This window comes from Bufo bufo, chromosome 11, assembly GCF_905171765.1.
Source record: "Bufo bufo chromosome 11, aBufBuf1.1, whole genome shotgun sequence".
Taxonomy (NCBI): domain Eukaryota; kingdom Metazoa; phylum Chordata; class Amphibia; order Anura; family Bufonidae; genus Bufo; species Bufo bufo.
In genome coordinates, this window is record NC_053399.1 from 101,110,907 (window position 1) to 101,254,241 (window position 143,335).

The following is a 143,335-nucleotide window of genomic DNA, read 5'->3' on the forward strand; positions in this document are numbered from 1 at the left end:
CAAAGAAGGACGCGCTTTCACTTTCTTGACGATATTAAGAGACTTTTATTCAAAGCATAATAGCATCATCAGCGACTAGTTTCGGCTCAAGCCCGTAGACCATTGTCCTGCTTCTCCACCAGACTGGACTGATGGTTGTAGACCATTGTCCTGCTTCTCCACCAGACTGGACTGATGGTTGTAGACCATTGTCCTGCTTCTCCACCAGACTGGACTGATGGTTGTAGACCATTGTCCTGCTTCTCCACCAGACTGGACTGATGGTTGTAGACCATTGTCCTGCTTCTCCACCAGACTGGACTGATGGTTGTAGACCATTGTCCTGCTTCTCCACCAGACTGGACTGATGGTTGTAGACCATTGTCCTGCTTCTCCACCAGACTGGACTGATGGTTGTAGACCATTGTCCTGCTTCTCCACCAGACTGGACTGATGGTTGTAGACCATTGTCCTGCTTCTCCACCAGACTGGACTGATGGTTGTAGACCATTGTCCTGCTTCTCCACCAGACTGGACTGATGGTTGTAGACCATTGTCCTGCTTCTCCACCAGACTGGACTGATGGTTGTAGACCATTGTCCTGCTTCTCCACCAGACTGGACTGATGGTTGTAGACCATTGTCCTGCTTCTCCACCAGACTGGACTGATGATTGTAGACCATTGTCCTGCTTCTCTACCAGAATGGACTGATGGTTGTAGACCATTGTCCTGCTTCTGCTCCTCCACCAGGATGTATGGTGTAGACCACTGATCCGGTTCTGCTCCTCAGGAAGGTTGGACTGAAGCTTGTAGGCCATTACCTCAATGGTGGACATCCTGCTACTTCCAGAAGCATCAGTCCACAGAACCGTCCACCACATCTCAGGTGTTGTGGATTGCCGCCTTTTCTCCGTTTCACATCTCTCAGACTTGAGTCCTCACAGTGGGAGGTATCTGGTCCATGCTCATGTGAATACAGCCCGACAGTAAAAAACGGACAGAAACGCCACAAAGCTGCACCGGGGAATGAGGCAAACACTTTTATTACCAGCAACCTTGTCGTACATACAGACGTTGAGACCCGTACCCCCCCCCCCCCCCCTCCCCCCTTCTATATGTACACTGAGCATTATGGGTGACGGTAAGGAGGCAGGACAGTCCTGGACCCCCCGCCAATGTGTATGACGAGATTAAAAACAGCAAAAAAATAAAATTCTGGAAAGCGATAAAAAAAATGATAATAGCTATACATCAACATGGTTAAAAAAAACAATACGCAAAACAGTAGAAAAATGCTACAGGAGCGGCCTGCAAGGCTGACAGTCTTAGGCATATACTGTATACGTGACCAACACTGTACGGTAACACAAGGACCCCCCGGGAGACCCCCATAAATAAATTATAAAACACGCACACTTATTAATACTGATAACTAACCGCGTCGGCAGCCGGGGGAGGGGGGAAGTAGAGCAAAGCCCCCCCAATCCAGTTAGAAAAAATAAAATAAAATATGGAAATCTAAAAGACAGAGCCGGCTGCACGCAGCACCACAGACCTCTCTGCTCGGGGCTCCAACAACATGGCGTCTCACGTGGAGCTGGACCCAACTTTGGCAGCCGGTATCTTTGGAAGACAAGACCTTGGCTCATGGGTGGCAGAGGTCATTAAAACAAAAAATGTGGGCGCCAACCCCTTCTTCCCCTAAGCGGCTGTAAACATGGAGGGTCATCAGCTGTGACGGAGCATCCTGGCGGTGGGCACACGTCTGGCCAGATACTCCCATCATCCAGCTGGTGAGAAGGTGAGAGGACAGGAGGGGTGGGGGTGCTGACCGGTATCTTCCCAGCAGTGTCCATGAGACCATGGCGGTGCGGCCCTCTCCCCGATTCTCCATGCACTCAGTCTCTGACTAGAACGGAGACCGCGCCATATTGCACTTCCCACGTCACAGCGAGGCCTAGCATTCCAGTGTCACACCAAACGTCTTGCGGCAGTCCAAGGCCTTGGTGCTGGGGAGCTGAGCCCGCCGCCTGCGCAGTTCTTCCTTTCCCAGGGAACTCCCCAGCTTCTTACATGCAGTCTTGTATTTACTGTCAAATGCAGCTGTGGAGAGAAGGGGCAGCGGGTTACTGGCGGTAATAATGGGGGGCAGCGGGTTACCGGCGGTAATAATGGGGGGCAGCGGGTTACCGGCGGTAATAATGGGGGGCAGCGGGTTACCGGCGGTAATAATGGGGGGCAGCGGGTTACTGGCGGTAATAATGGGGGGCAGCGGGTTACCGGCGGTAATAATGGGGGGCAGAGGGAAGGGGCAGCGGGTTACTGGCGGTAATAATGGGGGGCAGCGGGTTACCGGCGGTAATAATGGGGGGCAGCGGGTTACCGGCGGTAATAATGGGGGGCAGCGGGTTACCGGCGGTAATAATGGGGGGCAGCGGGTTACCGGCGGTAATAATGGGGGGCAGAGGGAAGGGGCAGCGGGTTACTGGCGGTAATAATGGGGGGCAGCGGGTTACCGGCGGTAATAATGGGGGGCAGCGGGTTACCGGCGGTAATAATGGGGGGCAGCGGGTTACCGGCGGTAATAATGGGGGGCAGCGGGTTACCGGCGGTAATAATGGGGGGCAGAGAAGGGGCAGCGGGTTACTGGCGGTAATAATGTGGGGCAGCGGGTTACTGGCGGTAATAATGTGGGGCAGCGGGTTACTGGCGGTAATAATGGGGGGCAGAGAAGGGGCAGTGGGTTACTGGCAGTAATAATGGGGGGCAGCGGGTTACTGGCGGTAATAATGGGGGGCAGAGAAGGGGCAGTGGGTTACTGGCAGTAATAATGGGGGGCAGCGGGTTACTGGCGGTAATAATGGGGGGCAGAGAAGGGGCAGTGGGTTACTGGCGGTAATAATGGGGGGGCAGCGGGTTACTGGCGGTAAAAATGCGGGGCAGAGGGTAACCGGCTGTAATAATGGGGGGAGAGAAGGGGCAGAGGGTAACCGGCTATAATAATGGGGGGCAGAGAAGGGGCAGCGGGTTACTGGCGGTAATAATGGGGGGCAGCAGGTTACTGGCGGTAATAATGGGGGGCAGTGGAGGGGGAGAGAAGGGGCAGTGGGTTACTGGCGTTAATAATGGGGGCAGCGGGATACCGGCGGTAATAATGGGGGGCAGAGGGTTACCGGCGGTAATAATGGGGGGCAGAGGGTTACCGGCGGTAATAATGGGGGGCAGAGGGAAGGGGCAGCGGGTTACTGGCGGTAATAATGGGGGGCAGCGGGTTACTGGCTGTAATAATGGGGGGCAGAGAAGGGGCAGCGGGTTACCGGCTGTAATAATGGGGGGCAGCGGGTTACTGGCGGTAATAATGGGGGGAGAGAAGGGGCAGTGGGTTACTGGTGGTAATAATGGGGGGCAGCGGGTAACTGGCTGTAATAATGGGGGGCAGAGAAGGGGCAGCGGGTTACTGGCGGTAATAATGGGGGGCAGCGGGTTACTGGCGGTAATAATGGGGGGCAGTGGAGGGGGAGAGAAGGGGCAGTGGGTTACTGGCGTTAATAATGGGGGGCAGCGGGATACCGGCGGTAATAATGGGGGGCAGAGGGTTACCGGCGGTAATAATGGGGGGCAGAGGGTTACCGGCTGTAATAATGGGGGGGGAGAGAAGGGGCAGCGGGATACCGGCGGTAATAATGGGGGGCAGCGGGTTACCGGCTGTAATAATGGGGGGCAGCGGGTTACCGGCTGTAATAATGGGGGGGGGAGAGAAGGGGCAGCGGGTTACTGGCGGTAATAATGGGGGGCAGAGAAGGGGCAGCGGGTTACCGGCTGTAATAATGGGGGGCAGCGGGTTACCGGCGGTAATAATGGGGGGCAGAGAAGGGGCAGTGGGTTACCGGCTGTAATAATGGGGGGCAGCGGGTTACCGGCGGTAATAATGGGGGGCAGCGGGTTACCGGCGGTAATAATGGGGGGCAGAGAAGGGGCAGCGGGTTACCGGCGGTAATAATGGGGGGCAGCGGGTTACCGGCGGTAATAATGGGGGGCAGAGAAGGGGCAGCGGGTTACCGGCTGTAATAATGGGGGGCAGCAGGTAACCGGCTGTAATAATGGGGGGCAGTGGGTTACCGGCTGTAATAATGGGGGGCAGTGGGTTACCGGCGGTAATAATGGGGGGCAGAGAAGGGGCAGCGGGTTACCGGCTGTAATAATGGGGGGCAGAGGGTTACCGGCTGTAATATTGGGGGGCAGCAGGTAACCGGCTGTAATAATGGGGGGCAGCAGGTAACCGGCTGTAATAATGGGGGGCAGCAGGTAACCGGCGGTAATAATGGGGGGCAGCGGGTTACCGGCGGTAATAATGGGGGGCAGAGAAGGGGCAGCGGGTTACCGGCTGTAATAATGGGGGGCAGCGGGTTACCGGCGGTAATAATGGGGGGCAGCGGGTTACCGGCGGTAATAATGGGGGGCAGAGAAGGGGCAGCGGGTTACCGGCTGTAATAATGGGGGGCAGCGGGTTACCGGCGGTAATAATGGGGGGCAGCGGGTTACCGGCGGTAATAATGGGGGGCAGAGAAGGGGCAGCGGGTTACCGGCTGTAATAATGGGGGGCAGCGGGTTACCATAGATTTTCCTCACTCCTCCATGAGGTCAGACGTGACTATGAATCATGCAGGAAGCAGGTATTAGAGGGCTTTTCCGGGATATTAATACTGATGCCCTATCCTCAGGGTCTCGGACCCCCGCCGATCAGCTGTCTGAGAAGGTATGGGGGCTCCTCACAGCGCCGTACGTTGTATAGTGGTCATACTTGGTAGTGGGCACTGTGCTTGGTGAGCGGAGAATCCCGGAAAACCCCTTTACCTAACAATGCACCCAGGAAATCCCCAGATCCTAGCCACAGACAGAGGGCTCTGTTCATGAATAGAATGCCACAACAGTGAAGACTGACACACAAAGCAGTGGAAGGAGTCTCCATCACTTACCCACATCCATGTGCTCCCTCCCCAGGGCGGCCATTGTTAGGAGCAGCATCTCTCTGTAGATGCCCCTGAAGAAGGACAGACCAGGGCGAAGGTGTTATTCAGGAACACGGGGCACGACCTACCCTGTGATTACCAGAGGGTAGATGACAACCTACCTCTGGATGATCCGCGGAGGGGAGTTCTGATCCTGCAGGACAGTTAATAGCAGCGAGATGGCTTTATGGACCTCAAAGAGTCCGATGAAGTTCAGGACCTTCTCCAGGAACTCCAGGGTGAAGGGGTGAGAGTGGGAGCGCCAGCCGTGCAGGTGGTTGGGGAGCTTTCCTGTGAGGGCACAGATGTCACCACTGCTCTGTAGGGCTACCAGATGTCCACATCACCCGCCATTACTTACTGTGAAGCTTCCACAGGGCATACATGGGCGGCCAGCATTCCGGGTCCTGCACCAGCACGTCCCATAGTAAGCGGACCCTGATGTGGGGATTACCTGTGACCTGCAGGGCAGGAAGGTTGGGTCAGTCATGCCACCATTAGAGGACCCCCAAGCCCCAGTCTGATGCCCACCTGTGCAGATTGCTGGACATGCTTTGATGCCATAATGAGCTGGGGGAGGTTACTGGGTAGCGCCAGGCGCTGGAAATACCAGACCAGGTTCCAGTAGATGATGGGGTGGTTGTCCACCAGTTCTGGCCGGGACAGGAAGTCACCACCCTCATTCTCCAGCAGGCTCTCCAACTCCTTGCGGAGGACCAAGGGGCAGAGATACGCCACGGTCACCATCTCCGAGTTGACGTCATTGGCGCTCTGCTAATGGAGGAAGGAACACGATGAGGAGAACAGGAGCAGCTCCCCGAACACTTCCAAATCAGCGAGGTCCCCCTCTAGCGTACCTGGACGTCAGGAAACCCGTTACACGGAGCGCGACCCCCCTCCTCATCCAGCACCAGACACTGGTAGCGGTCACTCAAAACAGGTCCACGGCTGACAGCACCTCCATCCACGGCCGCCTCGGAGGGGTCTTCAGAGCTGCAAACACAAGGCAGATAATTAACCCCTGTCAGTAACTACGGGGGCCACTGTCATGCCCATCGAAGAGGGATCCCCCTTTAACCCTCATAGAATCAGCCACTTCAAGGGCTAATAGAATTGTTCTGCCTTTGCCCCTCGTCGTGAGGTTTAGGACGACCGTTCTGTATGAGACCAGCGGACCCTGGGCCCCTAGGGGTAGGGAATCCCTGCGACACAATCAAAGCGGGATCCCAATAATTGTGGGATACAAGGGGTTCTTCTTACGCAGCGGGTCTTCCGGGGAGTAACTGCCCCGACACCACACACGGGACGAGCCTGCCCTCACCTACGCCGTCTCTGCAGGTCCGTGATCTTGACGTTCAGGAGCGGCACAAAGTGCTGTCCACAGAAGGAGCACACGGTCTTCAGGTTGGAGTCATCGGAGGTCCAGCCGGCCATGATGTCTTCATCGTAGATCAAGGAATGACAGGCCGGACACAAGGAGCAGCTGGAGAGCAGGACCTGAGGAGCAGGAGAGGCACCATACACATCATAAGGCAGCCATGCTGGGCAACTGTCGTGGGATGCGATACCCACCTCCACCGCCGGGACGTCCTGGCCTCCATCCAACAGACGCTCTGTGGACTTGTGGATTGTAAAGTTGCAGACTGATGTGTCTGAGGAGTCAGCCTCACTTCCCAAGGACACGGAGCTCTGGAAGATGAAGACAAGAGTGATGGCGCTTCAATGTGGGGATGAAAGAACATTGTGAGCCTCGACCAGTGTGGATGCATCTCACCTCGGAGGCAGTGGACTCGGGTCTTCTACAGCTCTCCTGCTGACTGCCCCAGCCATGATGCTGCTCGAGCACCAGAGGAGAGGGGGTCTCAGAAATACTGTCCGTCTTCCTCAGCAGGGAGGTCCTGGACGGCTTCCTGGAGGGAGTGAGCAGCTGCTGGATCTTGCCAGCCAGGCTCCGTCTCCTCGCCCCGTCCCTGGAGGTGGTGCTGCTGTCCCGGCTCCGGGTGGTCAGGGCTTCTGTGGAGCTCTCGGTCAGGACTACCTCGGAGTCGTCCGAAGTGACTGTCCCGCTGCCTGTGCCGTCCGTGGCAAAGCTGATGTTGGATAAGCTTCCGTTTTCTGAAAGACCGATAATAAGCGGGGTCCCACAAGCTCTTCTGAGAGATACACTCAATGAAGGGCTGACGTCCTGCCTTCTGGTGACCCCTTCAACTTCCAAATCCTCCATCACTAGGGAAGAAAACACATGGCACGTGAGAAAAACAGCACTGTACAGGTTCAGAGAACATAGTCTAAAGACGGTGCCATCTCCTGAGCAGGCGCTATAGCCGCCGGGTGCCTGCTGGTTTCACACAGCAGACATCTGGGTTTATGTATGCGATTGGCGGTAACGCCAACTGCGTTCATATAATCCCTGAAGATGCCATAGTCAATTGTGACCACTGCATCTGAGGCGGCCCGAATGGCTTCCTTGCACTGAGATCTATACAAATGTGGCATCTCTGTAATCCTACTGACCCAGAGAACAGGTCAGTTTTATCTCATAGGGAACGCTGTAAAAACACCCATAAAACTATATAAATGTGGTATCACTGTAATCGTACTGACCGGAGAATGAAGAGAACAGGACAGTTTTATCTCACAGGGAACGCCGTAAACAGAAAACCCATAAAACTATATAAATGTGGTATCACTGTAATCGTACTGACCGGAGAATGAAGAGAACAGGTCAGTTTTATCTCATAGGGAACGCTGTAAAAACAAAACCCATAAACTATATAAATGTGGTATCACTGTAATCGTACTGACCGGAGAATGAAGAGAACAGGTCAGTTTTATCTCATAGAGAACGCTGTAAACAGAAAACCCATAAAACTATATAAATGTGGTATCACTGTAATCGTACTGAGCGGAGAATGAAGAGAACAGGTCAGTTTTATCTCATAGGGAACGCTATAAATACAAAACCCATAAACTATATAAATGTGGTATCACTGTAATCGTACTGAGCGGAGAATGAAGGGAACAGGTCAGTTTTATCTCATAGAGAACACTGTAAAAACAAAACCCATAAAACTATATAAATGTGGTATCTCTGTAATCGTACTGACCGGAGAATGAAGAGAACAGGTCAGTTTCATCTCATAGGGAACACTGTAAACACAAAACCCATAAAACTATATAAATGTGGTATCACTGTAATCGTACTGACCCAGAGAATGAGGAGAACAGGTCAGTTTTATCTCATAGGGAACGCTGTAAAAACAAAACCCATAAAACTATATAAATGTGGTATCACTGTAATCGTACTGAGCGGAGAATGAGGAGAACAGGACAGTTTTATCTCATAGGGAACACTGTAAAAACAAAACCCATAAACTATATAAATGTGGTATCTCTGTAATCGTACTGACCCGGAGAATGAAGGGAACAGGTCAGTTTTATCTCATAGGGAACGCTGTAAAAACAAAACCCATAAACTATATAAATGTGGTATCACTGTAATCGTACTGACCCAAAGAATGAAGAGAACAGGACAGTTTTATCTCATAGGGAACGCTGTAAGACAGAACCCATAAAACTATATAAATGTGGTATCACTGTAATCGTACTGAGCGGAGAATGAAGAGAACAGGTCAGTTTTATCTCATAGGGAACGCTATAAATACAAAACCCATAAAACTATATAAAAGTGGTATCACTGTAATCGTACTGACCGGAGAATGAAGAGAACAGGTCAGTTTTATCTCATAGGGAACGCTGTAAGACAGAACCCATAAAGCTATATAAATGTGGTATCACTGTAATCTTACTGACCCAAAGAATGAAGAGAACAGGACAGTTTTATCTCATAGGGAACGCTGTAAGACAGAACCCATAAAGCTATATAAATGTGGTATCACTGTAATCGTACTGAGCGGAGAATGAAGAGAACAGGTCAGTTTTATCTCATAGGGAACGCTGTAAATACAAAACCCATAAAACTATATAAATGTGATATCACTGTAATCGTACTGACCCGGAGAATGAAGAGAACAGGACAGTTTTATCTCATAGGGAAAGCTGTAAAAAAACAAAACCCATAAAACTATATAAATGTGGTATCACTGTAATCATACTGACCGGAGAATGAAGAGAACGGCTCAGTTTTATCTCATAGAGAACGCTGTAAACAGAAAACCCATAAAACTATATAAATGTGGTATCTCTGTAATCGTACTGACCGGAGAATGAAGAGAACAGGACAGTTTTATCTCCTAGGGAACGCTGTAAACACAAAACCCATAAAACTATATAAATGTGGTATCACTGTAATCGTACTGACCGGAGAATGAAGAGAACAGGTCAGTTTTATCTCATAGAGAACGCTGTAAACACAAAACCCATAAAACTATATAAATGTGGTATCACTGTAATCGTACTGACCCGGAGAATGAAGGGAACAGGACAGTTTATCTCATAGGGAAAGCTGTAAACACAAAACCCATAAAACTATATAAATGTGGTATCACTGTAATCGTACTGAGCGGAGAATGAAGAGAACAGGTCAGTTTTATCTCATAGGGAACGCTGTAAAAACAAAACCCATAAAACTATATAAATGTGGTATCACTGTAATCGTACTGACCCGGAGAATGAGGAGAACAGGTCAGTTTTATCTTATAGGGAACGCTGTAAAAACAACCCATAAACTATATAAATGTGGAATCACTGTAATCGTACTGAGCGGAGAATGAAGAGAACAGGACAGTTTTATCTCATAGGGAACGCTGTAAAAACACCCATAAAACTATATAAATGTGGTATCGCTGTAATCGTACTGACCCGGAGAATGAAGAGAACAGGTCAGTTTTATCTCATAGGGAACGCTATAAATACAAAACCCATAAAACTATATAAAAGTGGTATCACTGTAATCGTACTGAGCGGAGAATGAAGAGAACAGGTCAGATTTATCTCATAGGGAACTCTAAACACAAAACCCATAAAACTATATAAATGTGGTATCTCTGTAATCGTACTGACCCGGAGAATGAAGAGAACAGGTCAGTTTTATCTCATAGGGAACGCTGTAAACAGAAAACCCATAAAACTATATAAATGTGGTATCACTGTAATCGTACTGACCCGGAGAATGAGGAGAACAGGTCAGTTTTATCTCATAGGGAACACTGTAAAAACAAAACCCATAAAACTATATAAATGTGGTATCACTGTAATCGTACTGACCGGAGAATGAAGAGAACAGGTCAGTTTTATCTCATAGGGAACGCTGTAAAAACAAAACCCATAAAACTATATAAATGTGGTATCACTGTAATCGTACTGACCGGAGAATGAAGAGAACAGGTCAGTTTTATCTCATAGGGAACGCTGTAAAAACAAAACCCATAAACTATATAAATGTGGTATCACTGTAATCGTACTGAGCGGAGAATGAAGAGAACAGGACAGTTTTATCTCATAGGGAACGCTGTAAACAGAAAACCCATAAAACTATATAAATGTGGTATCACTGTAATTGTACTGACCCGGAGAATGAAGAGAACAGGACAGTTTTATCTCATAGGGAACGCTGTAAAAACAAAACCCATAAAACTATATAAATGTGGTATCACTGTAATCATACTGACCGGAGAATGAAGAGAACGGGTCAGTTTTATCTCATAGAGAACGCTGTAAACACAAAACCCATAAAACTATATAAATGTGGTATCACTGTAATCGTACTGACCCGGAGAATGAAGAGAACAGGACAGTTTTATCTCATAGGGAACGCTGCAAACACAAAACCCATAAAACTATATAAATGTGGTATCTCTGTAATCGTACTGAGCGGAGAATGAAGAGAACAGGTCAGTTTTATCTCATAGGGAACGCTGTAAACACAAAACCCATAAAACTATATAAATGTGGTATCACTGTAATCGTACTGACCGGAGAATGAAGGGAACAGGTCAGTTTTATCTCATAGGGAACGCTGTAAATACAAAACCCATAAAACTATATAAATGTGGTATCACTGTAATCGTACTGACCCGGAGAATGAAGAGAACAGGACAGTTTTATCTCATAGGGAAAGCTGTAAAAACAAAACCCATAAAACTATATAAATGTGGTATCACTGTAATCGTACTGACCCGGAGAATGAAGAGAACAGGACAGTTTTATCTCATAGGGAACGCTGTAAAAACAAAACCCATAAAACTATATAAATGTGGTATCACTGTAATCGTACTGACCGGAGAATGAAGAGAACAGGTCAGTTTTATCTCATAGGGAACGCTGTAAAAACACCCATAAAAGTATATAAATGTGGTATCACTGTAATCGTACTGACCGGAGAATAAAGAGAACAGGTCAGTTTTATCTTAGAGGGAACACTGTAAACACAAAACCCATAAAACTATATAAATGTGGTATCACTGTAATCGTACTGACCCGGAGAATGAAGGGAACAGGACAGTTTATCTCATAGGGAACACTGTAAACACAAAACCCATAAAACTATATAAATGTGGTATCTCTGTAATCGTACTGACCGGAGAATGAAGAGAACAGGTCAGATTTATCTCATAGGGAACGCTGTAAACACAAAACCCATAAAACTATATAAATGTGGTATCACTGTAATCGTACTGATCCGGAGAATGAAGAGAACAGGTCAGATTTATCTCATAGGGAACGCTGTAAACACAAAACCCATAAAACTATATAAATGTGGTATCACTGTAATCGTACTGACCCGGAGAATGAAGAGAACAGATCAGTTTTATCTCATAGGGAACGCTGTAAAAACACCCATAAAACTATATAAATGTGGTATCACTGTAATCGTACTGATCCGGAGAATGAAGAGAACAGGTCAGATTTATCTCATAGGGAACGCTGTAAAAATAACCCATAAAACTATATAAATGTGGTATCTCTGTAATCGTACTGATCCGGAGAATGAAGAGAACAGATCAGTTTTATCTCATAGGGAACGCTGTAAAAATAACCCATAAAACGATATAAATGTGGTATCACTGTAATCGTACTGAGCGGAGAATGAAGAGAACAGGTCAGTTTTATCTCATAGAGAACGCTGTAAAAACAAAACCCATAAAACTATATAAATGTGGTATCACTGTAATCGTACTGACCCGGAGAATGAAGAGAACAGATCAGTTTTATCTCATAGGGAACGCTGTAAAAACACCCATAAAACTATATAAATGTGGTATCACTGTAATCGTACTGATCCGGAGAATGAAGAGAACAGGTCAGATTTATCTCATAGGGAACGCTGTAAAAATAACCCATAAAACTATATAAATGTGGTATCTCTGTAATCGTACTGATCCGGAGAATGAAGAGAACAGATCAGTTTTATCTCATAGGGAACGCTGTAAAAATAACCCATAAAACTATATAAATGTGGTATCACTGTAATCGTACTGAGCGGAGAATGAAGAGAACAGGACAGTTTTATCTCATAGGGAACGCTGTAAAAACACCCATAAAACTATATAAATGTGGTATCACTGTAATCGTACTGACCGGAGAATGAAGAGAACAGGTCAGATTTATCTCATAGGGAACGCTGTAAAAATAACCCATAAAACTATATAAATGTGGTATCACTGTAATCGTACTGAGCGGAGAATGAAGAGAACAGGTCAGTTTTATCTCATAGGGAACGCTGTAAAAACACCCATAAAACTATATAAATGTGGTATCACTGTAATCGTACTGACCGGAGAATGAAGAGAACAGGTCAGTTTTATCTCATAGGGAACGCTGTAAAAACAAAACCCATAAAAAGTACAACTTGTCTCACAAAAAAAGCCCTCATATGTATATGTGAACAGAAAAATAAAAAAGTTATGGCTCCGGGAAGGAGTGAAACCCGGACTGTTTACCGGTAAACGCCATGCAAACTGGTGTCTCCCTAATGAGGGGTGCTATAACAGTCCCATAATGCACCGGGCTACATCCTTGTCACTCACAGTGCGTCATCTCCAGCATGCAAACGTCACTCTGGGTACAACCAATGCTCCTGCTCTTCACCAGTTTCCCGATTGTGGGGTCCTCAGGGACCCGGCTTGTGTCTCCGGCCCAGGTGGTCTGACGGACCAGGTTCAGCCGCGGGGGCAGGTCGGCCGAGCAGCTGTTATATTTCCAGCGATCTGCAAAGCAAAAGCAATGTACATCAGTCGCCCGCTGTCCGCACCCCCAGACCTGGCGCTGGAGAGGGGCAGCAAAGCCCCGGAGCTGGCCGGCGGCAGCACATTGAGCGATTTAGGGCCTTATCTAAGGTGTATACGAGCTTAGGGGTCTGGTCTGAGGTCTGATTAATTTACAAGTCTGCTCCATGAATGCATTTAGAATTCTGGGTTCTGAGTGTAGAAATTGGGTCTGGGGTGTGGAGTTATTTTCAGGGTGCAGTCTGGGGTGTGGAGTTATTTTCGGGGTCCAGTCTGGGGTGTGGAGTTATTTTCAGGGTGCAGTCTGGGGTGTGGAGTTATTTTCAGGGTGCAGTCTGGGGTGTGGAGTTATTTTCGGGGTCCAGTCTGAGGTGTGGAGTTATTTTCAGGGTGCAGTCTGGGGTGTGGAGTTATTTTCAGGGTGCAGTCTGGGGTGTGGAGTTATTTTCGGGGTCCAGTCTGGGGTGTGGAGTTATTTTCAGGGTGCAGTCTGGGGTGTGGAGTTATTTTCAGGGTGCAGTCTGGGGTGTGGAGTTATTTTCAGGGTGCAGTCTGGGGTGTGGAGTTATTTTCAGGGTGCAGTCTGAGGTGTGGAGTTATTTTCGGCGTCCAGTCTGAGGTGTGGAGTTATTTTCGGCGTCCAGTCTGAGGTGTGGAGTTATTTTCGGCGTCCAGTCTGAGGTGTGGAGTTACTTTCGGGGTCCAGTCTGGGGTGTGGAGTTATTTTCGGGGTCCAGTCTGGGGTGTGGAGTTATTTTCGGGGTCCAGTCTGGGGTGTGGAGTTATTTTCGGGGTCCAGTCTGGGGTGTGGAGTTATTTTCGGCGTCCAGTCTGAGGTGTGGAGTTACTTTCGGCGTCCAGTCTGAGGTGTGGAGTTACTTTCGGGGTCCAGTCTGGGGTGTGGAGTTTTTTTCGGGGTCCAGTCTGGGGTGTGGAGTTACTTTCAGGGTCCAGTCTGGGGTGTGGAGTTATTTTCGGGGTCCAGTCTGGGGTGTGGAGTTATTTTCGGGGTCCAGTCTGGGGTGTGGATCTATTTTCGGCGTCCAGTCTGGGGTGTGGAGTTATTTTCGGGGTCCAGTCTGGGGTGTGGATCTATTTTCGGCGTCCAGTCTGGGGTGTGGATCTATTTTCGGCATCCAGTCTGGGGTGTGGATCTATTTTCGGGGTCCAGTCTGGGGTGTGGAGTTATTTTCGGGGTCCAGTCTGGGGTGTGGAGTTATTTTCGGCGTCCAGTCTGGGGTGTGGATCTATTTTCGGCGTCCAGTCTGGGGTGTGGATCTATTTTCGGCGTCCAGTCTGGGGTGTGGATCTATTTTCGGCGTCCAGTCTGGGGTGTGGATCTATTTTCGGCGTCCAGTCTGGGGTGTGGATCTATTTTCGGCGTCCAGTCTGGGGTGTGGATCTATTTTCGGCGTCCAGTCTGGGGTGTGGATCTATTTTCGGCGTCCAGTCTGGGGTGTGGATCTATTTTCGGCGTCCAGTCTGGGGTGTGGATCTATTTTCGGCGTCCAGTCTGGGGTGTGGATCTATTTTCGGCGTCCAGTCTGGGGTGTGGATCTATTTTCAGCGTCCAGTCTGGGGTGTGGATCTATTTTCAGCGTCCAGTCTGGGGTGTGGATTCCCCCAAGTCTTCGGAACTTTTAATCAGAAGCTGTAGGGTTTGTCACTTGGGGGTCAGGGGCTGGTTATGAGTGTCCCTCACCTCTTGACCTGTTTTTTGCCATGTCCTCACTGGGTGGAGGAGACTCGGACCAGGGTTCTCTGTGACGGAGGGGCTGACGGAACTGGGCGGCTCCCATAACCACGTTCCTCAGTTTCGCCCAGTGGAGTCGTCCACTCTGACTGCTGGACGGCCACTTGCTCTCCAGCACAGCCTGCAAGGGGATACGGAGAGGTGAATGCCACACATCCCAATGACCCCCCCACCCCCCCTCCGCCACGCAGCTCCCCTACAACGCACCTTATTGTAATATCCATACGTTATGGCGTTTGGGACAATCCCGGCTTTCCTCATCTCCAGCATGACACGCACTGCCAGGACCGGTTCGCCGTACTGACCGCACAGCTGCATCAGGATGCGGTAACAAACCTGGGAGGAGAGACGGAAGGATGAACTGTACCAAGACACACAGACAGGGGGGTCAATAACAAGGGAATGTACCAAAACTGGCTGCCACAAATACAGTCCACAGTAAAGTCCCTAGTTAGTCTCCTTCCCCCTCTGGCAGTCTCCTTTCTACTATAGCAGCCATAAATACAGTCCACAGTAAAGTCCCTAGTTAGTCTCCTTCCCCCTCTGGCAGTCTCCTTTCTACTATAGCAGCCATATAGTCCACAGTAAGTTCCATAGTTAGTCTCCTTCCCCCTCTGGCAGTCTCCTTTCTACTATAGCAGCCATATAGTCCACAGTAAGTTCCATAGTTAGTCTCCTTCCCCCTCTGGCAGTCTCCTTTCTACTATAGCAGCCATATAGTCCACAGTAAGTTCCATAGTTAGTCTCCTTCCCCCTCTGGCAGTCTCCTTTCTACTATAGCAGCCATAAATACAGTCCACAGTAAGTTCCATAGTTAGTCTCCTTCCCCCTCTGGCAGTCTCCTTTCTACTATAGCAGCCATAAATACAGTCCACAGTAAAGTCCCTAGTTAGTCTCCTTCCCCCTCTGGCAGTCTCCTTTCTACTATAGCAGCCATATAGTCCACAGTAAGTTCCATAGTTAGTCTCCTTCCCCCTCTGGCAGTCTCCTTTCTACTATAGCAGCCATATAGTCCACAGTAAGTTCCATAGTTAGTCTTCTTCCCCCTCTGGCAGTCTCCTTTCTACTATAGCAGCCATAAATACAGTCCACAGTAAAGTCCCTAGTTAGTCTCCTTCCCCCTCTGGCAGTCTCCTTTCTACTATAGCAGCCATATAGTCCACAGTAAGTTCCATAGTTAGTCTCCTTCCCCCTCTGGCAGTCTCCTTTCTACTATAGCAGCCATAAATACAGTCCACAGTAAGTTCCATAGTTAGTCTCCTTCCCCCTCTGGCAGTCTCCTTTCTACTATAGCAGCCATAAATACAGTCCACAGTAAAGTCCCTAGTTAGTCTCCTTCCCCCTCTGGCAGTCTCCTTTCTACTATAGCAGCCATATAGTCCACAGTAAGTTCCATAGTTAGTCTCCTTCCCCCTCTGGCAGTCTCCTTTCTACTATTTCAGCCATATAGTCCACAGTAAGTTCCATAGTTAGTCTCCTTCCCCCTCTGGCAGTCTCCTTTCTACTATAGCAGCCATATAGTCCACAGTAAGTTCCATAGTTAGTCTCCTTCCCCCTCTGGCAGTCTCCTTTCTACTATAGCAGCCATAAATACAGTCCACAGTAAGTTCCATAGTTAGTCTCCTTCCCCCTCTGGCAGTCTCCTTTCTACTATAGCAGCCATAAATACAGTCCACAGTAAGTTCCATAGTTAGTCTCCTTCCCCCTCTGGCAGTCTCCTTTCTACTATAGCAGCCACAAATATAGCCCCTAGTAAGCTCCCAGTCAATGTCACCACAATGGGGTCTTACCGCGCATAAACACCCCTCACCTCATCGGGCAACACAACATTCTTGGTCTCCAGCTGCTTTAGTGCATCGTACGCCAACTGCAGAGCTCGCACCTTAGAGGCCGTGGCTCTGACAAACGTGGGCAGGTAGATGAACCACAGCCCATAGCAGTGCCCCAGGAGGCATTTCGCCCACATCTCGGGCATGGAGGAATAGATATGTGCCACACGCTGTGCAGATTTGATCTCCTGAGAGATAGAAGGTCGGCAGGTTAGGGTCACAGCTGAGGGCCTCACAGTCACTGTTAACCGCTTCCTTACCTGTTTGGTGCGTCGCGGTGCCGGACTGCTGGGAGCACTGGTTTTTAATTGGCTCGGTGGTGCCAAAAGAAAGTCCTGGGGCAGCTCGAATAAATCTGTCTGCAGGATGGGGAAACTTTCATACCTGAGGGGGGAGAAGTACGGGACGGACTCAGCAGGGGGCGCTACAATATACACAAGACAATAAAATGGCGCAGTAAATGAGATAAAGTCTGACTTGTAACGCGCTGGCGGTTCTGTCCCGTTCGGGTCCATCGGTTGCTCCGCCGGCATGATGAACACCGTGTGCTCGCTCCGTTGGGACTCGTCCAGCTCCACCAAGTGCAGGTCCTCCATTTTCTCCCCTTCCACTTGCACCTAGAAAGTAGAGCTTTAGAATTCGAGAGGGTCCTGAAGTTGGTGGAACCCAGGGACGGGCGCACTTACCTTCTCCACGCAGTTGTCGAAAAACTCGAGCGAAGCTTGGCGGTCACTGACGAAGGAGCAATCCTCTATGAACTGCATGAACATCTGCGTCTTCACCATCTGGGCGTAGAACTTGTGGTGAGCGCGGTCTCTGGACTTCCGGAAGCCTGCAGGCGGTCACAGCGCTGCGTCACCTCTGCTGCCCGTTATCAGCCTCCTCCTCCCCCACCCTGGTGCTCACCTACCCTCCAGGTTGAACAGGTTGCTGGAGTCCCGCGTCCTCTCTGAGGGGGCCTGGGTTATCGGCAGCAGGTAGGAGCGGTAGCCTTTGAAGAGACAGGCCATGAAGCGCAGGAAGGAGGCGCGCACGTCCAGCTCCAGCTGCTTCCGCCGCCCGTAAATCAGGTCGTAATCTTTCAGCAGAAATTCTAAAGATGCTTCTTCCATGGGCTTGTTATACACTGAGGGGGGCAAAACCAAGATGGGGGAGGGTATAAATAAAACGCACATATATACACCACATGCTATACAATCCCTCTGTATGGAAGAGCGCGACAGACACTGCCATATACAATCCCTAGTCAGTCTCCTTCCCCTGCTGGCAGCTGAAATATCATCTATCAATAGAAGGACGCATGAGAGACTGAGGGCGGCAAAGCCAAGATGGGGGAGGAAACAAGTAAAACGCACATACACACTGCATGGTACAGACACTGCCATATACAATCCCTAGTCAGTCTCCTTCCCCCCCTGGCAGCTGAAATATCATCTTTCAGTAGAAAGACGCTTGAGAGACTGAGGGCGGCAAAGCCAAGATGGGGGAGGAAACAAGTAAAACACACATACACACTGCATGGTACAGACACTGCCATATACAATCCCTAGTCAGTCTCCTTCCCCTGCTGGCAGCTGAAATATCATCTATCAATCGAAGGATGCATGAGAGACTGAGGGCGGCAAAGCCAAGATGGGGGAGGAAACAAGTAAAACACACATACACACTGCATGGTACAGACACTGCCATATACAATCCCTAGTCAGTCTCCTTCCCCTGCTGGCAGCTGAAATATCATCTATCAATAGAAGGACGCATGAGAGACTGAGGGCGGCAAAGCCAAGATGGGGGAGGAAACAAGTAAAACACACATACACACTGCATGGTACAGACACTGCCATATACAATCCCTAGTCAGTCTCCTTCCCCTGCTGGCAGCTGAAATCTAGACTGATGGACATGTCTGAAGCATACAGACAGTGTGACAGCGGCCTTACTCTCGTCCAGCTGCTTGTGCAGGTCGCTCAGGCAGTTGCGCAGCACCTTGCAGGGTTTGCGCGGCAGCATCTGATACGTAGGGATCTTCTTCTCTTCACTCCTGGAATAGAAGAAAGACATGGAGCAGCGGCTTCAGTGGGCCCTCCATGACTGCCGCCATCCTGCACCCCGATCACACTTACTGGAACAGAGTATTGGTGTCCAGGTCCACGCACAGGACGTCTTGTGGGGGGTCGTGGAGGTCAAAGTAGCTGGAATGGATCCCCACGATGAACGGTACGGGAGCACAGAGGACGTCAGAGAGGGTGAGGGGGCAGAGTGGGATGTAAGGGCACTGCCAGCGGAGCGGGAAGATGATCTGCAGAGACAGGAGGAAGGTCCAGTCAGAACACGACTCTGCCCCTCCCCCTGCAGACCAGTATATGAGGGCACGGAGCACGCACCGACACCAGGGCTTCTCCCACGCTGGTCAGCACGTCCGGCCTCTGAGAGTGGATCAGCAGCTTCTGCTCGGTCACTACGGCCAGGAGTAAGGTCACCGCGTTCTCCGGGCCCAGATTCTGCAAGAACGTCACATAACTGGCCCCGCTGCAACAAGATAACCGGGTCAGAGCCAGGGGTTAATGTAATCCACAGCCTTATTACACCCCCCCCCAGGAGGAGACCCAGCATTATTACACCCCCCCCCCAGGAGGAGACCCAGCCTTATTACACCCCCCCCAGGAGGAGACCCAGCCTTATTACACCCCCCCCCCCCCCAGGAGGAGACCCAGCCTTATTACACCCCACCAGGAGGAGACCCAGCCTTATTACACCCCCCCCTAGGAGGAGACCCAGCCTTATTACACCCCCCCCCCCCAGGAGGAGACCCAGCATTATTACACCCCCCCCCCCAGGAGGAGACCCAGCATTATTACACCCCCCCCCCCAGGAGGAGACCCAGCATTATTACACCCCCCCCCCCCCCCAGGAGGAGACCCAGCATTATTACACCCCCCCCCCCCCCAGGAGGAGACCCAGCATTATTACACCCCCCCCCCCCCCCAGGAGGAGACCCAGCATTATTACACCCCCCCCCCCCCCCAGGAGGAGACCCAGCATTATTACACCCCCCCCCCCCAGGAGGAGACCCAGCATTATTACACCCCCCCCCCCCCAGGAGGAGACCCAGCATTATTACACCCCCCCCCCCCCCCAGGAGGAGACCCAGCATTATTACACCCCCCCCCCCCAGGAGGAGACCCAGCATTATTACACCCCCCCCCCCCAGGAGGAGACCCAGCATTATTACACCCCCCCCCCCCAGGAGGAGACCCAGCATTATTACACCCCCCCCCCCAGGAGGAGACCCAGCCTTATTACACCCCCCCCCCCCCCCCCAGGAGGAGACCCAGCCTTATTACACCCCCCCCCCCCCCCCCAGGAGGAGACCCAGCCTTATTACACCCCCCCCCCCCCAGGAGGACATCTGTATGAATACCCCTGCAGTCTTATTACACTACATGTCTTCAGTATCAAGCGCTGGGGATGGAAAGCTGCTGATGCCACACTTCTGCTGCCAGGCCAGGGAAGCTCAGAGGGCAGAATACGGGGCGGCACACCACGTACCCTCTCTCTGCCAAGTACAGAAGGCATTTACTGCCCCCTGTGGGGGGATGTGGGTATCGCATATGGACACTAAAACAGAGACATGGGTTCCTGCAGATTTCGCCTCCATCTTACCTGAGGGGCAGCGGTGAGGACACGGGCTGGCACAGGAGAACGTTGTCATAAGGAGACATCTGCGGGGAGAGACGAGAGGGGCGTTAGGTGCCAGCCTGGTACAGAGGGTTCCTAGCTGGCACCTGACTGAGGGGCACTCACCTGGATGAGGATGCGCGGACGCTGCGGTGAGGGGAAAGGAACATTGAACATGAAGTTTGAAACGTGTCTGTGAAGAGAAAGGAAAATGATGAGCTTTATTGGTAGAAGATGATTCCCAGAATGAAAGGTCCATGGAGCACTGGGTGACGGCGGCCATATTGGACTCACTTCTCTATGGGGAGCACATGGGGTCCAGAGATGGAGTAACGATAGATGAAGGTCAGGAACTTCTGGAACACATCGAAGAACGGCCAGCGGGACAGGACGCAGATGCTCTTCTTGGTCTGGACGGACTTGCTGCTCACCGGGCGCTTGTCCACCACGCTGAGGAGGCCGAGGCGCTGGCACTGCTTCTCCGTCAGGTGCTCCCGCGGGTACTGCTCATAGAACTGGATGGCAGCGCCGTACACCTGCAGGAAGGAGACGGCGTTACCCCAGAGCCCCTCCCGTCAGGCGGCACAGCGGGCTCAGGACTCACCTTGTCTCCGGAGGCTTCGGTCAGTACGAAGGTGGAGAAGACGGGCAGGTGGTACTTGGTGTTCAGGGACCAGCTCTCGATGGTCGCCCCCATGGGCAGGCAGAACATCGCCACCAGTTCCGGAAAAGAGAACATATCATTGTCCGTCTCAGGAAACCGGCTGATGACTCCTACAGACAAGACAGGGTTAAATAACAGACCATGATCTGAGAGGTGCATGATGGGAAACGCTGCATGTACTTGGCTGAGACGGGGTTAACAGCTGTAAAGCTCGGGGGACTGACCTGCTTCGTACACCAGGCTGTGCACCTTGGCCATCGCCTTCTTGTAGCAGAGGAACAGAGCCGGGCCGAACTGCAGGACAGGAGAGAGCGGTCAGGGGAGGGGGGCATGGCGCAACATGTCGGGGGTCCCTCTGAACTGCCCCATGACTGGGACCGAACTGCGGGACAGGAGAGAGCGGTCAGGGGGGGGGGGCATGGCGCAACATGTCGGGGGTCCCTCTGAACTGCCCCATGACTGGGACCGAACTGCGGGACAGGAGAGAGCGGTCAGGGGAGGGGGGCATGGCGCAACATGTCGGGGGTCCCTCTGAACTGCCCCATGACTGGGACCGAACTGCGGGACAGGAGAGAGCGGTCAGGGGGGGGGGGCATGGCGCAACATGTCGGGGGTCCCTCTGAACTGCCCCATGACTGGGACCGAACTGCGGGACAGGAGAGAGCGGTCAGGGGGGGGCATGGCGCAACATGTCGGGGGTCCCTCTGAACTGCCCCATGACTGGGACCGAACTGCAGGACAGGAGAGAGCGGTCAGGGGAGGGGGGCATGGCGCAACATGTCGGGGGTCCCTCTGAACTGCCCCATGACTGGGACCGAACTGCGGGACAGGAGAGAGCGGTCAGGGGGGGGCATGGCGCAACATGTCGGGGGTCCCTCTGAACTGCCCCATGACTGGGACCGAACTGCGGGACAGGAGAGAGCGGTCAGGGGAGGGGGGCATGGCGCAACATGTCGGGGGTCCCTCTGAACTGCCCCATGACTGGGACCGAACTGCGGGACAGGAGAGAGCGGTCAGGGGAGGGGGGCATGGCGCAACATGTCGGGGGTCCCTCTGAACTGCCCCATGACTGGGACCGAACTGCGGGACAGGAGAGAGCGGTCAGGGGGGGGCATGGCGCAACATGTCGGGGGTCCCTCTGAACTGCCCCATGACTGGGACCGAACTGCAGGACAGGAGAGAGCGGTCAGGGGGGGGGCATGGCGCAACATGTCGGGGGTCCCTCTGAACTGCCCCATGACTGGGACCGAACTGCGGGACAGGAGAGAGCGGTCAGGGGGGGGCATGGCGCAACATGTCGGGGGTCCCTCTGAACTGCCCCATGACTGGGACCGAACTGCAGGACAGGAGAGAGCGGTCAGGGGGGGGGCATGGCGCAACATGTCGGGGGTCCCTCTGAACTGCCCCATGACTGGGACCGAACTGCGGGACAGGAGAGAGCGGTCAGGGGGGGGCATGGCGCAACATGTCGGGGGTCCCTCTGAACTGCCCCATGACTGGGACCGAACTGCGGGACAGGAGAGAGCGGTCAGGGGGGGGCATGGCGCAACATGGAAGTCATCAGACAGACAGTGAATGACCGGGGCTGGCTGGGACTGCAGCTCTGGATGTGACTGGAGTGGTGCCCGGCTCACCATGCTGGTGTTGAGGTTTCGGTCCACCTTGCAGAAGGTGTGGGGGGTGCTGTCGCCCTTGTTGGGGTTTATGATGCAGATGTCCATCACCCCCAGGGTGTTCAGCCCCAGCGACTCCGGTGCCCGCTTGTAGGTGAGGAAGGTCTTGGGATGGCCGGGGGCACCAGAGCTCAGGTTGGCAGAGTGGCTGTAGGGCGTGGTGTCGATGACCTGGCAGCCGGGCCGCAGAGTCTCCTTCCCCTCATAGTAGACCCTGGGAAGAAGAGACATCCATGTTGACATGGCGCCCGCACAGTCCACAGAGCGGCACAGTCCGCTCCTCACCCCAGCTCCGTGATGGGCGTCTTGTCCCGGCTGCGGCAGTAGCACAGGTACATCTGCTGGTTGGTGATGAAGCTGGCGCTGAGGTCGGCCGAGTGGCCCCCCGGGGTCTTCTCAATGCAGGTGAATCCATGGGGCACCTCCTCGGACTGGGACCGGATGATGACCGCCACATCGGTCACAGGTTCCGCCGGCCGCGACAGCCTCTGGCGGTTCTCCTCTTCCAGCGGCCGAGATGTCGCCGTTAACCCCGCGACCACAAAGTAATCCACCAGCTTCGGTGGCCCCTCCTCCATCATGACTGCATCTCATGGGCGCTGTGGGAATGTAAGGAGGGCAAAGGTTAAAGGGGCTTACCCGCATCACAAGGGATGGGCGGGGGACTGCCGGATATAGCGGGCACTGCGCGTTAGTGTCCGCCGCTTGGGGCTCAGTGCTAGTGATCAGCGGGGCCCCGGCAGTCGGACCCCCAGGAAACAGCTGTGGCTGGGAGGACAGGGGAGCTCCGCAGAAAAACAATCCCACCGCAGACCAGTCAATGTCAGCGCTGCTCTCCGGGGATCAGCGGCATCGGCAGCTCCTTATCTCTCTGTGGTTCCCCTCCCATGTGACTGCAGGGATCGCCCCCAGAAGCAGGAGCCCCCCACAAGACCAGGGGCAGCGACTCACCCAGAAACGTGCCCGCCGCTCATCACTTCCTCCCAGATCTATCGTGTGTGGGGCTCTGCATCAGACGGGGGGCGCTCAGCACGGGAGACGGAGCCGGGAGGACAAGGGGGGCACCAGCTGAAAGGGAGAGAGAGAGAATGAGAGTGACAGAGAGTGTGAGAGAGAGAGAGAGACAGTGTGAGAGAGAGAGAGAGAGAGAGAGAGAGAGACAGTGTGAAAACAGGAAGACCCGGCCACTTCCTGACACCGTCACCCGCACGGCCAAAACTGCACACTCAGTGGAATGCTGGGAAAAAACTGCAGCGGGCACTACACAGAGGGGCACTGTCTGAGCCTGGCCACGGACAGCAGGTGCCAGTCTATGGGAATAGAAGTAATGCCGCCTGCACCCCTCTGATGCCAGGGTGATCACACAGGGACAAGGGGGTTAACACGGGCTGCAGCTGGCATGTAGAAGGGCATGCAGCCATCTTCCAGGGTAGTGGAGCGCGGCATGAATGAGCGCCCGCACCTGTCACCCCCTGCAAGGTCCCTAAAAATAACCCCCAGGTTATAAATACACCCCGCGGGCACAGGAATCATACACCCCCTGCTGGCAGCGATGGGGCGGAGCAAAGAACACCAGGCCCCACCCACAGGGTCTAAATGGGAAATCTCATCCGGGCACCTCACACGTAAACATGTGCTCTACCCCCCGTGAATCTCCAAACTCCCAGCACATCTGCAACAGCCCCCCCCCCCCCCCGCAACGTCTCAACGCCCCCCCCGGCACCCCGAGAACGTCTGCAACACCCACACACCCCTCCAGCACCCCGGGAACGTCTCCCACACACACACCCACCCCCCGGGAACGTCTCCCCCACACACACACACACCCACCCCCCGGGAACGTCTCCCCCACACACACACACACCCACCCCCCGGGAACGTCTCCCCCACACACACCCACCCCCCCGCAACGTCTCAACGCCCCCCCCGGCACCCCGAGAACGTCTGCAACACCCACACACCCCTCCAGCACCCCGGGAACGTCTCCCACACACACACCCACCCCCCGGGAACGTCTCCCCCACACACACACACCCACCCCCCGGGAACGTCTCCCCCACACACACACACCCCCCCGCAACGTCTCAACGCCCCCCCCGGCACCCCGAGAACGTCTGCAACACACCCACCCCCCGGGAACGTCTCCCCCACACACACCCACCCCCCCGCAACGTCTCAACGCCCCCCCCGGCACCCCGAGAACGTCTGCAACACCCACACACCCCTCCAGCACCCCGGGAACGTCTCCCACACACACACCCACCCCCCGGGAACGTCTCCCCCACACACACCCACCCCCCCGCAACGTCTCAACGCCCCCCCCGGCACCCCGAGAACGTCTGCAACACACCCACCCCCCGGGAACGTCTCCCCCACACACACACACACCCACCCCCCGGGAACGTCTCCCCCACACACACCCACCCCCCCGCAACGTCTCTACGCCCCCCCCGGCACCCCGAGAACGTCTGCAACACCCACACACCCCTCCAGCACCCCGGGAACGTCTCCCACACACACACCCACCCCCCGGGAACGTCTCCCCCACACACACACACACACCCACCCCCCGGGAACGTCTCCCCCACACACACACACACACCCACCCCCCGGGAACGTCTCCCCCACACACACACACACACCCACCCCCCGGGAACGTCTCCCCCACACACACACACACACACCCACCCCCCGGGAACGTCTCCCCCACACACACACACCCACCCCCCGGGAACGTCTCCCCCACACACACACACACACCCACCCCCCGGGAACGTCTCCCCCACACACACACACACACCCACCCCCCGGGAACGTCTCCCCCACACACACACACACACACACACCCACCCCCCGGGAACGTCTCCCCCACACACACACACACACACCCACCCCCCGGGAACGTCTCCCCCACACACACACACACACACCCACCCCCCGGGAACGTCTCCCCCACACACACACACACACACCCACCCCCCGGGAACGTCTCCCCCACACACACACCCACCCCCCGGGAACGTCTCCCCACACACACACACACACACACACCCACCCCCCGGGAACGTCTCCCCCACACACACACACACACACACCCACCCCCCGGGAACGTCTCCCCCACACACACACACACACACCCACCCCCCGGGAACGTCTCCCCCACACACACACACACACACCCACCCCCCGGGAACGTCTCCCCCACACACACACACACACCCACCCCCCGGGAACGTCTCCCCCACACACACCCACCCCCCGGGAACGTCTCCCCCACACACACCCACCCCCCGGGAACGTCTCCCCCACACACACACACACCCACCCCCCGGGAACGTCTCCCCCACACACACCCACCCCCCCCGCAACGTCTCAACGCCCCCCCCCGGCACCCCGAGAACGTCTGCAACACCCACACACCCCTCCAGCACCCCGGGAACGTCTCCCACACACACACACACCCCCCGGGAACGTCTCCCCCACACACACACACACCCACCCCCCGGGAACGTCTCCCCCACACACACCCACCCCCCCGCAACGTCTCAACGCCCCCCCCGGCACCCCCGAGAACGTCTGCAACACCCACACACCCCTCCAGCACCCCGGGAACGTCTCCCCCACACACACACACCCCCCCCCCCCCCCCCGGGAACGTCTCCCACACACACACACACACACACACCCCCCCCCCCCCCCCCCCGGGAACGTCTCCCCCACACACACACACCCCGGGAACGTCTCCCCCCCACACACACACACACACACCCACCCCCCGGGAACGTCTCCCCCCCACACACACACACACACACACACACCCCCCGGGAACGTCTCCCCCCCACACACACACACACACACCCACCCCCCGGGAACGTCTCCCCCCCACACACACACACACACACCCACCCCCCGGGAACGTCTCCCCCCCACACACACACACACACACACACCCACCCCCCGGGAACGTCTCCCCCCCACACACACACACACACACCCACCCCCCGGGAACGTCTCCCCCCCACACACACACACCCTTTCCCGGGAACGTCTCCCCCACACACACACACCCACCCCCCCGGGAACATCTCCCCCACACACACACACACACACACACACACACACACACCCACCCCCCGGGAACGTCTCCCCCCCACACACACACCCCGGGAACGTCTCACACACACACACACACACACACACACACACACACACACACCCCGGGAACGTCTCCCACACACACACACCCCGGGAACGTCTCACACACACACACACACACACCCCGGGAACGTCTCCCACACACACACACACACACACACACACCCCGGGAACGTCTCCCACACACACACCCCGGGAACGTCTCCCACACACACACACCCCGGGAACGTCTCCCACACACACACCCCGGGAACGTCTCCCACACACACACACACACACCCCGGGAACGTCTCCCACACACACACACACACACCCCGGGAACGTCTCCCACACACACACACACACACCCCGGGAACGTCTCCCACACACACACACACACACCCCGGGAACGTCTCCCACACACACACACACACACCCCGGGAACGTCTCCCACACACACATACACCCCCCCGGGAACGTCTCCCACACACACATACACACCCCCCGGGAACGTCTCCCCCACCCCCACACACACACACACACACACACACCCCGGGAACGTCTCCCCCCCACACACACACACACACACCCACCCCCCGGGAACGTCTCCCCCCCACACACACACACCCTTTCCCGGGAACGTCTCCCCCACACACACACACCCACCCCCCCGGGAACATCTCCCCCACACACACACACACACACACACACACACACACACACCCATCCCCCGGGAACGTCTCCCCCCCACACACACACCCCGGGAACGTCTCACACACACACACACACACACACACACACACCCCGGGAACGTCTCCCACACACACACACCCCGGGAACGTCTCACACACACACACACACACACCCCGGGAACGTCTCCCACACACACACACACACACACACACACCCCGGGAACGTCTCCCACACACACACCCCGGGAACGTCTCCCACACACACACACCCCGGGAACGTCTCCCACACACACACCCCGGGAACGTCTCCCACACACACACACACACACCCCGGGAACGTCTCCCACACACACACACACACACCCCGGGAACGTCTCCCACACACACACACACACACCCCGGGAACGTCTCCCACACACACACACACACACCCCGGGAACGTCTCCCACACACACACACACACACCCCGGGAACGTCTCCCACACACACATACACACCCCCCGGGAACGTCTCCCACACACACATACACACCCCCCGGGAACGTCTCCCCCACCCCCACACACACACACACACACACACACCCCGGGAACGTCTCTCACACACACACACACACACACACACACACACACACACCCCGGGAACGTCACACACACACACACACACCCCGGGAACGTCACACACACACACACACACACACACACCCCGGGAACGTCACACACACACACACACACACACCCCGGGAACGTCACACACACACACACACACCCCGGGAACGTCTCCCACACACACACCCCCCGGGAACGTCTCCCACACACACACCCCCCGGGAACGTCTCCCACACACACACCCCCCGGGAACGTCTCCCACACACACACCCCCCGGGAACGTCTCCCACACACACACCCCCCGGGAACGTCTCCCACACACACACACACACACACACACCCCGGGAACGTCACACACACACACACACACACACACACACACACCCCGGGAACGTCTCTCACACACACACACACACACACCCCGGGAACGTCTCTCTCACACACACACACACACACACACACACACACACACACCCCGGGAACGTCACACACACACACACACACCCCGGGAACGTCACACACACACACACACACACACACCCCGGGAACGTCACACACACACACACACACACACCCCGGGAACGTCACACACACACACACACACCCCGGGAACGTCACACACACACACCCAGGGAACGTCTCCCACACACACACACCCCCCCCGGGAACGTCACACACACACACCCCCCCCGGGAACGTCACACACACACACCCCCCACACACACACACACACACACACACACCCCGGGAACGTCACACACACACACACACACACACACACCCCGGGAACGTCACACACACACACACACACCCCGGGAACGTCACACACACACACCCCGGGAACGTCTCCCCCACACACACACACACCCCGGGAACGTCTCCCCCACACACACACACCCCCACCCCCGGGAACGTCTCCCCCACACACACACACCCACCCCCGGGAACGTCTCCCCCACACACACACACCCACCCCCGGGAACGTCTCCCCCACCCACACACACACACACACACACACACACCCCGGGAACGTCTCCCACACACACACCCCGGGAACGTCTCCCCCACACACACACACACACACACACACCCCGGGAACGTCTCCCACACACACATACACACACACACCCCGGGAACGTCTCCCCCACACACACACACACACACACACACACCCCGGGAACGTCTCCCACACACACACACCCCGGGAACGTCTCCCCCACACACACACACACACACACACACACACCCCGGGAACGTCTCCCCCACACACACACACACACACACACACACACACACACCCCGGGAACGTCTCCCACACACACACACCCCCCGGGAACGTCTCACACACACACACCCCGGGAACGTCACACACACACCCACACACACCCACACCCCCCGGGAACGTCTCCCACACACACACACCCCGGGAACGTCACACACACACACACACCCCGGGAACGTCACACACACACACACACACACACACACACACCCCGGGAACGTCACACACACACACACACACACCCCGGGAACGTCACACACACACACACACACACCCCGGGAACGTCACACACACACACACACACACCCTGGGAACGTCACACACAAACACACACCCCGGGAACGTCTCCCACACACACACACACACACCCCGGGAACGTCACACACACACACACCCCCCCCGGGAACGTCTCCCCCACACACACACACACCCCGGGAACGTCTCCCCCACACACACACACCCCCACCCCCGGGAACGTCTCCCCCACACACACACACCCACCCCCGGGAACGTCTCCCCCCCACACACACACACACACACACACACACCCCGGGAACGTCTCCCCCACACACACACACCCCGGGAACGTCTCCCCCACACACACACACACCCCGGGAACGTCTCCCCCACACACACACACCCCGGGAACGTCTCCCCCACACACACACACACACACACACACACCCCGGGAACGTCTCCCCCCCCCACACACACACACACACACACACACACACACACCCCGGGAACGTCTCCCCCCCCCACACACACACACACACACACACCCCCCGGGAACGTCTCCCACACACACACACCCCCCGGGAACGTCTCACACACACACACACACCCCGGGAACGTCACACACACACACACACCCCCCGGGAACGTCTCCCACACACACACACCCCCCGGGAACGTCTCCCACACACACACACACACCCCCCCCCCCCCGGGAACGTCTCCCACACACACACACACACCCCCCCCCCCCCGGGAACGTCTCCCACACACACACACACACACCCCCCCCCGGGAACGTCTCCCCCACACACACACACACACCCCGGGAACGTCTCCCCCACACACACACACACACACACCCCGGGAACGTCTCCCACACACACACACACACACACCCCCCCCCGGGAACGTCTCCCCCACACACACACACACACACCCCCCCCCCGGGAACGTCTCCCCCACACACACACACACACACCCCCCCCCGGGAACGTCTCCCCACACACACACACACACACCCCCCCGGGAACGTCTCCCACACACACACACCCCGGGAACGTCTCCCACACACACACCCCGGGAACGTCTCCCACACACACACCCCCCCCCCCCCGGGAACGTCTCCCCCACACACACCCCGGGAACGTCTCCCACACACACACCCCGGGAACGTCTCCCACACACACACCCCCCCCCCCCCCCCGGGAACGTCTCCCACACACACACCCCGGGAACGTCTCCCACACACACACACCCCCCCCCCCCCCCGGGAACGTCTCCCCCACACACACACCCCCCCCCCCCCCGGGAACGTCTCCCCCACACACACACCCCCCCCCCCCCGGGAACGTCTCCCCCACACACACACCCCCCCCCCCGGGAACGTCTCCCCCACACACACACCCCCCCCCCGGGAACGTCTCCCCCACACACACACCCCCCCCCCGGGAACGTCTCCCCCACACACACACCCCCCCCCCGGGAACGTCTCCCCCACACACACACACACACCCCGGGAACGTCTCCCCCACACACACACACACACCCCGGGAACGTCTCCCCCACACACACACACACACCCCGGGAACGTCTCCCACACACACACACACACACACACACCCCGGGAACGTCTCCCACACACACACACACCCCCCGGGAACGTCTCCCCCACACACACACACACACACACACCCCGGGAACGTCTCCCACACACACACCCCCCCCCCCCCCCCCGGGAACGTCTCCCCCACACACACACCCCCCCCCCCGGGAACGTCTCCCCCACACACACACCCCCCCCCCGGGAACGTCTCCCCCACACACACACCCCCCCCCCGGGAACGTCTCCCCCACACACACACACACACACCCCGGGAACGTCTCCCACACACACACACACACACACACACCCCGGGAACGTCTCCCACACACACACACACACACACACACCCACCCCCCGGGAACGTCTCCCCCACACACACACCCCCCCCCCGGGAACGTCTCCCCCACACACACACACACACCCCGGGAACGTCTCCCCCACACACACACACACACACACACCCCGGGAACGTCTCCCACACACACACACACCCCCCGGGAACGTCTCCCCCACACACACACACCCCCCGGGAACGTCTCCCCCACACACACACACACACACACACCCCGGGAACGTCTCCCACACACACACACACACACACACACCCACCCCCCGGGAACGTCTCCCACACACACACACACCCCCCGGGAACGTCTCCCCCACACACACACACACACACACACCCCGGGAACGTCTCACACACACACACACACCCCCCACGGGAACGTCACACACACACACACACACACACACACACACACACACACCCCGGGAACGTCTCACACACACACACACACACCCCCCACGGGAACGTCACACACACACACACACACACACACACACACACACACACCCCCCACGGGAACGTCACACACACACACACAGCTCCGGCACCCCCGGAATGTCAGCCACCCCTGATGATGTATCTCCAACCCCCCAGCACCCTGGGAAAGTCTCCCACAGACCACCACACTCTGCCACTGCACCCCAACATAGGCCCTCACAGACAGACCCCGCAAATCCACTGCACCCAAAATATCTGCCCTGCACCACGCCAGTCTGCTCGGCCCTTACCATACCAATGTTATGTCCGCAGCCCCCACCTCACCCCCCGCGCACATTTCCAGAGCCCCCGGTGACAGCTCCCGGTCTACGCTGCTGTCACTCAGCCCACCATAGAGCGCTCATAATCCTGCAGAGGGGCTGCATGTCACCAAAGAGACGCCAACCTGGGATAGGACGGCTGCAGTTGCCATGGCGATTGGCGGGCTGTGATATTTTCTAAGCAAAGAGCGTCGGCTGTTTACCATAGATGGTGCGGTATGACGGACAGAGCGGCTTCTCCTACGTATATTTTAACTATAGAGTGACCTCTAGTGTCGGCGCCAGTGTAATCGCACCGTAGAGCGGGTCGTGTTTACACCTCCACCTAGAGGCAGCTGTGGGTAACGCATGAGCTCTATTCTCCATACTGCCACCTGTTGGCAGCAGCCTGTTACTGCACTATGATCTGATTCTAATGTAATGACACCAAGAAACACAACCTCCAGAGCAGCACTCAGCACTTTTCTCATTTATTTTTGCTATCTTATAAAAAGTACGTCTTCCATACAAATATATACATATCTATACAGCACAGTTTAGAAAAGGAAATGGACAAGGGGCGGATCACCTCCCGTCTCGCCCCCGCGTCTGCAAAATCGGGGGTCAATAAATAAGTTTTACCTAAAAAACAATAAGAAATATAGAAAAGTCGGGCGTCAGGGACACTGCGGTAGGAGCGCTCACGTTAAAGGCACAGTACACAACACAAGTCCGAGGACCGCCACTGACCACGAAGAAATGGCTCAAAGTCACGGCGGGGCGGCCATACTTGTGGCTCCCAATTCTTGGAAAGTGGATACAGGAAAATAGTCACCGGGGGGGACCTGCCGCAGGGAATGTAGGGGTCACCCTCTCCGGAATAATAAAATATAAGATTAGGGGCACCTCCCCCGGCGCGGGCACGTGGTCCTCTTCACTGCAGCCGGTCGGAGCGGAAGGAGTCTTCCACCAGGGGGTCCGTCAGGGGGGCGTAGGGGTCGCTGAGCATATGGAGTCCATCCAGGGTGAGGGGCTCGATGTTGAGATCTTCCTCCAGACCCAGAGACTGGTCCATCTCGAAGCCGGGGACGGCGGACAGCGCGCTGGTGATCTCCTTGGAGAAGCCGGGAGGGGAGTCCACAGCTGGAGGGGGAGGAAGGAGGCCGTTAGAGGCCGAGCCGCGATATGGGGGGCTGCGGGGGGGGGAGGGGGCACCCACCTGTCAGGATGATGTTGGGGATGGGGTCGTGGTGGCTGCGGTTGTGGAGATTCTTCAGGGACTGCGAGGAGCCCGAGTTCTGCACCGGAGGGTACTCCCCAGGAAAGTAGCTGCCGCTCAGGCCCAGGCGGTCGCCCTCCACCATATTACACTGCTCAAACTGAGAAGAGACAGCAGAGGGTTAATACCGCCTCCTCCAGCGCACTGACAGCAGAGTGTCTACAGGGTTAATACCGCCTCCTCCAGCGCACTAACAGCAGAGTGTCTACAGGGTTAATACCGCCTCCTCCAGCGCACTGACAGCAGAGTGTTCACAGGGTTAATACAGCCTCCTCCAGCGCACTGACAGCAGAGTGTCTACAGGGTTAATACCGCCTCCTCCAGCGCACTGACAGCAGAGTGTTCACAGGGTTAATACCGCCTCCTCCAGCGCACTAACAGCAGAGTGTTCACAGGGTTAATACCGCCTCCTCCAGCGCACTAACAGCAGAGTGTCTACAGGGTTAATACCGCCTCCTCCAGCGCACTAACAGCAGAGTGTCTACAGGGTTAATACCGCCTCCTCCAGCGCACTAACAGCAGAGTGTCTACAGGGTTAATACCGCCTCCTCCAGCGCACTAACAGCAGAGTGTTCACAGGGTTAATACCGCCTCATCCAGCGCACTAACAGCAGAGTGTCTACAGGGTTAATACCGCCTCCTCCAGCGCACTAACAGCAGAGTGTCTACAGGGTTAATACCGCCTCCTCCAGCGCACTAACAGCAGAGTGTTCACAGGGTTAATACCGCCTCATCCAGCGCACTAACAGCAGAGTGTCTACAGGGTTAATACCGCCTCCTCCAGCGCACTAACAGCAGAGCGTCTACAGGGTTAATACCGCCTCCTCCAGCGCACTAACAGCAGAGTGTTCACAGGGTTAATACCGCCTCCTCCAGCGCACTGACAGCAGAGTGTTCACAGGGTTAATACCGCCTCCTCCAGCGCACTAACAGCAGAGTGTCTACAGGGTTAATACCGCCTCCTCCAGCGCACTGACAGCAGAGTGTCTACAGGGTTAATACCGCCTCCTTCAGCGCACTAACAGCAGAGTGTTCACAGGGTTAATACCGCCTCCTCCAGCGCACTAACAGCAGAGTGTATACAGGGTTAATACCGCCTCCTCCAGCGCACTAACAGCAGAGTGTTCACAGGGTTAATACCGCCTCCTCCAGCGCACTAACAGCAGAGTGTTCACAGGGTTAATACCGCCTCCTCCAGCGCACTAACAGCAGAGTGTTCACAGGGTTAATACCGCCTCCTCCAGCGCACTAACAGCAGAGTGTTCACAGGGTTAATACCGCCTCCTCCAGCGCACTAACAGCAGTGTATACAGGGTTAATACCGCCTCCTCCAGCGCACTAACAGCAGAGTGTCTACAGGGTTAATACCGCCTCCTCCAGCGCACTAACAGCAGAGTGTCTACAGGGTTAATACCGCCTCCTCCAGCGCACTGACAGCAGAGCGTTCACAGGGTTAATACCGCCTCCTCCAGCGCACTGACAGCAGAGTGTCTACAGGGTTAATACCGCCTCCTCCAGCGCACTAACAGCAGAGTGTTCACAGGGTTAATACTGCCTCCTCCAGCGCACTGACAGCAGAGCGTTCACAGGGTTAATACCGCCTCCTTCAGCGCACTAACAGCAGAGTGTTCACAGGGTTAATACCGCCTCCTCCAGCGCACTAACAGCAGAGTGTCTACAGGGTTAATACCGCCTCCTCCAGCGCACTAACAGCAGAGTGTCTACAGGGTTAATACCGCCTCCTCCAGCGCACTGACAGCAGAGTGTTCACAGGGTTAATACCGCCTCCTCCAGCGCACTGACAGCAGAGTGTCTACAGGGTTAATACCGCCTCCTCCAGCGCACTAACAGCAGAGTGTTCACAGGGTTAATACCGCCTCCTCCAGCGCACTAACAGCAGAGTGTTCACAGGGTTAATACCGCCTCCTCCAGCGCACTAACAGCAGAGTGTCTACAGGGTTAATACCGCCTCCTCCAGCGCACTAACAGCAGAGTGTCTACAGGGTTAATACCGCCTCCTCCAGCGCACTAACAGCAGAGTGTCTACAGGGTTAATACCGCCTCCTCCAGCGCACTAACAGCAGAGTGTTCACAGGGTTAATACCGCCTCATCCAGCGCACTAACAGCAGAGTGTCTAGAGGGTTAATACCGCCTCCTCCAGCGCACTAACAGCAGAGTGTCTACAGGGTTAATACCGCCTCCTCCAGCGCACTAACAGCAGAGTGTTCACAGGGTTAATACCGCCTCATCCAGCGCACTAACAGCAGAGTGTCTACAGGGTTAATACCGCCTCCTCCAGCGCACTAACAGCAGAGTGTCTACAGGGTTAATACCGCCTCCTCCAGCGCACTGACAGCAGAGTGTCTACAGGGTTAATACCGCCTCCTTCAGCGCACTAACAGCAGAGTGTTCACAGGGTTAATACCGCCTCCTCCAGCGCACTAACAGCAGAGTGTATACAGGGTTAATACCGCCTCCTCCAGCGCACTAACAGCAGAGTGTCTACAGGGTTAATACCGCCTCCTCCAGCGCACTGACAGCAGAGTGTTCACAGGGTTAATACCGCCTCCTCCAGCGCACTGACAGCAGAGTGTCTACAGGGTTAATACCGCCTCCTCCAGCGCACTGACAGCAGAGCGTTCACAGGGTTAATACCGCCTCCTTCAGCGCACTAACAGCAGAGTGTTCACAGGGTTAATACCGCCTCCTCCAGCGCACTAACAGCAGAGTGTCTACAGGGTTAATACCGCCTCCTCCAGCGCACTAACAGCAGAGTGTCTACAGGGTTAATACCGCCTCCTCCAGCGCACTGACAGCAGAGTGTCTACAGGGTTAATACCGCCTCCTCCAGCGCACTAACAGCAGAGTGTTCACAGGGTTAATACCGCCTCATCCAGCGCACTAACAGCAGAGTGTTCACAGGGTTAATACCGCCTCCTCCAGCGCACTAACAGCAGAGTGTCTACAGGGTTAATACCGCCTCCTCCAGCGCACTAACAGCAGAGTGTCTACAGGGTTAATACTGCCTCCTCCAGCGCACTAACAGCAGAGTGTCTACAGGGTTAATACCGCCTCCTCCAGCGCACTGACAGCAGAGTGTCTACAGGGTTAATACCGCCTCCTCCAGCGCACTAACAGCAGAGTGTCTACAGGGTTAATACTGCCTCCTCCAGCGCACTAACAGCAGAGTGTCTACAGGGTTAATACCGCCTCCTCCAGCGCACTAACAGCAGAGTGTCTACAGGGTTAATACCGCCTCCTCCAGCGCACTAACAGCAGAGTGTCTACAGGGTTAATACCGCCTCCTCCAGCGCACTAACAGCAGAGTGTCTACAGGGTTAATACTGCCTCCTCCAGCGCACTAACAGCAGAGTGTCTACAGGGTTAATACCGCCTCCTCCAGCGCACTGACAGCAGAGTGTCTACAGGGTTAATACCGCCTCCTCCAGCGCACTAACAGCAGAGTGTCTACAGGGTTAATACCGCCTCCTCCAGCGCACTAACAGCAGAGTGTCTACAGGGTTAATACCGCCTCCTCCAGCGCACTAACAGCAGAGTGTCTACAGGGTTAATACCGCCTCCTCCAGCGCACTAACAGCAGAGTGTCTACAGGGTTAATACCGCCTCCTCCAGCGCACTAACAGCAGAGTGTCTACAGGGTTAATACTGCCTCCTCCAGCGCACTAACAGCAGAGTGTCTACAGGGTTAATACCGCCTCCTCCAGCGCACTGACAGCAGAGTGTCTACAGGGTTAATACCGCCTCCTCCAGCGCACTAACAGCAGAGTGTCTACAGGGTTAATACCGCCTCCTCCAGCGCACTGACAGCAGAGTGTCTACAGGGTTAATACCGCCTCCTCCAGCGCACTAACAGCAGAGTGTCTACAGGGTTAATACCGCCTCCTCCAGCGCACTAACAGCAGAGTGTCTACAGGGTTAATACCGCCTCCTCCAGCGCACTAACAGCAGAGTGTCTACAGGGTTAATACCGCCTCCTCCAGCGCACTGACAGCAGAGTGTTCACAGGGTTAATACCGCCTCCTCCAGCGCACTAACAGCAGAGTGTCTACAGGGTTAATACCGCCTCCTCCAGCGCACTAACAGCAGAGTGTCTACAGGGTTAATACCGCCTCCTCCAGCGCACTAACAGCAGAGTGTCTACAGGGTTAATACCGCCTCCTCCAGCGCACTAACAGCAGAGTGTCTACAGGGTTAATACCGCTACCCGCCTCTCTCTGTTCTTCTACTAGCCTGTCAGTAGTGTTTTCACATGTTCGTGGCTGCTCCTTCCCCCCTTCCCGTGTACACCCCCTCCCCCATGTACACCCCCATCCCCCGTGTACACCCCCATCCCCCCGTGTACACCCCCTCCCTGTGTACACCCCCTCCCCCCTTCCCGTGTACACCCCCATCCCCCCGTGTACACCCCCCCCTTCCCGTGTACACCCCCTCCCCCTTCCTGTGTACACCGCCTCCCCCCCTTCCCGTGTACACCCCCTCCCCCGTGTACACCCCCTCCCCCGTGTACACCCCCCCTCCCCCCGTGTACACCCCCCCCCCCCGTGTACACCCCCCCCCCGTGTACACCCCCCCCCCGTGTACACCCACTCCCGTGTACACCCCCCCCCCCCGTGTACACCCCCCCTCCCCCCGTGTACACCCCCCCCCGTGTACACCCCCTCCCCCGTGTACACCCACTCCCGTGTACACCCCCTCCCCCCGTGTACACCCCCCCCCCCCCGTGTACACCCCCCCCCCCGTGTACACCCCCTCCCCCGTGTACACCCACTCCCGTGTACACCCCCTCCCCCCGTGTACACCCCCCATACCTGCTGTGACAGACGGCTGGCATGCTGGGCTGAGAGCTGTAGATCACAGTCATCGAAGAGACTGCTGAGCAGAGACTGCGGACAGAGGAGAGGAGAGTCAGCGAGAGCGCAGCCGGGACGTGGGGAGAGACCACCACTAACTTACATTGTAGTCCCCCAGGGACGGCTGGTAGAAGGGTCCTCCCGGGTGCTGCGGGTACGCGTAGGGCGGCATGCCTGACATCACTGTATGATTCTTTCTCGGAGAGGTTTGTGGCAAAGGCTTCTGGGAAACCTCCGCCAGGGGATTCTGGGACTGCTGCTGGGGCCGATGCTGGGACTGGTGTAACGATGACTGGCCTTCCTGTATAGAGTGCTGGGACTGGTGCAGAGGCTGCCGGGAGTCCTGTGCCAACTGGTGCAGAGGCTGCCGGGAGTCCTGTGCCAACTGGTGCAGAGGCTGCCGGGAGTCCTGTGCCAACTGGTGCAGAGGCTGCCGGGAGTCCTGTGCCAACTGGTGCAGAGGCTGCTGGGAGTCCTGTGCAAACTGGTGCAGAGGCTGCCGGGAGTCCTGTGCAAACTGGTGCAGAGGCTGCTGGGAGTCCTGTGCCAACTGGTGCAGAGGCTGCTGGGAGTCCTGTGCAAACTGGTGCAGAGCCTGCTGGGAGTCCTGTGCAAACTGGTGCAGAGGCTGCTGGGAGTCCTGTGCAAACTGGTGCAGAGCCTGCTGGGAGTCCTGTGCAAACTGGTGCAGAGGCTGCTGGGAGTCCTGTGCAAACTGGTGCAGAGGCTGCCGGGAGTCCTGTGCTGACTGGTGCAGAGGCTGCTGGGAGTCCTGTGCCGACTGGTGCAGAGGCGGCTGGGACTGGTGCTGGGACTCCTGTGCTGGCTGCTGGGACTGGTGCACACGCTGCTGGGACTGGTGCAGTAAATTTGGGTGACTATAATGATAAGGTGGCAGTCTCTGCTCGGAGGGAAATCTGCTGGTGTCCAGTGGGACGCCCTAGAAGAGATGAACAGGAAAAAGCATGAGAAGGGGTCCGATGGAAACGGAGGAAGGTAAGTGGCCTGGATGTTACCTGGGTGATAGACGTCAGCGTGGGGGACATGGTCGGCGAGAACTGCTTCTGGTGAGGCCTCCTGGAGTCTGCGGCCATTGGCAATGTCAGGGGGCTGAGCGGGACCCTGCGCCGAGGGGAGGTGTTCAGAGAGGCCAGAGGGAAGGAGGAGGAGGACGGAGAGGACGGGCTGCTGGCCGAGGGAGAGAGCGACTGGTTACTGAGGGAGGAGGGCAGGGACTGGCTGCTGAGCGAGGACTGCAGGGACGGGTTACTGTAGGAGGTCTGGAGGGAGGCGCTGCTGAGCGAGGTCTGCAGGTTCGGGTTACTCAGCGATGACTGCAGGGACTGGCGGCTCAGAGGGGTCGGCACAGCGGACGGGAAACCTGGAACCAAACAGAAAGCCATAACTGACGAGACCTGGTGCGGTGTGCGCGGCGTCGGGGGCCGCGGTGTGCGCGGCGTCGGGGGCCGCGGTGTGCGCAGCGTCGGGGGCCGCGGTGTGCGCGCCGTCGGGGGCCGAGGTGTGCGCGCCGTCGGGGGCCGAGGTGTGCGCGCCGTCGGGGGCCGAGGTGTGCGCGCCGTCGGGGGCCGAGGTGTGCGCGCCGTCGGGGGCCGAGGTGTGCGCGCCGTCGGGGGCCGAGGTGTGCGCAGTGACGGAGAAATGTCAGCGGTTGTGGTGTGCAGTGACGGGGCAGTGTTGGGGGTTGTGGTGTGCGCAGTGACGGAGAAATGTCAGCGGTTGTGGTGTGCAGTGACGGGGCAGTGTCGGGGGTTGTGGTGTGTGCAGTGACGGGGCAGTGTCGGGGGTTGTGGTGTGTGCAGTGACGGGGCAATGTCAGCGGTTGTGGTGTGCAGTGACCGGGCAGTGTTGGGGGTTGTGGTGTGTGCAGTGACGGGGCAGTGTCGGGGGTTGTGGTGTGTGCAGTGATGGGGCAGTGTCGGGGGTTGTGGTGTGTGCAGTGACCGGGCAGTGTCGGGGGTTGTGGTGTGTGCAGTGACCGGGCAGTGTCGGGGGTTGTGGTGTGCAGTGACGGGGGTTGTGGTGTGCAGTGACGGGGGTTGTGGTGTGCAGTGACGGGGGTTGTGGTGTGTGCAGTGACGGGCAGTGTCGGGGGTTGTGGTGTGTGCAGTGACGGGGCAGTGTCGGGGGTTGTGGTGTGTGCAGTGACGGGGCAGTGTCAGGGGTTGTGGTGTGTGCAGTGACGGGGCAGTGTTGGGGGTTGTGGTGTGTGCAGTGACGGGGCAGTGTTGGGGGTTGTGGTGTGTGCAGTGACGGGGCAGTGTCGGGGGTTGTGGTGTGCAGTGACGGGGCAGTGTTGGGGGTTGTGGTGTGTGCAGTGACGGGGGGCCGTTCCGAGGCCACTAACCTGAGTCATACCCGGGGGGCAGCCCGATCCTGCTGATGCCCAGGTGGGTCATGGTGCTGGCAAGGTTCCCGGTGCTGCTCCCGCCACTCAGGCTGCTGAATCCAGACTCGTCCGGGTCCAGGGGGGTGGGGAGGGGGGAGGGGAAGTGCAGGCTGGTCAGGTCCGGTAAGGACCCCCCAGTATTCAGTACAGAGGGCACCGGGGGGACGCTGGACGGCTGATCCACCGAGGGGTAAATGCTGGAAAACAAGGATGAGGAGAATGACCCCCCCGCACACAGGGATGGACTGGCCCAACACCACAATCCTCTGCAGGGCTCAACTCACTTAATCCCGGGGACCTCACAGGACTTGGGGCGCGGGGAGGCGGCGGGCATCTGCGGAGAGAGCGGGCACCGTTATACCGACAACCGTCCCCACACTGGTGGCACCGACAACCATCCCCACACACACTGGTGGCACTGACAACCATCCCCACACACACTGGTGGCACCGACAACCGTCCCCACACACACTGGTGGCACCGACAACCGTCCCCACACTGGTGGCACCGACAACCATCTGTCACGACTGTGACTGATCCAGACAGGTCTGTGAGGAGAAGGTCGCAGCGACTTGCTACTCGCGATAGCTTGTGAGTTTGCTCCGTGGTTCAGGGTATGTCATCTGGGTTTTGCCTTGTGAACCTTTTTGTCCTGACTGGGAGTTTGTAGGCATCCTTCTCAGGTGAGTCCTGTCTGCCACTCCCAGCTACTATATTAGTTTCAGTTTCACTTTCACTTGCAGTCATTGCCAGATATAGTCCTTACTTCCAGTGCTACTCTGACCTTGGAAGGAGATCGTTTGATGGTGTTGCTGTGGAGCTCTTGTCCGGCGTGGACTGTCGTGATTGGGATCGCCTTCTCTGCTCGTGACTGGATAAGTCTATCTCTGCTATAGTTTGTTTGTTGCTGTCTTCCCCTGCTGTTCTCCTAGACATGAGTGATGGTGACTAGTGCTCCCATCGGCCTTTCCCTACTCTAGGCTTGTTAGGGTGACTGAGGGTTTAGGTATCCTGCTCGCCGCACGGGTTCACACCCCGTCTAGGGTATCAGGGCACACAGGTGCCAGCTTAGGGTTAGTCAGGGGTGGCCATACTATTCCCATCCGTAGATAAGGGTCCCCCTTCCCCTCCATCTGGTGCGACACGACTGATGCTGTTTTGCTTTGTATTTTGTCTGTTCCACTATGGATCCGGTTACGGTTTTGGCGAAACAATTACAGGGGTTATCCCTTGAAGTGGCAGGATTAAAAGCAACAGTGCTGCAGCAGCCATCCTTGGGTTCCACCGTTGCTACGGGAAACCAAGGTACTCCTGAGCCAAAAGTGGCTTTACCTGATAGGTTCTCAGGAGAGAGAGACCAATTTGTAACCTTCAGAGAAGCTTGCAAATTGTTCTTCAGGTTACGCCCTAGATCCTCCGGCGGTGAGGAACAACGGGTGGGCATTGTATTTTCTCTCCGCAGGCTTGGGCTTTCTCCCTACCATCAGACTCTCCGGCCTTACGATCAGTGGAGGAGTTTTTTGAAGCCCTGGGTCTCGTATATGATGACCCGGACAGGGTCTCACTGGCTGAGTCTAAGCTACGTAGTCTTCGGCAAGAGAACCGGTCTGCTGAACTATATTGTTCCGAATTCCGTAGGTGGGCTACTGATACATTATGGAACGACTCGGCCCTTAGGAGTCAGTTCTGCCAGGGGTTGTCTTAAAGATTAAAAGACGCGCTGGCGGTATACGAGGTCCCTGGGTCTCTGGAGGCTGCTATGTCTCTGTCCATAAGAATCGACAGACGACTCAGGGAGAGACTATTAAATTTTACGGAGGCCTCTATAGGGCAGGGATCGGTCTGTTATGGTCCAGTCGAACCAATGCAAATAGGGGGCGCCACTAGACGGGTGAATCCTCCTAAGTTCCGCTGTAGGTCAGAGGTTTGTTTTCGTTGTGGGGGGAGGGGTCATTTTGTAAAGGTTTGTCCCTCAGAACCCAAGAGACCACAAACAAAGGAGCCGCCGGAAAACTAGAGTCCCCAGATTGTGCGGAGGATAACAGTCTGGGCGTATTCGTTTCCTCCATACGCATGTCTCAGTTTTTGTTGTCCGCTACCGTTGAGGCGGGCAATAAGACTGAGATCTGTTCCGTCTTTTTGGACAGTGGGGCGGGGGTCAACTTGGTGGATTCACGGTTTGTTCAGGCTCTGGGTTTTACTCCGGAACCGATACGCAGAACTATTCCTGTTTTTGCCATCGACTCCTCCCCTCTTACTCAGAAAGAGTTAACTCAGATCATCCATAATATCCATCTGCAGGTAGGAGACCTCCATAAAGAGCATATCTCTTGGTATGTCCTGGACGGTCTTCCGGCTCCTATGGTATTGGGGCTTCCCTGGCTGGTGACTCACAATCCAGTGGTGGATTGGCAGGCCGGGGAGATTGTGGAGTGGAGTGAACATTGTAAGGACAACTGCTTGAGTAGTAGGTGCTCTACACTCTCTGTAACATCTTTACCTGCCTTTCTGTCAGATTTTATGGATGTGTTCTCTGAGAAGGGTTGTCAGGGGTTACCACCTCATCGTCCATATGATTGCCCGATTAATCTACTACCTGGGGCCAAACTACCTAAAACCCGGTTATACAATCTTTCCGGCCCGCAGAGGAAGGCTATGAAAGATTATATTTCGGAGAGTTTGGCTAAGGGACACATCAGACCCTCTTCTTCACCTGTGGCTGCAGGGTTCTTTTTCGTTAAAAAGAAAGATGGGGGCCTACGTCCTTGCCTGGATTTCCGGGAATTAAACCGGATAACTATCCGAGATCCCTATACTCTTCCTCTCATTCCCGACCTCTTTAATCAGGTTGCTGGTGCTAAATGGTTCTCCAAAATGGATCTCAGAGGAGCCTATAACCTGGTTCGCATCAAAGAGGGGGATGAGTGGAAGACGGCTTTTAATACTCCGGAAGGGCATTATGAAAATCTGGTCATGCCATTTGGTCTTACTAATGCGCCTGCGGTGTTCCAACATTTTGTCAACGATATTTTTAGTCACCTTATCGGGAGATTTGTTGTGATATATCTTGATGACATCTTGGTCTATTCCCCGGATCTGGATACACATAAGATCCATGTGAGACAAGTGCTGCAGATATTAAGGGCCAACAAATTGTTTGCTAAGTTAGAAAAATGTGTGTTCGCCGTAAAAGAACTGCCATTTCTGGGGTATGTGTTGTCAGATTCAGGTTTCCGCATGGATCCAGAGAAAGTCCGGGCGATTATAGACTGGGATCTGCCTGGGAACCTGAAGGCATTGCAACGCTTCCTGGGGTTTGCCAATTTTTATAGAAAGTTTATAAAAAACTATTCCTTGGTGGTCAAACCACTGACGGACATGACCCGAAAGGGATCCGATTTTTCCAAAATGGTCCCATGCAGCCAAAACTGCCTTTGCATCTCTGAAGGAGAGATTCACCTCGGCCCCTATTCTCGTACAGCCAGATGTCTCGCTTCCTTTTATTGTAGAGGTTGACGCATCAGAGGTGGGGGTGGGAGCGGTACTATCTCAGGGCCCGTCCCCTGGTGAATGGCGTCCGTGTGCTTTCTTTTCGAAGAAATTGTCTACTGCAGAAAGGAACTATGATATTGGCAACAGGGAACTTTTGGCTATTAAGTTGGCTTTTGAGGAGTGGCGTCATTTTTTGGAGGGGGCGGTTCATCCCGTCACGGTGATTACTGATCACAAAAACGTATTATATCTGGAGTCTGCTAAACGTCTCACCCCTAGACAGGCTCGGTGGTCGTTATTTTTTACTAGGTTTAATTTTGTAATAACCTATCGCCCGGGGGCAAAAAATACTAAGGCGGATGCATTGTCTCGAAGTTTTCCTGGAGGGGGTGATGTTGAGGTACCAGAGCCCATTTTGCAAAAGGGGGTGGTGGTCTCTGCATTACACTCAGGTTTGGAGGGGAGGGTGTTGGAAGCTCAGGGGGACGCCCCGGCCTCCTGCCCCTCGGGTAAACTGTTTGTGCCAGAAAATTTACGCCTGGAGATACCAAAAGAACACCATAACTCCACACTGGCAGGACACCCAGGTAGTAGGGCAACCTCTGAGTTAGTGTCTCGTCGGTTCTGGTGGCCTAAATGGCACCAGGAGGTGTTGGATTTTGTGTCTGCATGTGCTACCTGTGCTCGTTCTAAGGTAGATCATACTCGTCCGGCAGGGCGTCTTTTACCTCTGGCCATCCCCAACAGGCCTTGGACGCACCTATCAATGGATTTCATTACGGATCTATCAGTATCAGCGGGGAAGACTGTTATTCTGGTAGTTGTTGACAGATTCAGTAAAATGGTGCACTTTATTGCTCTTGCCGCATTGCCTAATGCTAACACACTGGCGCAGGTTTTTATTGACCACATCGTGAAGCTTCACGGGGTCCCTTCCGATATTGTTTCGGATCGTGGTACCCAATTCGTTTCTAAATTTTGGAAAGCTTTTTGTTCTCGTTTAGGGGTTCATCTGTCGTTTTCTTCATCTTTCCATCCACAGTCCAACGGTCAGACTGAACGTACCAATCAAAACCTAGAGACATATTTGAGATGCTTTGTTTCCGAAAATCAGGAGGAATGGTCATCTTATTTACCGTTAGCCGAGTTTGCCATTAATAATCGTCGTCAAGAATCCACCGATAAGTCACCATTTTTTGGTGCGTATGGTTTCCATCCTCAGTTTTGTACGTTTAGTGAGGGGGGGCCGTCTGGGATTCCCGAGGAGGAACGATTTGCGTCTTCACTTTCTTCAGTGTGGCAGAGTGTGCAAGAAAGTTTGAAGAGAATTGGTGGTAGATACAAACGTGCGGCTGATAGGAAGCGCTCTGAAGGTCCGGACCTTGGGGTGAATGACTTGGTGTGGTTGTCTACCAGAAATATCAAGTTGAAGGTTCCCTCGTGGAAATTGGGTCCGAGATTTATTGGTCCTTATAGGGTAATTAAGATCATTAACCCGGTGGCTTTTCGTCTGGAGCTACCTCAGACTCTAAGGATCCATAATGTCTTCCACAGATCTCTGCTTAAGAGATATGTAGAACCTCCTGAACCATTGCCACTACCGCCTCCACCGGTGGTTGTTGATGGCAGTCTTGAGTTTCAGGTAGAAAAAATTGTTGACTCACGATATGTTCGCCGCTCTCTTCAGTACCTGGTGCACTGGAAAGGTTATGGTTCCGAAGAGAGAATGTGGGTTCCAGCATCAGAGATAAAAGCGGACAGACTCATTCGGGCTTTTCATAGCTCCCATCCGGAGAGGCCTGGTCTTGAGGGTCCAGGGGCCCCTCGTAGAAAGGGGGGTACTGTCACGACTGTGACTGATCCAGACAGGTCTGGGAGGAGAAGGTCGCAGCGACTTGCTACTCGCGATAGCTTGTGAGTTTGCTCCGTGGTTCAGGGTATGTCATCTGGGTTTTGCCTTGTGAACCTTTTTGTCCTGACTGGGAGTTTGTAGGCATCCTTCTCAGGTGAGTCCTGTCTGCCACTCCCAGCTACTATATTAGTTTCACTTTCACTTGCAGTCATTGCCAGATATAGTCCTTACTTCCAGTGCTACTCTGACCTTGGAAGGAGATCGTTTGATGGTGTTGCTGTGGAGCTCTTGTCCGGCGTGGACTGTCGTTGCTGTGGAGCTCTTGTCCGGCGTGGACTGTCGTGATTGGGATCGCCTTCTCTGCTCGTGACTGGATAAGTCTATCACTGATATAGTTTGTTTGTTGCTGTCTTCCCCTGCTGTTCTCCTAGACATGAGTGATGGTGACTAGTGCTCCCATCGGCCTTTCCCCACTCTAGGCTTGTTAGGGTGACTGAGGGTTTAGGTATCCTGCTCGCCGCACAGGTTCACACCCCGTCTCGGGTATCAGGGCAGACAGGTGCCAGCTTAGGGTTAGTCAGGGGTGGCCATACTATTCCCATCCGTAGATAAGGGTCCCCCTTCCCCTCCGTCTGGTGCGACGCGACTGCTGCTGGGGTAGCGGTCGTGACACCATCCTTACACACACTGGTGGCACCGACAACCATCCCCACACACACTGGTGTCACCGACAACCATCTCCACACACACTGGTGGCACCGACAACCGTCCCCACACTGGTGTCACCGACAACCGTCCCCACACTGGTGTCACCGACAACCGTCCCCACACTGGTGTCACCGACAACCGTCCCCACACTGGTGTCACCGACAACCGTCCCCACACTGGTGTCACCGACAACCGTCCCCACACACACTGGTGGCACCGACAACCATCCCCACACACACTGGTGGCACCGACAACCATCCCCACACACACTGGTGGCACCGACAACCATCCCCACACACACTGGTGGCACCGACAACCATCCCCACACACACTGGTGGCACCGACAACCGTCCCCACACACACTGGTGGCACCGACAACCGTCCCCACACACACTGGTGGCACCGACAACCGTCCCCACACACACTGGTGGCACCGACAACCGTCCCCACACACACTGGTGGCACCGACAACCGTCCCCACACACACTGGTGGCACCGACAACCGTCCCCACACACACTGGTGGCACCGACAACCGTCCCCACACACACTGGTGGCACCGACAACCGTCCCCACACACACTGGTGGCACCGACAACCGTCCCCACACACACTGGTGGCACCGACAACCGTCCCCACACTGGTGGCACCGACAACCGTCCCCACACTGGTGGCACCGACAACCATCCCCACACACTGGTGGCACCGACAACCGTCCCCACACACACTGGTGGCACCGACAACCGTCCCCACACACACTGGTGGCACCGACAACCATCCCCACACTGGTGGCACTGACTTTTCTGGCGTCACATGGACTCAGTAACCGCCCGCCGTCCGCCTGAGACTCCTCTATGGCCGGGACACCGAACGGGAAGCCTGCAGAGAGGAGAGAGGAAGTGTGAGGCACCGACCGACGCCTCATCCCTGCACTCACTGCTGAGAGGCACCGACCGACGCCTCATCCCTGCACTCACTGCTGAGAGGCACCGACGCCTCATCCCTGCACTCACTGCTGAGAGGCACCGACCGACGCCTCATCCCTGCACTCACTGCTGAGAGGCACCGACCGACGCCTCATCCCTGCACTCACTGCTGAGAGGCACCGACGCCTCATCCCTGCACTCACTGCTGAGAGGCACCGACCGACGCCTCATCCCTGCACTCACTGCTGAGAGGCACCGACGCCTCATCCCTGCACTCACTGCTGAGAGGCACCGACGCCTCATCCCTGCACTCACTGCTGAGAGGCACCGACGCCTCATCCCTGCACTCACTGCTGAGAGGCACCGACGCCTCATCCCTGCACTCACTGCTGAGAGGCACCGACGCCTCATCCCTGCACTCACTGCTGAGAGGCACCGACGCCTCATCCCTGCACTCACTGCTGAGAGGCACCGACCGACGCCTCATCCCTGCACTCACTGCTGAGAGGCACCGACGCCTCATCCCTGCACTCACTGCTGAGAGGCACCGACGCCTCATCCCTGCACTCACTGCTGAGAGGCACCGACGCCTCATCCCTGCACTCACTGCTGAGAGGCACCGACACCTCATCCCTGCACTCACTGCTGAGAGGCACCGACCGACGCCTCATCCCTGCACTCACTGCTGAGAGGCACCGACGCCTCATCCCTGCACTCACTGCTGAGAGGCACCGACGCCTCATCCCTGCACTCACTGCTGAGAGGCACCGACGCCTCATCCCTGCACTCACTGCTGAGAGGCACCGACCGACGCCTCATCCCTGCACTCACTGCTGAGAGGCACCGACCGACGCCTCATCCCTGCACTCACTGCTGAGAGGCACCGACCGACGCCTCATCCCTGCACTCACTGCTGAGAGGCACCGACGCCTCATCCCTGCACTCACTGCTGAGAGGCACCGACCGACGCCTCATCCCTGCACTCACTGCTGAGAGGCACCAACGCCTCATCCCTGCACTCACTGCTGAGAGGCACCGACGCCTCATCCCTGCACTCACTGCTGAGAGGCACCGACGCCTCATCCCTGCACTCACTGCTGAGAGGCACCGACGCCTCATCCCTGCACTCACTGCTGAGAGGCACCGACGCCTCATCCCTGCACTCACTGCTGAGAGGCACCGACGCCTCATCCCTGCACTCACTGCTGAGAGGCACCGACCGACGCCTCATCCCTGCACTCACTGCTGAGAGGCACCGACGCCTCATCCCTGCACTCACTGCTGAGAGGCACCGACGCCTCATCCCTGCACTCACTGCTGAGAGGCACCGACACCTCATCCCTGCACTCACTGCTGAGAGGCACCGACCGACGCCTCATCCCTGCACTCACTGCTGAGAGGCACCGACGCCTCATCCCTGCACTCACTGCTGAGAGGCACCGACGCCTCATCCCTGCACTCACTGCTGAGAGGCACCGACGCCTCATCCCTGCACTCACTGCTGAGAGGCACCGACCGACGCCTCATCCCTGCACTCACTGCTGAGAGGCACCGACCGACGCCTCATCCCTGCACTCACTGCTGAGAGGCACCGACCGACGCCTCATCCCTGCACTCACTGCTGAGAGGCACCGACGCCTCATCCCTGCACTCACTGCTGAGAGGCACCGACGCCTCATCCCTGCACTCACTGCTGAGAGGCACCGACGCCTCATCCCTGCACTCACTGCTGAGAGGCACCGACGCCTCATCCCTGCACTCACTGCTGAGAGGCACCGACGCCTCATCCCTGCACTCACTGCTGAGAGGCACCGACGCCTCATCCCTGCACTCACTGCTGAGAGGCACCGACCGACACCTCATCCCTGCACTCACTGCTGAGAGGCACCGACCGACACCTCATCCCTGCACTCACTGCTGAGGCACCGACCGACGCCTCATCCCTGCACTCACTGCTGAGAGGCACCGACGCCTCATCCCTGCACTCACTGCTGAGAGGCACCGACGCCTCATCCCTGCACTCACTGCTGAGAGGCACCGACCGACGCCTCATCCCTGCACTCACTGCTGAGAGGCACCGACGCCTCATCCCTGCACTCACTGCTGAGAGGCACCGACCGACACCTCATCCCTGCACTCACTGCTGAGAGGTACCGACCGACGCCTCATCCCTGCACTCACTGCTGAGAGGCACCGACGCCTCATCCCTGCACTCACTGCTGAGAGGCACCGACGCCTCATCCCTGCACTCACTGCTGAGAGGCACCGACGCCTCATCCCTGCACTCACTGCTGAGAGGCACCGACCGACGCCTCATCCCTGCACTCACTGCTGAGAGGCACCGACCGACACCTCATCCCTGCACTCACTGCTGAGGCACCGACCGACGCCTCATCCCTGCACTCACTGCTGAGAGGCACCGACGCCTCATCCCTGCACTCACTGCTGAGAGGCACCGACGCCTCATCCCTGCACTCACTGCTGAGAGGCACCGACGCCTCATCCCTGCACTCACTGCTGAGAGGCACCGACGCCTCATCCCTGCACTCACTGCTGAGAGGCACCGACCGACGCCTCATCCCTGCACTCACTGCTGAGAGGCACCGACGCCTCATCCCTGCACTCACTGCTGAGAGGCACCGACGCCTCATCCCTGCACTCACTGCTGAGAGGCACCGACGCCTCATCCCTGCACTCACTGCTGAGAGGCACCGACGCCTCATCCCTGCACTCACTGCTGAGAGGCACCGACCGACGCCTCATCCCTGCACTCACTGCTGAGAGGCACCGACCGACGCCTCATCCCTGCACTCACTGCTGAGAGGCACCGACCGACGCCTCATCCCTGCACTCACTGCTGAGAGGCACCGACCGACGCCTCATCCCTGCACTCACTGCTGAGAGGCACCGACCGACGCCTCATCCCTGCACTCACTGCTGAGAGGCACCGACGCCTCATCCCTGCACTCACTGCTGAGAGGCATCAATATGCTGACCTTAAATGCTCTGTACTGCTGTTACCAAACCAACGACTGAGCAGCGGGCAGTCCTCTATGCCCCCCCCGCCGATATAAAGACTGACTTACCAGTCCTGCGGGAGGCAGTGGGGCCCCCCTGTGGTGGTCCGGGGTACGGCTCCTGCGGGGCCGGGTTCATCACACTTGTGTGCAGGGCAGAATCGGAGTTTGTTCTGATGGGGGAGGGGAGCAGAGTTCTGTCAGGAGGGGCCCAGGCACAGGGAGGCAGAGGACAGGGCGAAGCGGCATCTCACGGCAGGGGGCACACACTCACACACACTACCGCAAAGCAAAGAGGCACCCAATAAGCAGCGGGCACCCCGGGGGCAAGGAGCGGGCAACGCACAAGATGCTTCACCTGTTTAAAGCGCTCGGCAGCCTAAACAGCTGTGCTGTGTCCGAGGGGTAGGCGCCCCAGGGCAGGGTCCTTAATGAGGAAAGAGAGGGTGGTTAGAGCAGGCGGGCACCAGACTGCAGCTCTGGAGGGGACTGGAGCATACGACATGACTGCAGCTCTGGAGGGGACTGGAGCATAAGACATGACTGCAGCTCTGGAGGGGACTGGAGCATAAGACATGACAGCAGCTCTGGAGGGGACTGGAGCATAAGACATGACAGCAGCTCTGGAGGGGACTGGAGCATAAGACATGAGAGCTCCACTGTGACTGCAGCTCTGGAGAGGACTGGAGCATAAGACATGACCGCTCCACTGTGACTGCAGCTCTGGAGGGGACTGGAGCATAAGACATGACCGCTCAACTGTGACTGCAGCTCTGGAGGGGACTGGAGCATAAGACATGACCGCTCAACTGTGACTGCAGCTCTGGAGGGGACTGGAGCATAAGACATGACAGCAGCTCTGGAGAGGACTGGAGCATAAGACATGACAGCAGCTCTGGAGGGGACTGGAGCATAAGACATGACAGCAGCTCTGGAGGGGACTGGAGCATAAGACATGACAGCAGCTCTGGAGGGGACTGGAGCATAAGACATGACAGCAGCTCTGGAGGGGACTGGAGCATAAGACATGACAGCAGCTCTGGAGGGGACTGGAGCATAAGACATGACAGCAGCTCTGGAGGGGACTGGAGCATAAGACATGACTGCAGCTCTGGAGGGGACTGGAGCATAAGACATGACAGCAGCTCTGGAGGGGACTGGAGCATAAGACATGACTGCAGCTCTGGAGGGGACTGGAGCATAAGACATGAGAGCTCCACTGTGACTGCAGCTCTGGAGAGGACTGGAGCATAAGACATGACAGCAGCTCTGGAGGGGACTGGAGCATAAGACGACTGCAGCTCTGGAGGGGACTGGAGCATAAAACATGAGAGCTCCACTGTGACTGCAGCTCTGGAGGGGACTGGAGCATAAGACATGACAGCTCCACTGTGACTGCAGCTCTGGAGGTGACTGGAGCATAAGACATGACAGCTCCACTGTGACTGCAGCTCTGGAGGGGACTGGAGCATAAGACATGACAGCTCCACTGTGACTGCAGCTCTGGAGGGGACTGGAGCATAAGACATGACCGCTCCACTGTGACTGCAGCTCTGGAGGGGACTGGAGCATAAGACATGACCGCTCCACTGTGACTGCAGCTCTGGAGGTGACTGGAGAATAAGACATGACAGCTCCACTGTGACTGCAGCTCTGGAGGGGACTGGAGAATAAGACATGACCGCTCCACTGTGACTGCAGCTCTGGATGGGACTGGAGCATAAGACATGACTGCAGCTCTGGATGGGACTGGAGAATAAGACATGAGAGCTCCACTGTGATTGCAGCTCTGGATGGGACTGGAGAATAAGACATGACAGCTCCACTGTGACTGCAGCTCTGGATGGGACTGGAGAATAAGACATGACAGCTCCACTGTGACTGCAGCTGTGGCTGGGACTGGAGCATAAGACATGACAGCTCCACTGTGACTGCAGCTCTGGAGGGGACTGGAGCATAAGACATGACAGCTCCACTGTGACTGCAGCTCTGGAGGGGACTGGAGCATAAGACATGACAGCTCCACTGTGACTGCAGCTCTGGAGGGGACTGGAGAATAAGGCATGACAGCTCCACTGTGACTGCAGCTATGGATGGGACTGGAGCATAAGGCATGACAGCTCCACTGTGACTGCAGCTATGGATGGGACTGGAGCATAAGACATGACCGCTCCACTGTGACTGCAGCTCTGAATGGGACTGGAGCATAAGACATGACAGCTCCACTGTGACTGCAGCTCTGGAGGGGACTGGAGAATAAGACATGACAGCTCCACTGTGACTGCAGCTCTGGATGGTACTGGAGCATAAGACATGACAGCTCCACTGTGACTGCAGCTCTGGAGGGGACTGGAGCATGACATGACCGCCCCACTGTGACTGCAGCTCTGGATGGGACTGGAGCATAAGACATGACAGCTCCACTGTGACTGCAGCTCTGGAGGGGACTGGAGCATAAGACATGACAGCTCCACTGTGACTGCAGCTCTGGAGGGGCCTGGAGCATAAGACATGACAGCTCGACTGTGACTGCAGCTCTGGAGGGGACTGGAGCATGATATGACCGCCCCACTGTGACTGCAGCTCTGGATGGGACTGGAGCATACGACAAGACCGCTCAACTGTGACTGCAGCTCTGGAGGGGACTGGAGCATGATATGACCGCCCCACTGTGACTGCAGCTCTGGATGGGACTGGAGCATACGACAAGACCGCTCCACTGTGACTGCAGCTCTGGATGGTACTGGAGAATGAGACATGACCGCCCCACTGTGACTGCAGCTCTGGATGGGACTGGAGCATAAGACATGACCGCCCCACTGTGACTGCAGCTCTGGAGGTGACTGGAGAATGAGACATGGCCGCTCGACTGTGACTGCAGCTCTGGAGGTGACTGGAGCATAAGACATGAAGTACATGAGACTGAACCTCGGCCAGTAAAGGGTTACCTTCTCCAGGACGACTCCGGCTGCGGGGAGAGATAGGAGGCGCCGTACGGAGAACTGTCCACGTGGGATGGTTAAGGAAAGTGAGGAGGATGGAGGGCCGCTCAGGGGCCCCGGGGGTCAGTCGCCACCCATGTTTAAAGGGGCGTCCCGGACCAGACAGAGGGGGGGAGGGGGTACGAATGCCACAGACGTGGCAGCCCCTTTCTCCAGTCCTGGACGCCCCTTTAAGGGGGTGTGGCTAAGCAGTCACATGTCTCACACCGAATACGAAAGCAGACAGAAATCTAGAAGGATATCTGGCGCATGTAGCGGCGCAGCGGCGACATCATCCGGCGGGGGTCTCTGTGGTGGACTCTCTCCACTAATCCGCCATGACGGGTGCTCCGGGCATCCAGCTGTGACTGCGGGGGGCCCTGCTGAGAGAACGGGGGGGGGGGGGGGGGGGAGAGATTACCAACCGGGAGGAGGAGAGTGAAGAGAGAGGGTAAAGAAGGGAGGAGGAGAGTGAAGAGAGAGGGTAAAGAAGGGAGGAGGAGAGTGAAGAGAGAGGGTAAAGAAGGGAGGAGGAGAGCGAAGAGAGAGGGTAAAGAAGGGAGGAGGAGAGTGAAGAGAGAGGGTAAAGAAGGGAGGAGGAGAGCGAAGAGAGAGGGTAAAGAAGGGAGGAGAAGAGTGAAGAGAGAGGGTAAAGAAGGGAGGAGAAGGAGGAGAGTGAAGAGAGAGGGTAAAGAAGGGAGGAGAAGAGTGAAGAGAGAGGGTAAAGAAGGGAGGAGAAGGAGGAGAGTGAAGAGAGAGGGTAAAGAAGGGAGGAGAAGAGTGAAGAGAGAGGGTAAAGAAGGGAGGAGAAGAGAGAGGGTAAAGAAGGGAGGAGAAGGAGGGTGGAGAGAGAGGGTAAAGAAGGGAGGAGGAGAGTGAAGAGAGAGGGTAAAGAAGGGAGGAGAAGGAGGAGAGTGAAGAGAGAGGGTAAAGAAGGGAGGAGAAGGAGGAGAGTGAAGAGAGAGGGTAAAGACGGGAGGAGAAGGAGGAGAGTGAAGAGAGAGGGTAAAGAAGGGAGGAGAAGGAGGAGAGTGAAGAGAGAGGGTAAAGAAGGGAGGAGGAGGAGGGTGAAGAGAGAGGGTAAAGAAGGGAGGAGAAGGAGGAGAGTGAAGAGAGAGGGTAAAGAAGGGAGGAGAAGGAGGAGAGTGAAGAGAGAGGGTAAAGAAGGGAGGAGAAGGAGGAGAGTGAAGAGAGAGGGTAAAGAAGGGAGGAGAAGGAGGAGAGTGAAGAGAGAGGGTAAAGAAGGGAGGAGAAGGAGGGTGAAGAGAGAGGGTAAAGAAGGGAGGAGAAGGAGGGTGGAGAGAGAGGGTAAAGAAGGGAGGAGAAGGAGGGTGAAGAGAGAGGGTAAAGAAGGGAGGAGAAGGAGGGTGAAGAGAGAGGGTAAAGAAGGGAGGAGGAGAGCGAAGAGAGAGGGTAAAGAAGGGAGGAGGAGAGCGAAGAGAGAGGGTAAAGAAGGGAGGAGGAGAGCGAAGAGAGAGGGTAAAGAAGGGAGGAGGAGAGCGAAGAGAGAGGGTAAAGAAGGGAGGAGGAGAGCGAAGAGAGAGGGTAAAGAAGGGAGGAGGAGAGTGAAGAGAGAGAGTAAAGAAGGGAGGAGGAGAGTGAAGAGAGAGGGTAAAGAAGGGAGGAGAAGGAAGGTGAAGAGAGAGGGTAAAGAAGGGAGGAGGAGAGTGAAGAGAGAGAGTAAAGAAGGGAGGAGGAGAGTGAAGAGAGAGGGTAAAGAAGGGAGGAGGAGAGTGAAGAGAGAGGGTAAAGAAGGGAGGAGAAGGAGGGTGGAGAGAGAGGGTAAAGAAGGGAGGAGAAGGAGGGTGGAGAGAGAGGGTAAAGAAGGGAGGAGGAGAGTGAAGAGAGAGGGTAAAGAAGGGAGGAGAAGGAGGAGAGTGAAGAGAGAGGGTAAAGAAGGGAGGAGAAGAGTGAAGAGAGAGGGTAAAGAAGGGAGGAGAAGAGAGAGGGTAAAGAAGGGAGGAGAAGGAGGAGAGTGAAGAGAGAGGGTAAAGAAGGGAGGAGGAGAGTGAAGAGAGAGGGTAAAGAAGGGAGGAGGAGGAGGACGGTGAAGAGAGAGGGTAAAGAAGGGAGGAGGAGAGTGAAGAGAGAGGGTAAAGAAGGGAGGAGGAGAGTGAAGAGAGAGGGTAAAGAAGGGAGGAGGAGAGTGAAGAGAGAGGGTGAAGAGAGAGGGTAAAGAAGGGAGGAGGAGGGTGAAGAGAGAGGGTAAAGAAGGGAGGAGAAGGAGGAGGGTGAAGAGAGAGGGTAAAGAAGGGAGGAGAAGGAGGAGGGTGAAGAGAGAGGGTAAAGAAGGGAGGAGAAGAGTGAAGAGAGAGGGTAAAGAAGGGAGGAGGAGGAGGGTGAAGAGAGAGGGTAAAGAAGGGAGGAGGAGGAGGGTGAAGAGAGAGGGTAAAGAAGGGAGGAGAAGGAGGGTGAAGACAGAGGGTAAAGAAGGGAGGAGAAGGAAGGTGAAGAGAGAGGGTAAAGAGAGAGGGTAAAGAAGAGAGGAGAGCGAAGAGAGAGGGTAAGAAGGGAGGAGAAGGAGGGTGAAGAGAGAGGGTAAAGAAGGGAGGAGAAGGAGGAGAGTGAAGAGAGAGGGTAAAGAAGGGAGGAGAAGGAGGGTGAAGAGAGAGGGTAAAGAAGGGAGGAGAAGGAGGAGAGTGAAGAGAGAGGGTAAAGAAGGGAGGAGAAGGAGGAGAGTGAAGAGAGAGGGTAAAGAAGGGAGGAGAAGGAGGAGAGTGAAGAGAGAGGGTAAAGAAGGGAGGAGAAGGAGGGTGAAGAGAGAGGGTAAAGAAGGGAGGAGAAGGAGGGTGAAGAGAGAGGGTAAAGAAGGGAGGAGAAGGAGGGTGAAGAGAGAGGGTAAAGAAGGGAGGAGAAGGAAGGTGAAGAGAGAGGGTAAAGAAGGGAGGAGAAGGAGGGTGAAGAGAGAGGGTAAAGAAGGGAGGAGAAGGAAGGTGAAGAGAGAGGGTAAAGAAGGGAGGAGGAGGAGGGTGAAGAGAGAGGGTAAAGAAGGGAGGAGAAGGAGGGTGAAGACAGAGGGTAAAGAAGGGAGGAGAAGGAAGGTGAAGAGAGAGGGTAAAGAAGAGAGGAGAAGGAGGAGAGTGAAGAGAGAGGGTAAAGAAGGGAGGAGAAGGAGGGTGAAGAGAGAGGGTAAAGAAGGGAGGAGAAGGAGGAGAGTGAAGAGAGAGGGTAAAGAAGGGAGGAGAAGGAGGGTGAAGAGAGAGGGTAAAGAAGGGAGGAGAAGGAGGAGAGTGAAGAGAGAGGGTAAAGAAGGGAGGAGAAGGAGGAGAGTGAAGAGAGAGGGTAAAGAAGGGAGGAGAAGGAGGAGAGTGAAGAGAGAGGGTAAAGAAGGGAGGAGAAGGAGGGTGAAGAGAGAGGGTAAAGAAGGGAGGAGAAGGAGGGTGAAGAGAGAGGGTAAAGAAGGGAGGAGAAGGAGGGTGAAGAGAGAGGGTAAAGAAGGGAGGAGAAGGAAGGTGAAGAGAGAGGGTAAAGAAGGGAGGAGAAGGAGGGTGAAGAGAGAGGGTAAAGAAGGGAGGAGGAGAGTGAAGAGAGAGGGTAAAGAAGGGAGGAGAAGGAAGGTGAAGAGAGAGGGTAAAGAAGGGAGGAGAAGGAAGGTGAAGAGAGAGGGTAAAGAAGGGAGGAGGAGAGTGAAGAGAGAGGGTAAAGAAGGGAGGAGGAGAGCGAAGAGAGAGGGTAAAGAAGAGAGGAGAAGGAGGGCGAAGAGAGAGGAGAGAGAGGGTAAAGAAGGGAGGAGGAGGAGGTTGTACCTGGAAGTCGGAGGCCCCGCTGCTCATCTGGTTGACGTTGGGCAGGGAGCCGCCATAGTAGGAGCCTCTCATGTGCGACATCTGCAGCTTCTGCACCTGGAGCTGACAACACACAGCGGGGTCATGTGAAACCAACTGCAACCCCCAATGTACAGGTGTGACCCCAGAGATCAGCGACACACGTGACCCCAGAGATCAGCGACACACGTGACCCCAGAGATCAGCGACACACGTGACCCCAGAGATCAGCGACACACGTGACCCCAGAGATCAGCGACACACGTGACCCCAGAGATCAGCGACACACGTGACCCCAGAGATCAGCGACACACGTGACCCCAGAGATCAGCGACACACGTGACCCCAGAGATCAGCGACACACGTGACCCCAGAGATCAGCGACACACGTGACCCCAGAGATCAGCGACACACGTGACCCCAGAGATCAGCGACACACGTGACCCCAGAGATCAGCGACACACGTGACCCCAGAGATCAGCGACACACGTGACCCCAGAGATCAGCGACACACGTGACCCCAGAGATCAGCGACACACGTGACCCCAGAGATCAGCGACACACGTGACCCCAGAGATCAGCGACACACGTGACCCCAGAGATCAGTGACACGTGACCCCAGAGATCAGTGACAGGTGACACACGTGACCCCAGAGATCAGTGACAGGTGACCCCAGAGATCAGTGACAGGTGACCCCAGAGATCAGTGACAGGTGACACAGGTGACCCCAGAGATCAGTGACAGGTGACACACGTGACCCCAGAGATCAGTGACAGGTGACACAGGTGACCCCAGAGATCAGTGACAGGTGACCCCAGAGATCAGTGACAGGTGACCCCAGAGATCAGTGACAGGTGACCCCAGAGATCAGTGACAGGTGACCCCAGAGATCAGTGACAGGTGACCCCAGAGATCAGTGACAGGTGACACATGTGACCCCAGAGATCAGTGACAGGTGACACATGTGACCCCAGAGATCAGTGACAGGTGACACACGTGACCCCAGAGATCAGTGACAGGTGACACATGTGACCCCAGAGATCAGTGACAGGTGACACATGTGACCCCAGAGATCAGTGACAGGTGACCCCAGAGATCAGTGACAGGTGACACACGTGACCCCAGAGATCAGTGACATGTGACCCCAGAGATCAGTGACAGGTGACCCCAGAGATCAGTGACAGGTGACACAGGTGACCCCAGAGATCAGTGACAGGTGACACAGGTGACCCCAGAGATCAGTGACAGGTGACACATGTGACCCCAGAGATCAGTGACAGGTGACACATGTGACCCCAGAGATCAGTGACAGGTGACACATGTGACCCCAGAGATCAGTGACAGGTGACACATGTGACCCCAGAGATCAGTGACAGGTGACACATGTGACCCCAGAGATCAGTGACAGGTGACACATGTGACCCCAGAGATCAGTGACAGGTGACACATGTGACCCCAGAGATCAGTGACAGGTGACCCCAGAGATCAGTGACACGTGACCCCAGAGATCAGTGATACGTGACCCCAGAGATCAGTGACACAGGTGACCCCAGAGATCAGTGACACAGGTGACCCCAGAGATCAGTGACAGGTGACACATGTGACCCCAGAGATCAGTGACAGGTGACACATGTGACCCCAGAGATCAGTGACAGGTGACACATGTGACCCCAGAGATCAGTGACAGGTGACACATGTGACCCCAGAGATCAGTGACAGGTGACACATGTGACCCCAGAGATCAGTGACAGGTGACACATGTGACCCCAGAGATCAGTGACAGGTGACACATGTGACCCCAGAGATCAGTGACAGGTCACACATGTGACCCCAGAGATCAGTGACAGGTGACCCCAGAGATCAGTGACACGTGACCCCAGAGATCAGTGACACGTGACCCCAGAGATCAGTGACACAGGTGACCCCAGAGATCAGTGACACATGTGACCCCAGAGATCAGTGACAGGTGACACATGTGACCCCAGAGATCAGTGACAGGTGACACATGTGACCCCAGAGATCAGTGACAGGTGACACATGTGACCCCAGAGATCAGTGACAGGTGACACATGTGACCCCAGAGATCAGTGACAGGTGACACATGTGACCCCAGAGATCAGTGACAGGTGACACATGTGACCCCAGAGATCAGTGACAGGTGACACATGTGACCCCAGAGATCAGTGACAGGTGACACATGTGACCCCAGAGATCAGTGACAGGTGACACATGTGACCCCAGAGATCAGTGACAGGTGACACATGTGACCCCAGAGATCAGTGACAGGTGACCCCAGAGATCAGTGACAGGTGACACATGTGACCCCAGAGATCAGTGACAGGTGACCCCAGAGATCAGTGACAGGTGACCCCAGAGATCAGTGACAGGTGACCCCAGAGATCAGTGACAGGTGACACAGGTGACCCCAGAGATCAGTGACAGGTGACCCCAGAGATCAGTGACAGGTGACACATGTGACCCCAGAGATCAGTGACAGGTGACCCCAGAGATCAGTGACAGGTGACCCCAGAGATCAGTGACAGGTGACCCCAGAGATCAGTGACAGGTGACCCCAGAGATCAGTGACAGGTGACCCCAGAGATCAGTGACAGGTGACCCCAGAGATCAGTGACAGGTGACACACGTGACCCCAGAGATCAGTGACAGGTGACCCCAGAGATCAGTGACAGGTGACCCACGTGACCCCAGAGATCAGTGACAGGTGACCCCAGAGATCAGTGACAGGTGACCCCAGAGATCAGTGACAGGTGACCCCAGAGATCAGTGACAGGTGACACACGTGACCCCAGAGATCAGTGACAGGTGACCCCAGAGATCAGTGACAGGTGACACACGTGACCCCAGAGATCAGTGACAGGTGACCCCAGAGATCAGTGACAGGTGACACACGTGACCCCAGAGATCAGTGACAGGTGACCCCAGAGATCAGTGACAGGTGACCCCAGAGATCAGTGACAGGTGACCCCAGAGATCAGTGACAGGTGACCCCAGAGATCAGTGACAGGTGACACATGTGACAGGTTCAGGTGATAAGTGTCAGATATCGCGATACGTCGCATGGCAGTACCCGGGTGGAGCCGATATCCATCATGACTTCCTCGAAGGCTGCCGTCTCCTCCGCCTGCCTCTGGCGCTGCAGCGCGATCTTCTCGCTGAACTTGCGCGGGTTGTTAGCAGAGCCCGGCCCGCTCGCCCCCGGAGCCGCCATTTTTTCAGCCCTTCCGCAGCCGCCGAAGGGGTGCAAGGAGGAGAGCAGCCACAGAGGCAGGCACGCCGGGAAACGTAGTCCGACTCCGCCCTATCCCTGCCAGACAGGCGGCAAAAGGAGCGGAAACGGACTACAAATCCCGCTCACCACTGCGAAGCGTGGGCCGCAACGCCTGCGGGAAATACGGCTCACGGCGGCAGCACAGAAATAGGCGTGACGAAGCCAGAACTACACCTCCCAGCCTGCCCTGCGCCATCAGGCCGCGGTTAACCCCTGACCAGCCATACTCAGGCTATGTGCAACCCTCCTAATACCTCCCCAGGAATAACACCTCACTCAGGCTATGTGCACCCTCCTAATACCTCCCCAGGAATAACCCCTCACTCAGGCTATGTGCACCCTCCTAATACCTCCCCTCACTCAGGCTATGTGCACCCTCCTAATACCTCCCCAGGAATAACCCCTCACTCAGGCCATGTGCACCCTCCTAATACCTCCCCAGGAATAACACCTCACTCAGGCCATGTGCACCCTCCTAATACCTCCCCAGGAATAACACTTCACTCAGGCCATGTGCACCCTCCTAATACCTCCCCAGGAATAACCCCTCACTCAGGCTATGTGCACCCTCCTAATACCTCCCCTCACTCAGGCCATGTGCACCCTCCTAATACCTCCCCAGGAATAACTCCCCTCACTCAGGCTATGTGCACCCTCCTAATACTTCCCCAGGAATAACTCCCCTCACTCAGGCTATGTGCACCCTCCTAATACCTCCCCAGGAATAACACCTCACTCAGGCCATGTGCACCCTCCTAATACCTCCCCAGGAATAACCCCTCACTCAGGCTATGTGCACCCTCCTAATACCTCCCCTCACTCAGGCTATGTGCACCCTCCTAATACCTCCCCAGGAATAACCCCTCACTCAGGCTATGTGCACCCTCCTAATACCTCCCCTCACTCAGGCTATGTGCACCCTCCTAATACCTCCACAGGAATAACACCTCACTCAGGCCATGTGCACCCTCCTAATACCTCCCCAGGAATAACACCTCACTCAGGCCATGTGCACCCTCCTAATACCTCCCCAGGAATAACACCTCACTCAGGCCATGTGCACCCTCCTAATACCTCCCCAGTAATAACACCTCACTCAGGCCATGTGCACCCTCCTAATACCTCCCCAGGAATAACACCTCACTCAGGCCATGTGCACCCTCCTAATACCTCCCCAGGAATAACACCTCACTCAGGCCATGTGCACCCTCCTAATACCTCCCCAGGAATAACACCTCACTCAGGCTATGTGCACCCTCCTAATACTTCCCCAGGAATAACTCCTCACTCAGGCTATGTGCACCCTCCTAATACTTCCCCAGGAATAACTCCTCACTCAGGCTATGTGCACCCTCCTAATACCTCCCCAGGAATAACACCTCACTCAGGCCATGTGCACCCTCCTAATACCTCCCCAGGAATAACACCTCACTCAGGCTATGTGCACCCTCCTAATACCTCCCCAGGAATAACACCTCACTCAGGCCATGTGCACCCTCCTAATACCTCCCCAGGAATAACACCTTACTCAGGCTATGTGCACCCTCCTAATACCTCCCCAGGAATAACACCTCACTCAGGCTATGTGCACCCTCCTAATACCTCCCCAGGAATAACACCTCACTCAGGCCATGTGCACCCTCCTAATACCTCCCCAGGAATAACACCTTACTCAGGCTATGTGCACCCTCCTAATACCTCCCAAGGAATAACACCTTACTCAGGCTATGTGCACCCTCCTAATACCTCCCCAGGAATAACCCCTCACTCAGGCTATGTGCACCCTCCTAATAGCTCCCAGGAATAACTCCCCTCACTCAGGCTATGTGCACCCTCCTAATACCTCCCCAGGAATAACACTTCACTCAGGCTATGTGCACCCTCCTAATACCTCCCCAGGAATAACACCTTACTCAGGCCATGTGCACCCTCCTAATACCTCCCCTCACACAGGCTATGTGCACCCTCCTAATACCTCCCCAGGAATAACACCTCACTCAGGCCATGTGCACCGACCTAATACCTCCCCAGGAATAACTCCCCTCACTCAGGCTATGTGCACCCTCCTAATAGCTCCCCAGGAATAACTCCCCTCATTCAGGCTATGTGCACCCTCCTAATAGCTCCCCAGGAATAACTCCCCTCACTCAGGCTATGTGCACCCTCCTAATAGCTCCCCAGGAATAACCCCTCACTCAGGCTATGTGCACCCTCCTAATACCTCCCCTCACTCAGGCTATGTGCACCCTCCTAATACCTCCCCTGGAATAACTCCCCTCACTCAGGCTATGTGCACCCTCCTAATACCTCCCCAGGAATAACACCTCACTCAGGCTATGTGCACCCTCCTAATACCTCCCCTCACTCAGGCTATGTGCACCCTCCTAATACCTCCCCTGGAATAACTCCCCTCACTCAGGCTATGTGCACCCTCCTAATACCTCCCCAGGAATAACACCTCACTCAGGCCATGTGCACCCTCCTAATAGCTCCCCAGGAATAACCCCTCACTCAGGCTATGTGCACCCTCCTAATACCTCCCCAGGAATAACACCTCACTCAGGCCATGTGCACCCTCCTAATAGCTCCCCAGGAATAACCCCTCACTCAGGCTATGTGCACCCTCCTAATACCTCCCCTCACACAGGCTATGTGCACCCTCCTAATACCTCCCCAGGAATAACCCCTCAAGCAGGCTATGTGCACCCTCCTAATACCTCCCCTCACTCAGGCTATGTGCACCCTCCTAATACCTCCCCTGGAATAACTCCCCTCACTCAGGCTATGTGCACCCTCCTAATACCTCCCCTGGAATAACTCCCCTCACTCAGGCTATGTGCACCCTCCTAATACCTCCCCGGGAATAACACCTCACTCAGGCCATGTGCACCGACCTAATACCTCCCCAGGAATAACACCTTACTCAGGCTATGTGCACCCTCTTAATACCTCCCCTCACACACAGGTTATGTGCACCCTCCTAATACTTCCCCAGGAATAACTCCCCTCAAGCAGGCTATGTGCACCCTCTTAATACCTCCCCTCACACACAGGTTATGTGCACTCTCCTAATACTTCCCCAGGAATAACTCCCCTCAAGCAGGCTATGTGCACCCTCCTAATACCTCCCCTCACACACACTCAGGGAACACTGTAAAGAGCAGATATTTATTGGCATCAAACATCCAGTCAGTAAAACACACAGACTGAAAGCCGTAACAAACCTCATGTAAAAAAAACACTAGAAATACAGTAAAATATCAAATATAGTCATTTCTGGCACCATTGTGAGCAAGAAGGGGTTAAGGGGGCCCCTCATACACATCTGATGGGTTAATCAGGGAGCGAGGAGAACGCCATCTGCGTTACGGATGACAGAAGGCGGAGCTTAGTGGTAAAGGAGGAGGATCTGGACTCTTACCAGCAGGCGGGAGGTATCCAGACTACTGCCCTCATCATCCATTGCTGTATAAACCAACCACCAGGGGGCGGCATGGTGCACTCCTGGGGCCACATTGAAATTCTATGAGTAGTTTAGAGGGGAAGCCTTTACTGGCGGACCGCCCTCCCCCCCTAACACCTGTGCTCATTAAATCACGGAGGGCGAGAGGCGTGCACGTAAAAATGAGACATGGCGTTAAATCCGTCTAAGAAGTCTCAGCGTTTGGAGATTAAAGAGAAATTCCATCCATGAAGGAACAGCTCCACCAATTACTGTGTGTGTAGCCACAGACAGATGGCGGTATTACTGACTGCTGGTGTAGCCACAGACAGATGGCGGTATTACTGACTGCTGGTGTAGCCACAGACAGATGGCGGTATTACTGACTGCTGGTGTAGCCACAGACAGATGGCGGTATTACTGACTGCTGGTGTAGCCACAGACAGATGGCGGTATTACTGACTGCTGGTGTAGCCACAGACAGATGGCGGTATTACTGACTGCTGGTGTAGCCACAGACAGATGGCGGTATTACTGACTGCTGGTGTAGCCACAGACAGATGGTGGTATTACTGACTGCTGGTGTAGCCACAGACAGATGGCGGTATTACTGACTGCTGGTGTAGCCACAGACAGATGGCGGTATTACTGACTGCTGGTGTAGCCACAGACAGATGGCGGTATTACTGACTGCTGGTGTAGCCACAGACAGATGGCGGTATTACTGACTGCTGGTGTAGCCACAGACAGATGGCGGTATTACTGACTGCTGGTGTAGCCACAGACAGATGGTGGTATTACTGACTGCTGGTGTAGCCACAGACAGATGGCGGTATTACTGACTGCCGGTGTAGCCGTATTCTTACCTACAGGGGGCGGTATTACTGACTGCTGGTGTAGCCACAGACAGATGGCGGTATTACTGACTGCTGGTGTAGCCGTATTCTTACCTACAGGGGGCGGTATTACTGACTGCTGGTGTAGCCACAGACAGATGGCGGTATTACTGACTGCTGGTGTAGCCACAGACAGATGGCGGTATTACTGACTGCTGGTGTAGCCACAGACAGATGGCGGTATTACTGACTGCTGGTGTAGCCACAGACAGATGGCGGTATTACTGACTGCCGGTGTAGCCGTATTCTTACCTACAGGGGGCGGTATTACTGACTGCTGGTGTAGCCACAGACAGATGGCGGTATTACTGACTGCTGGTGTAGCCGTATTCTTACCTACAGGGGGCGGTATTACTGACTGCTGGTGTAGCCACAGACAGATGGCGGTATTACTGACTGCTGGTGTAGCCACAGACAGATGGCGATATTACTGACTGCCGGTGTAGCCGTATTCTTACCTACAGGGGGCGGTATTACTGACTGCTGGTGTAGCCACAGACAGATGGCGGTATTACTGACTGCTGGTGTAGCCGTATTCTTACCTACAGGGGGCGGTATTACTGACTGCTGGTGTAGCCACAGACAGATGGCGGTATTACTGACTGCTGGTGTAGCCACAGACAGATGGCGGTATTACTGACTGCTGGTGTAGCCACAGACAGATGGCGGTATTACTGACTGCCGGTGTAGCCGTATTCTTACCTACAGGGGGCGGTATTACATTAGTTACTGCCGGTGTAGCCGTATTCTTACCTACAGGGGGCGGTATTACTGACTGCGGTGTAGCCGTATTCTTACCTACAGGGGGCGGTATTACATTAGTGACTGCCGGTGTAGCCGTATTCTTACCTACAGGGGGCGGTATTACATTAGTGACTGCCGGTGTAGCCGTATTCTTACCTACAGGGGGCGGTATTACTGACTGCTGGTGTAGCCACAGACAGATGGCGGTATTACTGACTGCTGGTGTAGCCACAGACAGATGGCGATATTACTGACTGCCGGTGTAGCCGTATTCTTACCTACAGGGGGCGGTATTACTGACTGCTGGTGTAGCCACAGACAGATGGCGGTATTACTGACTGCTGGTGTAGCCGTATTCTTACCTACAGGGGGCGGTATTACTGACTGCTGGTGTAGCCACAGACAGATGGCGGTATTACTGACTGCTGGTGTAGCCACAGACAGATGGCGGTATTACTGACTGCTGGTGTAGCCACAGACAGATGGCGATATTACTGACTGCTGGTGTAGCCACAGACAGATGGCGATATTACTGACTGCCGGTGTAGCCGTATTCTTACCTACAGGGGGCGGTATTACATTAGTTACTGCCGGTGTAGCCGTATTCTTACCTACAGGGGGCGGTATTACTGACTGCGGTGTAGCCGTATTCTTACCTACAGGGGGCGGTATTACATTAGTGACTGCCGGTGTAGCCGTATCCTTACCTACAGGGGGCGGTATTACATTAGTTACTGCCGGTGTAGCCGTATTCTTACCTACAGGGGGCGGTATTACATTAGTGACTGCCGGTGTAGCCGTATTCTTACCTACAGGGGGCGGTATTACATTAGTTACTGCCGGTGTAGCCGTATTCTTACCTACAGGGGGCGGTATTACATTAGTGACTGCTGGTGTAGCCGTATTCTTACCTACAGGGGGCGGTATTACTTTAGTGACTGCGGTGTAGCCGTATTCTTACCTACAGGGGGCGGTATTACATTAGTGACTGCGGTGTAGCCGTATTCTTACCTACAGGGGGCGGTATTACATTAGTGACTGCTGGTGTAGCCGTATTCTTACCTACAGGGGGCGGTATTAGTGACTGCCGGTGTAGCCGTATTCTTACCTACAGGGGGCGGTATTACATTAGTGACTGCGGTGTAGCCGTATTCTTACCTACAGGGGGCGGTATTACATTAGTGACTGCCGGTGTAGCCGTATTCTTACCTACAGGGGGCGGTATTACATTAGTGACTGCCGGTGTAGCCGTATCCTTACCTACAGAGGGCGGTATTACATTAGTGACTGCGGTGTAGCCGTATTCTTACCTACAGGGGGCGGTATTACTTTAGTGACTGCTGGTGTAGCCGTATCCTTACCTACAGAGGGCGGTATTACATTAGTGACTGCGGTGTAGCCGTATTCTTACCTACAGGGGGCGGTATTACATTAGTGACTGCCGGTGTAGCCGTATCCTTACCTACAGAGGGCGGTATTACATTAGTGACTGCTGGTGTAGCCGTATTCTTACCTACAGGGGGCGGTATTACATTAGTGACTGCTGGTGTAGCCGTATTCTTACCTACAGGGGGCGGTATTACATTAGTGACTGCCGGTGTAGCCGTATCCTTACCTACAGAGGGCGGTATTACATTAGTGACTGCGGTGTAGCCGTATTCTTACCTACAGGGGGCGGTATTACTTTAGTGACTGCTGGTGTAGCCGTATCCTTACCTACAGAGGGCGGTATTACATTAGTGACTGCGGTGTAGCCGTATTCTTACCTACAGGGGGCGGTATTACATTAGTGACTGCCGGTGTAGCCGTATCCTTACCTACAGAGGGCGGTATTACATTAGTGACTGCTGGTGTAGCCGTATTCTTACCTACAGAGGGCGGTATTACATTAGTGACTGCTGGTGTAGCCGTATCCTTACCTACAGGGGGCGGTATTACATTAGTGACTGCCGGTGTAGCCGTATCCTTACCTACAGAGGGCGGTATTACATTAGTGACTGCCGGTGTAGCCGTATTCTTACCTACAGGGGGCGGTATTACATTAGTGACTGCGGTGTAGCCGTATTCTTACCTACAGAGGGCGGTATTACATTAGTGACTGCGGTGTAGCCGTATTCTTACCTACAGAGGGCGGTATTACATTAGTGACTGCGGTGTAGCCGTATTCTTACCTACAGGGGGCGGTATTACATTAGTGACCGTCGATGTAGTAATACTTTGCTCACTAGGGTGCAGTATTATCACACCACTACTGGCTGCAGTTGCTCAGCAGAGGCAGTACGGGGGCAGGCACCCATGAGGGGGCATCAGTCAGGGGCCCCTCACACCTTGATGAATAAGATGGCGGTGATGACAGAGAAGCCGCACAGGATGACGATGACCTTGACAATGCGCTGGTCGCCGGCGGTCAGCTCGTGGGGCAGGATCTCCAGGAAGGTGATGTACAGGAAGGTCCCTGTGGCGATGCCCTCCAGGACGCTGCGGCTCAACTGGTGCATGGGGTCTGCGTTCTCTGTCAGCACGATGCCAAGGCCGATGCCCAGCGGAGTCATGAAGGCGAAGAGGAGGAGGCAGGAGAGGATGGCGCGGGGGCGGAGGCGGCCCTGCGCCAGCTTCAGCGTCAGGCTGAAGGAGATGATGCACTTGTGTATGAGGAGCGCCAGGCAGGTCTCCAGCACCTTCCCGCTCTCCTGCAGGAGCCCCACCGCCAGACCCTCCAGGACCGAGTGCAAGGACAGAGACAGGACCAGGACCACGGCCCGGACCGCAGAGTGCGCGTTGACATCCACGTGGACGTGCGGCTGGTCTGTGTGCGGGATCCTGGAGTCAGCGCCCAGGAGGGAGTGCGTCTCCTCCGACCACCCCGGCTGCTCCTTGTAACTCAGCACAATCTGCTCCAGGACCAGGACCAGGAAGAAGCCCATGGCCAAGATGAACTCCTGCAGCGGGAACTGGAGCTGTGGGTAAGCACAGAGAGCAAGGGGTTAAAACAGGTAGTAGCTCATATGGCTGGGCCTACTGCCCCGGGCCACCCGGCCAGGCCTGCTACTGCCCCGGGCCACCCGGCCAGGCCTGCTACTGCCCCGGGCCACCCGGCCAGGCCTGCTACTGCCCCGGGCCACCCGGCCAGGCCTGCTACTGCCCCGGGCCACCCGGCCAGGCCTGCTACTGCCCCGGGCCACCCGGCCAGGCCTGCTACTGCCCCGGGCCACCCGGCCAGGCCTGCTACTGCCCCGGGCCACCCGGCCAGGCCTGCTACTGCCCCGGGCCACCCGGCCAGGCCTGCTACTGCCCCGGGCCACCCGGCCAGGCCTGCTACTGCCCCGGGCCACCCGGCCAGGCCTGCTACTGCCTCGGGCCACCCGGCCATCCTACTACTGCCTCGGGCCACCCGGCCACTGCCCCGGGCCACCCGGCCATCCTACTACTGCCCCGGGCTACCCGGCCAGGGCTAATGTGACGAGCCCAGCTAGGTATCTGGCGGCACCCGCCATACTCACGGTTATGTTCATCCTCAAGAGGGCGTTGTTGACCCCGGAGAGGTAGTCGGGCAGCAGGTCCAGGAGGCAGGTGGCCAGGAAGACGCCCCCGGAGAAGCAGCTGATGAGACTGAGCGCTCTGCGCCGCCCGCCTGCAGTGAGGAAAGTGCCGACATTACAGGAGACCCCGCCGCTGTCCTGACAACACCGATGCCTCCGATGAGGGTGGCAGACTTACCCAAGATGTCGGGGGCAGCTTGGCGTCTGAAGAGGAAGAGGGGGGCCAGGCCACTGATGAGGGTCAGGAGAAGCAGCGTCACCAGAGACCCCAGCTTCACCTCTAGGCCGGCCACCGGGAGGGAGGCATCCTCCAGGCCCGGGCTCCACACCATGCTGGCGGGGTTCACCTCCATGGCGGGAAGAAGAGAGGCGGCACGGGTCACCGGAGGTCACTGCAGGACAGAGGACACGATGAGGGGGGCGAGGCACGGCACAGAGGGGGGCGAGGCACGGCACAGAGGGGGGCGAGGCACGGCACAGAGGGGGGCGAGGCACGGCACAGAGGGGGGCGAGGCACGGCACAGAGGGGGGCGAGGCACGGCACAGAGGGGGGCGAGGCACGGCACAGAGACATCAGGTACAGAGGGATATGAGGTACGGCAGTGAGGCATCAGGTACAGTACAGAGGGATGAGGTACGGCAGTGAGGCATATGAGGTACGGCAGTGAGGCATATGAGGTACGGCAGTGAGGCATATGAGGTACGGCAGTGAGGCATATGAGGTACGGCAGTGAGGCATATGAGGTACGGCAGTGAGGCATATGAGGTACGGCAGTGAGGCATATGAGGTACGGCAGTGAGGCATATGAGGTACGGCAGTGAGGCATATGAGGTACGGCAGTGAGGCATATGAGGTACGGCAGTGAGGCATATGAGGTACGGCAGTGAGGCATATGAGGTACGGCAGTGAGGCATATGAGGTACGGCAGTGAGGCATATGAGGTACGGCAGTGAGGCATATGAGGTACGGCAGTGAGGCATATGAGGTACGGCAGTGAGGCATATGAGGTACGGCAGTGAGGCATATGAGGTACGGCAGTGAGGCATATGAGGTACGGCAGTGAGGCATATGAGGTACGGCAGTGAGGCATATGAGGTACGGCAGTGAGGCATATGAGGTACGGCAGTGAGGCATATGAGGTACGGCAGTGAGGCATATGAGGTACGGCAGTGAGGCATATGAGGTACGGCAGTGAGGCATATGAGGTACGGCAGTGAGGCATCAGGCACGGCAGTGAGGCATCAGGCACGGCAGTGAGGCATCAGGCACGGCAGTGAGGCATCAGGCACGGCAGTGAGGCATCAGGTACGGCAGTGAGGCATCAGGCACGGCAGTGAGGCATCAGGCACGGCAGTGAGGCATCAGGTACGGCAGTGAGGCATCAGGTACGGCAGTGAGGCATCAGGCACGGCAGTGAGGCATCAGGCACGGCAGTGAGGCATCAGGCACGGCAGTGAGGCATCAGGTACGGCAGTGAGGCATCAGGTACGGCAGTGAGGCATCAGGTACGGCAGTGAGGCATCAGGTACGGCAGTGAGGCATCAGGTACGGCAGTGAGGCATCAGGTACGGCAGTGAGGCATCAGGTACGGCAGTGAGGCATCAGGTACGGCAGTGAGGCATCAGGTACGGCAGTGAGGCATCAGGTACGGCAGTGAGGCATCAGGTACGGCAGTGAGGCATCAGGTACGGCAGTGAGGCATCAGGTACGGCAGTGAGGCATCAGGTACGGCAGTGAGGCATCAGGTACGGCAGTGAGGTATCAGGTACGGCAGTGAGGTATCAGGTACGGCAGTGAGGTATCAGGTACAGTACAGAGGGATATGAGGTACGGCAGTGAGGTATCAGGTACAGTACAGAGGGATATGAGGTACAGCAGTGAGGTATCAGGTACGGCAGTGAGGTATCAGGTACAGTACAGAGGGATATGAGGTACGGCAGAATCTCTTACCACCTAGTCGCGTCTTTCCAGCCCAGTGCTCTGCGCATGCGCCTCCGCCATCTTGCCACACCCGGAAGTGAAGGCCTACTCCCAGCTAGCCTATGGTTATTTACTCCATGCACCGTAAGGACAGGTGACTTTCCAAGCCTCCTTTTCAGAGTGACCTCTCCGCCTCTTCCTGTGACGTCAGGAGCAGCGCCATTGATTCCAGTCAGCACCTCCCAGGCAGAGAGTTCAGAAGTGCAGCACCCCGGCATGGGGCGGTCCCAGAGCTGGAGGGGGCGGCGATAAATACGGAGCAGAGGGAGAGCCCGCCCCTTTCCGAGCTGGGCCGTGCTGAGAGGTGAGTGGCCTGTCCGTCCTCTGCCTGCCGAGGGCAGTGGTCGGTTGCTATGGGTGACGGCTGCAGTTTGGCTCCTTTCTGGTCTGTGCAGCAGTATGGAGCGGTGGAGCAGCCTCAGCACCGGACAGAAGGTCGCCATGACTGTGGGAGTGTCGGCTGGAGCGGCTCTGCTGTATGTGTGTTACTCCAGATACCGGACAGGTGAGGAGCGCGCCGCACAGAGACCACCGCCTGCACCGCCGCCGTCTAACGTGTGTGTTCCCCCTAGCTCCGCGCCGCGGAGAGGACGAGCTACGTATGACCATCCCCCGACACGCCGCCGAGCTCATTATAGGGCCAGACGGCGCCATCCTTGGCCAGGTGAGGCACGGCGGTCAGCTCTGTCGCCAGGTGACTCTGCCATCGTGACCGTTCCTGTTATTTTTCTCCCACAGCTGAAGACACAAAGCCATGCCCACATTGCGGTGACGGCGGATGGCGGCGGTGACCGCCAGCTGACCCTCCAGGGCAGCCCCTCACAGGTGCGCCAGACCCAGCAGCTGCTGCACAGGATCCTGCAGGACGGAGCCGCTCTGCGGGTGAAGCTCCCGTTCCCTGCCAGCTCCATGGGCCGCATCATAGGTAGGTGCCAGCTGATGGCGGCGCGGGCAGTGCCTGCCGCCCAGTCTTACCTGCTTCCCCTTTGCTTGCAGGAAAAGGGGGCGAGCGAATCCGGGAAATTAGCAGGACTTCTGGAGCCCATATTGACTGCGAGCGCCGGGCGGAGAGCAGCACGCCGACCAGATGTATCACCGTCTCCGGCACCCGCCAGCAGGTGGAGGCGGCCAAGGTGCGAGGTCTGAGAGGGGGGTGATAAATCCCTGCTGCCCCATGGTAACACCCGCTCTCCCTCCTCCGCTCAGACCCTCCTCCAGAAGGCAGCCGAGGAGGAGGCCGCCGTCCAGCGCAGAGCCGCCGAGTCCTCCACCTTCCGATCCTGCAGGAAAGAGATCATTGCTGTGAAGAAGAGAGAAAGAGAGCGCCCCCCAGAGGATGAGGAGACCAGGCTGCGTCCCAGGGAAGCCCTCCGCACCACGGAGGACATACCCCCAGAAGATAAGACGGCGACCCAGGAAAACATGGCCGACTGCACCTACAACATCTGCAAGTTCGAAGGTAGCGGCATCTCATGGCTATGCTTCCCATGGTGTCACATGACTCCCCTCAGCACTTCTTATTGGGTAAGGGGACGCGTATGAGGTCACATGACCCCGGTTTGTTTCGTCCTCCAGTCCCCAGCCCCGACTTCAGCTTCCACGCAGACGAGTACGTGGACGTCTATGTGTCGGCCGTGGAGAACCCCGAACACTTCTGGATACAGATCCTGGGCTCCCGCTCCTCACAGCTGGACAAGCTGACCACTGAGATGAGTGACCACTACCAGAGGCAGAGGAGGGTGAGGGCGCCCACACATTCCCCCTGTGGTTACAGGACTGCCCCCTCGTGAGGTCACTGTTTGGCTTTGTGGTCCCTCCCGCTAATGAGGTCACAGTCTGGCTTTGTGGTCCCTCCCCCTCGTGAGGTCACTGTCTGGTTTTGTTGCCCCTCCCGCTCGTGATGTCACTGTCTGGTTTTGTTGCCCCTCCCCCTCATGAGGTCTCTGTCTGGCTTTGCAGCCCCTCCCGCTAATGAGGTCACTGTCTGGCTTTGTGGTCCCTCCCACTAATGAGGTCACTGTCTGGCTTTGCAGCCTCTCCCGCTAATGAGGTCACTGTCTGGCTTTGTGGTCCCTCCCGCTAATGAGGTCACTGTCTGGCTTTGTGGTCCCTCCCACTAATGAGGTCACTGTCTGGCTTTGTGGTCCCTCCCGCTATTTGAGGTCACTGTCTGGCTTTGTGGTCCCTCCCGCTATTTGAGGTCACTGTCTGGCTTTGTGGTCCCTCCCGCTAATGAGGTCACTGTCTGGCTTTGTGGTCCCTCCCGCTAATGAGGTCACTGTCTGGCTTTGTGGTCCCTCCCGCTAATGAGGTCACTGTCTGGCTTTGTGGTCCCTCCCGCTATTTGAGGTCACTGTCTGGCTTTGTGGTCCCTCCCGCTAATGAGGTCACTGTCTGGCTTTGTGGTCCCTCCCGCTAATGAGGTCACTGTCTGGCTTTGTGGTCCCTCCCGCTAATGAGGTCACTGTCTGGCTTTGTGGTCCCTCCCACTAATGAGGTCACTGTCTGGCTTTGTGGTCCCTCCCGCTAATGAGGTCACTGTCTGGCTTTGTGGTCCCTCCCGCTAATGAGGTCACTGTCTGGCTTTGTGGTCCCTCCCACTAATGAGGTCACTGTCTGGCTTTGTGGTCCCTCCCGCTAATGAGGTCACTGTCTGGCTTTGCAGCCTCTCCCGCTAATGAGGTCACTGTCTGGCTTTGCGGCCTCTCCCGCTAATGAGGTCACTGTCTGGCTTTGTGGTCCCTCCCGCTATTTGAGGTCACTGTCTGGCTTTGTGGTCCCTCCCGCTAATGAGGTCACTGTCTGGCTTTGTGGTCCCTCCCGCTAATGAGGTCACTGTCTGGCTTTGTGGTCCCTCCCGCTAATGAGGTCACTGTCTGGCTTTGTGGTCCCTCCCGCTAATGAGGTCACTGTCTGGCTTTGTGGTCCCTCCCGCTAATGAGGTCACTGTCTGGCTTTGTGGTCCCGCCCCCTAATGTCATGGTTTGGATTTGTTGCCCCTCCCCTTATGACATAACTGTCTTGTTAGGGGGCGGAGCCGGAGATCCAGGTGGGCGACATAGTGGCCGCCCTCTTTCACACTGACAGGATCTGGTACCGGGCTGAGGTTCTCGGCTTCCTGAAGAACGGAAATGTGGATCTGTATTACGTGGACTATGGCGACAACTGGGCCACGGCGAGGGAGAACCTGTTCCCGCTTCGGTGAGTACAGCACTGTCCCCCTCCCCTGAGTCGCTGTCACAAGCCCCGCCTCCTGTGTGACACCAGACTTGTCCTCTTCCAGGAGTGACTTCCTGAGTCTCCCGTTCCAGGCCATAGAATGCTGCCTCTCTGGTGTGGCCCCCTGTGGTAAGTTGTGGCCCCCTGAGCCCCGGTGCTTCCTCTGTACGGGGGGTTTCTGGGGCTCTATTGTGTCTTCTCCTGGCAGGAGGCTCGTGGTCGGAAAAGGCTCTGGACACTTTCGACGCTTTATCGCACTGCGCTGAATGGAAGCCGCTGCTTGCCAAGATCTCCAGCTTTCCTTCTGCCGGGGTGTCCCGCTGCTTCCAGATCCAGCTGTATGACCCATCCAGGGACCCGGTGAGTCGCCCTCCTGCGCCCGCAGTCATATGCTTCTCCCTGCATTCTAGAGGGTGTGGCGCTGACACTGAGCCCTGCGCAGGTTAGTACAACCTCTCCGGCGGTGCCCCGCCTGTAGCCTCTCCGGCGGTGCCCCGCCAGCGGAGCACAGTCTGTAGCCTCTCCCACAATGCAACAGGAATCCAGCAGTAAACTGAGGATCGGATGTAACATCAGATTAGTGCTTGCAGCTCTGGCTCTGAAAGGAGTATAAGACATGATGTGACTGGAGTATAAAATGTGACCCTCTGGTCATGTCTGTCAGATGCTGGACATCGGTCTGGAGCTGATCCGCCAGGGCTATGCTACCGAGCGCACCATGAGCCCCACGAAAACTGATGAGGATGGATCTCGGGTGTCTCGACTCCTGGTGAGTACTGCCATCCTCATCCTTACCCAGTGACCGCGGCTTTGTACTCACTGTGCGCTGCCCCCTGCAGGACGAAGTCACCAGCCTGTCTGTGAGGTCAGAACCTGGTAGCTTATCCAGCCGGCAGGAGGACAGGCGCCGGGCATCGGGTGAGTGTGTGGGTCAGGGTTATAGGCGGGTCCCCAGTCAGTAGGTGCCCACCACCCCTCATTAGGTCACTGGCTGGGTGATTAATGCTCAGATACCTACATCCCAGATGGGTCTATTGAAATGGTACGAGCTGACGTGGACCCTAGCCTGGACCACCAGCAGAGCACCATCTCCACCCCCACATCCTGCCAGAAGTCTGCAGAGGATGTGGACCGCCTGGAACAGAGCTTCTCTGACATCCGCCTCGGAGACCATCCTCCGATGGCCACCTCTAGTCCGTCCACCGACCCCTCTTCCCAGAACACCAGCTGCTCTACCGTGTCCTCAGAGTCCTCGGGGGAGGCGTCTAGCTCCACCTGCACCGCCTCCGAGGGACAGAGCTGTGTGTCCTCCTCCCTGGAGGACAGCAGCATCTACTCCCCCCGTGGCTGCTTCTACTACCTGACTGAAGAGGTGTCCGCCAGCTCCTCCGGAGACGTCATCACCATCAGCTCCGACAGCGAGGAAGATACCGGCCAGCCGAGGACGGGCGTGAAAAAGGCGGCGATAGATTCTGGTAAAATGGAGTGACCTGGTGGTGGAGACGCGAGGACTGCTATAGTCACAGGGGCCCTCACCGGTGGGGCCCATAGTGCTGTCAGAGGGTGTGCACTGCAGGTTCTCATAGTCTTCTTCACCCCCATTACTTCTGTGTGTTCTCTCGCTCCCCCCTGGACTCCACTGCTGTCTCTTACGCTCTCTCTGAAGCTAACTCTTGCTGTCTCTTACCTCCGGCGCTGACTGTCTCTTTCTCTCTCTCGGCAGACGTGTTCCTGAGCTCCAGCAGTGATCTCATTGTCATAGAAGATGAGCCCTGAGCGGTGGCGCCCCCTCTGGCTGTATTTTGCACTTTCCATGTTTACCAGTTGAATATATTGTCTGTATTAAAGGTTTCTTTGTTCATTTAGCGCCAGTCTCTGCGCCATTTATTACATCTTACAGTTAGTGGGGGCTTTGATGCCCCCGGCTGAGGTCACTCTGTCCATCGTGTAGACCAGGAAGACATTGTCGGCGCAGGTTGGGAGCCACCGCTGCTGCTCCGGCCTCACCACCTCAAAGCCAGCATACCGGAAAGCCCTGAGCAGATGCCCTGTAAAGGAGAACATGGCGGTCTCAGTCACCGGCGGCCCCCGTAATGCCCATCCCCAGGCTCCTTCCTCTACCTCTTCCCTCAGTCTGTCCTTTGCTGACTCCGAGAAGAACTGAAATCGCGTCCATCTTCATCTCCACAAACTCCAATATGGCTGCCAGGCTGCAAGTGAGGAAAAGTCATGAGAAAAATGGAGGTGGCAGAAATCTTATAGAAGCAGAGCTGGTGACCTCTTCTCCAGTCACAGCCAAAGCTGCGCTCAGCTGAAATCCCACAATACTCTCCTTTACACTGCAGTTTGGGCGTGAGGCAGGGACACCACACCTCCTGCAGTTGTGGATGCAGCTCTGGCTGTGATTGGAGTAGACTTATATTTTGGGCATTACCCCATGTGGTCCGCTTGCTCCATAAGCTCGGCTGAGGAGTCCAGAAAGAGCCGCTGATTGGTCAGTAGTCCGAACCAGTGCAGCGTGTCCTGTCCTTGCCTGTACTGGAACTTGAGGATGGTGGGGGTCATGGTGGGGGCTGCGGACTCGGTAAAGACTGACAACTTTCCAGCCTGGGGAGAAGGAAATTTACAGTAAACGTCCTCACCCCTACAACCCAAGACATGACATCTACTCCCGTCAGTGACTTACTGCGGCTAGCGGTCTCAGATGTGACTGTCCAGACTCCACGCTCAGCCGGAGACGCCTCAACTCAGGAATGCCAAGGGCAGCAGTGACGGCCGGACGCCTGTGGCCACTGCGTGCTCATCCTCCAGAAGACAACGAAAATCTGGATAGAGCGAAAGGTCAGGGAATTACACAGGGGCCTCATAGTCCTGGTGGTTATGGCCCTCTGTGGCTCCCCCTTATCAGGCCCTTTCTTTGGGAGCCCCTCCAGCATCGGAGGATCACTGCTTACCATGTGGCCTCAGCCACGCGCTCACTTCCTGCTTACAGCCCTTTACATTGTCTGTGGTGGTGCAGAGCCATCTAGTGGCCACCATGAACACTGCAGGCACACACAGTGCACAGGATTCTTTAGCATTGGGATATTTCCCCTGTCCTTCACTGCAGTGCGGTGGGAAGCCGGCAGAAGACGTACCTGTGAAATATGGGGCAGCAGAAGTCCGATGGGTGTGCAGGCCTCCCACGCATTGTGAGGACAACCGACATCCAGCTCATTATAAAGGGCCTGAGGTCACTGATGACCTCACAGAGATGGAGGTGCGGCCAACAATAGGGGCAGTTCACCACTGTCCTGATCGGGAGCCCACAATCATGAGATGCTCTAGCCGGGGCCAAACACAAGGCACAGTATAGAACTTATTAAAATTTTTGCAGCAAGCCCAAGAGAGGAGTGATAGTATCAAGAATGGTGGTTGTAGTACTCACTCCTCTGGGCCGTGCAGTTCTCCTCTTCGGGGTGCTTTCTGGTTTGGGGTCCTCCTGTCTGATGACGGTTGCGGTGCCCTTGATGTTGAAGGCTTTAAAGTGCATGGCAGGGTCCCTTGGTGCAGCTGTGGATGTCGGTGCAGTGTAGTAGCAGGTTAACGGCAAACAAGTCTTTAATGAAGGACTAAAAGGGTTTTCCACAGGATAGGACCCTCACCAATCACGAGGATGGGGGCTGACCCTCACCAATCACGAGGATGGGGGCTGACCCTCACCAATCACGAGGATGGGGGCTGACCCTCACCAATCACGAGGATGGGGGCTGACCCTCACCGATCTCGAGGACGGGGGCTGACCCTCACCGATCACGAGGATGGGGGCTGACCCTCACCGATCACGAGGACGGGGGCTGACCCTCACCGATCACGAGGATGGGGGCTGACCCTCACCGATCACGAGGATGGGGGCTGACCCTCACCGATCACGAGGACGGGGGCTGACCCTCACCGATCACGAGGACGGGGGCTGACCCTCACCGATCACGAGGACGGGGGCTGACCCTCACCGATCACGAGGACGGGGGCTGACCCTCACCGATCACGAGGACGGGGGCTGACCCTCACCGATCACGAGGACGGGGGCTGACCCTCACCGATCACGAGGACGGGGGCTGACCCTCACCGATCACGAGGACGGGGGCTGACCCTCACCGATCACAAGGACGGGGGCTGACCCTGAGCTCCTCCTGGCGGCTGCAGAGCGTCGCGAGCGAGCAGAGGCTGCAGAACGATGCGAGCAGGCCGAGCGTGAGCATCAGCTGCGAGTGCTCCAGCTCCAACTCCAGCAGCCCTCCCAGCCCGATGCGAGTCTCCAGAGGTCCGGATTCCCAAACTGCGGCCGGAGGACTTTCCCCTACTGGACAAAGATGGGGACCTGGACACTTTGTTGTTGGCGTTTGAGACGACCTGCCATCAGTACCAGCTGCCGGAGGCAACCCCGACTGTGCCACCTGTGTAAGCAGCCAGGACACTTCAAAGCCATGTGTCCCCAGCGCCTGAGGGACCCGTCCCAGTCATCAACCTGGAAACCGTCCACTGTGTTGTGTGTGGGTGGTGGGAGGTCCCTCGACAATTTTCAACCGGTCACCGTGGGCCAGGCCGTGGCCATGGGACTTAGAGACACCGGCGCTGAGATGACTCTGGTACGGCCTGAACTGGTGGCACCCCATGATTTACTGCCCAGGAGATCCCTCACTGTCTCCGGGATTAGAGGAGTGGAACCGGCGCTGCCCGTCGCCAAGGTCTAGTTGGACTGGGGCGCCGGTCGATGAGTAAGGGAGGTGGGGGTATCCGCAAATATCCCTGCCAGTGTTCTGCTTGGGACGGACATGGGGCAGCTTTGTGTCTAAGTACGTGGCCGCTGACACCCCGAGGTCCGATCCCCCAGAATGTGATGTCATGTCCACCCCTGATGATACTGTGAATGTACCTAACATGCCTGTTGATGGGGATGTGGGGGATATAATGTGTGCCTCTCCCCTCAGTGGGGAGGGGGTCATTCCTGCCAGCTGTGCTGAGGGCCCAGGGTGTGGCCAGCAAGCATGCTGGGACCTGTTGTCCTCTGGTGTGGTGACTGAGGGGGCAGACAGCTGCGGGGGAGGAGGATGCAAATGAGGTCAGGGCTGTCCCAGGAGAAGTAGGGCTCCCAGTGAAGCCTCAGGGCAGGGCTCCTCCACCACTGGGATGTCAGAGGGCCAGGTTAGTCCGTCTGGACTGGCGACTTGGTCGGAAGCCGAGGGGAAGCAGGCACTACCAGCGGTGGCAGCGGCCATAGCTGTATTCACGCATAGTGGGAGTGTTAGGGCCCTAGGGGCCCCTCAGAGGTCTGATGGCTTTCCCCCTTCCGACCAAGTGGCTGCAGAGTCAGATAGAGGCCCGGAGACAGGTCCCAGGGATGTGGCAGTCTCGTCTATTCTGGCCATGTCCGGTCAGGAGTTTCAGGTGGCGCTAGTGGCTGCCTCCCTCGGACTCAGGCCTCAAGCGGATGATCTGGGACCAAGGACGGCTGTCCAGGGTCACGGACCAGTAGGGCTCACCGGAGGAGTGGCCTAAGGACCGGCAGTTAGTAGAACTGACAGGGGACGTGGCAGTCTCATCTATTCTGACCACTTCCCACCAGGGGTTTCAGGTGGCATTAGGGGCTAGCTCTCACAAGGCAGGTAGCACGGCCTTCCTTGGACTCAGACCTCCAGAGGGCGGTCTTGGACCAAGGACGGTGGTGCCGGGAAACGGTCCGGCAGGGCTCACCAGAAGCGTGGCCTAGGGACCGACAATTCGTGGTACATTATCTGTTCAGAGCTGAGTTTTTGTGGATTGCGCACCAGATTCCGATAAGACAGAGGCATGGACAGGAGACGTAGCCACCCCTTGGGTGTTGGTCATCGAGTGTGTCATGCGCTTCCCGGGAGAGGGCGCATAACAGGCCCAGACCGTCCAGAAGCGGGGTACGACCAGATGGCTTGTGAGAGGACCCACCAGGTGGGTCAGCAAGCGTGGATGCTGGTTCCCGTACCTCAGGACAAGCTTCAGGCAGCCTGGGAGGGCCCGTACCTCGCGCACCAGCAGCTCAATGTCAGGATGTACCTGGTCACCCTGCACCACGCCCGGGGAAGGCAGAAGGCCACCCCGTGAACCTGATGTAGGCGCATCATGAGCGGGATGCAGGTGCCCTCCCAGAATGCCGCCCCTTCCGGGTACTGTTAACCAACACGTCTAGAAGGACGGCGTCCACCAAGATGCCGTTGGGCATGGAGTATGCCCCTGCCACTTCTAAGCAGATGGTCAAGCTGCTTATGGGACTTGAAGGGTACGCGGAGGTCATTGCCGTCTTCGGTCCTACATGGGAGGATCCCCGAGAGCATCTGGCGCAGATGCTTGGGCAGATCTGCCAGGGAGGCTTGACCATTACGCCAGAAAAAGTGCCAGGTGGGCATAAGCGAGGGGCCCAGGGCAGCTGGGGAAGTTTTGGAACCGGAGCCCTGGAGAGTGGATGCCAGCGCATCCTGGCTCACCCTCCGGGACAAGCACCAGGTGATGTCCTTCCTGGGCACCGCAAGGTACTACAGGGGGTTCGTGCCCCACTATAGTAGCCTGGCAAGGCCCCTGATGGACCGCACCAGGAAAAGGCTGCCCTCTGCAGTTGATTGGACAGACTGCGAGACAAGCTTTCAGGCGCAGAAGGACGCCCTTTCCAGCTTCCCAGTACTCCAGGCAATTGACTTTACGCGGCCGTTTGTAGTACTGCCTGATGCCAGTAATCGTGGCCTCGTTGTCATGCTCCGTCAGGGTGACTTCATTGGCCAGGGGCGAATGGGAGGTGGGTACCCGGAAGCCTTGCGCTCCAGCCATACCACTTTGCCATTCGCCACCAGAGAGGGTGCGGATGGGCGCACGGGGAAACAAAGGAATGTGCTTCCACTAGCGCCCTCTAAAAGCGGGAGGTGTGAGGAATATGGATTACTGTCAGCCATGTCCTCACACCCACCATTTGCTGAAAGATAACAGAGGTAGTGAACTCCACAGGAAGGCCCTGCTTCAAAGCCGCAGTCAGATAGCAGAAAACTCCTAGCAGGCCACATTTGTTTACATTTCACACCTCCGTTCAGACAGCACGGATCCTGCAGGAAAACCTCCCTGCAGGGGGTCGAAGCCATTCCCTAGTTCAATCACATCTAGCAGACCGCATGGAACCGGTGATTTATAAGGAATTATGAATTGCCTGGCCATCATAGGCGCAAACTGGATACATATTTGTGTCCCGGTGGCCATGATGAACATGTCCATGGTCTTAGTTTGGTGGCGAGATGCCAGGGAAGGGAGATATACATATCTCCCCACAGAAACCAACTAACAGTACCATGTTTGGACTCTACTTGTACCCGGAACCCAGGTGGGTCTGTTGGTCGCAGAACCATCTCCCTGTGACCTTCTTGCCTGGAGCTATGAACCCTAAAGTGTTTTGTGGGTCATTTGCTGCCAGTCCAGCAGAGGGGGGTGGAGCCCGCCCAAAGGCCAGGGCTACAGGTTAAAAGGCTTGTGCCAGCAAACGGGCGTGTCTTTTTCTGATAGGGGGTAACATCGTGCCATGTGTTTGGAGAGACCAGCTGACATCACTGCCCCCCACGTGACCGCAGCCAAGGACTATTACACCACCCTAAACGTGACGTCAAGCGGGCACGAGGCGTGGTATTCCTCACAGACTCCAAGTGTTATCTCTTATCTTTTTCCTTCTTAGCGAATGAAATAGGCAGGAGCCTCAGAGGGGGGGCGCCTTCTCTCGCTGCAGATTTTATTGAGCAATTTTCCGTGACTGAAAATCAGTTCCATTGATTTGACTAGAGGGGCAATGGATTTTTTCACACCCCATTCAGGGGAAGGGAACTGATTTTCCGTTGTGGAAAATTCCGCAAGAAAACCTGCAGCCCCTTCAGTGCACTTCTCTAGCTGTGACATTGTCATCCAGGCATGGGGTACAGCACGTTCTCTCTGCAATGCATCAGACTATGCTCTGTGTTCACATGTGGATGGTCAATCTGCTCCAATGTATGTTCAAGTGCCTGAGCAGATCTGCTGTAGGGCTGACAGGTGGTCTTTAGACCCCACAGAGCTTCTGCTCTGCACCTCTCTCTGTCTTCTGGCCTCGCGGAGGCTGGGTGTCAGCACTACATTATCCATCGACTACAGAAACATGGCCGCGCCTAAGACGAGGAGGAGAAATGGGGGCTGGGAATTCGTCCCAGATACCTTGTGCACACACACAGTTTTAACCCCTGCTCCACACATAACCGCCATGTACATTAGGACGTCCACAGGGCTCCTTCTCCTATATCAGGCCTGTGGGACCCCCTCCCTTCCTTGATCCACGTCCCAGCAGCCGGGGAGATTATGTATAGAATCCATGACTGCAGGAAGTGAGGTCTGAGGCCTCAGACAGGGACTTTTGATCTCAGGGAAGATGGCGGCGGCCGGTGCAGACAATTCCTCATCGCTTTGTTCCTATCGCTGCTTCCCCTACTCATCAGTCTGCTGGGTCACGTGACGCGGAGGGTAGGCGCTGATTGGCCGCAGCTTCACATGCGCTGCCCTTGGGTGTCAGTCAGCAAACGAGCGGGATGTTGAGGACGTGCAGCCGCCTGCTGAGCTGCGGGTCACCGGGAATCACCCAGATCCGGGTGAGTGTATCCTGCCGCACCGTGTGAAGACCGGCGGACGCATTTCCCTAGCAGCCATAGACTATTCATTGTCAATATGGATCCGAAAATGAAAGCGGAGAGCAGATTGGTTGCTATGGGCAACGCCACTCCTGTACATCCCAATAGCCTCCAAAAAGTCCCACTGTACCCGCCCCCAGCACCCCCACAAGCTCACAGCCCCGCCCTCCTCCCCACAAGCTCACACCTCTCCCCCAGCCCTCCCCTCCTCCCACAAGCTCACAGCTCCGCCTCCAGCACTGCTCTCCTCCCACAAGCTCACAGCTCCGCCTCCAGCACTGCTCTCCTCCCACAAGCTCACAGCTCCGCCTCCAGCACTGCTCTCCCCCCACAAGCTCACAGCCCTGCCTCCAGCACTGCTCTCCTCCCACAAGTTCACAGCTCCGCCTCCAGCACCGCTCTCCTCCCACAAGTTCACAGCTCCGCCTCCAGCACCGCTCTCCTCCCACAAGCTCACAGCTCCGCCTCCAGCACTGCTCTCCTCCCACAAGCTCACAGCTCCGCCTCCAGCAACGCTCTCCTCCCACAAGTTCACAGCTCCGCCTCCAGCACTGCTCTCCTCCCACAAGCTCACAGCTCCGCCTCCAGCACCGCCTTCCTTCCACAAGCTTACAGCTCCGCCTCCAGCACCGCTCTCCTCCCACAAGCTCACAGCTCCGCCTCCAGCACTGCTCTCCTCCCACAAGCTCACAGCTCCGCCTCCAACACTGCTCTCCTCCCACAAGCTCACAGCTCCGCCTCCAACACTGCTCTCCTCCCACAAGCTCACAGCTCCGCCTCCAACACTGCTCTCCTCCCACAAGCACACAGCTCCGCCTCCAACGCTGCTCTCTTCCCACAAGCTCACAGCTCCGCCTCCAGCACTGCTCTCCTCCCACAAGCTCACAGCCCCGACTCCAGCACTACTCTCCCCCCACAAGCTCACACCTCGCCCCCAGGCCTACCCTCCTCCCACTAGCTCACAGCTCCGCCTCCAGCACTGCTCTTCTCCCACAAGCTTACAGCTCCGCCTCCAGCACCGCTCTCCTCCCACAAGCTCACAGCCCCGCCTCCAGCACCGCTCTCCTCCCACAAGTTCACAGCTCTGCCTCCAGCACTGCCCTCTTCCCACAAGCTCACAGCCCCGCCTCCAGCACCGCCCTCTTCCCACAAGCTCACAGCCCCGCCTCCAACACTGCTCTCCTCCCACAAGCTCACAGCTCCGCCTCCAGCACCGCCCTCCTCCCACAAGCTCACAGCTCCGCCTCCAGCACTGCTCTCCTCCCACAAGCTCACAGCTCCGCCTCCAGCACCGCTCCTCTCCTACAAGCTCACAGCTCCGCCTCCAGCACCACCCTCCTCCCACAAGCTCACAGTCACACCTCCAGCACCGCTCTCCTCCCACAATTTCACAGCTCCGCCTCCAGCACTGCTCTCCTCCCACAAGCTCACAGCTCCGCCTCCAGCACCACCCTCCTCCCACAAGCTCACAGTCACACCTCCAGCACCGCTCTCCTCCCACAATTTCACAGCTCCGCCTCCAGCACTGCTCTCCTCCCACAAGCTCACAGCTCCGCCTCCAGCACTGCTCTCCGCTCACAAGCTCACAGCCCCACCCTCCTCCCACAAGCTCACAGCCCCGCTCTCCTCCCACAAGCTTCCAGCACCACCCTCCTCCCACAAGCTCACAGCACCGCCTCCAGCCCCACCCTCCTCCCACAAGCTCACAGCCCCGCTCTCCTCCCACAAGTTTATAGCCCCGCTCTCCTCCCACAAGCTCAGTCACACCTCCAGCCCCGCTCTCCTCCCACAAGCTCACAGCCCCGCTCTCCTCCCACAAGCTCACAGTCACACCTCCAGCACCGCTCTCCTCCCACAATCTCACAGCTCCGCCTCCAGCACTGCTCTCCTCCCACAAGCTCACAGCTCCGCCTTCAGCACTGCTCTCCGCTCACAGCTCCCCCTCCAGCCCCACCCTCCTCCCACAAGCTCACAGCTCCGCCTCCAGCCCCACCCTCCTCCCACAAGCTTACAGCTCCCCCTCCAGCCCCACCCTCCTCCCACAAGCTCACAGCTCCGCCTCCAGCCCCACCCTCCTCCCACAAGCTCACAGCACCGCCCTCCTCCCACAAGCTCACAGCTCCCTCTCCAGCCCCGCCCTCCTCCCCCAAGCTCACAGCACCGCCCTCCTCCCACAAGCTCACAGCTCCCTCTCCAGCCCCGCCCTCCTCCCCCAAGCTCACAGCACCGCCCTCCTCCCACAAGCTCACAGCTCCCTCTCCAGCCCCGCCCTCCTCCCCCAAGCTCACGCCCCCTGTAGTCTGTATATTTGTGATTCTAGGGTACGGTGGTGGTTGAGCGCTGGTGGAATGTTCCACTTGCCAAAGAGGGGGAGGAGCCATACCTTCACCCTCGGAGGCACCGCATCTATCGGGTGCTGGAGGACACCAAGCACAGCGCCAAGGAGAAGATGGAGCTGATCCTGACGCAGAACGTTCACCGTAAGGCCGGGGCGGAGGGGCTCCGGGGGTCCCCTGTACCTAGGGCCACAGGCAGCTCCTCTACTCTTCTCTCTTTCAGGGCTGGGCAGCCTCGGGGACACGGTGCTGGTGGACAAACGGCGGGGGCGGAACAAGCTGCTGGCACAGGGACTGGCGGTCTACGCCTCCCCCGAAAATAAGGAGAAGTTCGAGGAGGAGAAGAGGGTGAGCTCTGGCAATATGGTGGGGGAGGGGTCGGTGGGAGGGCTGCACTTCTGACGGCCCTGTTTCTCCATTCCAGTTGCAGCTGTCGGGCGAGCTTGGAGGCAGGAAACAGACCTGGACGGGCGAGATGGTGAGCGATACAGAGCCCCGCCCCCCACTAATTCACGGCGGAAAGTCAGGGCACGCGCCTCATAATTGGGGTTCATTCGCCCGTCCGTATGAATGGGGCCGCAAAATACGCGGAGAGCACGTGGTGCACTGTCCACATTTCTATCATAGTGCCGGCCGCGTGCGGTCCTCAAAATGCGGAACACACGCGAGTGAATGGTCATGTGACTGTGAGGCGTAACCTATAAATACACCACCGCGGAGCGCTCTCCACGTGTGAGGAGCACATCCTGAGACTCTGCACAGAAGGCAGATTAGGATTTACTGATGACATAAGACGCCGCTGATTAGGGTAAACCGCTTATCCTCCGCCATGGAGTGTGAGGGGCGGCCGCTGATTTCTGCTTTTTGCCCCCAGACTCTGAATTACCTGAAGAAGTCTCGGCTGACGGTTGAGATGAAGACCAACGTAAAGTGGCAGCTGAACCAGGAGATTGTGGCACGGAATCTACTGAAGAGCGTAAGGAGAACGCCCGGAAAGGGTGTCACGGTGGAGCTAAGGCTGGATGATGCAATGGTGTCAGGGGTAATGGCGGACGTGGCTTGTGAGTCCTGGGTGATGGTGGACGTGGCTCATGTGTCCTGGCCGTATGTCCTTGGTGATAGTGGATGTGAATCTTGTGTGCTTAGTCGTTGTTGATGTGGAAATTGTCCTGAGGGATGGTGGACACAGCTTGTCTGTCCTCGGTAATGGTGGACATGGGTTGTGAATCCTTGGTGACCTGTAATGTGGCTCAAGTGTCCTAGGTGATGGTAGATGTGGTTTGTATGTCCTGGGTGATGGTGGACGTGACTGTGTCCTAGGTGATGGTGGACATGGGTTATGTATTCTCAGTGATGGTGGACATGGCTTGTGTGATGGTGGACATGGCTTGTGTATTTTCAGTGATGGTGGACATGGCTTGTGTGATGGTGGATATGGGTTGTGTGTCCTTGGTTGACAGTGGGCATTGCTCAAGTGTCTTGGGTGATGTTGGACGTGGCTTTTGTGTCCTTGGCGGAGCTGGCTTGTATGACTACCCCAGTCATGGTGCAAATGTTGTGCCGATTCACAAGAAAGGTAGTAGGGAGGAATCGGGCAACTATAGGCCAGTAAGCCTGACACCAATAGTGGGGGAAACGAATGGAAACCATACTTAAGGAGAGGATTGTGGAACATCTAAAATCCCATGGATTGGAAGATGAAGAACAGCCTGGGTTTACTTCAGGGAGATCATGTCAGACTAATCTTATAGATTTTTTTGACTGGGTGACTAAAACAATAGATGGCGGAGGTGCAGTAGACATCGCTTATCTAGACTTCAGTAAGGCTTTTGATACTGTCCCACATAGAAGACTTATCAATAAAGTGCAGTCTTTGGGCTTGGACTCCCATATTGGTGAATGGATTAGGCAGTGGCTGAGGGACAGACAGCAGAGGGTTGTAGTCCATGGAGTATATTCAGACCAAGGTCTTGTTACCAGTGGGGCACCTCAGGGGTCTGTTCTGGGACCCATATTGGGTAATATACATTGCAGAAGGCCTCGATGGTAAGGTTTGTCTTTTTGCTGATGACACAAAGATCTGTAACAGGGTTGATGTTCCTGGAGGGACACACCAAATGGAAAAGGATTTAGGAAAACTAGAGGAATGGTCAAAAATCTGGTAACTAAAATGTAATGTTGATAAGTGCAAGATAATGCACCTGGGGCGTAAAAACCCAAGAGCAGAATATACAATCAGTGACACAGTCCTGACCTCAGTGTCTGAGGAAAGGGGTTTAGGGGTCATTATTTTAGAAGACTTAAAGGTAGGCAGACCATGTCATAGAGCAGCAGGAGATGCTAGCAGAATGCTGGGGTGTATAGGGAGAGGCATTACCAGTAGACAGAGGGGGGCACTCATGCCGCTCTACAGAGCACTAGTGAGACCTCATCTGAAGTATTGTGCTCAGTACTGGAGACCATATCTCCAGAAGGATACTGATACTTTGGAGAGAGTTCAGAGAAGAGCTACTAAACTAGTACATGGATTGCAGGATAAAACTTACCAGGAAAGATTAAAGGACCTTAACATGTAGAGCTTGGAAGAAAGACGAGACCGAGGGGAGATGAGAGAAACTGCTAAATACATAAAGGGAATCAACAAGGGAAAAGAGGAGAGAAGATTTACAAGAAGAAAAACTACCACAAGAGGACACAGTGTTAGATTAGAGGGGCAAAGGGTTAACAGTAATATCAGGAAGTATTACTTTAGTGAGAGAGTAGTGGATGCATGGAATAGCCTTCCTGCAGAAGTGGTAGCTGCAAATACAGTGAAGGAGGTTAAGCATGCCTGGGATAGGCATAAGGCTATCCTTCATATAAGATAGGGCCGGGGGCTATCCATAGTACTCAGTATATTGGGCAGACTAGATGGGCCAAATGGGTCTTATCTGCCGACACATTCTAGGCTTCTCTGTACAGGGCCGTATGTCCTTGTGATAGTGGATGTGAATCTTGTGTGCTTAGTCATTGTTGACGTGGCAAGTGTCCTTGGTAATGGTGGATGTGACTGATGTGGCTTGTATGTCCAAGGAGATAGTGGACGTGGATTGTGTGTCCTTGGTAATGGTGGAGGTGGCTTGTAAGACTACCTCAGTCTAGGGTTGGACGATATCACAAATATTCCCACGATAACGATATATATCGCGATAAATGCCCATTTAGAAGGAAAAAACACTTGGGGCCACAAGGAGACGTTATACTGTATGGGGGCAGCCACAAGGAGACGTTATACTGTATGGGGGCAGCCACAAGGAGACGTTATACTGTATGGGGGCAGCCACAAGGAGACGTTATACTGTATGGGGGCAGCCACAAGGAGACGTTATACTGTATGGGGGCAGCCACAAGGAGACGTTATACTGTATGGGGGCCACAAGGAGACGTTATACTGTATGGGGGCGGCCACAAGGAGACGTTATACCGTATGGGGGCAGCTACAAGGAGACGTTATACTGTATGGGGGCAGCCACAAGGAGACGTTATACTGTATGGGGGGGCACAAGGAGACGTTATACTGTATGGGGGGGCACAAGGAGACGTTATACTGTATGGGGGGCCACAAGGAGACATTATACTGTATGGGGGCAGCCACAAGGAGACGTTATACTGTATGGGGGGGCACAAGGAGACGTTATACTGTATGGGGGGGCACAAGGAGACGTTATACTGTATGGGGGGCCACAAGGAGACATTATACTGTATGGGGGCAGCCACAAGGAGACGTTATACTGTATGGGGGCAGCCACAAGGAGACATTATACTGTATGGGGGCAGCTACAAGGAGACGTTATACTGTATGGGGGGCAGCCTCAAGGAGACGTTACACTGTATGGGGGCAGCTACAAGGAGACGTTATACTGTATGGGGGCAGCCACAAGGAGACGTTACACTGTATGGGGGCAGCCACAAGGAGACGTTATACTGTATGGGGGCGGCCACAAGGAGACGTTATACTGTATGGGGGCCACAAGGAGACGTTATACTGTATGGGGGCAGCCACAAGGAGACGTTATACTGTATGGGGGGGCACAAGGAGACGTTATACTGTATGGGGGCAGCCACAAGGAGACGTTATACTGTATGGGGGGCCACAAGGAGACGTTATACTGTATGGGGGCAGCCACAAGGAGACGTTATACTGTATGGGGGCAGCTACAAGGAGACGTTATACTGTATGGGGGCCACAAGGAGACGTTATACTGTATGGGGGCAGCCACAAGGAGACGTTATACTGTATGGGGGCAGCTACATGGAGACGTTATACTGTATGGGGGCGGCCACAAGGAGACGTTACACTGTATGGGGGCAGCCACAAGGAGACGTTATACTGTATGGGGGCAGCCACAAGGAGACGTTATACTGTATGGGGGCAGCCACAAGGAGACGTTATACTGTATGGGGGCAGCCACAAGGAGACGTTATACTGTATGGGGGCAGCCACAAGGAGACGTTATACTGTATGGGGGCAGCCACAAGGAGACGTTACACTGTATGGGGGCAGCCACAAGGAGACGTTATACTGTATGGGGGCCACAAGGAGACGTTATACTGTATGGGGGCAGTCACAAGGAGACGTTATACTGTATGGGGGGGCCACAAGGAGACGTTATACTGTATGGGGGCAGTCACAAGGAGACGTTATACTGTATGGGGGGGCCACAAGGAGACGTTATACTGTATGGGGGCAGCCACAAGGAGACGTTATACTGTATGGGGGCCACAAGGAGACGTTATACTGTATGGGGGCAGCCACAAGGAGACGTTATACTGTATGGGGGCAGCCACAAGGAGACGTTATACTGTATGGGGGCAGCCACAAGGAGACGTTATACTGTATGGGGGCAGCCACAAGGAGACGTTATACTGTATGGGGGCAGCCACAAGGAGACGTTATACTGTATGGGGGGGCACAAGGAGACGTTATACTGTATGGGGCAGCCACAAGGAGACGTTATACTGTATGGGGGCTACAAGGAGACGTTATACTGTATGGGGGCAGCTACAAGGAGACGTTATACTGTATGGGGGCCACAAGGAGATGTTATACTGTATGGGGGCAGCCACAAGGAGACGTTATACTGTATGGGGGCAGCCACAAGGAGACGTTATACTGTATGGGGGCAGCCACAAGGAGACGTTATACTGTATGGGGGGGGCACAAGGAGACGTTATACTGTATGGGGGCAGCCACAAGGAGACGTTATACTGTATGGGGGCAGCTACAAGGAGACGTTATACTGTATGGGGGGGGGCACAAGGAGACGTTATACTGTATGGGGGCAGCTACAAGGAGACGTTATACTGTATGGGGGGGCACAAGGAGACGTTATACTGTATGGGGGGGCACAAGGAGACGTTATACTGTATGGGGGGGCACAAGGAGACGTTATACTGTATGGGGGCAGCCACAAGGAGACGTTATACTGTATGGGGGCAGCCACAAGGAGACGTTACACTGTATGGGGGCAGCCACAGGGAGACGTTATACTGTATGGGGGGGGCACAAGGAGACGTTATACTGTATGGGGGGGGCACAAGGAGACGTTATACTGTATGGGGGCAGCCACAAGGAGACGTTATACTGTACGGGGGCAGCTACAAGGAGACGTTATACTGTACGGGGGCAGCTACAAGGAGACGTTATACTGTATGGGGGCAGCTACAAGGAGACGTTATACTGTATGGGGGGGGCACAAGGAGACGTTATACTGTATGGGGGCAGCTACAAGGAGACGTTATACTGTATGGGGGCAGCCACAAGGTGACGTTATACTGTATGGGGGCAGCCACAAGGAGACGTTATACTGTATGGGGGCAGCCACAAGGAGACGTTATACTGTATGGGGGCAGCCACAAGAAGACGTTACACTGTATGGGGGCAGCCACAAGGAGACGTTATACTGTATGGGGGCAGCCACAAGGAGACGTTATACTGTATGGGGGCAGCTACAAGGAGACGTTATACTGTATGGGGGCCACAAGGAGACGTTATACTGTATGGGGGGGCACAAGAAGACGTTATACTGTATGGTGGCAGCCACAAGGAGACGTTATACTGTATGGGGGCAGCCACAAGGAGACGTTATACTGTATGGGGGCAGCCACAAGGAGACGTTATACTGTATGGGGGCCACAAGGAGACGTTATACTGTATGGGGGGCAGCCACAAGGAGACGTTATACTGTATGGGGGGCAGCCACAAGGAGACGTTATACTGTATGGGGGCAGCTACAAGGAGACGTTATACTGTATGGGGGGGGCACAAGGAGACGTTATACTGTATGGGGGCAGCTACAAGGAGACGTTATACTGTATGGGGGCAGCCACAAGGAGACGTTATACTGTATGGGGGCAGCCACAAGGAGACGTTATACTGTATGGGGGCAGCTACAAGGAGACGTTATACTGTATGGGGGCGGCCACAAGGAGACGTTATACTGTATGGGGGCAGCCACAAGGAGAGGTTATACTGTATGGGGACAGCCACAAGGAGACGTTATACTGTATGGGGGCCACAAGGAGACGTTATACTGTATGGGGGGCCACAAGGAGACGTTATACTGTATGGGGGGGCACAAGAAGACGTTATACTGTATGGGGGGGCACAAGGAGACGTTATACTGTATGGGGGCCACAAGGAGACGTTATACTGTATGGGGGCAGCCACAAGGAGACGTTATACTGTATGGGGGGGCACAAGGAGACGTTATACTGTATGGGGGGCCACAAGGAGACGTTATACTGTATGGGGGGGGGCACAAGGAGACGTTATACTGTATGGGGGCAGCCACAAGGAGACGTTATACTGTATGGGGGCAGCTACAAGGAGACGTTATACTGTATGGGGGCAGCCACAAGGAGACGTTATACTGTATGGGGGCAGCCACAAGGAGACGTTATACTGTATGGGGGCAGCCACAAGGAGACGTTATACTGTATGGGGGGGCACAAGGAGACGTTATACTGTATGGTGGCAGCCACAAGGAGACGTTATACTGTATGGGGGGGCACAAGGAGACGTTATACTGTATGGGGGCCACAAGGAGACGTTATACTGTATGGGGGGCAGCCACAAGGAGACGTTATACTGTATGGGGGCAGCCACAAGGAGACGTTACACTGTATGGGGGCAGCCACAAGGAGACGTTATACTGTATGGGGGCAGCCACAAGGAGACGTTATACTGTATGGGGGCAGCCACAAGGAGACGTTATACTGTATGGGGGCAGCCACAAGGAGACGTTATACTGTATGGGGGCAGCCACAAGGAGACGTTACACTGTATGGGGGCAGCCACAAGAAGACGTTACACTGTATGGGGGCAGCCACAAGGAGACGTTATACTGTATGGGGGCAGCCACAAGGAGACGTTATACTGTATGGGGGCAGCTACAAGGAGACGTTATACTGTATGGGGGCCACAAGGAGACGTTATACTGTATGGGGGGGGGCACAAGAAGACGTTATACTGTATGGTGGCAGCCACAAGGAGACGTTATACTGTATGGGGGGGCACAAGGAGACGTTATACTGTATGGGGGCCACAAGGAGACGTTATACTGTATGGGGGCCACAAGGAGACGTTATACTGTATGGGGGGCAGCCACAAGGAGACGTTATACTGTATGGGGGGCAGCCACAAGGAGACGTTATACTGTATGGGGGCAGCTACAAGGAGACGTTATACTGTATGGGGGGGGCACAAGGAGACGTTATACTGTATGGGGGCAGCTACAAGGAGACGTTATACTGTATGGGGGCAGCCACAAGGAGACGTTATACTGTATGGGGGCAGCCACAAGGAGACGTTACACTATATGGGGGCAGCCACAAGGAGACGTTATACTGTATGGGGGCAGCTACAAGGAGACGTTATACTGTATGGGGGCCACAAGGAGACGTTATACTGTATGGGGGCAGCTACAAGGAGACGTTATACTGTATGGGGGGCCACAAGGAGACGTTATACTGTATGGGGGCAGCTACAAGGAGACGTTATACTGTATGGGGGCAGCCACAAGGAGACGTTATACTGTATGGGGGCAGCCACAAGGAGACGTTACACTGTATGGGGGCAGCCACAAGGAGACATTATACTGTATGGGGGGGGCACAAGGAGACGTTATACTGTATGGGGGCAGCCACAAGGAGACGTTACACTGTATGGGGGCAGCCACAAGGAGACGTTATACTGTATGGGGGGGCACAAGGAGACGTTATACTGTATGGGGGCAGCTACAAGGAGACGTTATACTGTATGGGGGGGCACAAGGAGACGTTATACTGTATGGGGGCAGCCACAAGGAGACGTTATACTGTATGGGGGGGGGCACAAGGAGACGTTATACTGTATGGGGGCAGCCACAAGGAGACGTTATACTGTATGGGGGCAGCCACAAGGAGACATTATACTGTATGGGGACAGCCACAAGGAGACGTTATACTGTATGGGGGCCACAAGGAGACGTTATACTGTATGGGGGGCCACAAGGAGACGTTATACTGTATGGGGGGGCACAAGAAGACGTTATACTGTATGGGGGGGCACAAGGAGACGTTATACTGTATGGTGGCAGCCACAAGGAGACGTTATACTGTATGGGGGCAGCCACAAGGAGACGTTATACTGTATGGGGGGGCACAAGGAGACGTTATACTGTATGGGGGGGCACAAGGAGACGTTATACTGTATGGGGGCAGCTACAAGGAGACGTTATACTGTATGGGGGGGCACAAGGAGACGTTATACTGTATGGGGGGGCACAAGGAGACGTTATACTGTATGGGGGCAGCCACAAGGAGACGTTATACTGTATGGGGGCCACAAGGAGACGTTATACTGTATGGGGGCAGCCACAAGGAGACGTTATACTGTATGGGGCACAAGGAGACGTTATACTGTATGGGGGCCACAAGGAGACGTTATACTGTATGGGGGCAGCCACAAGGAGACGTTATACTGTATGGGGCACAAGGAGACGTTATACTGTATGGGGGCCACAAGGAGACGTTATACTGTATGGGGGCAGCCACAAGGAGACGTTATACTGTATGGGGGCAGCCACAAGGAGACGTTATACTGTATGGGGGCAGCCACAAGGAGACGTTATACTGTATGGGGGCAGTCACAAGGAGACGTTATACTGTATGGGGGCAGCCACAAGGAGACGTTATACTGTATGGGGGCAGCCACAAGGAGACGTTATACTGTATGGGGGCAGCCACAAGGAGACGTTATACTGTATGGGGGCAGCCACAAGGAGACGTTATACTGTATGGGGGCAGCCACAAGGAGACGTTATACTGTATGGGGGCCACAAGGAGACGTTATACTGTATGGGGGCAGTCACAAGGAGACGTTATACTGTATGGGGGCAGCCACAAGGAGACGTTATACTGTATGGGGGCAGCCACAAGGAGACGTTATACTGTATGGGGGCAGCTACAAGGAGACGTTATACTGTATGGGGGCCACAAGGAGACGTTATACTGTATGGGGGGGCACAAGAAGACGTTATACTGTATGGGGGCCACAAGGAGACGTTATACTGTATGGGGGGGCACAAGGAGACGTTATACTGTATGGGGGCCACAAGGAGACGTTATACTGTATGGGGGCAGCCACAAGGAGACGTTATACTGTATGGGGGGGCACAAGGAGACGTTATACTGTATGGGGGGGCACAAGGAGACGTTATACTGTATGGGGGGGCACAAGGAGACGTTATACTGTATGGGGGGCAGCCACAAGGAGACGTTATACTGTATGGGGGCAGCCACAAGGAGACGTTATACTGTATGGGGGGGCACAAGGAGACGTTATACTGTATGGGGGCAGCCACAAGGAGACGTTATACTGTATGGGGGCAGCCACAAGGAGACGTTATACTTTTATATGTCATTTTTCACCATTTCTGGTATCTGTAATTAGTCAATTGACTTCTAGTAACAACAAAAACATTACAGGGTTAATTCTGTACCAGAACGAGTGGTTTATAGTAGGGATGTCCCGATACAATTTTTTTTTAGACCGAGTACCGATACTCTTATTTAAGTACTCACCGATACCAATTATAACAATTAAATAAATAACACATTTATTTTGTGAGCACTGACCAACCAAAAGTCCAAAACCCAGCCCCCAGCCTCTGATCAGCCCCTCATGTGCCTCCCAGCCTCTCCCTCTTATCAGCCCCCTCTGGTAACTCCCCCCCCCCCCCCCCCCCCCCCCAGTATTAATCATTGGTGGCAGTGGCCATAGGGTCCCCCTCATTGGTGGCAGTGCCCCCCCAGTATTAATCATTGGTGGCCACAGGGTCGTCGTCCCCATCATTGGTGGCAGTGCGCCCCCCTCCTCCCTCCCCAGTATTAATCATTGGAGGCCACAGGGTCGTCGTCCCCATCATTGGTGGCAGTGCGCCTCCCTCCCTCCCCAGTATTAATCATTGGAGGCCACAGGGTCGTCGTCCCCCTCATTGGTGGCAGTGCCCCCCCCAGTATTAATCATTGGTGGCCACAGGGTCGTCGTCCCCATCATTGGTGGCAGTGCGCCCCCCTCCTCCCTCCCTCCCCAGTATTAATCATTGGAGGCCACAGGGTCGTCCCCCCATCATTGGTGGCAGTTTGCAGCTCTGATCGGTTACCATGGTAGCCAGGACGCTACTGAAGCCCTGGCTGCCATGGTATGTTAGTGAGCAGCATTAAACTCACATGCGTCGTGGCCGCCGGGCGCTCCTTCTTCTGTCTGTGCGGCGCATTGCTAAGACTTATAGCTTTAGCAATGCGCCGCACAGACCTATGAGAAGAAGGAGCGCCCGGCGGCCACGACGCACGTGAGTATAATGCTGCTCACTAACATACCATGGCAGTATGCTAAGAGCGCCGCCGCAAGCGGCCAGCAGGTATCGGGGACATTTGCACGAGTACAAGTACTCTGCAAATGTCCCGTATCGGTTCATGCTGGGGCGGGTGGCTGCAGATTTAGAAGCGGTCAGCGCACATGACTGCTTCTATGACGTCACAAAATACCGATATCGCCGTTTTTTTAATACCGCGGTATATCGGGATACTGCTATATCGCCCAACCCTACCTCAGTCATGGTGCATGTGGGCCGTATGTCCTTGGTGATGGTGGATGATCTTGTGTGCTTAGTCATTGTTGACATGGCTCGTCTGTCCTCGGGCATGGTGGACGTGGGTTGTGAATTTTTGGTGATGGTGGACGTGACTGATGTGTCCTAGGTCATGCTGGACATGGGTTGTGTATTCGCGGTGATGGTGGAGGTATGTTGTGTTCTGGGTGAGGTGTGTGTGGTCCTGCCTTCATGAGGTCTTTGTTGGCCACTGATGACCTGCCATCTCCTCTCTCCAGTTAGGGGTGGTGGCGCCTGCGGAAGCGCTGAAGATTCCAGAAGAGCCCATCACCAGGTTCGGGGAGTACTGGTGTGAAGTGACGGTGAGCTCCTGCAGGCTGGGGGGGTCCATGTTGTGTACTGGTGGGGGGCATATTCTGATTCTTTTCCTTCTCCCCTGTGGCAGGTGAACGGCATGGACACGGTGCGGCTGCCAATGGACGTCGTGAATTACATGAGACCGAAAATGAAACGATACAAGCACTGGTTATCCAAGCAAGCAGCGAGATCAGAGGGCGGCACTACCTCGGAGTCACCAGCAGAGGGCGACATTACCACAGAACCCTGAGCAGAAGGCCCTCATACCTCACAATCGCCAGCAGAGGGCGACGTGGCCTCAGAATTGGCACCAGGTGGCAGCGCAGCCACACACTGAACCCCCCGGGGGGATTTGCCTGTCTTTGGACTGTCGGCCCCTCAGCCTCGCACATTGACATTCATTTGTAATAAAGTCTCCATGTTGGGTGGCGTTGCACCGCAGTCACATGACGTGGCGCTGCTTTGTTATTGGTCAATGAAGAAGGGATTATGGGAGCAGAGGATGTGTAGAAACGTTTCCGCCGGGGGTGGGGGTGTAAAGGCGGTGCAGCTGGCTGCCTACAACCTGACACCTGCCGGCCGCCATTGTCTGTGACACAATGTGCCGCCCTCCGCATAGAATAGCCCCCTCCAGGGCAGCGTGCTGGAAACCCCCTCAGCACAGCCTGGTTAACTCATTCCCTGCCGGTCTGGGACAGCACGCGGGGTGGGGTGGACCCAGACGGCGCGTGATTGATAATCTGCGGGCGATCTATAAACGCAGCTTATTAATAGCCAACCATTACACGCTAACGAGATTGATCCAGCCCGCAGGGAGCGAGGGGTTAACGAGGGCTCCACAGACTACTGACAGAAGAAATGCTCTGCAGGGTATGGTCTGTACATGGGGTCACTGGCATGATAATCTGCAGGATATACCACTGCATCTGTCAGGAGGTAGAGAGGACAGAGCGATGTTCTGCAGATCTAGAGTCAGAGGTGTAATAATCTGCAGGATATATCACTATGTATCTGTCAGGAGGTAGAGAGGACAGAGCGATGTTCTGCAGATCTCTAGAGAGGTCAGAGGAGTAATAATCTGCAGGATATATCACTATGTATCTGTCAGGAGGTAGAGAGGACAGAGCGATGTTCTGCAGATCTAGAGGTCAGAGGTGTAATAATCTGCAGGATATATCACTATGTATCTGTCAGGAGGTAGAGAGGACAGAGCGATGTTCTGCAGATCTAGAGGTCAGAGGTGTAATAATCTGCAAGATCTATCACTATGTATCTGTCGGGGTAGAGAGAACAGAGAGATGTTCTGCAGATCTCTAGAGAGGTCAGTGGTGTAATAATCTGCAGGATATATCACTGTATCTGTCAGGAGGTAGAGAGGACAGAGCGATGTTCTGCAGATCTAGAGGTCAGAGGTGTAATAATCTGCAGGATATATCACTATGTATCTGTCAGGAGGTAGAGAGGACAGAGCGATGTTCTGCAGATCTAGAGGTCAGTGGTGTAATAATCTGCAAGATCTATCACTATGTATCTGTCAGGGGGTAGAGAGAACAGAGAGATGTTCTGCAGATCTCTAGAGAGGTCAGTGGTGTAATAATCTGCAGGATATATCACTTTGTATCTGTCAGGAGGTAGAGAGGACAGAGCGATGTTCTGCAGATCTAGAGGTCAGTGGTGTAATAATCTGCAGGATCTATCACTATGTATCTGTCAGGGGGTAGAAAGAACAGAGATGTTCTGCAGATCTCTAGAGAGGTCAGAGGTGTAATAATCTGCAGGATCTATCACTTTGTATCTGTCAGGAGGTAGAGAGGACAGAGCGATGTTCTGCAGATCTCTAGAGAGGTCAGAGGTGTAATAATCTGCAGGATATATCACTATGTATCTGTCACTCCAGTCAGAATTCTAATGACTGCTATGGTGGGCTGTGCACTGCTGCTGTCACCCCTCCCCCGCCCCTCTCCTGCCACTGGGGGTCTCTGCTCTTCTGTCAGATATTGCCCTGGGGCAGAAGAGGAGAGCAGCTGAGGGAGCGTAATCCAGAGCCTGGGGACAACTGAGCCCCTCCTGGTGCTGGTCTGGGCCTCGTGCTGTAGTTCTGGGGGTGGAGGCGCAGTGCTGGTCCAGGCCTTGTGCTGTTCTTCTGGGGGTGGAGGCGCAGTGCTGGTCCGGGCCTCGTGCTGTAGTTCTGGGGGTGGAGGCGCAGTGCTGGTCCGGGCCTCGTGCTGTAGTTCTGGGGGTGGAGGCGCAGTGCTGGTCCGGGCCTCGTGCTGTAGTTCTGGGGGTGGAGGCGCAGTGCTGGTCCGGGCCTCGTGCTGTAGTTCTGGGGGTGGAGGCGCAGTGCTGGTCTGGGCCTCGTGCTGTAGTTCTGGGGGTGGAGGCGCAGTGCTGGTCCGGGCCTCGTGCTGTAGTTCTGGGGGTGGAGGCGCAGTGCTGGTCCGGGCCTCGTGCTGTAGTTCTGGGGGTGGAGGCGCAGTGTTGGTCTGGGCCTCGTGCTGTAGTTCTGGGGGTGGAGGCGCAGTGCTGGTCCAGGCCTCGTGCTGTTCTTCTGGGGGTGGAGGCGTAGTGCTGGTCCGGGCCTCGTGCTGTAGTTCTGGGGGTGGAGGCGCAGTGCTGGTCCGGGCCTCGTGCTGTAGTTCTGGGGGTGGAGGCGCAGTGCTGGTCCGGGCCTCGTGCTGTAGTTCTGGGGGTGGAGGCGCAGTGCTGGTCTGGGCCTCGTGCTGTAGTTCTGGGGGTGGAGGCGCAGTGTTGGTCTGGGCCTCGTGCTGTAGTTCTGGGGGTGGAGGCGCAGTGCTGGTCCGAGCCTCGTGCTGTAGTTCTGGGGGTGGAGGCGCAGTGTTGGTCTGGGCCTCGTGCTGTAGTTCTGGGGGTGGAGGCGCAGTGCTGGTCCGGGCCTCGTGCTGTAGTTCTGGAGGTGCAGTGTTGGTCCAGGCCTCGTGCTGTAGTTCTGGGGGTGGAGGCGCAGTGCTGGTCCAAGCTCCAGGTGTTGTTCTGGGGGTGGAGGTGCAGTGCTGGTCCGGGCCTCGTGCTGTAGTTCTGGGGGTGGAGGCGCAGTGCTGGTCCGGGCCTCGTGCTGTAGTTCTGGGGGTGGAGGTGCAGTGTTGGTCCAGGCCTCGTGCTGTAGTTCTGGGGGTGGAGGCGCAGTGTTGGTCTGGGCCTCGTGCTGTAGTTCTGGGGGTGGAGGCGCAGTGCTGGTCCGGGCCTCGTGCTGTAGTTCTGGGGGTGGAGGTGCAGTGTTGGTCCAGGCCTCGTGCTGTAGTTCTGGGGGTGGAGGCGCAGTGTTTGTCTGGGCCTCGTGCGGTAGGTCTGGGGGTGGAGGTGCAGTGCTGGTCTGGGCCTCGTGCTGTAGTTCTGGGGGTGGAGGCGCAGTGTTGGTCTGGGCCTCGTGCTGTAGTTCTGGGGGTGGAGGCGCAGTGTTGGTCTGGGCCTCGTGCGGTAGGTCTGGGGGTGGAGGTGCAGTGCTGGTCTGGGCCTCGTGCTGTAGTTCTGGGGGTGGAGGCGCAGTGTTGGTTTGGGCCTCGTGCTGTAGTTCTGGGGGTGGAGGCGCAGTGTTGGTCCGGGCCTCGTGCTGTAGTTCTGGGGATGGAGGTGCAGTGTTGATTCAGGCCCCTCCTCGTGCTGGTCCGGGCCCCATGCTGTAGTTCTGGGGGTGGAGGCGCAGTGCTGGTCCAAGCTCCAGGTGTTGTTCTTGGGGTAGAGGCGCAGTACTGGTCCAGGCCCCGTGCTGTTCTTCTGGGGGTGGAGGCGCAGTGCTGGTCCGGGCTCCTCCTCGTGCTGGTCCGGGCCCCATGCTGTAGTTCTGGGGGTGGAGGCGCAGTGCTGGTCCAAGCTCCAGGTGTTGTTCTTGGGGTAGAGGCGCAGTACTGGTCCAGGCCCCGTGCTGTTCTTCTGGGGGTGGAGGCGCAGTGCTGGTCCAAGCTCCAGGTGTTGTTCTTGGGGTAGAGGCGCAGTACTGGTCCAGGCCCCGTGCTGTTCTTCTGGGGGTGGAGGCGCAGTGCTGGTCCGGGCTCCTCCTGGTGCTGGTCCAAGCTCCAGGTGTTGTTCTGGGGGTGGAGGCGCAGTACTGGTCCGGGCCCCGTGCTGTTCTTCTGGGGGTGGAGGCGCAGTGCTGGTCCGGGCTCCTCCTGGTGCTGGTCCAAGCTCCAGGTGTTGTTCTGGGGGTGGAGATGCAGTGTGTGTCCCGGCCCCGTGCTGTTCTTCTGGGGGTGGAGGCGCAGTGCTGGTCGGGGCCCCAGTAGACTATATATAGGTCTCCCTTCTTTAACCCTTTCCTGCTGACGTCTCCCAGGTGTCGTTTCTTTGTTTGAGTTGCGTGGCCCCCGAGGACGAGTCATTATGTGGGATCTGCTGGCGGGGGAGGGGAGGGTTATTTTGGGCGGCGCTCCCCATGGACTGTCTGGGGCCTGCATACAGGTACGGCTTGTTTACAGGAAACTATGGAGGGCTCGTCTGCTCGGCGGCCCCGTCCACCATGTCACTTGTTCAGCAGCAGTTTGTCCTCTGGAGCTGCCCTTCCATAATGTTGAGCAGTGGCGGCCGGACAGTTTCCTGGTAAGATGGCCACTAGGGGGCAGATAAGCACTGCCGGCCGAGCAGCTTCAGTCGTCACCAGTCCTGTGCGTCCTCCGGGGGGCGCAGCTGAGCCTCATCAAGGAGATCATCAGCTTCACCTCCTGAGCCCACCTGCAAGCCAGAGGGGCCCCGTCCGTCACGCCCCTGACAGGCAGAGGGTGGTATCCGCGGCGGCCATGTTTGTCTGCACTGGATGGTGGTAGTCTCTCCGGGGACCAGAGGATGAAGAGAAGCCAGGACCAGACTCAGCTGTGGCCCCTGAGATCACCGTGAAATATTCATGAGAAAGACATGGAGAGCGTCCAGGAGAGAGGGGCCCCGCATACCCAATAAACGGGCAGTCTCCTCATTTCCATCCCATGTGCTCCAGGGAGACTGCCAGGAATAAAAGCTTCATTACCAGGGGATGACACGGCTCTCATCCAGGAGAGCGCTCTCACTGAAGAGACTGCCCCGGACCGGCTGTGCCAAGAACTGAACTGCGCTCTCACTGAAGAGACTGCCCCGGACCGGCTGTGCCAAGAACTGAACTGCGCTCTCACTGAGACTGCCCCGGACCGGCTGTGCCAAGAACTGAACTGCGCTCTCACTGAGGAGACTGCCCCGGACCGGCTGTGCCAAGAACTGAACTGCGCTCTCACTGAAGAGACTGCCCCGGACCGGCTGTGCCAAGAACTGAACTGCGCTCTCACTGAGGAGACTGCCCCAGACCGGCTGTGCCAAGAACTGAACTGCGCTCTCACTGAGGAGACTGCCCCGGACCGGCTGTGCCAAGAACTGAACTGCGCTCTCACTGAGGAGACTGCCCCGGATCGGCTGTGCCAAGATCTGAACTGCGCTCTCACTGAGGAGACTGCCCCGGATCGGCTGTGCCAAGATCTGAACTGCGCTCTCACTGAGGAGACTGCCCCGGACCGGCTGTGCCAAGAACTGAACTGCGCTCTCACTGAAGAGACTGCCCCGGACCGGCTGTGCCAAGAACTGAACTGCGCTCTCACTGAAGAGACTGCCCCGGACCGGCTGTGCCAAGAACTGAACTGCGCTCTCACTGAGGAGACTGCCCCGGACCGGCTGTGCCAAGAACTGAACTGCGCTCTCACTGAGGAGACTGCCCCGGACCGGCTGTGCCAAGAACTGAACTGCGCTCTCACTGAGGAGACTGCCCCGGACCGGCTGTGCCAAGATCTGAACTGCGCTCTCACTGAGGAGACTGCCCCGGACCGGCTGTGCCAAGAACTGAACTGCGCTCTCACTGAGGAGACTGCCCCGGATCGGCTGTGCCAAGATCTGAACTGCGCTCTCACTGAGGAGACTGCCCCGGACCGGCTGTGCCAAGAACTGAACTGCGCTCTCACTGAAGAGACTGCCCCGGACCGGCTGTGCCAAGATCTGAACTGCGCTCTCACTGAGGAGACTGCCCCGGACCGGCTGTGCCAAGAACTGAACTGCGCTCTCACTGAAGAGACTGCCCCGGACCGGCTGTGCCAAGATCTGAACTGCGCTCTCACTGAGGAGACTGCCCCGGACCGGCTGTGCCAAGAACTGAACTGCGCTCTCACTGAAGAGACTGCCCCGGACCGGCTGTGCCAAGAACTGAACTGCGCTCTCACTGAGGAGACTGCCCCGGACCGGCTGTGCTAAATACTGAACTGCGCTCTCACTGAGGAGACTGCCCCGGACCGGCTGTGCCAAGAACTGAACTGCGCTCTCACTGAAGAGACTGCCCCGGACCGGCTGTGCCAAGAACTGAACTGCGCTCTCACTGAGGAGACTGCCCCGGACCGGCTGTGCCAAGAACTGAACTGCGCTCTCACTGAAGAGACTGCCCCGGACCGGCTGTGCCAAGAACTGAACTGCGCTCTCACTGAGGAGACTGCCCCGGACCGGCTGTGCCAAGAACTGAACTGCGCTCTCACTGAGGAGACTGCCCCGGACCGGCTGTGCCAAGAACTGAACTGCGCTCTCACTGAAGAGACTGCCCCGGACCGGCTGTGCCAAGAACTGAACTGCGCTCTCACTGAGCAGACTGCCCCGGACCGGCTGTGCCAAGAACTGAACTGCGCTCTCACTGAACAGACTGCCCCGGACCGGCTGTGCCAAGAACTGAACTGCGCTCTCACTGAAGAGACTGCCCCGGACCGGCTGTGCCAAGATCTGAACTGCGCTCTCACTGAGGAGACTGCCCCGGACCGGCTGTGCCAAGAACTGAACTGCGCTCTCACTGAGGAGACTGCCCCGGACCGGCTGTGCCAAGAACTGAACTGCGCTCTCACTGAAGAGACTGCCCCGGACCGGCTGTGCCAAGATCTGAACTGCGCTCTCACTGAGGAGACTGCCCCGGACCGGCTGTGCCAAGAACTGAACTGCGCTCTCACTGAGGAGACTGCCCCGGACCGGCTGTGCCAAGAACTGAACTGCGCTCTCACTGAAGAGACTGCCCCGGACCGGCTGTGCCAAAAACTGAACTGCGCTCTCACTGAGGAGACTGCCCCGGACCGGCTGTGCCAAGAACTGAACTGAGCTCTCACTGAAGAGACTGCCCCGGACCGGCTGTGCCAAGAACTGAACTGAGCTCTCACTGAGGAGACTGCCCCGGACCGGCTGTGCCAAGAACTGAACTGCGCTCTCACTGAAGAGACTGCCCCGGACCGGCTGTGCCAAGATCTGAACTGCGCTCTCACTGAGGAGACTGCCCCGGACCGGCTGTGCCAAGAACTGAACTGCGCTCTCACTGAGGAGACTGCCCCGGACCGGCTGTGCCAAGAACTGAACTGCGCTCTCACTGAGGAGACTGCCCCGGACCGGCTGTGCCAAGAACTGAACTGCGCTCTCACTGAGGAGACTGCCCCGGACCGGCTGTGCCAAGAACTGAACTGCGCTCTCACTGAGGAGACTGCCCCGGACCGGCTGTGCCAAGAACTGAACTGCGCTCTCACTGAAGAGACTGCCCCGGACCGGCTGTGCCAAGATCTGAACTGCGCTCTCACTGAAGAGACTGCCCCGGACCGGCTGTGCCAAGAACTGAACTGCGCTCTCACTGAAGAGACTGCCCCGGACCGGCTGTGCCAAGAACTGAACTGCGCTCTCACTGAGGAGACTGCCCCGGACCGGCTGTGCCAAGAACTGAACTGCGCTCTCACTGAAGAGACTGCCCCGGACCGGCTGTGCCAAGATCTGAACTGCGCTCTCACTGAGGAGACTGCCCCGGACCGGCTGTGCCAAGAACTGAACTGCGCTCTCACTGAAGAGACTGCCCCGGACCGGCTGTGCCAAGAACTGAACTGCGCTCTCACTGAGGAGACTGCCCCGGACCGGCTGTGCAAAGAACTGAACTGCGCTCTCACTGAAGAGACTGCCCCGGACCGGCTGTGCCAAGATCTGAACTGCGCTCTCACTGAAGAGACTGCCCCGGACCGGCTGTGCCAAGAACTGAACTGCGCTCTCACTGAAGAGACTGCCCCGGACCGGCTGTGCCAAGAACTGAACTGCGCTCTCACTGAGGAGACTGCCCCGGACCGGCTGTGCCAAGAACTGAACTGCGCTCTCACTGAAGAGACTGCCCCGGACCGGCTGTGCCAAGATCTGAACTGCGCTCTCACTATAATCCAGCCCTGCTCGCCTCATCATAGAAATCATCAACCTGTCTGAGCCCGAACATGGGGGCCACTGTTGCCGCCCGAACATGGGGGCCACTGTTGCCGCCCGAACATGGGGGCCACTGTTGCCGCCCGGAGCCCTATGTGCAGGACCTCCCGAACACGGCTCCTCCTGGTTCCCTTTGTTCCACCTCGCGAGCACATGGGGTGTGACGGGCACTACCCTGCTGGGGGCCCCTGCTTTATCTGTGCACCATGCAGAAGGCACTGTCTCGGTGGGTGGAGCCTTTTCTCTGAGGTGACCAAATATTCTAGGGGACGTCCATCCAATCCCTTCTAACCCTTCACAGCAGCACAGAGTATTTCAGGAAAGCCACAACCACACGGTGCACGGTCATTTTTGCGGTCACTTGTTCCAGCTGTCTACAGTGAATGTGCAGGTTAATGACATCTGTCTCTACATCTCTCACCATGCCCCGCAGGGTACAGACCCTGAACCAGCAGGGGCTGGCGTGAGGTCCGCAGTTGTCGGATCACGGTGAAAGCACTACAACTCCCATCATGCACTGCAGCAGGAGGCGGCGGTAGATGTAAGTAGATATAATCAGTCACATGAGGGGCGGTGAAGCTGGAGGCGGCTCCTGTGGACGTCACTCCCTCCCCCACCATAGCGCAGGGCGTCCAGACTGGAGTCCACCGCAGGGGATGTCACTGGGGGCTCCTCTCCTCCTGGATCTGGTCCCGCAGCGCAGAGTCTGTGAAGTAATCTACAAGGCAAATGTGAGATGTAAGGTTCCAGGACCGCTACTATGAGAGGGCGGGGTAGAGTGCTCCAGGCATGATCAGACGATTATAGATATAAGGGCAGAGTGCTCCAGGCGTGATCAGACGATTATAGATATAAGGGCAGAGTGCTCCAGGCGTGATCAGACGATTATAGATATAAGGGCAGAGTGCTCCAGGCGTGATCAGACGATTATAGATATAAGGGCAGAGTGTTCTAGGTGTGATCAGACGATTATAGATATAAGGGCAGGGGCAGAGTGCTCCAGGTGTGATCAGACGATTATAGATATAAGGGCAGAGTGCTCTAGGTGTGATCAGACGATTATAGATATAAGGGCAGAGTGCTCTAGGTGTGATCAGACGATTATAGATATAAGGGTAGAGTGCTCTAGGTGTGATCAGACGATTATAGATATAAGGGCAGAGTGCTCTAGGTGTGATCAGACGATTATAGATATAAGGGCAGAGTGCTCCAGGTGTGATCAGACGATTATAGATATAAGGGCAGAGTTCTCTAGGTGTGATCAGACGATTATAGATATAAGGGCAGAGTGCTCCAGGTGTGATCAGACGATTATAGATATAAGGGCAGAGTGTTCTAGGTGTGATCAGACGATTATAGATATAAGGGCAGAGTGCTCTAGATGTGATCAGACAATTATAGATATAAGGGTAGAGTGCTCCAGGTGTGATCAGACGATTATAGATATAAGGGTAGAGTGCTCCAGGTGTGATCAGACGATTATAGATATAAGGGCAGGGGCAGAGTGCTCTAGGTGTGATCAGACGATTATAGATATAAGGGCAGAGTGCTCCAGGTGTGATCAGACGATTATAGATATAAGGGCATAGTGCTCCAGGTGTGATCAGACGATTATAGATATAAGGGTAGAGTGCTCCAGGTGTGATCAGACGATTATAGATATAAGGGCAGGGGCAGAGTGCTCTAGGCGTGATCAGACGATTATAGATATAAGGGCAGGGGTAGAGTGCTCCAGGTGTGATCAGACGATTATAGATATAAGGGTAGAGTGCTCCAGGTGTGATCAGACGATTATAGATATAAGGGCAGGGGCAGAGTGCTCTAGGTGTGATCAGACGATTATAGATATAAGGGCAGAGTGCTCTAGGTGTGATCAGACGATTATAGATATAAGGGCATAGTGCTCCAGGTGTGATCAGACGATTATAGATATAAGGGTAGAGTGCTCCAGGTGTGATCAGACGATTATAGATATAAGGGCAGGGGCAGAGTGCTCTAGGCGTGATCAGACGATTATAGATATAAGGGCAGGGGCAGAGTGCTCCAGGTGTGATCAGACGATTATAGATATAAGGGCAGAGTGCTCTAGGTGTGATCAGACGATTATAGATATAAGGGCAGAGTGCTCTAGGTGTAACAATCCTATAGGCTCACCTGAGTCAGAGGACCGCTGGCTGGAGGTAGGAGTGGAGCCCAGTGGCAAGGACCGCAGGCAGGTAGTAGGTAGGGACAAGCAGAAGAGTAGTCGGTAGGCAGGCGGTGGGTCAGGGCAGGCGGCAGTAAGCGTGGTCAGACAATCCGGATGGCAACGGTGGTAGCAGTTCAGTAGGTAGGGACAAGCAGAAGAGTAGTCGGTAGGCAATTCCTGGTCAGCAGTGGACTTTCAGTAGTAGCAGGAGCAACAGATGAGGAGAAGCTTGATCAAGGCTCAGGAGCTCAATAATCAGCAAGCTAGAGTGCAAGGGGCTGGACTTATATAGGGAAGTACCAGGTGTGGGGAATCAAGGGTGATGAGCAAGGCTTGGCAAGACTGAGGTTACATAATAGGTTTCAGGGAGTAATGTCCAGAGAGGACGGTAGCCTAGTAAGCAGGGCTACCGCCTGGGATGTGGCTGGTCACGGGTTCGAATCCCGACAGTACTCCCCCCCTTCCAAGGTGACCTCCGGGCACCGCAGGGGCAGGCTTACCGGGGTGCCGTTGGTGGAACTCTTTTACCAGTCTGGGGGCGTGAACATTTTCTTCTGGCTCCCAGGAGTTATCCTCGGGAGGGTAACCCTCCCACCCAATTAGGTATTGTAGTCTTCCCCGGTGGATCCTGGAGTCGAGGATCTTTGCGACAACGTATTCTTCTTCACCCTGTACCCTCACGGGTGGTGGAGGGGGCGAGTGGCGGCCTGTGAAGGTGTTCTCCACGTATGGCTTGAGGAGTGAGCAATGGAAGACAGGGTGCACCCTAATGGAGTCCGGAAGGTCGAGCCGGAACGTGACCTCGTTGATTTGTGCGGTGATCCGAAACGGACCCATGTATCTTTGGGCCAACTTTTTGGAGGGGACCATCAATCTGAGGTTCCTGGTGGACAGCCACACCTTGTCTCCCACATGGAAGCCCGGGGTGGGTTTGCGACGTTTGTCTGCTCCCTGTTTAAAACGCCTCTGGGCGAGCTGGAGGTTGTCTATAATGTTCTTTTGTGCCTCCTGTAGGGTTGTTAGGCGTTCGGCCACTGCTGGGAGGGTGGAGGCGACGGGCAGGTGGGGAATGAACACCGGGTGCGAGCCTGTGTTAGCAAAGAAGGGGCTGTGCTTGGTTGAGCTATGCTCAGCATTGTTGTAGGCGAACTCGGCCGTGGGGAGATGGTCAAGCCAGTCATCCTGCAGGTGGGAGCTGAAACAGCGTAGGTACTGCTCTAGGGTCTGATTAGTTCTCTCAGTCTGCCCGTTTGACTGAGGGTGGAAAGCGGAGGATAGGTTCACTTTAACCCCGAGCGCCAGGCAGAAGTTCTTCCAGAACTTTGAGGCAAATTGTACGCCTCGGTCGGAGACCACGTCGTCCGGGATCCCATGCAGCCTGAAGACCTCTCTGAGAATTAGATCGGCCGTCTGTTTGGCGGTGGGTATGCCTTTGTAGGGGATGAAATGGGCCATCTTGGTGAGACGGTCGACCACGACCAGGATAGTGTTCATCCCTTTTGAAGGAGGAAGGTCTACCACAAAGTCCATGGAGATCGAGCCCCAGGGGCGGGAGGGAATAGGGAGGGGTTGTAACAGACCGACGGGGGAGGAACGAGGAGTCTTATTGCGGGCACAGACCGCGCACGAGGAGATGTACCTCTTGATGTCCTCCTTGTATGTTGGCCACCAGAAGGAGCGGGAGAGAAGCTCCTGGGTCTTTCTTGTGCCAAAATGGCCGGCCAGCTTGGAGTCATGGTTGAGTTTGAGCACTTCGAGCCGTGCGATTTCTGGTACATATAGTTGTAGGTCCTGATGAAACCAATGACCGTTCTTAAACGTAAGGCTGACATTCCCTGTGGGGTGGGCGAGGAAGGGGTCATTTTCATATCCTTCTTTGATTGTGCCCAGGAGTTCTTTAGAGTAGGTGGCCCCTACGACCCTTCTCTCGGGTAAGATGTTATTTTGGCCCTTGTTACTCTGTGAGGGCTCAGAAAACATTCTGGAGAGGGCGTCAGCCTTGCCGTTTTTTGATCCAGGGCGATAGGTGATGAGATAGTTGAAGCGGGAAAAGAATAGGCTCCATCTGGCCTGTCTGGCTGAGAGTCTCTTAGCGCTGCGGATGAACTCGAGGTTCTTGTGGTCAGTTAGTACGATTATGGGGTTGGTGGCTCCCTCCAGCAGGTGTCTCCACTCGGAGAAGGCATCCTTGATCGCCAGTAGTTCTTTGTTCCCGATGTCATAGTTCTTCTCGGAGGGGGACATCTGGCGGGAGAAATATGCGCACGGGTGTAATAGCATCCTCTCCCCTGTCCGTTGTGACAAAACTGCCCCCACCGCAGAGTCTGATGCATCCACTTCGACTGTAAATGGGAGCTCGGGGTTCGGGTGGATTAGGATTGGGGCAGAAGTGAAAAGGAGTTTCAACTTGGTGAAGGCCTCCTGGGCCTCGGGTGTCCAGGAGAAGGGGACTGCCTTCTTGGTGAGTTGGGTGATTGGTGCTATGACCTTGGAGAAGTTCCGGATAAACTTCCGATAGAAGTTGGCGAAGCCAATGAATCTTTGTATCTCCTTCTCGTTTTTCGGAACGGGCCAGTTCATCACAGCTTGGACCTTCCCCGGGTCCATACTTAGGCCCTCTGGGGAGATGATGTATCCAAGGAACTGAGTGGTGGTTCGCTCAAACTCGCATTTCTCTAGCTTGATATAGAGAGAGTTCTGTCTGAGTCTCTGCAGTACCCTGCGGACGTGTTCGCGGTGCTGCTCGAGGTCTTCAGAGAAGATCAAGATGTCGTCCAGGTAAACGACTACAAACAGATCCAGCATGTCCCTGAGGACGTCGTTAATGAAGTGCTGGAAGGTGGCGGGAGCATTGCAGAGTCCGAAAGGCATGACCAGGTACTCGAAATGACCATAACGTGTCCGGAAGGCGGTCTTCCATTCGTCCCCAGGGCGGATTCGGACGAGGTTGTAGGCCCCTCGAAGGTCGAGTTTGGTGAAGATCTTCGCTTCCCGGAGTCTCTCAAGGAATCGGAAATCAGTGGGAGCGGGTACCGGTTTTTTACGGTTATGTCATTAAGCTTTCTGTAGTCTATGCAGGGACGCAGGGAGGAGTCTTTTTTCTCTACGAAGAAAAAGGGGGCTCCCGCGGGGGAGGTGGAGGGCCGGATGAACCCCTTCCTCAGGTCCTCGTCCAGGTACTCTTTCAGAGCCTTGAGTTCAGGCTCTGAGAGGGAGTAGATACTGCCAAAGGGTATTTCGGCCCCGGGCAACAGTTCTATAGGGCAGTCGTAGGGTCGGTGTGGTGGCAGCTTGTCTGCGTTTTTCTTGTCGCAGACATCCTGGAACTTGCGGTATTGAGGGGGTAGCAGATCCTTGACGGATAGTTTTGAGATGGTGGTGTCTTCGGGTGGATGGACGGGTTTGTGGGAGCAATTTAGCGTGCAGAACTCGGATGGGAATCGTATGCAGCGGGTTTCCCAGTCCACCGAGGGGTTGTGGGTGGCCAACCATGGGATGCCCAAGATTACTGGGAACTTCGGGGAGGCGATCAGAGAGAAGTGGATCTTTTCACGGTGATCTGGTTCTATGAGGAGTTGTAGTTCGGTGGTCTCGTGAGTGGCCGGCCCCGAGGAGAGTGGGGATCCGTCGACGGTTTCCAGGTCAACGGGGGCTGCCTTGATTGTCAGTGGAATGTTCTTTTCGCGGGCGAAGGTTAGGTCCATGAAGTTGCCTCCCGCCCCGGAGTCTAACATCGCTGAACAGGGGAGTTGTCGCCCCTCAATGTCGATGAGGATGGGGACGATGAAGTGGGATCCATGAGCCGCCGTGTTGTTATTTTCAGGGGCTGCTGGCGGGGTTGGAGTCTGTGGTTGCTCCTTTAGCTCCGTGACGGCAATAGTCTTTCGGATCTTATGAGGACATTTGATGGCAAAATGACCCGGCTCCCCACAGTAGAGGCAGAGGTTTTCGGCCAGCCTTCTCTCCTTCTCAGCTGTGGATAGAGACCTACGTAGAGCGTCGACCTGCATAGGTTCAGTTACTGACTGGGGGTCGCGCTGGGCGGTGGAAGAGAAGGAGTAAGTGGGTCTGTGGTCCGCGGACCAGAGTCTTTCTTTCTTCCTCTCGGAGAGTCTTTGATCTATCCGGATGCATAGCTGAATAAAGTCATCCAGATCGTCCGGGGCCTCAACTCTGGCGAGTTCGTCCTTTATTAATTCTGACAGGCCTCGCCGGAATTGGCTTCTCTGTGCCGCTGGGTTCCAGGTGGTGTCCGTGACCCAACGGCGAAACTCGGCGGTGTATTCGGCGACGGAGCGTCTCCCTTGCCGCAGACCATGTAGTCGCGCCTCGGCTGTCGCACAGCGGTTGGGGTCATCGAAGACTTGGCTCATGGCGGTGATGAAGTTGTTTAGGTTGTCCAGGAGCTGACTGTTAGTCTCCACGTATGGTGATGCCCATGCTAATGCTTCATCCGTCAGGAGATTGACCACGAATAGCACCTTCTTTTTCTCGGTGGTGAAGGGGGCCGAGTACATCTGAAAATAGATGCGGCATTGGTTTAGAAACCCCCGATACTGGCGTCTGTCGCCGCTGAATCTTGATGGGAGTGGCATGCGGGTGTCTGCGGGCGCGCCGCGGACGTCCAGGAGTTGCCTCTGTAGTTCAATAATCTCCCTCTGTTGGCTTTGGACTACGCCTTGGAGCTGGGCAAATTTCTCCTGATATGTAGTATCAAATTCTTGAAGTTCGGAGACCTGCTTACGCAGAGTGGCCATTGCGGACTCCATAGTGGGGCTGATTATTCTGTAACAATCCTATAGGCTCACCTGAGTCAGAGGACCGCTGGCTGGAGGTAGGAGTGGAGCCCAGTGGCAAGGACCGCAGGCAGGTAGTAGGTAGGGACAAGCAGAAGAGTAGTCGGTAGGCAGGCGGTGGGTCAGGGCAGGCGGCAGTAAGCGTGGTCAGACAATCCGGATGGCAACGGTGGTAGCAGTTCAGTAGGTAGGGACAAGCAGAAGAGTAGTCGGTAGGCAATTCCTGGTCAGCAGTGGACTTTCAGTAGTAGCAGGAGTAACAGATGAGGAGAAGCTTGATCAAGGCTCAGGAGCTCAATAATCAGCAAGCTAGAGTGCAAGGGGCTGGACTTATATAGGGAAGTACCAGGTGTGGGGAATCAAGGGTGATGAGCAAGGCTTGGCAAGACTGAGGTTACATAATAGGTTTCAGGGAGTAATGTCCAGAGAGGACGGTAGCCTAGTAAGCACGGCTACCGCCTGGGATGTGGCTGGTCATGGGTTCGAATCCCGACACTAGGTGTGATCAGACGATTATAGATATAAGGGCAGAGTGCTCTAGGTGTGATCAGACGATTATAGATATAAGGGCAGAGTGCTCTAGGTGTGATCAGACGATTATAGATATAAGGGCAGAGTGCTCCAGGTGTGATCAGACGATTATAGATATAAGGGCAGAGTGCTCCAGGTGTGATCAGACGATTATAGATATAAGGGCAGAGTGCTCCAGGTGTGATCAGACGATTATAGATATAAGGGCAGAGTGCTCCAGGTGTGATCAGACGATTATAGATGTAAGGGCAGAGTGCTCCAGGTGTGATCAGACGATTATAGATATAAGGGCAGAGTGCTCCAGGTGTGATCAGACGATTATAGATATAAGGGCAGAGTGCTCTAGGTGTGATCAGACGATTATAGATATAAGGGTAGAGTGCTCCAGGTGTGATCAGATGATTATAGATATAAGGGCAGAGTGCTCTAGGTGTGATCAGTTGATGGCAGGATGTTCTAGGTGTGATCAGTTGATTGCAGATGGCAGGATGTTCTAGGTGTGATCAGACTCTCAGCTTCCTTGCTCCGGTACACATGGGGTTAACGCTGCCTGCATGGAATAGCTGCTTTCCACTTGCTCCCATCTCCATAGTAACACGTGCGTGTGTGTTCCTGTGTAACCGCATTACACGGCTGTAATATGATTTAATAAAGGTCAGAATGGATCTTTTGGGGCCGTCTGGAGCACATCAGCCGACACGGGCCGTCACTGCCAGCGTCCACAGCGGTCCGGTGCTGGAGACTGCAAGAGCAACGCAGGGCGTAAACATGGCCGCCGGACCGCCAGCGAATGTCCGCACAGATCACCCCACTGGTCCCAGCAGCCACCATTACCATATACCCCTCATAATATATCCAGTCACCCTGTCTGCCCATCATCAGTCTATACCCACCTGCTGTGCATGGCCTCCTCACATCCCTCACCCCATCTATGCCCACCCGCTGACCGTGCTTGGCCTCCTCACCCTATCTATGCCCAGCCGCAGACCGTGCTTGGCCTCCTCACCCCATCTATGACCAGCCGCAGACCGTGCTTGGCCTCCTCACCCCATCTATGCCCACCCGCTGACCGTGCATGGCCTCCTCACCCCATCTATGCCCACCCGCTGACCGTGCATGGCCTCCTCACCCCATCTATGCCCACCCGCTGACCGTGCATGGCCTCCTCACCCCATCTATGCCCACCCGCTGATCGTGCATGGCCTCCTCACCCCATCTATGCCCACCCGCTGATCGTGCATGGCCTCCTCACCCCATCTATGCCCACCCGCTGATCGTGCATGGCCTCCTCACCCCATCTATGCCCACTCACTGACTATGCATGGCCTCCTCACCCCATCTATGCCCACCCGCTGATCGTGCATGGCCTCCTCACCACATCTATGCCCACCCACAGACTGTGCATGGCCTCCTTACATCCCTCACGCCATCTATGCCCACCTGCTGACTGTGCATGGCCTCCTCACCCCATCTATGCCCACCCACAGACTGTGCATGGCCTCCTCACATCCCTCACCCCATCTATGCCCACCCGCTGACTGTGCATGGCCTCCTCACCCCATCTATGCCCACCCACAGACTGTGCATGGCCTCCTCACATCCCTCACCCCATCTATGCCCACCTGCTGACTGTGCATGGCCTCCTCACCCCATCTATGCCCACCCACAGACTGTGCATGGCCTCCTCACATCCCTCACCCCATCTATGCCCACCCGCTGACCGTGCTTGGCCTCCTCACCCCATCTATGCCCACCCACTGACTCTGCATGGCCTCCTCACCCCATCTATGCCCACCCACTGACTGTGCATGGCCTCCTCCCCATCTATGCCACCTGCTTACCATGCATGGCCTCCTTCTCAGCCCATCCCTTGCACCCAGGGCTGGAGGTTGTGTTCCTGCAGTAATTTAATTCCTCACACATCCGGCCGGCAGCCATGGCAATCTCCGTTTTTCCACAGGCAGCGGTGTTCCCTGTGGAGGCCGGATCCTGAGCCTCATTAGAGGAAGGTAACGATGTCCCTGCTGGCAGCCACTTATTATAACCTGTTATTACAGATGGCAGCCGGGATGTCATGAGCTGCACGTTACTAGAAGACAGCCGGCACGCATCGTACAGCACAGGAGTGGTGCCCGCCGGCCGCACTGAGCCACAAGTCTGCCCGGGCACTCCAGAGGGTGAATGGTGGCAGCGGATCAGTGCTGGGCCTCTGATCAGGGGACGTCTCGCAGACTGTAGTAGTAGAGCGGACCGTGTCTGTGATCAGGGGATGTCTCGCAGACTGTAGTAGTAGAGCGGACCGTGTCTGTGATCAGGGGATGTCTCGCAGACTGTAGTAGTAGAGCGGACCGTGTCTGTGATCAGGGGATGTCTCGCAGACTGTAGTAGTAGAGCGGACCGTGTCTGTGATCAGGGGATGTCTCGCAGACTGTAGTAGTAGAGCGGACCGTGTCTGTGATCAGGGGATGTCTCGCAGACTGTAGTAGTAGAGCGGACCGTGTCTGTGATCAGGGGATGTCTCGCAGACTGTAGTAGTAGAGCGGACCGTGTCTGTGATCAGGGGATGTCTCGCAGACTGTAGTAGTAGAGCGGACCGTGTCTGTGATCAGGGGATGTCTCGCAGACTGTAGTAGTAGAGCGGACCGTGTCTGTGATCAGGGGATGTCTCGCAGACTGTAGTAGTAGAGCGGACCGTGTCTGTGATCAGGGGATGTCTCGCAGACTGTAGTAGTAGAGCGGACCGTGTCTGTGATCAGGGGATGTCTCGCAGACTGTAGTAGTAGAGCGGACCGTGTCTGTGATCAGGGGATGTCTCGCAGACTGTAGTAGTAGAGCGGACCGTGTCTGTGATCAGGGGATGTCTCGCAGACTGTAGTAGTAGAGCGGACCGTGTCTGTGATCAGGGGATGTCTCGCAGACTGTAGTAGTAGAGCGGACCGTGTCTGTGATCAGGGGATGTCTCGCAGACTGTAGTAGTAGAGCGGACCGTGTCTGTGATCAGGGGATGTCTCGCAGACTGTAGTAGTAGAGCGGACCGTGTCTGTGATCAGGGGATGTCTCGCAGACTGTAGTAGTAGAGCGGACCGTGTCTGTGATCAGGGGATGTCTCGCAGACTGTAGTAGTAGAGCGGGCCGTGTCTGTGATCAGGGGATGTCTCGCAGACTGTAGTAGTAGAGCGGGCCGTGTCTGTGATCAGGGGATGTCTCGCAGACTGTAGTAGTAGAGCGGGCCGTGTCTGTGATCAGGGGATGTCTCGCAGACTGTAGTAGTAGAGCGGACCGTGTCTGTGATCAGGGGATGTCTCGCAGACTGTAGTAGTAGAGCGGACCGTGTCTGTGATCAGGGGATGTCTCGCAGACTGTAGTAGTAGAGCGGACCGTGTCTGTGATCAGGGGATGTCTCGCAGACTGTAGTAGTAGAGCGGACCGTGTCTGTGATCAGGGGATGTCTCGCAGACTGTAGTAGTAGAGCGGACCGTGTCTGTGATCAGGGGATGTCTCGCAGACTGTAGTAGTAGAGCGGACCGTGTCTGTGATCAGGGGATGTCTCGCAGACTGTAGTAGTAGAGCGGACCGTGTCTCTGATCAGGGGATGTCTCGCAGACTGTAGTAGTAGAGCGGACCGTGTCTGTGATCAGGGGATGTCTCGCAGACTGTAGTAGTAGAGCGGACCGTGTCTCTGATCAGGGGATGTCTCGCAGACTGTAGTAGTAGAGCGGACCGTGTCTCTGATCAGGGGATGTCTCGCAGACTGTAGTAGTAGAGCGGACCGTGTCTCTGATCAGGGGATGTCTCGCAGACTGTAGTAGTAGAGCGGACCGTGTCTCTGATCAGGGGATGTCTCGCAGACTGTAGTAGTAGAGCGGACCGTGTCTCTGATCAGGGGATGTCTCGCAGACTGTAGTAGTAGAGCGGACCGTGTCTGTGATCAGGGGATGTCTCGCAGACTGTAGTAGTAGAGCGGACCGTGTCTGTGATCAGGGGATGTCTCGCAGACTGTAGTAGTAGAGCGGACCGTGTCTGTGATCAGGGGATGTCTCGCAGACTGTACTAGTAGAGCGGGCCGTGTCTGTGATCAGGGGATGTCTCGCAGACTGTACTAGTAGAGCGGACCGTGTCTGTGATCAGGGGATGTCTCGCAGACTGTACTAGTAGAGCGGGCCGTGTCTGTGATCAGGGGATGTCTCGCAGACTGTACTAGTAGAGCGGGCCGTGTCTGTGATCAGGGGATGTCTCGCAGACTGTAGTAGTAGAGCGGACCGTGTCTGTGATCAGGGGATGTCTCGCAGACTGTACTAGTAGAGCGGGCCGTGTCTGTGATCAGGGGATGTCTCGCAGACTGTACTAGTAGAGCGGACCGTGTCTGTGATCAGGGGATGTCTCGCAGACTGTAGTAGTAGAGCGGACCGTGTCTGTGATCAGGGGATGTCTCGCAGACTGTAGTAGTAGAGCGGACCGTGTCTGTGATCAGGGGATGTCTCGCAGACTGTACTAGTAGAGCGGGCCGTGTCTGTGATCAGGGGATGTCTCGCAGACTGTACTAGTAGAGCGGGCCGTGTCTGTGATCAGGGGATGTCTCGCAGACTGTAGTAGTAGAGCGGACCGTGTCTGTGATCAGGGGATGTCTCGCAGACTGTACTAGTAGAGCGGGCCGTGTCTGTGATCAGGGGATGTCTCGCAGACTGTACTAGTAGAGCGGACCGTGTCTGTGATCAGGGGATGTCTCGCAGACTGTAGTAGTAGAGCGGACCGTGTCTGTGATCAGGGGATGTCTCGCAGACTGTAGTAGTAGAGCGGACCGTGTCTGTGATTCGGGGATGTCTCGCAGACTGTGGAGGCCTGTCGTGCCTGTGACACGGTCTCTGATGGTCGGGGAAGGTGCAGGTTTTGGGCGGTGGTGTCGCCCCCCGGTGGGTACAGGACCTCTGCCCACCTGCCACTCAGCATTTCCACTGCACGGGCCCCGGGGAGGACAGCAGCAGAGCTCCCCGGGGGCCAATCCCACCGGCTCCTAATCCAGGAGACGGCTGCCATTTGACTTGACAGCTTTACGATAGGAGGCGAGTGCGCTGGCGGACGTGCGAGACGCGCTAATGCCTTTTCTGTCCTCCGGCTGGCGTCCTTCTCCGTGATGGATTCTCGCTCGCGCCCAGCTCTGTCCTTACTAATAAAGCTTGGAAGAGACGAGCGTCCTGTCCCACAGCGGGCCAAACAACCCCCCGAAAACCTTTCCTTCCTCCATTCCTGGGTAGTAATGGTGACCCCGACCTCCTCGCTGCTGAGCCGGAGTGTCAGTCTACACTGGAACTATCGCATTGTATTCATATGTCTCACAGGATGTGAAGGAACACAACATAAATCATAGGAAGTAAATCCTGCCTGCGCCATCGGGGGCCCGAGGAGACCTCATGAGGGCCCCGACCAGAACACTGGAGGCATGAGGAACGTAAGAGGGATGGGCGTCATGGGGCACGTATGATGAGGGATGGGCAGTATGATGTATGGATGATGAGGGATGGGCACTATGGGGCACGTATGATGTATGGATGATGAGGGATGGGCACTATGGGGCACGTATGATGTATGGATGATGAGGGATGGGCACTATGGGGCACGTATGATGTATGGATGATGAGGGATGGGCACTATGGGGCACGTATGATGTATGGATGATGAGGGATGGGCACTATGGGGCACGTATGATGAGGGATGGGCAGTATGATGTATGGATGATGAGGGATGGGCAGTATGGGGCACGTATGATGTATGGATGATGAGGGATGGGCAGTATGGGGCACGTATGATGTATGGATGATGAGGGATGGGCACTATGGGGCACGTATGATGTATGGATGATGAGGGATGGGCACTATGGGGCACGTATGATGTATGGATGATGAGGGATGTCTGTGTAGAGGGTTGGGGGGTCCGGAGCTCTGAAGAGACAATGGATCATCTCACCTGCTGCAAACACTCTGACATTTTCTGGTCTTTTTAGTAAAACTTCTCTGGGGGAAAAAAAGTTATGAAAAAAGAAAATTAGTAAAAGACCCGAGACACAGGACATGCAACACGCATGGCACGCATGGCACGCATGACTCAGGACATGCAACACGCATGGCACGCATGACTCAGGACATGCAACACGCATGGCACGCATGACTCAGGACATGCAACACGCATGGCACGCATGACTCAGGACATGCAACACGCATGGCACGCATGACTCAGGACATGCAACACGCATGGCACGCATGACTCAGGACATGCAACACGCATGGCACAGGACATGCAACACGCATGGCACAGGACATGCAACACGCATGACTCAGGACATGCAACACGCATGGCACGCATGACTCAGGACATGCAACACGCATGGCACGCATGACTCAGGACATGCAACACGCATGGCACGCATGACTCAGGACATGCAACACGCATGGCACGCATGACTCAGGACATGCAACACGCATGGCACGCATGACTCAGGACATGCAACACGCATGGCACGCATGACTCAGGACATGCAACACGCATGGCACGCATGACTCAGGACATGCAACACGCATGGCACGCATGACTCAGGACATGCAACACGCATGGCACGCATGACTCAGGACATGCAACACGCATGGCACGCATGACTCAGGACATGCAACACGCATGGCACGCATGACTCAGGACATGCAACACGCATGGCACGCATGACTCAGGACATGCAACACGCATGGCACGCATGACTCAGGACATGCAACACGCATGGCACGCATGACTCAGGACATGCAACACGCATGGCACGCATGACTCAGGACATGCAACACGCATGGCACGCATGACTCAGGACATGCAACACGCATGGCACGCATGACTCAGGACATGCAACACGCATGGCACGCATGACTCAGGACATGCAACACGCATGGCACGCATGACTCAGGACATGCAACACGCATGGCACGCATGACTCAGGACATGCAACACGCATGGCACGCATGACTCAGGACATGCAACACGCATGGCACGCATGACTCAGGACATGCAACACGCATGGCACGCATGACTCAGGACATGCAACACGCATGGCACGCATGACTCAGGACATGCAACACGCATGGCACGCATGACTCAGGACATGCAACACGCATGGCACGCATGACTCAGGACATGCAACACGCATGGCACGCATGACTCAGGACATGCAACACGCATGGCACGCATGACTCAGGACATGCAACACGCATGGCACGCATGACTCAGGACATGCAACACGCATGGCACGCATGACTCAGGACATGCAACACGCATGGCACGCATGACTCAGGACATGCAACACGCATGGCACGCATGACTCAGGACATGCAACACGCATGGCACGCATGACTCAGGACATGCAACACGCATGGCACGCATGACTCAGGACATGCAACACGCATGGCACGCATGACTCAGGACATGCAACACGCATGGCACGCATGACTCAGGACATGCAACACGCATGGCACGCATTACAGAGCAATAATTCGGGAGCCAATAAAGCATTATAATTACCGGATGAATCCAGAGAGCAGCAGCTTCACCTCCGGATGACTCCTCAGATATTCCTCATTACTGACCCGGGTCTGAATCTGGGCAAGAAGGGGACATGTAAGACGGGGCACTGTCTGGGAGTACGGGGGCACTGCCCAGTGTATAGAGGACGTAGACACAAGAGTACGGGGGGCACTGCCTGGGAGTATGGGGGGCACTCCCGGGTGTATAGAGGACGAATACACAGGGGCACTGCCTTGGAGTAAGGGGGGCACTGCCCGGTGTATAGAGGAGGTACACCCAGGAGTACGGGGGGCACTGCCCGGGAGTACGGGGGGCACTGCCCGGGGTACAGGGGGGGCACTGCCCGGGAGTACAGGGGGCACTGCCCGGGGTACAGAGGAGGTACACCCAGGAGTACGGGGGGCACTGCCCGGGGTACAGAGGAGGTACACCCAGGAGTACGGGGGGCACTGCCCAGGGTACAGAGGAGGTACACCCAGGAGTACGGGGGGGCACTGCCCGGGGTACAGAGGAGGTACACCCAGGAGTACGGGGGGCACTGCCCGGGGTACAGAGGAGGTACACCCAGGAGTACGGGGGGCACTGCCCGGGGTACAGAGGAGGTACACCCAGGAGTACGGGGGGCACTGCCCGGGGTACAGAGGAGGTACACCCAGGAGTACGGGGGGCACTGCCCGGGGTACAGAGGAGGTACACCCAGGAGTACGGGGGGCACTGCCCGGGGTACAGAGGAGGTACACCCAGGAGTACGGGGGGCACTGCCCGGGGTACAGAGGAGGTACACCCAGGAGTACGGGGGGCACTGCCCGGGGTACAGAGGAGGTACACCCAGGAGTACGGGGGGCACTGCCCGGGGTACAGAGGAGGTACACCCAGGAGTACGGGGGGCACTGCCCGGGGTACAGAGGAGGTACACCCAGGAGTACGGGGGGCACTGCCCGGGGTACAGAGGAGGTACACCCAGGAGTACGGGGGGCACTGCCCGGGGTACAGAGGAGGTACACCCAGGAGTACGGGGGGCACTGCCCGGGGTACAGAGGAGGTACACCCAGGAGTACGGGGGGCACTGCCCGGGGTACAGAGGAGGTACACCCAGGAGTACGGGGGGCACTGCCCGGGGTACAGAGGAGGTACACCCAGGAGTACGGGGGGCACTGCCCGGGGTACAGAGGAGGTACACCCAGGAGTACGGGGGGCACTGCCCGGGGTACAGAGGAGGTACACCCAGGAGTACGGGGGGCACTGCCCGGGGTACAGAGGAGGTACACCCAGGAGTACGGGGGGCACTGCCCGGGGTACAGAGGAGGTACACCCAGGAGTACGGGGGGCACTGCCCGGGGTACAGAGGAGGTACACCCAGGAGTACGGGGGGGCACTGCCCGGGGTACAGAGGAGGTACACCCAGGAGTACGGGGGGCACTGCCCGGGGTACAGAGGAGGTACACCCAGGAGTACGGGGGGCACTGCCCGGGGTACAGAGGAGGTACACCCAGGAGTACGGGGGGCACTGCCAGGGGTACAGAGGAGGTACACCCAGGAGTACGGGGGGCACTGCCCGGGGTACAGGGGAGGTACACCCAGGAGTACGGGGGGCACTGCCCGGGGTACAGGGGAGGTACACCCAGGAGTACGGGGGGCACTGCCCGGGGTACAGAGGAGGTACACCCAGGAGTACGGGGGGCACTGCCCGGGGTACAGAGGAGGTACACCCAGGAGTACGGGGGGCACTGCCCGGGGTACAGAGGAGGTACACCCAGGAGTACGGGGGGCACTGCCCGGGGTACAGAGGAGGTACACCCAGGAGTACGGGGGGCACTGCCCGGGGTACAGAGGAGGTACACCCAGGAGTACGGGGGGCACTGCCCGGGGTACAGAGGAGGTACACCCAGGAGTACGGGGGGCACTGCCCGGGGTACAGAGGAGGTACACCCAGGAGTACGGGGGGCACTGCCCGGGGTACAGGGGAGGTACACCCAGGAGTACGGGGGGCACTGCCCGGGGTACAGGGGAGGTACACCCAGGAGTACGGGGGGCACTGCCCGGGGTACAGGGGAGGTACACCCAGGAGTACGGGGGGCACTGCCCGGGGTACAGGGGAGGTACACCCAGGAGTACGGGGGGCACTGCCCGGGGTACAGGGGAGGTACACCCAGGAGTACGGGGGGCACTGCCCGGGGTACAGGGGAGGTACACCCAGGAGTACGGGGGGCACTGCCCGGGGTACAGGGGAGGTACACCCAGGAGTACGGGGGGCACTGCCCGGGGTACAGGGGAGGTACACCATTGCCGGGGTCACACACTACCTTCCTCTCCCGGAGCCGCCGCTCCTGCTCGCCGTTCAGTGCCCCGGAGTCCGCCTCCTCCGCCATGTCGTCTCGCGCCCGCCGCTCCGTTACTAGGTTTGGTTGTCAAGGAACTCACGGTTGCAACTGACTGAAATACAGTTCACGTGACTATCTCGAAGACACGCCCCCTCATGGTTCCCGTGGAGACAACTATAGCGGTGAAAAATCCCGCGCAAAACCTGAGTTTGTCAGAGGAGACCGCGGAGGAATGACGTCACTGCTGAGGTGCTATACCCGTATGTGTGAGGTGTGAGGTGTGTACCTACCATGACCTACCTCACAGCAGTCACCTGCTGTACTTATAGACGACTCCACAAGGTATACACTAAATGTAATGACCCAACTGTATATTACACACCCCCTGTGCATTATATGTATATTATATACACCCCCTGTACACTATATGTATATTATATACACCCCCTGTGCATTATATGTATATTATATACACCTCTGTACATTATATGTATATTATATACACCCTCTGTACACTATATGTATATTATATACACCTCCTGTACATTATATGTATATTATATACACCTCTGTACATTATATGTATATTATATACACCCCCTGTACACTATATGTATATTATATACACCCCCTGTGCATTATATGTATATTATATACACCTCCTGTACATTATATGTATATTATATACACCCCCTGTACACTATATGTATATTATATACACCCCCTGTACACTATATGTATATTATATACACCCCCTGTACACTATATGTATATTATATACACCCCCTGTACACTATATGTATATTATATACACCCCCTGTACATTATATGTATATTATATGCACCCCCTGTGCATTATATGTATATTATATGCACCCCCTGTGCATTATATATATATTATATACATCTCCTGTACATTATATGTATATTATATACACCTCCTGTACATTATATATATATTATATACATCTCCTGTACATTATATGTATATTATATACACCCCCTGTACACTATATGTATATTATATACACCCCCTGTACACTATATGTATATTATATACACCCCCTGTACACTATATGTATATTATATACACCCCCTGTACACTATATGTATATTATATACACCCCCTGTGCATTATATGTATATTATATACACCTCTGTACATTATATGTATATTATATACACCCTCTGTACACTATATGTATATTATATACACCTCCTGTACATTATATGTATATTATATACACCTCTGTACATTATATGTATATTATATACACCCCCTGTACACTATATGTATATTATATACACCCCCTGTGCATTATATGTATATTATATACACCTCCTGTACATTATATGTATATTATATACACCCCCTGTACACTATATGTATATTATATACACCCCCTGTACACTATATGTATATTATATACACCCCCTGTACACTATATGTATATTATATACACCCCCTGTACACTATATGTATATTATATACACCCCCTGTACATTATATGTATATTATATGCACCCCCTGTGCATTATATGTATATTATATGCACCCCCTGTGCATTATATATATATTATATACATCTCCTGTACATTATATGTATATTATATACACCTCCTGTACATTATATATATATTATATACATCTCCTGTACATTATATGTATATTATATACACCCCCTGTACATTATATGTATATTATATGCACCCCCTGTGCATTATATGTATATTATATACACCTCCTGTACATTATATGTATATTATATACACCTCTGTACATTATATGTATATTATATGCACCCCCTGTGCATTATATGTATATTATATACACCCCCTGTGCATTATATATATATTATATACATCTCCTGTACATTATATGTATATTATATACACCCCCTGTGCATTATATATATATTATATACATCTCCTGTACATTATATGTATATTATACACACCCCCTGTACACTATATGTATATTATATACACTATATGTATATTATATACACCCCCTGTACACTATATGTATATTATATACACCTCCTGTACACTATATGTATATTATATACACCTCCTGTACACTATGTATATTATATACACCCCCTGTACATTATATGTATATTATATACACCCCCTGTACATTATATGTATATTATATACACCCTCTGTACACTATATGTATATTATATACACCCCCTGTACACTATATGTATATTATATACACCCCCTGTACACTATATGTATATTATATACACCCCCTGTACACTATATGTATATTATATACACCCCCTGTACATTATATGTATATTATATACACCCCCTGTACACTATATGTATATTATATACACCCCCTGTACACTATATGTATATTATATACACCCCCTGTACACTATATGTATATTATATACACCTCCTGTACATTATATGTATATTATATACACCTCTGTACATTATATGTATATTATATACACCCCCTGTACATTATATGTATATTATATACACCCTCTGTACATTATATGTATATTATATACACCCTCTGTACATTATATGTATATTATATACACCTCCTGTACATTATATGTATATTATATATACCCCCTGTACATTATATGTATATTATATACACCTCTGTACATTATATGTATATTATATACACCTCTGTACATTATATGTATATTATATACACCCCCTGTACACTATATGTATATTATATACACCCCCTGTACACTATATGTATATTATATACACCCCCTGTACATTATATGTATATTATATACACCCCCTGTACATTATATGTATATTATATACACCTCCTGTACACTATATGTATATTATATACACCCCCTGTACACTATATGTATATTATATACACCCCCTGTACATTATATGTATATTATATACACCTCCTGTACATTATATGTATATTATATACACCTCTGTACATTATATGTATATTATATACACCCCCTGTACACTATATGTATATTATATACACCCCCTGTACACTATATGTATATTATATACACCCCCTGTACATTCTATGTATATTATATACACCCCCTGTGCATTATATATATATATTATATACACCCCCTGTACACTATATGTATATTATATACACCCCCTGTACACTATATGTATATTATATACACCTCCTGTACATTATATGTATATTATATACACCTCTGTACATTATATGTATATTATATACACCCCCTGTACACTATATGTATATTATATACACCCCCTGTACATTATATGTATATTATATACACCCCCTGTACACTATATGTATATTATATACACCCCCTGTACACTATATGTATATTATATACACCCCCTGTACACTATATGTATATTATATACACCCCCTGTACACTATATGTATATTATATACACCCCCTGTACACTATATGTATATTATATACACCCCCTGTACACTATATGTATATTATATACACCCCCTGTACACTATATGTATATTATATACACCCCCTGTACACTATATGTATATTATATACACCCCCTGTACACTATATGTATATTATATACACCCCCTGTACACTATATGTATATTATATACACCTCTGTACATTATATGTATATTATATACACCCCCTGTACACTATATGTATATTATATACACCCCCTGTACACTATATGTATATTATATACACCTCTGTACATTATATGTATATTATATACACCCCCTGTACACTATATGTATATTATATACACCCCCTGTACACTATATGTATATTATATACACCCCCTGTACACTATATGTATATTATATACACCCCCTGTACACTATATGTATATTATATACACCCCCTGTACACTATATGTATATTATATACACCTCTGTACATTATATGTATATTATATACACCCCCTGTACACTATATGTATATTATATACACCCCCTGTACACTATATGTATATTATATACACCTCTGTACATTATATGTATATTATATACACCCCCTGTACACTATATGTATATTATATACACCTCTGTACATTATATGTATATTATATACACCCCCTGTACACTATATGTATATTATATACACCCCCTGTACACTATATGTATATTATATACACCCCCTGTACACTATATGTATATTATATACACCTCTGTACATTATATGTATATTATATACACCCCCTGTACACTATATGTATATTATATACACCCCCTGTACATTATATGTATATTATATACACCTCCTGTACACTATATGTATATTCTATACACCCCCTGTACACTATATGTATATTATATACATCCCCTGTACACTATATGTATATTATATACACCTCTGTACATTATATGTATATTATATACACCCCCTGTACACTATATGTATATTATATACACCCCCTGTACACTATATGTATATTATATACATCCCCTGTACACTATATGTATATTATATACACCTCTGTACATTATATGTATATTATATACACCCCCTGTACACTATATGTATATTATATACACCCCCTGTACACTATATGTATATTATATACACCCCCTGTACACTATATGTATATTATATACACCCCCTGTACATTATATGTATATTATATACACCCCCTGTACACTATATGTATATTATATACACCTCTGTACATTATATGTATATTATATACACCCCCTGTACATTATATGTATATTATATACACCCTCTGTACATTATATGTATATTATATACACCCTCTGTACATTATATGTATATTATATACACCCCCTGTACACTATATGTATATTATATACACCCCCTGTACACTATATGTATATTATATACACCCCCTGTACACTATATGTATATTATATACACCTCCTGTACATTATATGTATATTATATACACCCTCTGTACATTATATGTATATTATGGACACCCCCTGTACACTATATGTATATTATATACACCCCCTGTACATTATATGTATATTATATACACCCCCTGTACATTATATGTATATTATATACACCCCCTGTACATTATATGTATATTATATACACCCCCTGTACACTATATGTATATTATATACACCCCCTGTACACTATATGTATATTATATACACCTCCTGTACATTATATGTATATTATATACACCCTCTGTACATTATATGTATATTATGGACACCCCCTGTACACTATATGTATATTATATACACCCCCTGTACATTATATGTATATTATATACACCCCCTGTACATTATATGTATATTATATACACCCCCTGTACATTATATGTATATTATATACACCTCTGTACATTATATGTATATTATATACACCCCCTGTACATTATATGTATATTATATACACCCTCTGTACATTATATGTATATTATATACACCCCCTGTACATTATATGTATATTATATACACCCCCTGTACATTATATGTATATTATATACACCTCCTGTACATTATATGTATATTATATACACCCCCTGTACACTATATGTATATTATATACATCTCCTGTACATTATATGTATATTATATACACCCCCTGTACACTATATGTATATTATATACACCTCTGTACATTATATGTATATTATATACACCCCCTGTACATTATATGTATATTATATACACCCTCTGTACATTATATGTATATTATATACACCTCCTGTACATTATATGTATATTATATACACCTCCTGTACATTATATGTATATTATATACACCCCCTGTACATTATATGTATATTATATACACCTCTGTACATTATATGTATATTATATACACCCTCTGTACACTATATGTATATTATATACACCTCTGTACATTATATGTATATTATATACACCCCCTGTACACTATATGTATATTATATACACCCCCTGTACATTATATGTATATGCCGTACACCTCCTGTACATTATATGTATATACCGTACACCTCCTGTACATTATATGTATATACCGTACACCTCCTGTACATTATATCTATATACCGTACACCTCCTGTACATTATATGTATATACCGTACACCTCCTCTGTACATTATATGTATATACCGTACACCTCCTCTGTACATTACATGTATATACCGTACACCTCCTGTACATTATATGTATATACCGTACACCTCCTGTACATTATATGTATATACCGTACACCTCCCCTGTACATTATATGTATATACCGTACACCTCCTGTACATTACATGTATATACCGTACACCTCCTGTACATTACATGTATATACCGTACACCTCCTGTACATTATATGTATATACCGTACACCTCCTGTACATTATATGTATATACCGTACACCTCCTGTACATTATATGTATATTATATACACCCCCTGTACACTATATGTATATTATATACACCTCTGTACATTATATGTATATTATATACACCCCCTGTACATTATATGTATATTATATACACCCTCTGTACATTATATGTATATTATATACACCCTCTGTACATTATATGTATATTATATACACCTCTGTACATTATATGTATATTATATACACCCTCTGTACACTATATGTATATTATATACACCTCTGTACATTATATGTATATTATATGCACCCCCTGTGCATTATATGTATATTATATACACCCCCTGTACACTATATGTATATTATATACACCTCTGTACATTATATGTATATTATATACACCCCCTGTACATTATATGTATATTATATACACCCTCTGTACATTATATGTATATTATATACACCCTCTGTACATTATATGTATATTATATACACCCCCTGTACATTATATGTATATTATATACACCCCCTGTACACTATATGTATATTATATACACCCCCTGTACACTATATGTATATTATATACACCCCCTGTACACTATATGTATATTATATACACCCCCTGTACACTATATGTATATTATATACACCTCCTGTACATTATATGTATATTATATACACCCTCTGTACATTATATGTATATTATGGACACCCCCTGTACACTATATGTATATTATATACACCCCCTGTACATTATATGTATATTATATACACCCCCTGTACATTATATGTATATTATATACACCCCCTGTACATTATATGTATATTATATACACCTCTGTACATTATATGTATATTATATACACCCCCTGTACATTATATGTATATTATATACACCCTCTGTACATTATATGTATATTATATACACCCTCTGTACATTATATGTATATTATATACACCTCCTGTACATTATATGTATATTATATACACCCCCTGTACATTATATGTATATTATATACACCTCTGTACATTATATGTATATTATATACACCCTCTGTACACTATATGTATATTATATACACCTCTGTACATTATATGTATATTATATACACCCCCTGTACATTATATGTATATTATATACACCCCCTGTACATTATATGTATATTATATACACCCCCTGTACATTATATGTATATGCCGTACACCTCCTGTACATTATATGTATATACCGTACACCTCCTGTACATTATATCTATATACCGTACACCTCCTGTACATTATATGTATATACCGTACACCTCCTCTGTACATTACATGTATATACCGTACACCTCCTGTACATTATATGTATATACCGTACACCTCCTCTGTACATTACATGTATATACCGTACACCTCCTGTACATTATATGTATATACCGTACACCTCCTGTACATTATATGTATATACCGTACACCTCCCCTGTACATTATATGTATATACCGTACACCTCCTGTACATTACATGTATATACCGTACACCTCCTGTACATTACATGTATATACCGTACACCTCCTGTACATTATATGTATATACCGTACACCTCCTGTACATTATATGTATATACCGTACACCTCCTGTACATTATATGTATATACCGTACACCTCCTGTACATTATATGTATATACCGTACACCTCCTGTACACTATATGTATATACCGTACACCTCCTGTACATTATATGTATATACCGTACACCTCCCCTGTACATTACATGTATATACCGTACACCTCCTGTACATTATATGTATATACCGTACACCTCCTCTGTACATTACATGTATATACCGTACACCTCCTGTACATTATATGTATATACCGTACACCTCCTCTGTACATTATATGTATATACCGTACACCTCCTGTACATTACATGTATATACCGTACACCTCCTGTACATTACATGTATATACCGTACACCTCCTGTACATTACATGTATATACCGTACACCTCCTGTACATTATATGTATATACCGTACACCTCCTGTACATTATATGTATATACCGTACACCTCCTGTACATTATATGTATATACCGTACACCTCCTGTACATTATATGTATATACCGTACACCTCCTGTACACTATATGTATATACCGTACACCCTACTGTACATTATATGTATATACCGTACACCTCCCCTGTACATTACATGTATATACCGTACACCTCCTGTACATTATATGTATATACCGTACACCTCCTGTACATTATATGTATATACCGTACACCTCCCCTGTACATTATATGTATATACCGTACACCTCCTGTACATTACATGTATATACCGTACACCTCCTGTACATTACATGTATATACCGTACACCTCCTGTACATTATATGTATATACCGTACACCTCCTGTACATTATATGTATATACCGTACACCTCCTGTACATTATATGTATATACCGTACACCGCCCCCTATAGGTTCATGTATGTTGAATGTTAATTTCTCACTTTCTATGACTTATTTCCTCTGTATATCCCCCTGGTATAATTGGGGAGGATTATTTGGGGTTGCGGTGTTGTGTGCGTTCCTCCTTTGTCTCCCCCTCCCCCGGTGTCCTGCTCTGACCCCTCAGGTTGGTGCCTATTGTCCCCCCTCCTCAGAGGCAGCGCACAGCTGGGGTCTTCCTATAGAAACATCCCTGATATGTAGAGAAAGCTGCGGCCGTCTAATCCTCCTCCATTCCCAGCACCGCAGGGCGGCACATCCCACGTCTGTGCCATGAGCGGGCGCTGAGCCAGTCACCCCCCGAATTACCCGCCCCTTCATGGTATCACCAGTAGCATCAGCCCTCAATAGCGGCATGTAGTCTACAGGACCTATAGATGCTGAGAGCACGTGCTGGGGGCTGATTTACTGCCAGGAGAGGTCAAATGCTGAGTGACCGACACCCATGAGACGGGGGTAACCCCAGCAGAGTGCCCGGCTCAGGGGGAGACCAGAACCCTTGGAACCTGAGACCGAGGGGCCAGCGGTGGGGGTGACCGCCACTTCAACCCCGCTAAGTGTGATGGTGGGAGACCTCAATGTCTCCGGGGATAATTTTGGTACCGACCAATGTATGTGTTAATAGTAGATGGTGAACCACAACAACCAGGGGCAGAGTCGGTGTTTGCCCGTCTTGTGGTTCATCAGGATATGTTGTATCGGGTAAGCCAACGACGGGGTGAGCCTATTGAACAGTTGGCTGTCCCCAAGGCTTATCGCAAGCTTGTGTTAGATCTAGCCCACCAACACGTTCTCGGGGGTCACGCAGGATCGTATTCTACAGCGGTTTTACTGGCCCAGCATATTCAGAGAGGTGGAAGAGTTTTGTAAGTCTTGCCCGATCTGCCAGATAACTAGCCCCCAGACACATTTCCGTAGTACCCTCGTACCTCTCCCGATTATCGAAGTACTGTTTGACCAAATAGCTATGGACCTCATAGGCCCAGTACCGAAGTCCGCCAGAGGGCATCAACACATCTTAGTCATCCTAGACGACGCCACTCGGTACCCGGAGGTGGTGCCACTGCGACATACCTCGGCCAATCTCAGAGCTAAGGAGTTAATGGAGATGTTTTCCCGAGTGGGACTACCCAAAGAGGTTCTGACCGACCAAGGGACCCCTTTTATGTCCGAGGTGATGAGGGAACTCTGTAAGTTGCTGCACATAAAACAACTACGGACGTCCGTGTATCATCCGCAGACAGACGGTCTGGTAGAACGGTTTAACCAAACATTAAAAAACATGTTTAAACGAGTAGTGTCTAAGGATGGTAAGGACTGGGACCTCCTTCTGCCCTATCTCATGTTCGCAGTGCGAGAGGTGCCCCCGGCCTCTACGGGGTTCCCGCTCTTCGAACTGCTGTATGGCAGACACCCTCGCGGTCTCTTGGACGTGGCCAAGGAGGCGTGGGAACAACAACCCACTCCTCATAAAAGTGTCATTGAGTACGTTACCCAGATGCAGGATCGGATAGAGACCGTGTTGCCTCTGGTCAGGGAGCATATGGAGGCCGCTCAGCGAGCCCAGAGTCGGGTCTATAATCGGCAGGCTCGGGTCCAGATCCTTAACCCGGGTGATCGGGTTTTGGTTCTGGTGCCGACCGTGGACAGTAAGTTCCTGGCTAGGTGGCAGGGGCCCTACGAGGTACTCGAGAAAACTGGAGATGTAAACTACAAGGTACACCAGCCAGGGCGGCGAAAGACGGAGCAGGTTTACCATGGGAATCTACTCAAACCGTGGAAGGATAGGGAGACCTGTACAGAAGACAGCCCGTGGACGGGTTTTCTAGGAGGAGAGGTACCGACCCCTCTGTCTGTCTGACGCGGCTGCCACAGTAAGAAGTAGGAGGTGCAGCACTGTGGAGAGTACAGGTAGGATGGTAGACAGAGATGAGGAGGAGATGTAGGAGGTGCAGCACTGTGGAGAGTACAGGTAGGATGGTAGACAGAGATGAGGAGGAGATGTAGGAGGTGCAGCACTGTGGAGAGTACAGGTAGGATGGTAGACAGAGATGAGGAGGAGATGTAGGGGGTGCAGCACTGTGGAGAGCACAGGTAGGATGGTAGACAGAGATGAGGAGGAGATGTAGGGGGTGCAGCACTGTGGAGAGCACAGGTAGGATGGTAGACAGAGATGAGGAGGAGATGTAGGGGGTGCAGCACTGTGGAGAGTACAGGTAGGATGGTAGACAGAGATGAGGAGGAGATGTAGGAGGTGCAGCACTGTGTAGAGTACAGGTAGGATGGTAGACAGAGATGAGGAGGAGATGTAGGAGGTGCAGCACTGTGGAGAGTACAGGTAGGATGGTAGACAGAGATGAGGAGGAGATGTAGGGGGTGCAGCACTGTGGAGAGTACAGGTAGGATGGTAGACAGAGATGAGGAGGAGATGTAGGAGGTGCAGCACTGTGGAGAGTACAGGTAGGATGGTAGACAGAGATGAGGAGGAGATGTAGGAGGTGCAGCACTGTGGAGAGTACAGGTAGGATGGTAGACAGAGATGAGGAGGAGATGTAGGAGGTGCAGCACTGTGGAGAGTACAGGTAGGATGGTAGACAGAGATGAGGAGGAGATGTAGGAGGTGCAGCACTGTGGAGAGTACAGGTAGGATGGTAGACAGAGATGAGGAGGAGATGTAGGAGGTGCAGCACTGTGGAGAGCACAGGTAGGATGGTAGACAGAGATGAGGAGGAGATGTAGGAGGTGCAGCACTGTGGAGAGCACAGGTAGGATGGTAGACAGAGATGAGGAGGAGATGTAGGGGGTGCAGCACTGTGGAGAGTACAGGTAGGATGGTAGACAGAGATGAGGAGGAGATGTAGGGGGTGCAGCACTGTGGAGAGTACAGGTAGGATGGTAGACAGAGATGAGGAGGAGATGTAGGAGGTGCAGCACTGTGGAGAGCACAGGTAGGATGGTAGACAGAGATGAGGAGGAGATGTAGGGGGTGCAGCACTGTGGAGAGTACAGGTAGGATGGTAGACAGAGATGAGGAGGAGATGTAGGAGGTGCAGCACTGTGGAGAGTACAGGTAGGATGGTAGACACAGATGAGGAGGAGATGTAGGAGGTGCAGCACTGTGGAGAGTACAGGTAGGATGGTAGACAGAGATGAGGAGGAGATGTAGGGAGTGCAGCACTGTGGAGAGTACAGGTAGGATGGTAGACAGAGATGAGGAGGAGATGTAGGAGGTGCAGCACTGTGGAGAGTACAGGTAGGATGGTAGACAGAGATGAAGAGGAGATGTAGGAGGTGCAGCACTGTGGAGAGTACAGGTAGGATGGTAGACAGAGATGAGGAGGAGATGTAGGAGGTGCAGCACTGTGGAGAGTACAGGTAGGATGGTAGACAGAGATGAGGGAGGAGATGTAGGAGGTGCAGCACTGTGGAGAGTACAGGTAGGATGGTAGACAGAGATGAGGAGGAGATGTAGGAGGTGCAGTACTGTGGAGAGTACAGGTAGGATGGTAGACAGAGATGAGGAGGAGATGTAGGGGGTGCAGCACTGTGGAGAGTACAGGTAGGATGGTAGACAGAGATGAGGAGGAGATGTAGGGGGTGCAGCACTGTGGAGAGTACAGGTAGGATGGTAGACAGAGATGAGGAGGAGATGTAGGAGGTGCAGCACTGTGGAGAGTACAGGTAGGATGGTAGACAGAGATGAGGAGGAGATGTAGGAGGTGCAGCACTGTGGAGAGTACAGGTAGGATGGTGGACAGAGATGAGGAGGAGATGTAGGGGGTGCAGCACTGTGGAGAGCACAGGTAGGATGGTAGACAGAGATGAGGAGGAGATGTAGGGGGTGCAGCACTCTGGAGAGTACAGGTAGGATGGTAGACAGAGATGAGGAGGAGATGTAGGGGTGTAGCACTGTGGAGAGTACAGGTAGGATGGTAGACAGAGGTGAGGAGGAGATGTAGGGGGTGCAGCACTGTGGAGAGTACAGGTAGGATGGTAGACACAGATGAGGAGGAGATGTAGGAGGTGCAGCACTGTGGAGAGTACAGGTAGGATGGTGGACAGAGATGAGGAGGAGATGTAGGGGGTGCAGCACTGTGGAGAGTACAGGTAGGATGGTAGACACAGATGAGGAGGAGATGTAGGAGGTGCAGCACTGTGGAGAGTACAGGTAGGATGGTAGACAGAGATGAGGAGGAGATGTAGGAGGTGCAGCACTGTGGAGAGTACAGGTAGGATGGTAGACAGAGATGAGGAGGAGATGTAGGGGGTGCAGCACTGTGGAGAGTACAGGTAGGATGGTAGACAGAGATGAGGAGGAGATGTAGGAGGTGCAGCACTGTGGAGAGCACAGGTAGGATGGTAGACAGAGATGGGGAGGAGATGTAGGGGGTGCAGCACTGTGGAGAGTACAGGTAGGATGGTGGACAGAGATGAGGAGGAGATGTAGGTGGTGCAGCACTGTGGAGAGTACAGGTAGGATGGTAGACAGAGATGAGGAGGAGATGTAGGGGGTGCAGCACTGTGGAGAGTACAGGTAGGATGGTAGACAGAGATGAGGAGGAGATGTAGGAGGTGCAGCACTGTGGAGAGTACAGGTAGGATGGTGGACAGAGATGAGAAGGAGATGTAGGGGGTGCAGCACTGTGGAGAGTACAGGTAGGATGGTAGACAGAGATGAGGAGGAGATGTAGGAGGTGCAGCACTGTGGAGAGTACAGGTAGGATGGTAGACAGAGGTGAGGAGGAGATGTAGGGGGTGCAGCACTGTGGAGAACACGGGTAGGATGGTAGACAGAGATGAGGAGGAGATGTAGGAGGTGCAGCACTGTGGAGAGCATAGGTAGGATGGTAGACAGAGATGAGGAGGAGATGTAGGAGGTGCAGCACTGTGGAGAGTACAGGTAGGATGGTAGACAGAGATGAGGAGGAGATGTAGGAGGTGCAGCACTGTGGAGAGTACAGGTAGGATGGTAGACAGAGATGAGGAGGAGATGTAGGAGGTGCAGCACTGTGGAGAGTACAGGTAGGATGGCAGACAGAGATGAGGAGGAGATGTAGGGGGTGCAGCACTGTGGATAACACAGGTAGGATGGTAGACAGAGATGAGGAGGAGATGTAGGAGGTGCAGCACTGTGGAGAGTACAGGTAGGATGGTAGACAGAGATGAGGAGGAGATGTAGGGGGTGCAGCACTGTGGAGAGTACAGGTAGGATGGTAGACAGAGATGAGGAGGAGATGTAGGAGGTGCAGCACTGTGGAGAGTACAGGTAGGATGGTAGACAGAGATGAGGAGGAGATGTAGAAGGTGCAGCACTGTGGAGAGTACAGGTAGGATGGTAGACAGAGATGAGGAGGAGATGTAGAGGGTGCAGCACTGTGGAGAGTACAGGTAGGATGGTAGACAGAGATGAGGAGGAGATGTAGGGGGTGCAGCACTGTGGAGAGTACAGGTAGGATGGTAGACAGAGATGAGGAGGAGATGTAGGGGGTGCAGCACTGTGGAGAGTACGGGTAGGATGGTAGACAGAGATGAGGAGGAGATGTAGGGGGTGCAGCACTGTGGAGAGTACAGGTAGGATGGTAGACAGAGATGAGGAGGAGATGTAGGGGGTGCAGCACTGTGGAGAGTACAGGTAGGATGGTAGACAGAGATGAGGAGGAGATGTAGGGGGTGCAGCACTGTGGAGAGTACAGGTAGGATGGTAGACAGAGATGAGGAGGAGATGTAGGGGGTGCAGCACTGTGGAGAGTACAGGTAGGATGGTAGACAGAGATGAGGAGGAGATGTAGGGGGTGCAGCACTGTGGAGAGTACAGGTAGGATGGTAGACAGAGATGAGGAGGAGATGTAGGAGGTGCAGCACTGTGGAGAGCACAGGTAGGATGGTAGACAGAGATGAGAAGGAGATGTAGGGGGTGCAGCACTGTGGAGAGTACAGGTAGGATGGTAGACAGAGATGAGGAGGAGATGTAGGGGGTGCAGCTCTGTGGAGAGTACAGGTAGGATGGTAGACAGAGATGAGGAGGAGATGTAGGGGGTGCAGCACTGTGGAGAGTACAGGTAGGATGGTAGACAGAGATGAGGAGGAGATGTAGGAGGTGCAGCACTGTGGAGAGTACAGGTAGGATGGTGGACAGAGATGAGAAGGAGATGTAGGGGGTGCAGCACTGTGGAGAGTACAGGTAGGATGGTAGACAGAGATGAGGAGGAGATGTAGGAGGTGCAGCACTGTGGAGAGTACAGGTAGGATGGCAGACAGAGATGAGGAGGAGATGTAGGGGGTGCAGCACTGTGGATAACACAGGTAGGATGGTAGACAGAGATGAGGAGGAGATGTAGGAGGTGCAGCACTGTGGAGAGTACAGGTAGGATGGTAGACAGAGATGAGGAGGAGATGTAGGGGGTGCAGCACTGTGGAGAGTACAGGTAGGATGGTAGACAGAGATGAGGAGGAGATGTAGGGGGTGCAGCACTGTGGAGAGTACAGGTAGGATGGTAGACAGAGATGAGGAGGAGATGTAGGGGGTGCAGCACTGTGGAGAGTACAGGTAGGATGGTAGACAGAGATGAGGAGGAGATGTAGGGAGTGCAGCACTGTGGAGAGTACAGGTAGGATGGTAGACAGAGATGAGGAGGAGATGTAGGAGGTGCAGCACTGTGGAGAGTACAGGTAGGATGGTAGACAGAGATGAGGAGGAGATGTAGGGAGTGCAGCACTGTGGAGAGCACAGGTAGGATGGTAGACAGAGAAGAGGAGGAGATGTAGGAGGTGCAGCACTGTGGAGAGTACAGGTAGGATGGTAGACAGAGATGAGGAGGAGATGTAGGGAGTGCAGCACTGTGGAGAGCACAGGTAGGATGGTAGACAGAGATGAGGAGGAGATGTAGGGGGTGCAGCACTGTGGAGAGTACAGGTAGGATGGTAGACAGAGATGAGGAGGAGATGTAGGAGGTGCAGCACTGTGGAGAGTACAAGTAGGATGGTAGACAGAGATGAGGAGGAGATGTAGGAGGTGCAGCACTGTGGAGAGTACAGGTAGGATGGTAGACAGAGATGAGGAGGAGATGTAGGGGGTGCAGCACTGTGGAGAGCACAGGTAGGATGGTAGACAGAGATGAGGAGGAGATGTAGGGGGTGCAGCACTGTGGAGAGCACAGGTAGGATGGTAGACAGAGATGAGGAGGAGATGTAGGAGTGCAGCACTGTGGAGAGCACAGGTAGGATGGTAGACAGAGATGAGGAGGAGATGTAGGAGGTGCAGCACTGTGGAGAGTACAGGTAGGATGGTAGACAGAGATGAGGAGGAGATGTAGGAGGTGCAGCACTGTGGAGAGAGAGTACAGGTAGGATGGTAGACAGAGATGAGGAGGAGATGTAGGAGGTGCAGCACTGTGGAGAGTACAGGTAGGATGGTAGACAGAGATGAGGAGGAGATGTAGGTGGTGCAGCACTGTGGAGAGTACAGGTAGGATGGTAGACAGAGATGAGGAGGAGATGTAGGAGGTGCAGCACTGTGGAGAGTACAGGTAGGATGGTAGACAGAGATGAGGAGGAGATGTAGGAGGTGCAGCACTGTGGAGAGTACAGGTAGGATGGTAGACAGAGATGAGGAGGAGATGTAGGAGGTGCAGCACTGTGGAGAGTACAGGTAGGATGGTAGACAGAGATGAGGAGGAGATGTAGGAGGTGCAGCACTGTGGAGAGTACAGGTAGGATGGTAGACAGAGATGAGGAGGAGATGTAGGAGGTGCAGCACTGTGGAGAGCACAGGTAGGATGGTAGACAGAGATGAGGAGGAGATGTAGGGGGTGCAGCACTGTGGAGAGGACAGGTAGGATGGTGGACAGAGATGAGGAGGAGATGTAGGAGGTGCAGCACTGTGGAGAGCACAGGTAGGATGGTAGACAGAGATGAGGAGGAGATGTAGGAGGTGCAGCACTGTGGAGAGCACAGGTAGGATGGTAGACAGAGATGAGGAGGAGATGTAGGGGGTGCAGCACTGTGGAGAGCACAGGTAGGATGGTAGACAGAGATGAGGAGGAGATGTAGGGGGTGCAGCACTGTGGAGAGTACAGGTAGGATGGTAGACAGAGATGAGGAGGAGATGTAGGGGGTGCAGCACTGTGGAGAGCACAGGTAGGATGGTGGACAGAGATGAGGAGGAGATGTAGGGGTGCAGCACTGTGGAGACTGACAACCTGTCTGTGGCCCAGCGCTGGGGCGGCTCCTTGAGGTGCCAGACACTGTGGCCCTGGATATAGTTACGGGCACGACGTCCAATTCCTGCTTCAGGACATTTTTCTTGTAGTTGCCATAAAACTTCACATTTAATATACAGTACAGACCAAAAGTTTGGACACACCTTCTCATTCAAAGAGTTTTCTTTATTTTCATGACTATGAAAGCATCAAAACTATGAATTAACACATGTGGAATTATATACATAACAAACAAGTGTGAAACAACTGAAAATATGTCATATTCTAGGTTCTTCAAAGTAGCCACCTTTTGCTTTGATTACTGCTTTGCACACTCTTGGCATTCTCTTCATGAGCTTCAAGAGGTAGTCCCCTGAAATGGTCTTCCAACAGTCTTGAAGGAGTTCCCAGAGATGCTTAGCACTTGTTGGCCCTTTTGCCTTCACTCTGCGGTCCAGCTCACCCCAAACCATCTCGATTGGGTTCAGGTCCGGTGACTGTGGAGGCCAGGTCATCTGGCGCAGCACCCCATCACTCTCCTTCATGGTCAAATAGCCCTTACTTTCAAAGTTTTCCCAATTTTTCGGCTGACTGACTGAAAGTAATGATGGCCACTCGTTTTTCTTTACTTAGCCGCTTTTTTCTTGCCATAATACAAATTCTAACAGTCTATTCAGTAGGACTATCAGCTGTGTATCCACCTGACGTCTCCTCAACGCCACTGATGGTCCCAACCCCATTTATAAGGCAAGAAATCCCACTTATTAAACCTGACAGGGCACACCTGTGAAGTGAAGACCATTTCAGGGGACTACCTCTTGGAGCTCATCAGGAGAATGCCAAGAGTGTGCAAAGCAGTAATCAAAGCAAAAGGTGGCTACTTTGAAGAACCTAGAATATGACATATTTTCAGTTGTTTCACACTTGTTTGTTATGTATATAATTCCACATGTGTTAATTCATAGTTTTGATGCCTTCATAGTCATGAAAATAAAGAAAACTCTGTGACTGAGAAGGTGTCCAAACTTTTGGTCTGTACTGTATGTAATAAAATCGATGTACGTTACCCACATTATGGACTGGATGAAACCTATAAGCGCCTTCCCCCCCTTTGTTCCGGCGGCGGTGGTCCGCTGGGACGTTCCTGGTGTAGTCCTGATATCCCTCACGTTGTGTCTCCGCTGTGATCATTTGTATCGGTCACTTATGGTTTTTATCAAGTCCCTTATTTTGGGGTAACTTACATAGATTTTATTACATATATTAAATGTTACATTTTATGGCAAGTAGAAGAAACGTGGCCTGAAGCAGGAATCGGGAGGTGGCGATCCTGGAGAGGTAAGTGACCCCGATCTCACAGTCTCTATACACCGCTGTGTGTTCTGTGTACAGCTGTGCACTCTCTTATCAGCGTGTGACTGTGTGCATGCTCCTCATCAGAGGCGGGGGATGGGTGTGGGCAGGTGTATGGGTCTCTGCCTGGTAAATATCTCTGTATACTGGGGGATGGAGCTCAGCAGATGGCCTGTAATCTCCCATCACATAGCAACCGCCAGCCGGCATCCCACAGATCAGGAGGTATCCCTGTACGACACACCGGATCACCAGGAGATAGTGATCTGTAGTGGTCAGAGGTACACACCGGATCACCAGGAGATAGTGGTCAGAGGTACACAGCGGATCACCAGGAGCTAGTGATCTGTAGTGGTCAGAGGTACACACCGGATCACCAGGAGCTAGTGATCAGAGGTACACACCGGATCACCAGGAGCTAGTGATCTGTAGTGGTCAGAGGTACACACCGGATCACCAGGAGATAGTGGTCAGAGGTACACACCGGATCACCAGGAGCTAGTGATCTGTAGTGGTCAGAGGTACACACCGGATCACCAGGAGCTAGTGATCTGTAGTGGTCAGAGGTACACACCGGATCACCAGGAGCTAGTGATCAGAGGTACACACCGGATCACCAGGAGCTAGTGATCTGTAGTGGTCAGAGGTACACACCGGATCACCAGGAGATAGTGGTCAGAGGTACACACCGGATCACCAGGAGCTAGTGATCTGTAGTGGTCAGAGGTACACACCGGATCACCAGGAGATAGTGGTCAGAGGTACACACCGGATCACCAGGAGCTAGTGATCTGTAGTGGTCAGAGGTACACACCGGATCACCAGGAGATAGTGGTCAGAGGTACACACCGGATCACCAGGAGCTAGTGATCTGTAGTGGTCAGAGGTACACACCGGATCACCAGGAGCTAGTGGTCAGAGGTACACACCGGATCACCAGGAGCTAGTGATCTGTAGTGGTCAGAGGTACACACCGGATCACCAGGAGCTAGTGATCTATAGTGGTCAGAGGTACACACCGGATCACCAGGAGCTAGTGATCTGTAGTGGTCAGAGGTACACACCGGATCACCAGGAGATAGTGATCTATAGTGGTCAGAGGTACACACCGGATCACCAGGAGCTAGTGATCTATAGTGGTCAGAGGTACACACCGGATCACCAGGAGATAGTGGTCAGAGGTACACACCGGATCACCAGGAGATAGTGATCTGTAGTGATCAGAGGTACACACCGGATCACCAGGAGATAGTGATCTGTAGTGATCAGAGGTACACACCGGATCACCAGCAGCTAGTGATCTGTAGTGGTCAGAGGTACACACCGGATCACCAGGAGATAGTGGTCAGAGGTACACACCGGATCACCAGGAGATAGTGATCTGTAGTGATCAGAGGTACACACCGGATCACCAGGAGATAGTGATGTGTAGTGGTCAGAGGTACACACCGGATCACCAGGAGCTAGTGATCTGTAGTGGTCAGAGGTACACACCGGATCACCAGGAGATAGTGGTCAGAGGTACACACCGGATCACCAGGAGCTAGTGATCTATAGTGGTCAGAGGTACACACCGGATCACCAGGAGATAGTGGTCAGAGGTACACACCGGATCACCAGGAGCTAGTGATCTATAGTGATCAGAGGTACACACCGGATCACCAGGAGCTAGTGATCTATAGTGGTCAGAGGTACACACCCGATCACCAGGAGCTAGTGATCTATAGTGGTCAGAGGTACACACCGGATCACCAGGAGATAGTGGTCAGAGGTATACACCGGATCACCAGGAGCTAGTGATCTGTAGTGGTCAGAGGTACACACCGGATCACCAGGAGATAGTGATCTATAGTGGTCAGAGGTACACACCGGATCACCAGGAGCTAGTGATCTATAGTGGTCAGAGGTACACACCGGATCACCAGGAGCTAGTGATCTATAGTGGTCAGAGGTACACACCGGATCACCAGGAGCTAGTGATCTATAGTGATCAGAGTTACACACCGGATCACCAGGAGCTAGTGATCTATAGTGGTCAGAGGTACACACCGGATCACCAGGAGCTAGT

The 143,335-nt window shown here is 54.4% G+C and overlaps 6 protein-coding genes across 18 annotated transcripts; 2 read left to right on the top strand and 4 right to left on the bottom strand.

The window, feature by feature from the left end:
* Positions 1 to 1,847: 1,847 nt before the first annotated feature.
* On the bottom strand, positions 1,848 to 32,413 carry DENND4B (DENN domain containing 4B). 3 transcript variants are annotated; one of them, XM_040412616.1, is made up of 29 exons: positions 32,397 to 32,413; positions 23,721 to 23,837; positions 23,055 to 23,368; positions 22,731 to 22,983; positions 21,321 to 21,390; positions 21,037 to 21,206; positions 20,727 to 20,968; positions 20,559 to 20,625; positions 20,418 to 20,476; positions 19,139 to 19,283; positions 18,878 to 19,053; positions 18,695 to 18,795; positions 17,668 to 17,883; positions 17,444 to 17,589; positions 17,235 to 17,374; positions 17,018 to 17,141; positions 16,739 to 16,945; positions 15,136 to 15,264; positions 14,878 to 15,049; positions 12,978 to 13,157; positions 6,764 to 7,215; positions 6,562 to 6,678; positions 6,311 to 6,486; positions 5,847 to 5,982; positions 5,521 to 5,763; positions 5,351 to 5,450; positions 5,112 to 5,280; positions 4,957 to 5,021; positions 1,938 to 2,083 (listed from the first exon to the last, which is right to left on the bottom strand). In XM_040412616.1, exons 3-29 carry the CDS (start codon positions 23,348 to 23,350, stop codon positions 1,938 to 1,940), a joined length of 4,497 nt encoding a protein of 1,498 aa, XP_040268550.1. In that variant the 5' UTR covers positions 23,351 to 23,368; positions 23,721 to 23,837; positions 32,397 to 32,413. The 3 variants fall into 3 exon arrangements, with proteins under 3 accessions (XP_040268551.1, XP_040268550.1, XP_040268552.1); XM_040412617.1 differs by lacking the exon at positions 32,397 to 32,413 and having other exon boundaries at positions 1,848 to 2,083; positions 23,721 to 23,844; XM_040412618.1 differs by lacking the exon at positions 32,397 to 32,413 and having other exon boundaries at positions 5,521 to 5,760; positions 23,721 to 23,844.
* A 467-nt stretch (positions 32,414 to 32,880) lies between these two features.
* Positions 32,881 to 60,977, bottom strand: CRTC2 (CREB regulated transcription coactivator 2). Of its 3 annotated transcripts, none has more exons than XM_040412622.1 (15): positions 60,790 to 60,936; positions 57,683 to 57,784; positions 54,200 to 54,316; positions 53,904 to 53,965; positions 51,314 to 51,382; positions 51,025 to 51,128; positions 47,812 to 47,891; positions 41,248 to 41,297; positions 40,922 to 41,160; positions 39,573 to 39,937; positions 39,389 to 39,496; positions 38,660 to 39,310; positions 38,515 to 38,589; positions 33,625 to 33,784; positions 32,881 to 33,548 (listed from the first exon to the last, which is right to left on the bottom strand). In XM_040412622.1, the coding sequence occupies exons 1-15, from the start codon at positions 60,928 to 60,930 to the stop codon at positions 33,340 to 33,342; spliced, it is 2,532 nt and encodes an 843-aa protein (XP_040268556.1). In that variant the 5' UTR covers positions 60,931 to 60,936; the 3' UTR covers positions 32,881 to 33,339. The 3 variants fall into 3 exon arrangements, with proteins under 3 accessions (XP_040268556.1, XP_040268555.1, XP_040268554.1); XM_040412621.1 differs by having other exon boundaries at positions 38,660 to 39,343; XM_040412620.1 differs by having other exon boundaries at positions 38,660 to 39,496; positions 60,790 to 60,977.
* Positions 60,978 to 64,145: 3,168 nt separating this feature from the next.
* Positions 64,146 to 71,663, bottom strand: SLC39A1 (solute carrier family 39 member 1). Of its 7 annotated transcripts, XM_040412631.1 has the most exons (9): positions 71,563 to 71,663; positions 69,790 to 70,003; positions 69,573 to 69,703; positions 68,244 to 69,029; positions 67,231 to 68,143; positions 66,729 to 66,983; positions 66,633 to 66,683; positions 66,127 to 66,228; positions 66,031 to 66,081 (listed from the first exon to the last, which is right to left on the bottom strand). In XM_040412631.1, exons 2-4 carry the CDS (start codon positions 69,962 to 69,964, stop codon positions 68,394 to 68,396), a joined length of 942 nt encoding a protein of 313 aa, XP_040268565.1. In that variant the 5' UTR covers positions 69,965 to 70,003; positions 71,563 to 71,663; the 3' UTR covers positions 66,031 to 66,081; positions 66,127 to 66,228; positions 66,633 to 66,683; positions 66,729 to 66,983; positions 67,231 to 68,143; positions 68,244 to 68,393. The 7 variants fall into 7 exon arrangements, with proteins under 7 accessions (XP_040268568.1, XP_040268565.1, XP_040268566.1 ...); XM_040412632.1 differs by lacking the exon at positions 66,031 to 66,081 and having other exon boundaries at positions 66,111 to 66,228; positions 69,790 to 69,995; positions 71,565 to 71,639; XM_040412634.1 differs by lacking the exons at positions 66,633 to 66,683; positions 66,729 to 66,983 and having other exon boundaries at positions 64,146 to 66,081.
* A 101-nt stretch (positions 71,664 to 71,764) lies between these two features.
* On the top strand, positions 71,765 to 76,677 carry TDRKH (tudor and KH domain containing). Of its 3 annotated transcripts, XM_040412623.1 has the most exons (14): positions 71,765 to 71,896; positions 71,988 to 72,097; positions 72,165 to 72,256; positions 72,331 to 72,517; positions 72,589 to 72,725; positions 72,799 to 73,051; positions 73,168 to 73,331; positions 74,621 to 74,793; positions 74,876 to 74,940; positions 75,020 to 75,171; positions 75,476 to 75,580; positions 75,651 to 75,729; positions 75,837 to 76,286; positions 76,535 to 76,677. In XM_040412623.1, the coding sequence occupies exons 2-14, from the start codon at positions 71,992 to 71,994 to the stop codon at positions 76,585 to 76,587; spliced, it is 2,016 nt and encodes a 671-aa protein (XP_040268557.1). In that variant the 5' UTR covers positions 71,765 to 71,896; positions 71,988 to 71,991; the 3' UTR covers positions 76,588 to 76,677. The 3 variants fall into 3 exon arrangements, with proteins under 3 accessions (XP_040268557.1, XP_040268558.1, XP_040268559.1); XM_040412624.1 differs by having other exon boundaries at positions 71,842 to 72,097; positions 72,589 to 72,710; XM_040412625.1 differs by lacking the exon at positions 75,837 to 76,286 and having other exon boundaries at positions 71,846 to 72,097.
* Positions 76,678 to 83,332: 6,655 nt separating this feature from the next.
* MRPL9 (mitochondrial ribosomal protein L9) lies at positions 83,333 to 97,782 on the top strand. Its single transcript, XM_040412638.1, has 7 exons — positions 83,333 to 83,468; positions 85,828 to 85,987; positions 86,067 to 86,191; positions 86,268 to 86,321; positions 86,718 to 86,819; positions 97,257 to 97,340; positions 97,424 to 97,782. The coding sequence occupies exons 1-7, from the start codon at positions 83,409 to 83,411 to the stop codon at positions 97,583 to 97,585; spliced, it is 747 nt and encodes a 248-aa protein (XP_040268572.1). The 5' UTR covers positions 83,333 to 83,408; the 3' UTR covers positions 97,586 to 97,782.
* An 8,115-nt stretch (positions 97,783 to 105,897) lies between these two features.
* Positions 105,898 to 123,083, bottom strand: RIIAD1 (regulatory subunit of type II PKA R-subunit domain containing 1). Its single transcript, XM_040412640.1, has 4 exons — positions 122,925 to 123,083; positions 120,619 to 120,695; positions 119,029 to 119,075; positions 105,898 to 106,270 (listed from the first exon to the last, which is right to left on the bottom strand). The coding sequence occupies exons 1-4, from the start codon at positions 122,988 to 122,990 to the stop codon at positions 106,212 to 106,214; spliced, it is 249 nt and encodes an 82-aa protein (XP_040268574.1). The 5' UTR covers positions 122,991 to 123,083; the 3' UTR covers positions 105,898 to 106,211.
* Between the last annotated feature and the right edge of the window lie 20,252 nt (positions 123,084 to 143,335).

Excerpts from the sequence above, each read along its gene's own strand:
- DENND4B (XM_040412617.1), bottom strand. The coding sequence starts at position 23,350 with ATGATGGAGGAGGGGCCACCGAAGCTGGTGGATTACTTTGTGGTCGCG. Across the intron at positions 17,375-17,443 it reads TCGACAACTGCGTGGAGAAG|GTGCAAGTGGAAGGGGAGAA; the intron begins GTAAGTGCGCCC and ends TCTACTTTCTAG. Across the intron at positions 5,451-5,520 it reads ATGTCCAGCAATCTGCACAG|GTCACAGGTAATCCCCACAT; the intron begins GTGGGCATCAGA and ends CCTGCCCTGCAG.
- CRTC2 (XM_040412620.1), bottom strand. The coding sequence starts at position 60,930 with ATGGCGGCTCCGGGGGCGAGCGGGCCGGGCTCTGCTAACAACCCGCGC. Across the intron at positions 53,966-54,199 it reads TGCGCCGCTACATGCGCCAG|GTGGACAGTTCTCCGTACGG; the intron begins ATATCCTTCTAG and ends TAACCATCCCAC. Across the intron at positions 39,497-39,572 it reads CGCTGACGTCTATCACCCAG|GGCGTCCCACTGGACACCAG; the intron begins GTAACATCCAGG and ends CATCTCTTCTAG.
- SLC39A1 (XM_040412634.1), bottom strand. The coding sequence starts at position 69,964 with ATGGAGGTGAACCCCGCCAGCATGGTGTGGAGCCCGGGCCTGGAGGAT. Across the intron at positions 69,704-69,789 it reads AGCTGCCCCCGACATCTTGG|GCGGGCGGCGCAGAGCGCTC; the intron begins GTAAGTCTGCCA and ends TCCTCACTGCAG. Across the intron at positions 69,030-69,572 it reads TCTTGAGGATGAACATAACC|CTCCAGTTCCCGCTGCAGGA; the intron begins GTGAGTATGGCG and ends GCTTACCCACAG.
- TDRKH (XM_040412623.1), top strand. The coding sequence starts at position 71,992 with ATGGAGCGGTGGAGCAGCCTCAGCACCGGACAGAAGGTCGCCATGACT. Across the intron at positions 74,794-74,875 it reads GAGAACCTGTTCCCGCTTCG|GAGTGACTTCCTGAGTCTCC; the intron begins GTGAGTACAGCA and ends GTCCTCTTCCAG. Across the intron at positions 75,172-75,475 it reads ATGACCCATCCAGGGACCCG|ATGCTGGACATCGGTCTGGA; the intron begins GTGAGTCGCCCT and ends CATGTCTGTCAG.
- MRPL9 (XM_040412638.1), top strand. The coding sequence starts at position 83,409 with ATGTTGAGGACGTGCAGCCGCCTGCTGAGCTGCGGGTCACCGGGAATC. Across the intron at positions 86,322-86,717 it reads AGACCTGGACGGGCGAGATG|ACTCTGAATTACCTGAAGAA; the intron begins GTGAGCGATACA and ends TTTTGCCCCCAG. Across the intron at positions 97,341-97,423 it reads AGTACTGGTGTGAAGTGACG|GTGAACGGCATGGACACGGT; the intron begins GTGAGCTCCTGC and ends CCCCTGTGGCAG.
- RIIAD1 (XM_040412640.1), bottom strand. The coding sequence starts at position 122,990 with ATGGCGGAGGAGGCGGACTCCGGGGCACTGAACGGCGAGCAGGAGCGG. Across the intron at positions 119,076-120,618 it reads CTGCTCTCTGGATTCATCCG|AGAAGTTTTACTAAAAAGAC; the intron begins GTAATTATAATG and ends TTTTTCCCCCAG. Across the intron at positions 106,271-119,028 it reads TGTCAGAGTGTTTGCAGCAG|ATTACTTCACAGACTCTGCG; the intron begins GTGAGATGATCC and ends TTTGCCTTGTAG.